This window comes from Thamnophis elegans, chromosome 4 (genome assembly GCF_009769535.1).
Source record: "Thamnophis elegans isolate rThaEle1 chromosome 4, rThaEle1.pri, whole genome shotgun sequence".
NCBI lineage: Eukaryota > Metazoa > Chordata > Lepidosauria > Squamata > Colubridae > Thamnophis > Thamnophis elegans.
This window is the reverse complement of record NC_045544.1, coordinates 63,565,264-63,709,442: the sequence shown is the minus strand read 5'-3', so window position 1 is coordinate 63,709,442 and position 144,179 is coordinate 63,565,264. Positions and strand designations below refer to the sequence as shown.

The following is a 144,179-nucleotide window of genomic DNA, read 5'->3' as shown; positions in this document are numbered from 1 at the left end:
TCAAGGGAGGGAGGGAGGGAGGGAGGGAGGGAGGGAGGGAGAGAAGCTTATTTAAGGATCTTTTAAAGACCAAACACTTTAGTTTTCTTAAAAAAAAAAAACAATTGATGATGAGCAAGCCAGTATGGTTCTATCAGGAGAAATGGATATGCACAATGAGAATTTAGATCTACTATCAAAAGCTTTTTTTTTAAAGAATTCTTACCTCTCAGCTGATTGGAAGAACTGGAACACTCTTAACTTGTTTATAAATCAGAGAGAGGAGCAGAAAACCATCTGGAGAATTGGACAGAATATTAACACTGTAAATACACAGATACATGCTAGATCATTCTGAGCAGAGCCCCCTGGCTATAAATCAAGAGGAATGGCGTGAAAACCAATTTGCTTTCTCCTCAGAAGCAGAAAATCCCAGAGCACTGAGTATGAGAAGCAGTGACTTGCAATCTACAACATATACCCAGTCCAAATACGTGCAGGAAATGTGTTTGCTCCTTAATTTTTCATGAAGAAGAGCTTATACATACTGTAGCGTGGAAGAGATTTTGTAATCTCTTTTATAATCTTTACAAAAAGAAACCTGGCAGCACAAATCTACTTGGTCCAAGGAAATTAAATATACTAGTTAATTATGCATTCTTTTCCTATTCATGAACCCTAAAGCCTATCTACAGGGATGGGCTTCAAAAATTTCAGCAACAGGTTCTCTGCCCGGTTCCTGGGTGGGTGTGGCTATGGTGGGTGTGGCCTAGTCAGTTTAAATAAATAAATAAATAAATAAATAAATAAATAAATAAATAAATAAATAAATCCACATCTGCCTATCCCAGGTCCTAGGAAAGGACTCAATGGGTAGACAAAAATGCCAAACCCAGTCTGAACTTCTGGCTGACTGTGAGACAAACTTAAATAGATAGATAGATAAAGAGAGAGAGATAAAAAGATAGAGAGAGATGATAGAGATGGAGAGGGAGTGTCCAAGTTCCAAGTAATATGTCCATAGTAAACAAAACTCCAAGGCAAGTAGATTCCTCAAATAATAATTTCATTGGAAATATAATATTGGCACAACATGGTGAAAACCAACTTTAAAAGTCCCCGCAGTTTTCACCTAAGTAAAAGTAAAAGTCTCCCCCCCCATTTTTTTCCCCAAACAGTCAATCACATGGTCCAATCAAGGTGCTGTCCAGTTGCCTGGTAACTACACTTCTCCTCTTCCTGGCCAGCTGTGGAATTGTCCTTGGTTCCCAGGAGAACGTATTTTGTTTTGGCTACAAAACCAAACAGCTATTTCTATCCTCCCTCCCTATGCCTCAGCTCCAGTGTGGCAACACTGAAGCTTCAAAATGGCTTTGACCAGGCTGTCTTCAGTAATGACAGGGAGAGGGAGAGAGATAAAGCAGGCCAGTGGGTTCAAAAAGGTGGAATGATTATACTGGAATTCTATACAATACGATGTCTTAAAAGTTATTTCCCGCTTAGAAGAACCTTACTTGTAAGAATATTAGAAGAATGATCTGCAAGCTCTAGTAACGGAAGTCAAAGAGCATAGTGCATTAACAGATTAACAGAGTTGGAAGCTACCTTGTAGGTTATCTAGTCCAGTGTTTTTCAACCACTGTGCCGCGGCACACTAGTGTGCCGTGACATACTGTAAGGTGTGCCGTGGGAAAATTACTTTATATATAGTCAATATAGGCACAGAGTTAATTTTTTTTAACATTTTCTAATGGTGGTGTGCCTCGTGATTTTTTTCATGAAAAAAGTGTGCCTTTGCACAAAAAGGTTGAAAAACACTGATCTAGTCCAACCTTGCCTTGCCCAAGCAGGAGCCCCTACATCTGCCTCTACCTAGGATCAAACTTACAACCTCCTGATTGTGAGGCAAGAGCTCCACCTCTAGGCCACAGCAGCAGTTATAAAATAAAAGGGGAGTTTAAGATTAAATATAGTGGTAGATAGCTTCGGCTTTTCAGGATGAACAGTAAAAGAATCAGTAGCCATACCTGAGGGAGCAGCAATCTGAAAGTCTTTTTATTATATGTAGGTAATGGTTTTCCCTGCAACAGTCTATGGTAGTGAAAATTGGACTTTAAGAAAGCAGAACAGCAAAAGCATTGATGTTTTTGAACTCTGTTATTGGAGAAAGCTATTGAGAATACTATGGACAGCCAAGAACACAAACATATGAGTCATTGAACAAACCAATCCAGAATTCATATTTGAGACACAAATGACCAGGATTAAATTATTACACAAAGATCTAGCTTTCTGGAGACATCAATTATGCTAGGAAATGTGGAAGGAAAGGCAATAAGGCAACAACCAGCAGCAAAGTGGATGGACTCAAGTGCAGAAGAAGAAGGTGCAAATTGGAAGACCCGAAGGACTGGGTTTGGGTCAGATCCTCTAAGATAGTGGTCTCCAACCTTAGCAACTTTAAGACTTGTGGACTTCAACTCCCAGAGTTCCTCAGCCAGCTATCTACATGGTCATTTAAAGTTAATAGGAACTTCATCATCGTCCTCTTTTAATGACCCCCATAATCTCTTGCGGAGTGAAGTCTGGACAACTGAATGGAGCTGAGTGTTTACTAGCTGGATGCCCTTCCTGTCTCTAATGCTGAGTTTTTTTTCAGCAGATATATTTCATTGTGCCAAGAGAGAGGGAAATATCTGCCTCTACCTAGGATCGAACTTACAGCCTCCCGATGGTGAAAAGAGAGCTCCAGCTCTAGGCTACTACACCCACTCAGAGTTAACACAAACTTGATGGTACATAATCAAACAATCAAAGTCTATCTGAGAAATTAATCCGGACACCCTAAGAAGTGATGGAAATTGTTAGCTGTTGCGGACAGGCCCAAATTCCATCGCAAGTTATCAGTGGAAAGAGTGGATAGATGTATAAAAATATGTAATCAAAACATATGGCTTACTGCACAACCAACATTTATATGCTACCTGACTTCAGATGACTGTAGCAAATGCACTAACACATAGTACCTTATTTTTCATGTAAACAAACAGCACAGCTTCATCTTTTCTTAGAGAGCAAAGTTGGAACTATAGGGAATTGCAGTGTAATTACAAAGCTTTCCAAATAAGACAATTTCCAGAGTGAAAATCATTCTCATAAGCTGATCTCTAGGCAAGATGTGGGAGACAGCTTTTTTGATTTATACACTGGAATGGAATACATCTATTCTCATTATTGGTGGTTGAACATTTCCTCTTCCTGAAAAGATGCATTGTCAAGAATAAAGTCAAAACAAAATCATCCTGCATTTATTGGTCTCATCATTCATCTAGCCCAGCAATATTGTGATAATTGCAACATTTCAGCCATTTATTTTCAATTAAAGAAAAGGGGCCTTTTTAGTCAAGTTTAGAAAACCACATGTGATTTGATTAGCACTAAGAAAAGTCAGAGTGGAGGAAATCGAAACGCCACTGACAAATTCATTTACTTGGCTGCTGTTGCTGATAGAAATGCTCCCATTGTGTTAGCAATTTTCCCTCCCCCCAATTTCCAAGGACATTTTCTTCGGAACCATTCATTAAGTACTTACTACCTCTTGTATTGCCCATAGGCATCATTTATACTAAAGATAAAGGTAAAGGTTCCCCTCACACATATGTATTAGTTGTCCCTGACTCTAGGGGGTGGTGCTCATCTCTGTTTCAAAGCTGAAGAGCCAGCGCTGTCCAAAGACATCTCCATGGTCATGTGGCTGGCATGAGTAAATGCCAAAGGTGCATGGAATGCTCCTACCTTCCCACCAAGATGCTCCCCATTTTTCTACTTGAATTTTTTACATGCTTTTGAATTGCTAGGTTGGCAGAAGCTAGGGCAAGTAACAGAAGTTCACTGTGTTAGGCAGTGCTAGGGATTTGAACCGCCAAACTGCCGACCTTTCTGATCGACAAGTTCAGCATCTTAGCCACTGAACCACCGTGTCCATCCATCTATACTATCATCCTGCAAACTTGATTCCTAAAGCAGCAACCTTTGATTTTTACTTAGAAGATTTCCTGTAAGTGATCAGCCTATCTTTCTACTGTAATTGCAAATCATTTTACTTGCCAAAGAACTGAATTATTTACCAGTCCACTTTATAGCTTGCTTCAGTGTGTAGGGTTACCTTGTAAAAGGGAGTAGCCCAATTTTTCTAATTAACCAGAATATCTGGGGTACCAAATGCACACATACAAACATTCTCAGGGAAACGTTTTGGGAATTAGTTCTTTGGAGAAAAAAATCAATTGGTGGTAGAGTCAGTACAAAACAGACCCTACTTGGTGTTAAGTGGCTTCCTGCTCAATCTTCTAAAATAGGCCTCCCATATGAAATACAGTCTCAGTCCGTATGGCTAGCATGCTTCAATTAATTCTTTGGGTTTCCTATCTTTTACCCCTAAAATGTTTTTTTCTTACATTCAGAATGGGATTCTCCCAGTTTAACAACTGGTTCAGTGATTGCGCGATTTGCTGCGCGCACATGTGCAATTTGAAGAAATCGTCACTTCCGGGTTTCTTCAAAGGAGTAACACAGCTGATTCAATTGGCAATCTACTCTGCCATGCGAATCAGCTGAAAAGATAAAGGTAGGAAAATAGCACGGGCAGACGGGTGGGCCCATCTGATCATTGGGGCAAACTGGTTCGCTCCCAGCTGAATGCCGGAGCTAGCGGTTTGCCCGAACTGGTTCGTACCAGTAGAGTCCCACCCCTGCTTGCATTCCTTCGTGGGTGTTTTGAGATCAAATATTTGTTTTCTCCTTTGAGTGCACTTTCTCCAACTTTATCTTTTATCTTTTTATTTTTTTTTCTTTTAGCTCGCTATAGTCTGCAGATTTGGATCACTCAGTGCAAATGATATTTGAGTAAATATCCAGTGGTGCTGGATTATAGAATAGATTTTCTATGCTTTTATTGTATTTGAATTGTGTATTAGAATTCTATACAAACTCTATAAAATACTGGTTACCTGTGCAAAATTTAAGGCAGAATGGAGTCAGTGAATTTGGTTCTGTTTTATGGTAACTGCAGCCCTCTGTCTCTTGGCTAGGCTACTGCTGTCATTTGCACAGCAGACCAATTTAGCTGTATTTTTTTTTCTATAGCTCTGAAAAACATTGTCCTAAGATCTGACTTGTATTCCAAGATTGGGTGGAGGTGAGGACAGAAGGAAAAAAACAAGCTGGAAAGTATGTGAAATCCTCAGGCACAAATGTTCTCCTCATCATAAACAGTGTATGAAATAATAGAGCATTTATAGCATTATTAACATCAGCAAAATGCCTCTCCCTGAAGAAGGAGTTGCTGAATTGGGCTGGTGTAATGCCATCGTCTCAACAGCTGGCTCAGCATTGATCTGAGGCCCAGCAGGAGGAAAATTCCACCAGTCTTTTTTTTAAATAGGTCCCTCTCATCGTCTGAAAGAATATAGGAGAGTTTGGACACAGGAAAAGAGAGAAGATGTTTCTAGAAACAGTTTCCCTAAAGAGAGAAAGCAGTTAAGCTTCTTTCATGAGGACACGTGCATGACCGTTGACTTCTTCGTGGGCTCTGGCTCATCTGAGCTACCAATTTCCATACTGCTTTCTATCAGCTCTTTCTGACCCTGATTTTTCCCTCGCGGATCCACTGATCATTATCTGGCATCCTTTTCTCTCTTTCCCAAGTGGTGGCAGGAAACAGATCTTTATTTTTCATTGCTAAAAGTTTGCTAAGATGTACATCCTACACTGCAAAGGATATGCATTTGATATTTTCCCTGAGTAGTAGCACTCTCAATATGGGGCCAAGCAGAAGTAGGTTTCTACCGGTTTGGCCCAGTTCAGCCGAACTAGTAGTGATATACCAGCCTGGGTCGCAGAACTGGTAGCCACCCAGCTGGCCACAATCCTGAACCAGTTCCCCGGTCGCTGCTGTTGTCGCTACCATTTTTTTTTAGTTCTGCACATGTGCAGAACAATTTCCATTGAATTGTGCATGTGCATGCAGCGAGCGCACATGTGCGAGCCACGCACAAGAGTGAATCAGCAGTAACGCTGGCTGAAACCCATCCCTGAGGCCAAGGTATCACTCTGAGTAACTATGGCTGGAGCTTCAGCAAGAGTTCCTTCTGTGAGGTTGATGGGCAGTTCTTTTTTTAAAAAGATAAATAAAAATAAAAGAGAGAAGTTATGCTGGGATGAGGAGGGAGGTTGTTTCTTTGGGGCCTGATTCCATATCTATTTCCTTACCAGTGACGTGCAGTCAGGTGAGGCAGAAGAAGCACACCCTCAACACTCTCATCATGAAAAGAAAAAAAATGTAAAAGGAAAAAGGCAAGAGCTGAGGTCAGGCTGAGCTACTTGCTGCCTCATTGTGGATGACTCTGCTTAACTGTTTATGAAAGCCTCTAAAAATGTGCCCTCTGCTATGAGGCAGGAGAACTCTGTGCCTCATCTAGTCTGACTTTAAGCATTTTATGATCACTCAAGCAGAGTTAAGCAAGGGTTAAAAGCCTAAAAATTCCTGACATAGGTGAGGCACGCAGTTCCCCTGCCTCATAGTAGAGGGCGCTCGTTTGGGCAGGGCTTCTTCAGAGGACCCGAGGCAAGAGCAGAGTTGAAATCCTCTCTGAAACAGCTGGCAAAGGTACGTATGGGTCGGAGGGAGGGGGAGGAATTCAAACTTCATCCTCCTGGTGCGGGGCTTTGGGCAAAGGCTGGAGGGAAGGACCCTGGCTCGCTTCTGCTCTCCCTCCCCAAGTGTAGTTTGACTGCAGGCAGAACCACGTTGCCTTTTCAAACCTGTAATCAGTGAATCTGGGCTGGATCCTTCCGGGGCTGGGGGAAAGTATATGTGCTCCACCAGTATGGCTCTTTGACTGGCTTCCTATCTCCTCCTGTGGTCTCCTTGCTGGTGCTCTCCCTCCAATACAAGTGTGTGTGTGTGTGTGTGTGTTTGAGAGAGAGTGAGTGAGAGAGGGAAGGGGGTAGGAGAGATAGTCCAATCCAACGTGTGTGTGTGTGTGTTTGAGAGAGGGGGAGGGAGGGAGAGAGGGAGGAAGGGGGGAGGGAGAAAAAAAGAAAAAGAAAGAAGGAAACTTATTTCACGAAGGAGAAAAACAAATGCTGTCGCTTTAAATCGGAACTGAGCATGCCTGGCTGTGGAATTCTGGGAGTTGAAGTCCACAACTCTAAAAAAATTTGAAACTCACCACTGTGTCAGTGCCTCACCAGCCATAAACCTCACCGCATGTCACTGTTCCTAGCACCATCTTCTCTGTCCCTAAGGCAGTGATTTGGGGAAATTATGAGCCCTGGTATGCATCCATAGGCCACTGCTACCTCTCCCACTATGGCAGGGGTGTCAGACTGGATTTCTTTGAGGGCCGGATCAACGTTGTAGTTCTCCTCCATGGGTCGGCGAGTGGTAGTGGATTTTTGCGGCCCTTTTTCAGTCTGTATGGCCTCCTGAAGGACTTTGCCAGCTAAAACAGGGCACGGGAGCCCACGCAGTCCTGTTTTGGCTGCCCGAGGCACCGCAGGCTGGTCCTTTGCTATTTCCAGGGTAGCCCCACAGGCCAGATTTAAGCACCCCATGGGCCACATTCGGCCCATAGGCCTTGAGTTTGATATCCCTGCACTATGGCAATGACAGGAAATGTAAATTCCATCATGGTTTATTCTTGTGAAGAGAAAGGAGAGCCACCAAGATAGAAAAGAGTATAGTATAGGTTCCTAGTATAGCTAGGAACTACGATCATCAAGCTTTATTTTTCTCAAATGATCCAAGATTGTTTCTATATGAAACAGTAAGATTCTACATTTAGGCAAGAAAAACAAAATGCACAGGTACAGTATATGTGGTACCTTGCTCAATAGTAGTAACTGTGAGAGGGATCTTGGAATCCTAGTGGACAACCATTTAAATATGAGCCAGCAGTGTGCAGCAGCTGCCAAAAAAAGCCAACACAGTTTTAGGCTACATAAATAGAGGGATAGAATCAAGATCACATGAAATGTTAATACCACTTTATAAGGTAAGGCCCTCACTTGGAATACTGCATCCAGTTTTGGTCACCAAGATGTAAAAAAGATGTTGAGACTCTAGAAAGAGTGCAGAGAAGAGCAACAAAGATGATTAGGGGACTGGAGGCTAAAACATATGAAGAATGGTTGCAGGAACTGGATATGTTTAGTTTGATAAAAAGAAGGACTAGGCGAGACATGATAGCAGTATTCCAATATCTCAGGGGTTGCCACAAAGAAGAGGGAGTCAAACTATTCTCCAAAGCACCTGAGGGCAGAACAAGAAGCAATGGGTGGAAACTGATCAAGGAGAGAAGCAACTTTAGAATTAAGAAGAAATTTTCTGATGGAACAATTAATCAGGGGAACAACTTGCCTCCAGAAGTTGTGAATGCTCTAATACTGGGAGTTGTTAAGAAGAAATTGGATAACCATTTGACAGAAGTGGTGTAGGGTTTCCTGCCTAAGCAGCGGGTTGGAGAAGAAGACCTCCCTTCCAACTCTGTTATTCTGTATTCTATTCTGTACATGTTTTGCTACCACAGACTTCCTCGACCTAGTGCCCTTGTCATGTTAGGATTACAATACATATTATTTTCAGCCAGAAATGACAGAAATTAATGCTCAACCAATTGGATTGTGGTATGCTGTTACACAAGCAAATTTCCCAAGTTATGACTTTAGCCTCAGTTTATCTTCTGAAAAGGGGTGGGGGGGTGGAATTCCAGAATGTTTCAGCTCTGCCTATCCAGTTTATTATCTTGGCTCCCTCCTAGATCATTTGGAAGGTACATTCACATTCAGTATCAGCTCCAGAGCCACATGTTCTCACACTGTGTTTAGCAGCTGAACCAGTTACTTTTAGTTAACTGTAGTTAACTGAAACTGCGTGGGGGGGGGGGGGGCGCCAATATTTTATTTTTCATTATGAAGCACTGATGAGTTTGTGGGTGATCTGCTTTCTATTGTTAAGAGATTTTGCCTCGCCCCTTCTCTCATTCCTTTGGTTTCAGCAGGCACAGCACATCCTTAAAAGGAGAAAGGTGCTTTTACAGTTCCCCAGGTCTTTACAGTGCTCAGGTTTTGTATTGTATTTGGTTAGACAAGTACATGCCATTCTATTGATTCGACTTGAACATATAGTTGGAATTGATGTAGATGTTTTCTTTATTATTATTATTTTCAGTCAATCTTTGCAACTGTCTTTCAAGTTGGAAGCAAATCTTTGCAAGCAAAAACGTTCAGGTGACATTGGCAAGATTCTGCTTTTCTCTCCCTCTTATGACATGAGGTCATCAATTGCAAAATGCCAGGACACATCCTGTCTTCTCCCACAAAGGGATGGTTTGATGGGTCAGAACAGGGGTGAAATCCTCCTGATTTGGCCCGGTTCAGCCAAACCGGTAGGGATGATTGTCCTTGGTTCTGCAAACTAGTAAAGCATTTTTTCCCTGCCTGAACTGGCAGGGGGATATGCTTTAAAAAGCTTTAAAAAAATAGCTGAAAGTGAAAAAAAAATGGCCACGCCCACCCAGTCACACCAAACCAGGCCCACCAAACTGGTGATGGGGAAATTAGATTTCACCACTGTGTGAGAGGATATGTTAGCTATTTCTTTCGCTATTTTGTTGGAGAGGATTTTGTTGCTCATCTCTTATCTTTCTGCTTCCTAAGAGGATGCAACTATCAAAATCTTGTTCACGTGCATGTCCATTAAATGCTTACCCCTCTTTCTTCACTCCATCAATGATATTGTTGAAGGGCTAGTTTTTCATCATCATCACTGGAAAGTTTTTAAATATAATGGAGGTATGATGACTTGGCAGGTTTGCAGCTGTTTTATGTTATCTGCTCAGATTATTTTTTTTCAAAAACCAGAGAAATGCACAATATAATTTGGATGTGGGGAAAAGAGACTAGCAGTTTATGTTCTTTCTTTCTTTCTTTCTTTCTTTCTTTCTTTCTTTCTTTCATGCAGTTGAGGGATGTTAGAGTGTAATCCTAGTCTTGGGTTGGCTATATATATATATATATATATATATATATATATATATATATATATATATATATATATATATATATATATATATATATTATATATATATATATATATATATATATAAGCCATGACTGAAATAATGTATCTGTCACTTTAAATGCTCAAGTGAGATGTGATTGGATGCTGTTGCTTTAATCAGCCATAAGAGGGAGTAGGAACTACTACTGTTTGTTCCTGGTTGTTCCTGTATGTTCTCTGTGCTTGTTATTGGAGTTGAATACTGTATATTGGATGGTGGCTACTCTGTATGTTAGTTACCTGTCTACCTGGTGAATCGTGAGTTGAGCATCTGTAAACCAAAGTGTTGTATCATAGACTGTGTATATAATTCAAGACTACTTATCGCTTGTTTTGGAGAATGCTTATCCTACTTTATTTTTGTTAACGCAAGTAAAGTTATCCTTGTTTTAACTTCAGCGGCTGTGATTGATAGTGTGACTATTCAGCGGCACATTCCTTGCTACCTTCTGCTACTCAACTCTAGTCTCCAAAAAGAGATATACTTAACAAGGGAGATGAAGTAATTTTTGTTGCTTTAGGATCTGCAGAAATCTGGAGCAAGACATTTGCAATACTATTGCCCACTCGGTGGAAATTAATCAATGGTTCTTTAGTGTATCATGTGAATTCTCAGAAATCTGAGATCTGAAGCTGTGAAGATAATTGCACAGCAAGCTTCAGAATGATTTGGAGGGAGTGGAAATATCGCCATGTGGAACTGCTTTATGTGTCTTTGTGGAATTGGGAATTCTAGCCAGCCAGAGCTAATCAGTTTATAACTGTTTGTTTATCTGAAAATCCTTAAATCTTGCCAGTTCCCACATGCATTCCTTGAGAGCATATATAAACAGATCAATTGTTATAGCATTAACCACTATTTGTCCTTGTGGCCATCTTCACTCACACACAAAAATAAAAAAGGATTTTGGAGGGTAACACTATTTTAGTTACAGACATAAACTGGTTTTTTTTTTACTTATTTCCATAGAAAGAAGCTTCTATTCTACCTTTGACAGTAGCATGCGTATGTTTTTTATTCTGCACATTATTCAACATTCAGGGAATGGATAATTGGATGATTTTTTTTTTCAATTACAGTGAACTGTTGCCTATAGATAGGGCCTTTTACATTTGCAACTTGCCATAACATCTCATAACAACAGCTTTAGAACAGAACAGAACAAAACGGAATAGAATAGAATTCTTTATTGGCCCCGTGTGTTATTGGACACACAAGGAATTTGTCTTTGGGGTGTATGCTCTCAGATAAGATACATTCGTCAAGAATGATAAGGTGCAACACTTAATGATAGTCATAGAGTACAAATAAGCAATCAGGAAACAATCAATATCAATATAAATTGTGAGGATACAAGCAACAAAGTTACAGTCATGCAGTCATAACTGGGAGGAGATGAATGATAGGAACTATGAGAAGACTAATAGTAATAGTAATGCAGCCTTAGTGAATGGTTTGACAGTGGTGAGGGAATTATTTGTTTAGCAGAGTGATGGCATTCGGGGGAAAACTGTTCTTGTGTCAAGTTGTCTTGGTGTGCAGTGCTCTATATGATTGTCGTTTTGAGGGTAGGAGTTGAAACAATTTTATTATACCAAGTCCTCATGAAGTTATCCCCAACCCCATGTGTCAGGCAGCCTTAGGTATTGGTTAGCTGCAACAGTTTATAGCAGGGTTTTGTTGTTTTAGGTGACCTGCTCTGTTTTCCTGGTGGTGATACAATTAGGTGACCTATGTAGATGAGGTCATCTTGATCCCTACTGGCCACTACAAATTAATTTGGATACAGCCATTCCTCTCTGGTCCTCTGAGAGCTCTTGGCTGCCCTTTGTTTTGCCTTCCTCCCAGTAAAAACAGACAAGCAGGGTTATGGTGCTTGTAAAGAGGCCACCTCTTAGACTCTTAGAAACCCACCACCCCAGCAAACCACCTGATTCTTTTAGAACCTGGATAATATTTCTTCTAAGGCAGTGTTTCTCAACCTTGGCGAATTTAAGTCCTGTGGACTTCAACTCTCAGAATTCCCCAGCCAGCTATGCTGGCTGGGGGATTCTGGGAGTTGAAGTCCACAGGACTTAAAAGTCGCCAAGGTTGAGAAACACTGCTCTAAGTGGACATGGTGGCTCAGTGGCTAAGTTGCTGAGCTTGTCGATCAGAAAGGTTGGCAGTTCGGAAGTTCAAATCCCTAGTGCTGCATAATGAAGTGAGTTCCTGTTACTTGTCCCAGCTTCTGCCAACCTAGCACTTCGAAAGCATGTAAAAATGCAAGTAGAAACAATAGATACCACTTTTGGTGGGAAGGTAACAGCATTCTGTGCATCTTCGGTGTTTAGTCATGCCAGCCACATGACCACGGTGGCGTCTTCAGACAATGCTGGCTCTTCGGCTTTGAAAGGGAGATGAGCATCATCCCCTAGAATCGAGAACAACTAGCACTTATGTGTGAGGAGAACCTTTACCTTTACCTTAATATTTCCTCAGCCCTGCAGGCTGCTAAATATGAATTGAAAATGCTGGTGGGGTACTTAGAACATTGGCAGAATGAAGCTGGGAAACTCAGGAAATGAGCCTCAGTGTGGCTTCCCATCAGTGGCCTGAAGGGGAGAATTCAGCACTTGCACAAATTAAGAATTGCACAAGAGTTCTAGGAGTGTTGGGTAAAATCTCTCCTTGCCCACAAACTGGCATGTTTCAGAGTGCTTGTGCAACAGTAAATGAGAGTTATAAAACAGGGCTGCGGGATGTTATAAAGAAGGGCTGTGGATGACTTAAGAAATTCCACACATATTTGTTGCCATCTAGTGGCCATTTGGATTTTTCAGCTCAGAGTTGGCAGTCTTAAAACAGGACGATTCCCTATTTAAAAGGCCAGGCAAATGTGTCAAGTCCTGTCCCACTTTCACATGTTCCGGATTGGTAGACACTTCCCAGCAGCTGGTGAAATCTGGAAGAGGAGAAAACCTCTTAAGAAAACACCCATCATATAAGCGACGAACAGCAACACCCACGAAATCAGCCCACTGCCATTTATCCGCAAGAAAATGAAAACAGGATGGGGATTGGCATTGAGGACACAAATTTTCCTTCTGTGAAGTTTTTGGGGACCATGAAATGGATGGATGAGTTGGAGAGAGGCCCTAATTAACAAGGCCTCGTTAACAGCCAGATCGAATGGTAGAGAGCTAGAAACCCACAAAGATCCCTTTTAGAAGGCCAAAAGTTCACAGTCCAATATTGGTAAAGGGTGTGCTTTATGTAATTTGGTTCCTTTAAATGTTTTAAAGGGACAGTGCCAAGGACTCGTCATTGACCTTTCAGCTTGCAGATTACATATCTTATGTTTGTTATTTGATCTTCTTGCTTAAACTACAAATTCCAGGCACTCTGATGCAAACTGCATCTTGTTAAATGTATTTATGCATGCAACTGAGGACCAAAAGTCATCTAAGGAGGGAAGGGGAATTTGTGGTCCTCTCTGGTCTTCCTTGTTTTCTTAAAGGCATTTCATTAGCCAAACTAGGTAATGTCATCAGTGCTAGCAGTAAAGGCAACCAAACTCAGCGTACTAAGGACACCCCACCTCCCTTATATGACTTTTGGTCCTGAGTCACATGCATAAATACATTTAACAGGATGCAAATTGCAACAGAATACCTGGAGTTTACACAAGAAGAAGGCCAAACTACAAACATAAGATATGTAATCTGCAAGTTGAAAGGTCAACGCTCCCCACATTTTAACCCTGAGCTGCAAATATTCTCCTTTATTGGCAAAAGTCATCTAGGAAAGGAATCGTAGAGACCTTTTCATTGTTCATGGATTCTAAATAAATCAAATTTAATAAACTATGTTGAATTATTTAATAACATAAAAGTCCTGCAATTAAAGCAGGTGAACCAGGGGTGACATGCTACCAGTTCTGACCAGTTTGCTAGAACTGCTAGAAATGCTAAGGTTCACCTGAACCAGTAGTAAAAAAAATGCTTTAGAAAATGGGAAAAAGTTCACCACGCCATCCCGATCACATGACACCCCACACCAAGCCAAACCCACAGAACTGGTAGCAATATATATATATATATATATATTTCACCACTGGGGTGAACCAATATAATAACTTGAGAATAGAAAACATAATGGTGATGCACATAGGTTGTCCTCAATTTACAGCCATACAATTTACCCAACATTTCCCTTGCTAAGCAGTTGTTAACTGAGTTTTGCCTCATTTTATGATCTCTTTTTGCCACTGTTGTTACGCAAATCACTGCAGTTGTTAAGTGAATTATCCAGTCATTAATCAAATCTGGCTTTCCCCCATTGACGTTGCTTATTGGAAGCTGGCTGGGAAGGTTACAAATGATGATCACATGACCCCCGAGACAATGCAACTGTCATAAGTACATGCCAGTTGCCAAGCACCTGAATTTTGATCATGTTAATCATGGGGATGCTGCAATGGTCATAAATCATCTAACTAGTCATAACTTCTTTTTTAAGTGCTGTTGTAACATTGAACAGTGACTAAATGAATGATTGTAAATTGAGGACTATCTGTAATATACTTTTTCCTCCCTGAAATCAATATTGAGTAAACAGGACCAATGTTCAGTACTGTGTTTAAAAAGAACTCTATCAAGAGTCACTTCTCCATTTGGGTGAGGAAAGAATTCATTTGAACCAAAACTTTCTTAAAAACAAGACTAGGTGTTGTTGTTTTTTAAATCAAAGAACAGACCTTCAAAAGCAGAAACATCAAAAGCTTCATCCCTAAACTTACCATGTCTAGGTTGCAAATATCTGAGCCACCAAAATGTTCCAAATAGCATCCAAAACTAAATCAGAGTCCAAGGCAAAGTATTGTTCAAAATTCCAATTTATTAAGAGAGCCATGTTGGCACATCTGGGAAAACCTAAATCTGAAAGCTTCCCAGTTTTTCACACCCAGTTGAAAGTTCAAGATCTTACCCCCACACCCACAAGTCCATTTCATAGTCCAATCTCCCACTGCCATGCTGGTAGTTCTACCCATTCAGTTCCGGTCAGTTGCAGAGGTGCAAAGACAAAGGATGACCTTGGCTTTCTAGGAAGAATTTTGTTATGGCTACATATCATCTAACTCTGTACAATCCCCCCTCCCATTTTCCCACAATAGAAAATGCATAGTAGAATAATAAAAAGTGTGGCAGGCCAAAGATCTAAAAGAAAAGATGGCTGCAAATTTGACACTTTCCCCCTTTGCTGCCATCCAGGATCATCTAGGCTTCGGTGTCCCAAATCTTGTGACCTTGGTTAGTTGGCCTATCAGTACTCTCAGTATTTTTCTTGGGCAAGACACGGAGCTATGAACAGATTCAGTTTTTAGGCAAGATGTGCTCTACATGGGGCTGCCCTTGAAGAGCATCCGGCGACTTCAGCTAGTGCAGAATGCAGCCGCGCGAGTGATTGCGGGTGCACCTCGATTCACCCGCATAACACCTATCCTCCGCGAGCTGCGCTGGCTGCCTGTCGATCTCCGGATGCGCTTCAAGGTGCTATTAATCACCCATAAAGCCCTACATGGCAGTGGATCTGGATACTTGAGAGACCGCCTTCTGCCAATTACATCCCTGCGACCAATAAGATCCCATAGACTAGGCCTCCTCCGTAATCCCATCGGCCAGCCAGTGTCGGCTGGCAACTACAAGGAGGAGGGCCTTCTCAGCAGTAGCCCCGACCCTTTGGAACGAGCTCCCCGTGGAGATTCGTACCCTCTCCACCGTACAAGCCTTCCGCATAGCCTTGAAGAACTGGCTCGCCCGTCAGGCCTGGGGATAAGGATAGTTACCCCTCCCGAATGATGAATGTATGTTGCCTATTATTTATTATATGTTTCTATCTTGATGTCTGTATTCCCCCTTCCCGGTTTTATGTGAGCCGCCCTGAGTCCCCTCAGGGAAAAGGGCGGCCTACAAATACTAATAAAACTCTAAAAAACTCTAAAGATGGTCTCCACCCTGTTTCAGACAGACATGAGAATGAATTCTGTCCAGTCAGCTCATTCTCTGTAATAGCTATTTAATTCGGTTGGAATGAGCACATACACATGTATGTGTGTAAAAGGGAAGCAGTATGTTCCCTCCTATATTTGGGCATACCAGGGGTTGTGACACAATACATACCTATTTTCCTGGCTTAGCTGATAAAGGAGGAGAGCCTGTGGCTTAATGGCTAATATAACTGCCTAATATGTAATACAGCCCAGGTTTGATTCCCAGTAAGGGTATGGCTAGCTGATGAGAGCTAAATAGCTTGAAATAGATCTATACTAGTCTCCCTTTATTTATTTATCAGCACAATTGCAACACAAATGTAACAAGGCAACATAAAAAATGGCTTTCTGCCTGGATGGCTCCCAGAGTGAGCGGATAGACAGAAAAGGGAAGCAGTATGCTCCCTCCCATATTTGGGCATACCAGGGGTTGTGACACAATACGTGTGTGTGTGTGTGTGTGTGTGTGTGTGTGTGTGTGTGTCCCCGTCTGTTCATCCTAATCTCCTTTTGGCTACTTTCCTCCCTGTTCCGACACTTCTAACAATCTCTGCAAAGGGACAAGAGAGGGCTGGATTTCCCAGGAGCTTTGTTATAATTTTTTTCTAACTCTTGTTCTCAGAAAAATGGTTACTGTTTCCTCTGTTTTAAAGTTTCTGCAGGAAAAAGAATCTCTGTTGTTGGGTCCTTTAATTATTTTAGGAGGAAGGTAAGATACATAGCAGAAGGTTAGGCACTGGAAGATCTCCAGGGTCCCTTCTGACTTATTCTGTTGTCAGATTTACTCATTTATTTTTATCTTTTAATGACCCCATAATCCCTTACATTGGAGTCAGGGGAACTGAATGGAGCAGAGCGTTTACTGGCTGGATACCCTTCCTGTCACCAATGCAGAGTTCCCAGCAGATAGTTACTGATTGTGTCCACAGAGAGAAATATCTGCCATTACCTAGGATTGAACTCACAGCCTCCTGATAGTAAGTCGAGAGCGCCACCTCTAGGCCACTGCACCACTCATTCTGTTGTCAGATGCTGAATTGAATTTGACAATCCAGGACCAAAATCTTCATAGCTGTGTTGGCACATCTGGGAAAACCCAAATCTTGACCCATGAGAGGTTTAGCAGGGCTGTGCTTCAATAAAAAAGGAAATAAAGAAAGGAGGGAGATCAAGTGAAGATTGGATCGGATTCAGGGGTGGGATTCAAATAATTTAATAACTGGTTCTCTGCCCTAATGACTAGCTGGATAGGCATGGCTCAGTGGTCATGAGACCATGTGGGCAAACTCAACGTCACTCAGGTCGATGGGTGCTTGGCCTTTGCTGTTACAATGTAATAAGGGTTAACCGGAGAGGCAGTTTCTGTAAGCAGGGCAATAAAGGTTAGGCTAGAAACAACACCAGAATGTTTCCTTCTTGCCTTCCTTACAGGATTAGCCCTGTAAAGTGGAAAAAATCAAAAGGAGATTTCTTTAACAACCAGTTCTCTGAACTGCCTAGAAAGTTAACAACTGGTTCTCCCAAATAGGTGCGAACTGGCTGAATCCCACCACTGATTGATTTGATTTCACCTAAGTTAAATTTAAAGAACATTTTTTTCCTTCAGTTCAAACATGCTCAAATCTTGGAGGCTGCCTGGACAAGTTCCCACAGTTTTCTTGGCAAGGTTTTTCAGAAGTGGTTTGCCATTGTCCCCAGTGGTGGGCTCCTGCTGGTTTAACAACCGGTTCAGTGATCATGTGTTTAGTGCACACGCACATGCCCGTGCCTAATGCGTGCTGTGTGTCCATGCACAGTTTCAGCAAAACCTACCTTCCACATTACTTCTGGGGAGTAACACAGCTGAGGCCCAACAATCAGCTCTGCCATGCAAATCAGCTGAGAGGAGATAGGTAAGTAAAGCACAGGGGTGGGCGGGCCAACCTGATCGTCGGAGCGAACCGGTTCTCTCCCAGCTTATTGTCAGAGCTACCGGTTTACCAGAACCGGTTTGAATCAACTGAATCTCACCCCTGATTGTCCCCTTCCTAGGGCTGAAATTTCTGACTAGACCAAGGTCATCAAGTGTCAGATCCAAAACCAAGAATGACATATGGTCAACCTTCCAAGCTGAGTTTCTTTTTGTTTAAGTCCTATAAACTAAATCTTGCCAGACTGAGGACTCTACTATCTGCATCTATAATATATACTTTGAACTATTCGGTAGGGGCTGTCTTCATCTTCTTTCTCTCACACGTAATTTCTGGACTGATTTGCTTTTTATTCTTCTGGAGTAAATCCACCTCCTGACTACATTCCATCACACCCAGTTGGCTTTGTGCTCAAGGTGTGCTAGAACTCACCATCTCCTGGTTTCTACCCTGATACCTTAACAATGACATCAAACTGGCCCTTGAAATTAAAGTTAAAAACGCTAATATAATCATTATCTAGATGCATGTGTATAGCAATAGCAATAGCACTTAGACTTATATACCACTTCACAGTGCTTTACAGCCCTCTCTAAATGGTTTACATAGTCAGCCTATTTCCCCCAACAATGTGGCTCCTCATTTATCAACCTCAGAACGATGGAAGGCTGAGTCAATCTTGAGCGGGTGAGACTTGAACTGCCAAACTGCAGGCAGCCGGCAGGCAGCAGAAGTAGCGGGCAATACTGCATTCCATTCACCGTGCCACCAAAGCTCTTAAGTGTATATTGTGTACATTCCTTCTGTCATGTTAATTGGGAGGGTCTCTGGGGAAAGGATTGCAGCCAAACTTTCAAGAGTAAAGATAGTTCTGAGACCTCAGCTTGGGCACCTCTCTTCTAAAGCACAACTGAGAGACTCAATTACACACTTTTTGCTTTCCAAGCATGTTGTAATGTCATTCCTGTAATGGCTGGAATTAATGGAGTTTGTGTAGCAGATGACAGGCAGAGCCTGAGAGATGGGCCAAAGTTACACATCATCAGTCTCAAGTCCTTTCACGCCACAAGAAATCTAAGTCCAGCCACCATGATTTGCATTGACTCTTATCTACCACCAATTTACTTTGAACATTAGTAGTTCAGATTCTTGTAGAAAACTTTAGCATACAATAAACCTATACATTCAACTGATGCCTGGACTCCATATTTCCTGTACTTGATAAGTTATAACCTAAGGTGACTGGAGATTGCCCAAACCAGGTAAGAGTAGGTGAGAAGATAGGAAGCTGTTATTCTGAATTACAGCACAGTCCTGCCATCCTTTGGTGAACTGTGGCACTTTCTTCGAACTGGTTGCATAACCAGTTTAAAATAAATAAATAAAATAAAACTTATTTTATAAGTAATATAAAATAAAACTTATTAGTAACAATTATTTTAAAAAAACCTCCACTGAGTAAAATATGCATTTTTGACTGTTGCTTTCTGTTTTCTATCCTGTGTTAGTATGAGGTTCAGAAGATGGATAAGATGGTTGGAGGATGGTTTGGGGGATTTTTTCCTCATCTCAGGCGGTGGGAATTCTTCTTCAGAAGATCCACTTAGAATTTTTTAATCTACTAAATCTATATGCCATCTGTGACTCGGGGTTGTCTGATAAAAGGAACATTGCAGAATCCTCACAGGCTTTCTAGTCAAAAGCCAGACTAGCGATTCCAAAACAACAACATCATCAACAGAAATATGGTGAGTTTGTCTCCCCTAGGTACAAAAAACCCCAAAACAATGCCTATTATTGATACTGTGTTGATGGTGTTTCAGTCAGCCTACCAACCTGTAGTTCAATCCATTTGTAAAACAACATGGCTCTATCAAAGGGTTCCTTCTGTGCTTCCCCTCACCCCCACCAATTTATGAGAGTCACTCACACAACTTTACTTTTCCTTATGCTAAAAGGAGGAAAGATAATTAACCTCTTTTAGGTTTACACAAAGCGCAGCACGTTTCAGTTGTAAAGAGTCCACACAGTTGGCATCTTTACAAGGGCTCTCTCTGTGCTGCTTTACAAGTGAATTTTTGTCTGAGGAGTGGTGGCTGTGATCAAACAGATTGCCTCAGGCGGCCAGTTTGGAGATGAGCCCTGGCCTTCATTTGAAACACACTTCAGGCTTCAGTTCCAACTGAAGGAGTGACAAGTAGCATAAAGGAGACTGTCTGGTTCCATTTAACTGGTCCTGGAGTGAAAATGATTGCTACACTGAAGTTCTTGGGCTGCAGACATGTATTTCCTTGAGAAAAAGACCAGGAGGATCTGAGCCAAAAGAAGCAAGAAAGAGTCTCTGTGTGGGATAATGTGGCACACAGAGAAAGTCTCCATTCACTGACAGAGACCCAGCCTCTTCAGAGAGTATGTGGCTGGCCTTTGAACTCTAACCCTCACCTCAATAGAAGCAAATAGGAATGGATATTTAATTGTGGGATGGCTCCTTGGATTACATGACCATTAACAGCAGAATATTTTCCTGGCCTTTGATACAAACTACTGCTATCGGTTAAGCTCCAGTGCACAACCTGTGCTTTGAGGCAAAGCAATCTTGGTTTAGAGGTGTTGAATCTAACTTGAGAGTTAATGTGCAACTCAATCCATTTATTTCTAACCGAAATCAACTCAAGGGTTATTTTCTTCCTGAGCATCACATCCTTTAGAAAAAGATTTTGCATTCAAAATATAAATCAGAAGGTGTGTGTGGGGGGGGTGTTGCTTATTTTTCTTTCGAAATAGGAAGAAGCTTGCTAAGATAGACAATTCTCATTGCATTCATTCGCATGCCCTTTTTGTTACAATTGTCAGGGTTCCAAGTAATACCCCCAATGAAAGAAGACTCGGAGGCTTGGAGTTCCTCGAAGTTCATTTTATTAGAGATGTCATATTGGCATATCTTGGAAAACCCGAATCTGAAAGCTTCCAGGTTTTCCCCACCCAAATGAAAGTCCAAGCCTCTGCCTAGCACCCACATATCTATCACATGGCCAAATCAGGCATTGTCCCAACTGGAGATGCTTCCAGTCATACCCCTCCAGGTGCAGGGCAAGATGCCCTTGACTCTCTGAGAAAGGAATGTTATTATGATTATATATCTCCCATACTCCATATAACCCCCGCTTCCATTTTCCCACAGCATTGAATGTGGCAGGCTGGAAGACCCAATGCAAAAAATGGCTTCCAGGCCTGACAACAATGTGAATATCCCCCATTGTTGAGGACATATCCTGACAGCCAAACCTCCAGCTCATGGCGGTCAGATGTTGAAGCAGACTAAATTTGGGGTGATATGCTCCAGCATGAAACAAGTATTTACTGTCCTTTGTTGGCAGAAGACCTTCCATGAAGACACTCTAGGTTGCCTGGAGGAGGAACCTTTGGAAGTTAGCAATTTGCCTTCTAATTGTCCACTGCAGGATTGTCCTTCCCATCCAGCTGGTAAGTCCAAGACAGTGGTGGGTTGCTATGGGTATGGCCCAGTACTGCCATACTGGTAGTGGCCAGAAGCAGCTGATAGTGTACCGGTACGGTGGCTCATTTGGCACACCCGCCCTTGCTCTATAGGCTGTTTTTATGCAAAAGGCACACTGCACATGCGCGCACAGCGTGTGATGCCTGCATGCGCCCTGACAAGCAGGGTGGTGGATTGCGCATGTGTGCACAGCGCACATCAGACGCATGCACGGTCCACATCAAGCTCGTGCATACACAGACCTTGATCAACGTACCGGTAGCAACGGTAAGAGCAACCCACCACTGGTCCCGTATCATGCTGGCTGTAGATGCCAGAAGGACGAGGCACTTCATCTGCATTACCTGTTCCTTCTATTTTTTTAATTTGAAAAATAGAAATAATGACTTCATGGAGCACCTAACTTGAGCCCTCCAAAAAAGTCAATATTCTCCTTAGCACAAAAAACAGAAACTCCCCAAACACGTAACCCTTTCCCCATCCTGCACAAGAGCTGACTTTTGTTGAGGCAGTTCTCCTCTTCAATAGCTTGGAAGTCAGATGAGGTCTTCCTAAAAGTTCTAACCCTGGGAATATCGAAATAGCAATATTGCATTATTTTCAGTGGCTGTGAAGGAACAAATGGCTGCCTCTTGGGATGCCAAGATTCTGGTGTTATGAGATACATGGGGCCCATTGCAAAGGGCTTCCTGGGAGTTTCCCAAGAAGCTGCTCCAAAAAACAACTTAAGACTGATTGCAGCAGAGGTTAGAACCATTTATTGGTGACCACTGTGACACCCCCCCTCCCCCATTAAATGATGTTAGGAGGGAGAGAGGCAGAAAAACAGGAAGAATTTAACAATTGCTGACTTGAAAGTATCCCATGTGTGTATTCCCATTTAGCATGTTAAATTTAGGTTCTGGGGGCAACCACATTATCACAGGCATTAGGGAGAGCCAGTTCTTAAACAATATCAATAGTGATACTAGCAAACACTTTCTGACCTTCCTTTCAGTTTGCATTCTGCAGTGTTCTGAATTTCTAGAAGAACAAATATTAAGGTACAATTTAAAGGTAAAGGTTCCCCTCTCACATATGTGCTAGTCATTCCTGACTCTAGGGGGCAGTGCTCATCTCCGTTTCAAGAGCCAAAGAGCCAGCACTATCCGAAGATGTCTCCGTGGTCACGTGGTTGGCATGACTAATGCCAAGGTGCACAGAACACTGTTACCTTCCCACCAAAGATGGTCCCTATTTTCTACTTGGATTTTTACATGTTTTTGAATTGCTAGGTTGACAGAAGCTGGGACAAGTAATGGGAGCTCACTCCACACTGGGATTCGAACCTCCAAACTGCCGACCTTTCTGATCTACAAGCTCAGTGTCTTAGCCACTGAACCACCATGTACCAGGGCACTTATTTATACTGAGCTTAAGAAGTATTTTTGAAGTAATAGTTCCATAACGGGGGGGGGGGGGTCTGTGTGTGTCTGTGTGAGTGTATACTTAGGTTGCCCACTGTGTGGCTATGCTTCTCAAGGGAAAGAACACTCTGAACTTACAGTTATCCTCCTGTCAACATGTGCATAAGCCTCTGGGCAAAGGGATGACAGGGAAACTGGCTACAGTCTAGTTCTTATCCTGGGAACTGGCTGGCTGCCAGCAAAGTCTTTCCAGTCCATCTTCTCCTGACTTCCTCGTCTGAAAATATCTTGAGATCTGTTGCCATAGCAATCTGGATGGTGAGAAATAAATGGTGAGGTAAGGGGTGTGTCCTACCCACAGTATTCAGTTTAGCATGGGTGGTCCAGGGGCAAAAAGAGGCCTTTTTGCTTTTAAACCAATTTACAGCTCGTCACAACGCGCCTGAACCTGAAGGTCTAACCTCAAGAATTCAAACCAAAATAAATTCCAACTTTCATACTTCTATTGGCTCTTCCCAGTGGTGGGATTCAAATTTTTTTACTACCGGTTCTGTGGGCGTGGCTTGGTGGGCATGACATGGGAAGGTTACTGTAAAATCCACATTTCCTCAGTTTGAGTTGGGACAGGAGGCAGAGAATATAGGGAGGTGGGGCCAGTCAGAGGTGGTATTTACCAGTTCTCCAAACCAGTGGCCTCCAACCTTGGCAACTTTAAGACCTGTGGACCTCAACTCCCAGAGTTCCTCAGCCAGCAAAGCTGGCTGAGGAACTTTGAGAGTTGAAGTCCAAAAGTCTTAAAGTTGCCAAGGTTGGAGGCCACTGCTCCAAACTACTCAACATTTCTGCTACCGGTTCTCCAGAACTGGTCAGAACCTGCTGAATACCATCTCTGGCTCTTCCTTGTTTGCCCTTTCCAAAGTTGTCCTAGCCAACTTTTTTCTTCTTCTCCGATTCTTCCCTGATTCTATGGCACTGCTATCCATAAAGCAACTTGAAAGTTCATTCTTAGCTGTTGCAGTTCTAAAGTAGTATTTTCTCTTATTCCAACATACGTTTTGCTGTGGAAATGAGCCAGCAACCATTACTGAAAAATAACTAAATAGATTTGTGCTATATGCCATTTACCGTGTCCTGGCATGAAATACCAACCCCAGACATCTGATTCAGCTTTATTTTATGCAGACACTGAATGTTCACCTTAAAGTAATATTCACTATCTGTAAGGCAGGGGTGTCAAACTCAATTTCATTGAGGGTCGCATCAAGTTTGTGTTTGACTTTGGGGGCAGGGTGGGTGTGGCCAGCTCAATGTCACTTGTGTTGAGGGCGCTGTGGTGACCCAAGCACTCTGCCAATGAAAACGGGCTCCTGAGCTCCATTTTCCACTGTAATGGCCTCCTGCAAGCCTCTGCAGGCAAAAATGGAGCTCGGGAGGGCCGCCCACAGCCCTTCCTAGCTCCGTTTTTGCTGGCAGAGGCATTGTGGGCTGGTCCTTTGCTGTTTCCAGGGTGACTCCACAGGCCAGATCTAAGCACCCCGTGGATCAGATTTGCATCCGGGCCTTGAGTTTGGCACCCCTGGTGCAAGGGAGACAGGGGAAGACCCACAGTGTGGACAACTGTCATGCAAAAGCTACCACTGAAGCAAAAATACATGGGGAGTACCCAGAAGGGGTCCTCCCTACTTTTTGGGAAAATAAAGGAGGGTTAAACGTGTTTTAAAGCTTGTAAAATGGGTGTCATTCCTTCAAGGTAATCGAAGCAAACAAGAAGCACAGCTCATGAGTAGGAACACTGCCTTTGTTGTAACAGTAATAGAACCTTCCAAGTCTGAAAGTAAATGTGTTTATTGTTTTGTCACCAGCAAAAAGTAAGGCAATGTATTCACAGGTATCATGGAATGCTGATGGAGGAGATGAACTGTAAGAGGGATCTGAGAGTCCTAGTGGACTACCACTTAAATATGAGCTGGCAGTGTGCTGCAGCTACCAAAGAGCTAATGCACTCTTAGACTGCATCAACAGAGGAATAGTATCAAGATCATGTGAAGTATTAGTACTGCCATATATTTTATGCTATATATTTAGTAAGACTACACTTGGAATATTGCAATTTTGGTCACCACAATAGAGACTCCAGAAAGAGTGCAGAGAAGAGCAACAAAGGTTATTAGGGGATTGGAGGCTATAACATGTGGAGAAGGTTTGAATATGTCTAGGGAAGGACTCTAGACCAAGAGAAGGACTAGGGGTGGCATGGAAGAACTGAGAACACAGTGAAAACAATCAGCAGAATGGGTTGCCTCCAGATGTGTGGGTACTCCATCATTGGGGTTTTAAAGAAGAGATTGGAGAGCCATTTGTCTGGAATAGTATAAAGTCTTCTGCTTGAGCAGGGTTGGACTAGAAGACTCCAAGCTCTTCCAACTCTGCCCTTTCAATTGAAGATTGCTTATTGCAGGGAAATATTAAATGATAAGTAGACTGGGGGAAATGCAAAGAATGAGAATATAAAAAAAGGTGCGTAGCTTATCTGGTACAGCCAGCTGTTGAACCTGAGGTTCCCAATTGGAAATGGTGGATCTCAGAATGTCTACTGAAGAGCACACTGGATTCTCAGTGGATCAGGCTGCTTTCAGGCTTGGGCAAATTCCAGTGGATTTTAGGTTTTAAACAGCTGTACATGGGTTCCCATCCTATATATGGGAAAAAATTGTGTTCAATAGGCTAGATTGAATAAAGGAGCTGAGTGACTCATAGACCAACAAACATTGAATAGCAGAACCAAATATGAAGCCACTCACAACTTCAGGGAGGTCTTCCTATGTAGAGTAATTTCAATTAGAACATGTTCCTGATACACATCCATTGCCACTGTCCTTTTGGGAAAAAATTGTGGCGTAGTCTTTCAAATGAATGAAATTGATTTGCATTTGGCTGACTCCAGGTCAATTGCTGAGAATGATGGTGGTCTCTCTCTTGCTGGAAGTCTTCAGATACAAGCCAAATGCTATCGATGGGAATGCTGAATTTCTGGCATGGACTGGTGACTGATGATTTACTTGGTCATCTCAGTTTTCTATCCTATGCCTTTAGACATCAGTCCTTGGAGACACATTTGGAAAGTGCACAAATGGAGCACTTTCAAAAAAAAACTCTCTTGGCAAAGTCTTATCTTTACAGTAATGGAGAGATTCAAATTTGTTACAGGATGAGAAGCCAAAGTGGTTTCCACTGTGACTAAGAACAGTTGCTGTGAGAAACTTTGGAAGGACTTTGAGAACATAGAATATAACATTGGAAGGGACCTCAGACGTCTTCTAGTCCAATCTAGACTGAAAAACCTATACCACAGAGCAGTGGTGGGATTCAAAAAATTTTACTCCTGGTTTTGTGGGCGTGGCTTTGCAGGCATGACTTGGCTTGTGGGCACAGTTTGGCTTTGTGGTCATGGCTTTGTGGGCGTGACAGGGGAATGTTACTGCAGGGGAATGGTTAATCCCCATTCCCTCCCCACCCCACTAACCTGCTTTCCAGCTCCATTCTCCTGTTCAGGGCAACAAAAGAAGATCAGGGAGGCTGGGAGGCCAGGGCCAGCCTATTTGCCAGTTCTCCGAACTACTCAAAATTTCCACTACTGGTTCTCCAGAACCTGTCAGAACTGGCTGAATACCACCTCTGCTATAGAGGTCAAATGATTATTCAGTCTACTTTGGAAAATCTCCAGTGATGGAGTACCCAAACTCTGAGAGGCAAGCTATTCCACTGTTCTCACTATCAGAAAACTTTTCCTTACTTCTAGGTTGGATCTCTCCTTAACAATGTTCATGCATTATTTTTTCTCCTGTCCTTTCGTGCTTTGGAGAGTCAATTCCAGTGATGCGATTCAAATAATTTAACAACCGGTTCTCTGCCCTAATGATTTCTTCACCAAACTGCTCAGAAAGTTCAAATCACAGCCCCAGGCCTGCCGGAACAGCCAAGTCTTGGTTGCTTTGGGGAAGGCCGGAAGGGTAGTAAGGGTCCGGATCTCGACGGAGAGATCGTTCCATAGGAGAACGATTTAGCCTTCAGACCCTTTCTCATCTTTATTGTTCTTCTCTGTACACTTTGCAGGATCTCAGCCCTCGTGGTGACCAGAAGTATATGCAATAGAGTATTCCAAGTTTGGCCCTACTGGTGCGTAACTCACTTTTCCCCCAAACTGTGCAGTTTTTGAGAGAGAGAAAATATTTTTTAAAGGAAGTTTAATTCCTGTCCTACTCACTCAGCCTTAGTCTTTCTCTTGTAGGAACTGGAATGGAAGGAAGAAAGAAAGCAGCTGGGAAAACAGTGTCATGGCACCATTCAGGAAGAAGTAGGCATGACCGTGCACTGGGCAATTAAAAAAAGCACAGCTGTGTTGCCTGCAAATTTGAAGGCAAGGGGTTATGCTAAGTATGGTGAAATTTTAATCTCCTTGGAATTCTCTGACCCTTGCTAAGGCCCTGTGACCTTTCACCCCTGTTTTTTTTTTCCCCAGGTCATTCACCAACATTCTCCATGCACTCTCTCATCTTGTCTTCTTTTGGAAAAAGAAGGCCAAAGACAAGTGTTGTTAACAATCAAAGTCACGTGACTGATTAAAGTTGTTGGAAGCCATTGGCTCTATTAAATTGGGACCAGTATTATCATTCTTTTCTCTTTTCCTGGGATGCCAAAAATAATAATTGCACATCTAAGATCTGCTTTAAAGAAGAAGCAGAAGTACCCTATCATGAAAATTTATGGCACTGCAGCTATTTGTTAGCAATATCACTAACTAAACATGTCATGAAGATCAATTAAGCACTCCTGTTTAGTCAGATACTTGTGTAAAAAGGCTGAGCAGAAAATAAAAGCCACTAGGTGGCACTATGGTTTTGCAGAAACTGAGATTATTCATTTATTTACAGCAGCTAGTTTAAATATTTTTGTTTTTTAAAATGTCATTATTGCCTACATTATTTTTTTTTAAAAAAATTCAAAATTCTTGGAAAATTAAAATATAGTTAGCCAATCATGCCTTCCCCTGTAATGTATCTAGCAACTTTCCCATCCTCCAGATGTATATAGAGCAGTGATGGCTACCCTTTTTTGCTCCTGTGCCAAAAGCGGGGGGGGGGGGCGCAGAGGGGTCGTATGCGAGCATGTCACACCCATAATGCTATGCGCATCACCCAGAGTATATGCAAATGTATCCTCCCCCCTTTTGGTGCATTTTTTTTTTCACATTCCCCAGGCTCCGGGGACTTTCTAGGAGCCTGGGGAAAATGAAAACAGCCCCCTCCCTCCCGAGGCCCTCTGGATGCTTCAGGAGCTTCTCTGAAGCCTCCAAAGGGCAAAAAAACCGAACCCAGAAGTTTGGGAATGGTGACTTTGTCCATAGGGCTGATTTTCAACCTCCGGAACCTTCAGGAGGCTTCCCTGAAGGCTCCAGAGGGCAAAAAAACAGCCCTACGGACAAATTGGAAGTGAGTTCCAGTTTACTCGTAGGGGCGTTTTTTGCCCTCCAGGACCTTCAGGGAAGCCTCCTGAAGGCTTCTGAAGGCAAAAAACATCCTTAGGGCACTTTTTGCCCTCCGGGACCTATTGGAAGGCTCCTGAAGGTTCTGGAGGGTGAAAAACGGCCCGAGGGCCAACCCAGAAGTCACAAGCAGTGGAAAGAGGAGCAACATCTGACTTTCTTTCCTTTTTTCTTTCTTTCCCTCCTTCTTTCTTTCTTTTAATTAATTAAATTTATAAGCTGTCCCTCTCACCAATAAGGAAACCCTACTTATGATGGCTTTCCCATTGACTTTCCTTATAGGAAACTGGCAGGGAGTGTTGGACATTGCAATCACGTGACAGTGGTTGACTGTAGAAGTGTAGTAACATAGCAATGCTGAAGCAGCCACAACTTTGCCACATTTCAATCCCGAAGGAATCATCAGCTCCAGATTTTGAATGCATTTTGCAAGTTATCCCATTTTAGGTACTGTATTTTTCGGAGTATAAGACGCACATTTTCCCCCCTTAAAAGAGCATGGAAATGTTGTGAGTCTTATACACCGAATACAGTATAGTCCAAAAATACGGTATGTTGATTCAAAATTGGTTACCTTATGATGCACTATTTTACACAATAGAAGGTTACAATAATCAGATGTGAGAATTTTAGTAGTATATAGATTTTTTAAAAATTAACCTGACTGTCTCGTGTTTCTTTCTTTTAGATGTCCCAAACCTGAGGACAAACATTGACAATATATGACAGCTCAATATAGGCAAAAGCCTGGCAAATTGATGTCATCTCTATTTGTGCTGGGATATTGTTCCTGTTGTTTCATGTGGTCAGTGGTAACTCAGTAGGCGGAGTAAGTGACAGCTACCAAATAAACACTTACAGGCTGGCAGTTCTCAGTATTCCACTATTAACGGCAATAGCAAGCAATAATTGATGATAGGGTTTCTAGGACCATACATATAAATATGGCCATAATCATATAGTTTTGATGTCAAATACATCTGCAAACAGACAAAACAGACTTGTCAAAACACTGAGATGTCATCAGAAAGGGGAAGGCAAACTTTGATCCTTGATTTGGAGAAATTTAAAATGGCAAGAAAGTTATTGAAGGCACTGGCTCCCATTCATCCTTAAAACTGTCCTGAACGCATAAACAGTTCAAGAGAGCTGGCAAAAGAGATAATTTTGCAACAGTATTTTGGGTTTGAGGAAGTGCTGAAGGATGAGAATGTGACAGAGTGGAACAATTCTTCCTGCGGTTATTCTCACTCATAATACAGTGCTTCCAAATGCTAAACTAACTCAGTCATTTTCCATCAAGTTTCTGCAATTAATACCAGGATGCTGAAGATCCTGGATAGCATGGTGGGATTCTGGGCAGTATGGCCCAGTATGGCCATACTGGTAGTAGCCAGGAGCAGTGGCCACTATACCAGTATGATAGCTCATTTGGCCCACTCACCCACCCATGGTCCATAGCTGTTTATAATGCGAATGGGGCAATTGTGCACACGCACGCAGCGTGCAGTGCCTGCACGACCTCCACCGAGCAGCTGGGTGTGCGCATGCATGCAAAGTCCACGTGCCTGACTAGGACGCCTGGCCCCATGCGCAGTGTACCGGTTGCAACAGGATCCAGAACCCACCACTGCTTCTTGCATTATTTTAGTTTTACTCTCGGCTTCTTCCCTGCCCATACAAACTTATTAATGCCCTTCTGCCATTCTAGCAGGTTCACATCTTTTTTAAGTATTGGTAGCATTGGAAAAGAAATAAAAATTAGGTAAAATGTTCATTTTCACTGCTGCTATTCTTCCCAGCAAGGATAACTGTAACTGTTCCCATTTTTTTCATCTCTGTCTGTATACTATGCCAAAGTGGTTCATAATTATACTTATATAGCTTCTTGTTTGAGCTCGAAATATGAACTCCTAAATATTTGACCTTTTTAACTATTTCACATCCTATCATTCCTTCTAGTTCTTCCTTTGTTTAGTATTCATATTTTTAGCTAATATCTTTGTTTTCCCTAAATTTATTTTGAATCCTGACACTTGACCATATTGATTAATCATATTCATTAAGACCTTACGGACTTCCTGGGAGGAGCCTACTGGTGAAGGCAGCAAAAAATCAGCTGCCTCGAATTCCTGGCTACGTACCTGTTTAGAGGATCTTCCATCTGACGTCTTATCAGGTTTTCTTATCCTTCAGGCAAGAGGGAAAGAAGAAACTGTTTTGCTGGCAAATGCTCTTCGATTTTTGCAGCTTTTGTGCTTGCAAGGAAAGGGGGGCTAGCCCAAGGCAGAACAGCTGTCCGTGCTGGGAACTTCAAACTGCCTTGTGCAGGACAAAGTAGGTCTCTCCCACTCTGCTCTAAGTTTTGTTTGATTTAATCTTATCACGAGCTGAATCCGTTTACTGCGAGGACAATAATTGCTTATCAACATTTTAGCTTCTTCTCTTTTTCTCCTCCGAAAAATTATTTACTCAGAGGCTTTTAAAATGGCGCCGAGCAGGCTGGTTTCTCCGGTAATAACGAACACTTTTTGCTAATTCTCACAAGACTTCAAAAGAATTCAAAACAAAAGAGATAGCTTATCATATGTTTTGGTTTCACAATAGAAGAATTTTACTCCTTCATTAACTTTGCTTATTTGGAAGTTAAATGGTGACGAATCTGTTGAACGGTCTTGTTACAATGTTTACTCACTGAAACTTTTGCCAAGCCTTAAACTTCAAAATAAAAGCCTCTTTACTTAAAGCTGCATATTTAGGCGATAGAGTTTTATTAACTGCAGGCAGACAAATTTTGAAATGGCCTCAAAACCAAATATTAACTTGAAGTCGTCACCCTCCACTTCCAGGGGCACATCCTCAGTGCCTGGCACAAAGCTGCAGCCTCCGCTTCCTACGCCCCCTGCTGGGGATGTGTTAACGAAAGAATTTTTTCTGAGTAATTTAAGCGAGGCTCTTAATGCACAGACAATTAAAATGGAAGATAAATTTAGAGATAATAGAGAGGAGGGAAAAGAGGAAATAAAAGAAATGAAAGAAGAAATTAAAAGTGAAATTAAAAGTGAAATAAAAGGACTTAAACAGGAGTTGTATGAGAAATTTGAGGCTAAGGTTGATAAAATTAGAGATGACATGCTGAGTCTTGTAACTGTATTAACAGAACATATTTCTGGAGTGGAAGATACTCTAGAGGTTCTTAATGATGCCAATGCTAACTTGACATTGAAAACAGAGGTGGTGGAACAAAAAGTGGAAAATGCTGAAAAAGAAATTATTATGATACAGTACCGACAAATGGAGTTCGCATTAAGAGTAAGGGGGCTGCGTGAGGAGAAACAGGAGAACCTGAAACAGATCCTATCGGAAGCTTTTGACCGCCTGATGGGAAGACCAGGGACCAACCAAGGCTGGCAAATTGACAAAGCTTACCGCGTTAACTCCTGGCTGGCAAAGCAGAAGCAGCTTCCTCGAGACATCGTTATATATTTTACTACAAGAGAGTCAGAAATATGGTACTGCAAGCGTCTTATAACACTAAGCTTCAAATTGGCGGTGAAGACCTGGCTGTTTTGAAAGAGATACCACCTCAAATGTTAAGAGCCAGAAGAGACTACGCTTTTTTGGTCGAAGAACTCAGAAATCGTCAGATACAGTATAGATGGGATGCACCATTCGGCATCATATTTACATTTGATAAGCAAAGGTACTGCCTCAACTCTGTATGGAAAGCCCGAGATTTTTATTATAATATATTGAAGGCCGGACACCCTGCACCATCTGGACCTAGAGAAAGACCACAAGAAGGACAGGATAGACAGCAAACTATACAACCACCAGACAAGATGGAGCATCTCTCTTCTCTAGAAGTGCAAGGTGCTATGGAACCAAGACCTAGCCGCATGACTACTAGACGTATGGAGAAACAAGCTAAGAAGCAACAGCATCAACAATCATCGGCCATCGATCAAGGAACTACAACAACAAATCTGGAAGCAGTGGGAGGAGCTAGACCTAAGGTTAAACAGGCCGTGCAGGAAGCTCTAAAAATGCTTCAACCAACCAAAGATGACAACTAAGATTTTAACATGGAATGTCAACGGACTGAACTCTCCACAGAAGAGGGAAGAAAATATTTCATTATCTTAAACAGTTTAAGAACGATGTAATTTGTTTGCAAGAAACTCATATCAAGTCAACTGATCAAAAATATTTGATCAACTCAAAACTTGGTCAACATTTTGCAGCTTCTGCTATGGAAAAGAAGAATGGTATAGTTGTATACTTAAGAAAAGATATGAAAGCTGAATTAATAGAAGCAGATCCCTTCGGAAGATATATTGCTTTAGACTTAATCTTAGAAGGGAAAAAGACATTACTTTTGGGAATTTATGCTCCCAATCAACAGCAAGATAGATTCTATAGAAATCTTCATGCTAAATTAGTACAGTGGGACTATAGTTCCTGTATACTATTGGGTGACTGGAATGGAGTGATAGACACTAAGAGAGATAAGAAGATTTCCCGCCTAAATACCAAGATGCGAGCAAAGTTACCCAAATCTTTCTTTGACATTATGGATGATTTCGAATTGAGAGATATCTGGCGAGAAAGAAATGCAGAGGAATATGACTTCACTTTCTTCTCGGACAGGCATCAATCCCTTTCAAGGATTGATTTTATTCTAACCACTAATGATTTGCTTTCTAGGGTCAAGAAAACAAAGATTGCAGCTAGAGTCCTTTCGGACCATAACCCAGTTTGGATGGAGTTGGGAAGGGTAGTGCAGGCAAGAAGGTTTTGGAAACTGAATGAAAATTTATTTAGATATGAAAACTATATTAATGATTGTAAAAAATTACTATCTGAATATTTTGTTTTGAATATGAATAAGGGTACATCTATGGAATTTGTATGGGATGCAAGCAAAGCGTATATGAGAGGAGTTTTGATGAATATAAATAAAACACATAGAAATAAGCAAGGGTTTAAAACGAACAGAACTGGAAGAGGAAATTAAGAGAAAAGAGCTGGAGTTAACAAGGAAACCAGACGATACAAAGGTTAAGGAAGCTATTAACATATTAAAATCTCAATTCGACATGTTGATCTCTGACCAGGTAGCTACTAATTTATTATATGCAAAACACAATACTTTTTGTAATGCAAACAAACCTGGCAGATGGTTAGCTTATCAGATTAGGAAAAAAAGGAAAACTCGAAATATATCTAAACTGATTTACAGAGGGAAGGAGGTGTTCCAACAGGAAGAGATTCAAAAGGCTTTCTGGGAATTTTTTACAGAACTGTATAAAGGGGATAAATTAATGGTTTAGACATAGACAAATATTTAGACAAGGAGAAAATACCTTCAGTTAGAGAAGAACACAGGCAAAAATTGAATCAACCAATAACCTCGGGGAAATCCTGCAGGTAATTAAGCAATTAAAGCCAGGGAAAGCACCAGGTACAGATGGCTTGACAGCGGTTTACTACAAAAACTTACAGTTAGAAATGGTAGAACCTCTTAGAGAATTATTTAATATGATTCAAACGGAAGGTAAAGTCCCTCCATCTTGGAAGACAGCGTTTATATCTTTGATACCCAAAGAAGATCAAGATACTACTCAACCCAAAAATTATAGACCCATTTCATTACTGAATGTAGATTATAAAATTTTTACTAAATATTAGCAAATAGGTTAATGTTGGTCATTCAACAATTGATACATACGGACCAAACAGGTTTTATACAAGGGAGACAGATGAAAAGTAATGTTAGATTAATTATTAATGCATTAGAATATTTGGGAAAGAACAACCAGATCCCTGCTGCGTTTATATTTTTGGATGCTGAGAAGGCCTTTGATCGAGTTAATTGGCAATTTCTGTTGAAGATACTGCAAAAAATGCAGATAGGAGATAATTTTTTACAGTCAATTAAAGCAATATACCAACAGCAAACAGCACAAATCATAGTCAATGGAAGTCTGACAGACTCTTTTCAAATTGGAAAAGGTACAAGACAGGGCTGTCCTTTGTCCCCATTATTGTTTATTATAACTTTGGAAGTATTGTTGAATAAAATACGGGGCTTGGATGGTTTAAAAGGGATCAAGATTAGGCAGCAAGAATATAGAGTCCGCGCTTTTGCGGATGATTTGGTCATAATATTGGAACAACCGCAGGAATCCAGTATGGTTTTAATGAATATGATTAATCAATATGGTCAAGTGTCGGGCTTTAAAATAAACTTAGGAAAAACGAAAATATTAGCTATAATATGAATATTAAACAAAAGGAAGAATTAGGAGTGATGCTAGGATGTGAGGTAGTTAAAAAAGTCAAATATCTTGGAGTTAACATTTTAACTTCAAATGGGAAATTATATAAGCATAATTATGAACCACTTTGGTATAGCATACAGACAGAGATGAAAAAATGGGAGAAATTGCACTTATCTTTGCTGGGTAGGATAGCGGCAGTGAAAATGAACATTTTACCAAAATTTTTATTTCTCTTCCAAATGTTACCTATACTTAAAAAAGATGCGAACCTTTTAGAATGGCAGAAGGGTATCAACAAATTTGTGTGGGCAGGAAAGAAGCCGAGGGTAAAGATGAAAATAATGCAAGATGTACGTGAGAGAGGAGGATTGAAACTACCTAATTTAAAACTATATTATGATGCAGTGGCATTATCTGTAATTAGTGATTGGATTCATTTAACTAATGATAGAATATTGAACATTGAGGGACACGATCTGGTATTTGGTTGGCATGCTTACCTGTTATTCAACAAAAAATTGGATAAGACCTTTAAAAGTCATATTTTAAGAAATGCTTTATTGCGGGTCTGGAAGAAATATCAATATAAATTAAATGACAAGATACCCATGTGGGCAATTCCTAGACACGCAATTGAAAATATGAATACAGCACAAAAACAGGACAGAATTACTTACAGACAGCTTCTTACCTCGGAAAGGGGGGTATTACAATTAAAATGTTTAGAGGTATTAAAAGAGGAGAAGGTAGTTCAAACATGGTTCCAGTATGGGCAATTACAGGCTAGGTGGAAAATAGATCAAAAAATTGGTTTTATTCAAGTTGAGGATAATCTGTTTAAACAAATAAGAGATCAAAGCTTAATGCATATAAAGAGGATATATAATGTATTAATACAGATGGATTCGGAAACAGAATTAGTTAAAGATTGTATGATAAAATGGGCTCAAATATTGAGGAACCAATAATGTTGGATACATGGGAAAGAATCTGGGTAAGAAATGTGAAATTTACACAAGCTCAAAATCTGAGAGAAAATTTTTACAAGATGTTCTATAGATGGCATTTAGATCCTAAAAAGTTGGCTTCTATGTATCCGAATGTACAGCCTAAATGTTGGAGGTGTGGTTCTCTCGATGCTACATATTATCATATATGGTGGACCTGCCAAAAGGTTAAGGCATTTTGGATAAAAATATGGTGGGTCTTGCAAATGTTTTTAAAAGAAGGATAAAGTTTAGTCCTCAGTTATTTTTACTAGGTATATGTACTGATTTTACAGTGGTAGAGACCAATTTGACTCTGCACCTGATAACTGCAGCAAGACTGTTGGTGGCGCAATATTGGAAGAAGGAAGACTTGCCTACAATCCAAGAATGGACATTGAAAGTAACAAACTTAGCTGAAATGGCTAAAATATCGGCATATCTCAAAGATCATTCAAATGAGAGATATAAACGAGACTGGAAAAAATGGATTGACTATATACAAAATAAATACGGGACTAAGAAATTCCAGTTAGCCTATGCTTAAGATCAGAAATGATTTAAACTGTTAAAAGTCAGTTCAGTAAGAAGAAGCTAAGGTCAATCTAGAATGTCATTAATTTCTTTATTTCTTTTTTCTCAATAGATTTTAGACTGTGTTAGTTAAAAATCCATACCGTGTACGGGTTCTGGGAAGTCGGGGGGGGGGAAGGAGGAGGGGGGGTGGGGGGGGTGGAGGGAGGGAGGGAGGGATACACACAACAAAAAAAAATTGTACTTCAATGTCTTAATGATTGACAAATGATGACATATTTGTGTTTGTTTTTTTTTTAAAGAAAAATAAAAAAGTTGAGAATAAAAAAAAAAAAAAAAAAAAAGAATAACTAACATTGCTGGACATTGCAATCACGTGACAGTGATTGCAATCACGTGACAGTGGTTGACTGTAGAAGTGTAGTAACATAGCAATGCTGAAGCAGCCACAACTTTGCCACATTTCAATCCCGAAGGAATCATCAGCTCCAGATTTTGAATGCATTTTGCAAGTTATCCCATTTTAGGTACTGTATTTTTCGGAGTATAAGACGCACATTTTCCCCCCTTAAAAGAGCATGGAAATGTTGTGAGTCTTATACACCGAATACAGTATAGTCCAAAAATACGGTATGTTGATTCAAAATTGGTTACCTTATGATGCACTATTTTACACAATAGAAGGTTTACAAATAATCAGATGTGAGAATTTTAGTAGTATATAGATTTTTTAAAAATTAACCTGACTTGTCTCGTGTTTCTTTCTTTTAGATGTCCCAAACCTGAGGACAAACATTGACAAATATATGACAGCTCAATATAGGCAAAAGCCTGGCAAATTGATGTCATCTCTATTTGTGCTGGGATATTGTTCCTGTTGTTTCATGTGGTCAGTGGTAACTCAGTAGGCGGAGTAAGTGACAGCTACCAAATAAACACTTACAGGCTGGCAGTTCTCAGTATTCCACTATTAACGGCAATAGCAAGCAATAATTGATGATAGGGTTTCTAGGACCATACATATAAATATGGCCATAATCATATAGTTTTGATGTCAAATACATCTGCAAACAGACAAAACAGACTTGTCAAAACACTGAGATGTCATCAGAAAGGGGAAGGCAAACTTTGATCCTTGATTTGGAGAAATTTAAAAATGGCAAGAAAGTTATTGAAGGCACTGGCTCCCATTCATCCTTAAAACTGTCCTGAACGCATAAACAGTTCAAGAGAGCTGGCAAAAAGAGATAATTTTGCAACAGTATTTTGGGTTTGAGGAAGTGCTGAAGGATGAGAATGTGACAGAGTGGAACAATTCTTCCTGCGGTTATTCTCACTCATAATACAGTGCTTCCAAATGCTAAACTAACTCAGTCATTTTCCATCAAGTTTCTGCAATTAATACCAGGATGCTGAAGATCCTGGATAGCATGGTGGATTCTGGGCAGTATGGCCCAGTATGGCCATACTGGTAGTAGCCAGGAGCAGTGGCCACTATACCAGTATGATAGCTCATTTGGCCCACTCACCCACCCATGGTCCATAGCTGTTTATAATGCGAATGGGGCAATTGTGCACACGCACGCAGCGTGCAGTGCCTGCACGACCTCCACCGAGCAGCTGGGTGTGCGCATGCATGCAAAGTCCACGTGCCTGACTAGGACGCCTGGCCCCATGCGCAGTGTACCGGTTGCAACAGGATCCAGAACCCACCACTGCTTCTTGCATTATTTTTAGTTTTACTCTCGGCTTCTTCCCTGCCCATACAAACTTATTAATGCCCTTCTGCCATTCTAGCAGGTTCACATCTTTTTTAAGTATTGGTAGCATTTGGAAAAGAAATAAAAATTTAGGTAAAATGTTCATTTTCACTGCTGCTATTCTTCCCAGCAAGGATAACTGTAACTGTTCCCATTTTTTTCATCTCTGTCTGTATACTATGCCAAAGTGGTTCATAATTATACTTATATAGCTTCTTGTTTGAGCTCGAAATATGAACTCCTAAATATTTGACCTTTTTAACTATTTCACATCCTATCATTCCTTCTAGTTCTTCCTTTTGTTTAGTATTCATATTTTTAGCTAATATCTTTGTTTTCCCTAAATTTATTTTGAATCCTGACACTTGACCATATTGATTAATCATATTCATTAAGACCTTACTAGATTCCTGCGGTTGGGTTAATATTATAACCAAATCATCCGCAAAAGCATGTACTCTATATTCTTGTTGCCTAATCTTGATTCCCTGTAAGCCCTCCAAACCCCGTATTTTATTCAGCAATATTTCCAAAGTTATGCTAAACAATAATGGGGACAAGGGACAACCCTGTCTTGTACCTTTTTCAATTTGAAAAGAATCTGTTAAACTTTCATTAACTATAATTTGAGCTGTTTGTTGTTGATATATTGCTTTGATTGATTGTAAAAAATGTTCTCCTATTTGCATTTTTTGCAATGTTTTCAACAGGAATTGCCAGTTAACTCGATCAAAGGCTTTCTCAGTGTCTAGAAATATGAGCGTGGCAGGAATTTGGTTATTCTTTCCCACCACTGCTTGATAGAGTGTCTTAAGATCTTGTGAATCACTCACCCACAACAGCTCCATGTTCAAAATGCAGATACAAAGAAAAATGCAGCTACTTAATATACACAATATTTGCATCTGAACTGCAATCAAGTCAAGTTGGTAAGAGTCAGGAGTGTAAAAATTTAATACATTATTGTTGTTATGTAAGGGGGCAGGCTTTAAAATATATCGCTTTTCAGAACTCCTGAACTGGAAGAAAATGGGTTTTACATTAGTGTGTGTGTATGCAGGCACAAACATATCAACAACTTTCCTTATCAGTTAATTTGCTCAAGTTGTGATTAAGCAAGTTCAAGTGGTAGTGTGACTCAGTTGTATATTATACAGAATTTAGATATTTCACAGAGGAAGGAAGTTTAGCTTTGCCAAACCTAGCAGATACCAGCATTCAGTGACCACCAGAAGATTCGTGCTAGCTGGCTTTCAATTTGATGACTCACAAGCTATGTGGGCTTAGCACAGGGGTCAGCAACCCGCGGCTCTGGAGCTGCATGTGGCTCTTTCATCCCTCTGCTGTGGCTTCCTGTCGCTCAAAATATGTGTCACAACTGCCAATATGTGATACCTGCCAGCACACGATTTATTGAGCTTTTTGACTCCCAGTAGGCCAACCACAGATAAATCCAAGAAAAGAAAAGTTTCAGAAGAAAACAGAATGTTTAATTCAACTACACATGCTAGTTCTGTGGCCACTCAGGAAATAGTCAGGCACGGGAAGGGTTTTGTGCCTCCTGCTGTTTTCTTTTCTGTGGGAAACAGGTACAAATGCCTATTTGAGTGTTTAAGGTTGCCAACCCCTGTCTTAGCATAATCAAAGGTTTCTTCATTTATTGTCCAAAGATGAGGAAGCCAATTCATTGCCACAAAAATTGTGAGAACTTCATCAGGTAGGAAACATCTCTCAGAATCCATCCCTGCATTGCTAGAATGCTTAAACAAATCCCATATTGTGTCTGACCCAGTGGTGGATTCAAATAATTTAACAACCAGTTCTCTGCCCTAAGGACCAGCTGGATAGACGGGGCTCAGTGGTCATGTGACCAGGTGGGGGAGGCTAACTCAACATCGCTGATGTTGATGGGTGCTTCGCCTTAGCTGTTACAATGTAATAAGGGTTAACCAGAGGCAGTTTCTGTAAGCAGGGCAATAAAGATTAGGCTAGAAACAACACCAGAATGTTTTCTTCCTGCCTTCCTTACAGGATTAGCCCTGTAAAGTGGAGAAAAACCAAAGGAGATTTCTTTCAACAACCGGTTCTCCCAACTGCATAGAAAGTTAACAACCAGTTCTCCTGAATAGGTGCCGGCTGAATCCCACCACTGGTCTGACTTCTTCCTACAACTTGCCCTCAAAATAGTGAGTTTTTCATTCAATGTTTTCCTTTATGTATTGCTATCAGTCAGACTTAAGAAGTGAATGTTCTATGCATAATTATGGATGGTTTTGTGCCAACCACATATACATACACACGTACCATATCATAAAACCAGAAAAAAATGCTTTCAGTCTCAACTGTAAACAAAAAAAACAGTGACATAATCCCATTTTCCATTGTTTGTAAGAAGGTTACCAGATGTGGCTTGCAAAAATCCAAAGCACCATTAGATGATAGCAAAAAATTTTCTCTGACCCTTTGCTGTCAACTAGTGGAGGTTGGGTTTTGTAAGCCCAGATCTGGTAGCCTTGCTCTGCAGTTAGTTCTAAGCTTAACAAATCCACAAGTAACCTTCATGAAAATCTTATCTCACATTGTCGTCACGTGACATAAGGTGACTTTTTTTCCCCTTCACTAAAATGAGGGTGGGCGTGACCAGCATGTGACACATCCGGCCCGTGGGCTGTGAGTTTGACACCCCTCTGCTAGAGACCAGGTCCACAAGACTGAGGTAACACAAACTGCCTGGTAAACCATAGGATGCATTTGATCAGCTTCCATTGGGACACTATAACCTGATCAGGCTCCATGGATGAGTAAGATAAGGAAGCTAACTTTTCAGCTATTTTATAAATGTATTTTTTTTAACATCCACTATTAAAATTATAGCCACAATATACTGAGTCAGATATTGGTCCGTCTAGCCTAGTAGTGCCAATAGCAAGTGCTGCAGAAAGTTTATGGCCCCGCCAGGAGTTCTTGGGGGTTTAATTTAGAACTTTGTGCATGCAAAGCATGTACTATATCACTAAGATATAAATTATCCTCCTGATGTCTGCTACGAGGAAAAATCTCTGTCTTAGTAATGTAATACACTTTTGCCCAAGTTGTAAAAAAAAAAAAAATCAGTCGTTATTTTCTAGTTTTTTTATAGCTTTGAAAAGCCATAGCAATTGGGCTAGTTTCATTCCCTTTTAATCATGAGTGAAAAGGACTAAGACTCAATAAAAGGCCCCTTATTACATTTGCAAAGGATTCTTGATTTAACTTCATTGAATGCTTGCTTGGGCTTTCGATCTCCTCCCCACCCACCTGGCAGTCATTTCCCAGCATAAAAGTTTGCATTGGTTTATTCTTTTAACTTCCACCTCCCTTAAGCAAAACATAGTCTCATTGTTTTGTCTCTGAAAACCATCACTGCATTGAACCACTTGACCTAAAAGGTGAGTTGTTGAGGATTTGGCTAGTTTTTATTGACTGACAGACCTTAGCATTGTTTGCATTTGTAGAACAGTTGAATTACTACTATTTATCCCTTCTTTGTTTCTTTAGTGCCTGGATGAGCAACTAAGGATTAAATACAAGCAGAAGGCTGGAATGAGTTCTTGATCTTAGTCCTTGGTTTACATTCCCGCTGACCATATTTATCCAAAGAATTACTCTCTTTGAGTTAATGCAATACTTTTGTGGCTCTTATCTCAAAACAAATTAACACAACTGATGAAGATTTCCCTCTAAGAGTACATTTTCCACATCCATGAGGTCATTTATCAAACCATACAGCAATGTTAAATTGATGAAGTGCCTCTCTCAATTAGTGTTCTCTTATTTCTCACATATCATTTATCCTATGTACCCTATGCAAAGAGTGCAGAGAAGAGCAACAAAGATTATTTGGGGACTGGATGCCAAAACATATAAAGAACGGTTGCAGGAACTGGGTATTTCTAGTTTAATAAAAAAGGAGGACTAGAGGTAACATGATAGCAGTGTTCCAATATCTCAGGGGCTGCCACAAAGAAGAGGGAGCCAAGCTAGACTCCAAAGCATCTGAGGGCAGGACAAGAAGCAATGAATGGAAACTAATTAAGGAGGGAAACAACCTAGAACTAAGGAGAATTTTCCTGACATTTAGAGCAATTAATCAGTGGAACAACTTGCTTCCAGAAGTTGTGAATGCTTTTTAAAGAGAGATTGGACAACTATTTGTCTGAAATGGCATAGGGCAATCATACCGAACCTTTTTGGCACTGAGTGCCCAAACTAGAATGTTCGTGCATGCGTGCGCCAGAGTGCCAGAAACCCAACAGCCAGCTGACTGGTGTGCATGTGTGCGCAATGGCCAGCTGGTCTTCATGGGCACTGGAGTGCCAAAAACTTGAAGACCAGCTGGCCAGGGTGCAAAGACCATCTGGGGTACCAGAAACCAGAAGAGCAGGTGGTGACAGAGCATGTGCCCACAGAGAGGGCTCTGTGTGCCACCTCTGGCATGCATGCCATAGGTTTGCCATCACAGGTATAGGATTTATTGCCTCTGCAGGAGGTTGGAGTAGAAGACCTCGAAGATCCCTTCCAACTCTGTTATTCAGTTATTCTGCTCTACAATAGTTAAAGATGGATTCAATCCAACTTGAACAAAGAGAGAAGCAACCTAGAACTAAACAGAAATTTCCTGACAGTAAGAACAATCAACCATTGGGACAACCTGCCTTCAGAAATTGTGGGTTTTCCATCACTGGAAGCTTTTAAGAAGAGACTGGACAGCCACTTGTCTGAAATGGTATCCTGCTTGACAGGGGTTTTGACTAGAAGACCTCCAAGGTCCCTTCCAATTCTGTTAGTCTGTTACCCTATTGAGATAAGTCTAGTTGATGGCAGTGAAGAAGCTACTGTAATTTTTTTATCTCTCTAGTAAGGACTGAATGAAACAAAAAAGACTTACCACTGTCTACTGACTGAACAATTATACGCAATGGACATAAATGCAATAAGCAACTTTGAATGAGAGTCATTTGGTATAATGATGCTGAGTTAGAAACCAGGAGACTGTGAGTTCTAGGCCTCTCTTAGCTATGAAAGATGGCTGGGTGACTTTGAGCCATTCGCTCCCTCTCAGCCCAACCCATATCACAAAGTTGTGTTTTGGGGAAAACAGGAGACAGAACTATTAGATTTACCTTGATGAAAACATTCCTAACATTCCTTGCATGCTTCAAGAAGTTTTTTCCTCCTTTGCCTGCAACTTCTGATCATGAATATTAAAAAGAAAGTGAAGACTGGAAGGCATTGATATACATCCAGATATTCATGCATAGAAAAAAATATTCTGAAAATAGAATTATTACTTGTGTTGAACTACTCAAGGATAAACATTTCAGCCCCTTTTGCACATGTTCATTTGTTCAGATTTAGATAGGGATCAAGAGCAGAAAAAAAGCTAGGAGAAATCATGCACCAAACATGGAATATGTTTGAATATGTACGGAATACAGAAAAACTAAAGTAGAAGGTACCTCAGAGGTCTTCTAGTCTAACCTCCTGCTGAAGCAGGCGACCCTAAAGTTGCAAGATGTTCAAAAGGATTGGAGCCTTCATTGTGATATTTAATCATCAACAAGCTGATTTTGAGTCTCCATCCCACTACAGAAGCTATTTCCACTTTATGTATCTTAGTTCCCCTGTGTAATTTACTGGGTGTAGACCAGTGGTGTGTTTCAAAATTTTTTAGAACCTCTTCTGTAGGTGTGGCCTGCTTTGTGGGAATAGCTTGCTGGCCATGTAACCGGGTGGGAGTGGCTTGCAGGCCATGTGACTGGGTGAGCATGGCCAACTTGTAAAATGTCGTGAAACTCACTTAACAACGCTCTTGCTTAGCAACCAAAATGTTGGCTCAGAAACTCTGGCATTTGAAGCATGCAAGTCTTAAAGCTGTCAAGTTACAAGACTCTTACACCCCTAACCCTTTAGAAAAAAACCCCCAGGGGTGTTCAAACTTGACAGCTTTAAGACTTGTGGACTTCAACTCCCAGAATTCCTCCTCCAGTCATGTTGGCTCAGGAACTCTGGCATTGAAGTGTGAAAGTCTTAAAGCTGTCAAGTTACAAGACCCTTGCACCCCTAACCCTTTAGAAAAAAACCCAAGGGTGTTCAAACTTGACAGCTTTAAGACTTGTGGACTTCAACTCCCAGAATTCCTCCTCTTGCTCTTCATCTTGATAATGTGCGGATGGGCAGGGGGAGGGAGCTGGAACCGGCTCTAAATGGCACTGTAGATTTGTGGAACCTCTTCTATAGAAGAGGTTAGAACTGGCAGGAACCCAGCCCTGGTATAAACTACTAACAATTTACTCATTTTAAACTGTACAAATCATATTCTGTCTTCAACTAGACAATGAATCCTCCTGTGTGATACGTCCTGACAACAGGCAATAGGACAACACTTTCTCCCAGGTGGATGGCTTTGCATTTTGGTGGGAGAAACACTGCAAGAAGCACTTGTATAGGTGAGCGCTTTCAGGTCTATTGCTTCAGGGAGCTCTGAGCCTGTCTTTAATTTCCTGCTAGATTTTCCCTTTTCTGCTAAGATCTGCTTCGAAGCATCTTGCAACACATATCTTCTCTGCTGTGGTGTTTCTGGACATAATGCCAAGACATTATTTTGCTTATCGGTCCTGGGAGATTTAAAACAGGAAATTTGCCAACTGTTTCTGCCAAATGTTAATTGAAAGGAAGAGCTTGGGACATCTGAAGTTTATATTGGTGTTAAAAGGCAATTGAAAGGAGGCTGGAGGAGGAGGAAAAGAGATGCAATGAAGGAAAGTGTTTAGATTTTTGTGGCTTATTTCCAAATTCTCTTTTCATTAGATAACTGACAGCATTGCTTCATCTTCATTACTGTTACTATTCTTTAATGTATCAGTGTGGGTAATATAAATCTGGGGTGTTTTTTCCTAGTTACTGTACTCTGAAATAACTCTCCTGCCTTTTTATATTGTTTTTCCATGGAGCTTTTTTAGGCTTTTACTATTTTAATGGTAAAGTCACTTTTGAGAAAAGCCAATATTTGTGGAGTGGTTGTTCATTTAAGAGTCAAAGATAGATAATTCTTTTTTTAAAAAAAATGAGTAACCAAGGGATTAATGTCTATTTCTTTAGCATAGCTGGGACAATTATCTTAGTGGCATTGGGAAAAGAGATTTACAAGCAAAAGTATATTCACTTCAAGGAGAGAAAACATGAAAACTCTATAAATATGGCCTTCTAGATTAATGTGTTTTTGATAATAGGCACAAAAATGTCAGGTGATAAAATTCTGGCATTAGACTTGATAGCGATGATACTGAAGTGGTAAATAAGGTAAAGGTAAATGTTCCCCTCGCACATATGTGCTAATTGTTCCCAACTGTAGGGGGCGGTGCTCATCTCGATTTCAAAGCCAAAGATCCAGCACTGTCTGGAGACGTCTCCGTGGTCATGTGGCCAGCATGCCAAAGGCACACGGAATGCTGTTACCTTCCCACCAAGGTAGTTCCTATTTCTTCTTCTTGCATTTTTACATGCTTTCGAACTGCTAGGTTGGCAGAAACTGGGACAAGTAACGGGAGCTCACTCTGTTACACGGCGCTAGGGATTTGAATTGCCCAACTGCCGACCTTTCTGATCGACAAGCTCAGCATCTTAGCCACTGAGCCACCGTGTCCCTATAAGTGGTAGATAGATGATCCTAAAAGGCAGGAGCTATCAGCAATAAAAGAGCAAGCAGTCAAGGATGCATCAGGTTTCAGAACAAATTAACAACCCTATTGCATCAATTGTAAGCATAAAAGAGCCGCTATACATGGGTGGATATGATTAGAATAAGTATCCCACACCTTCCATGCACAACAGAACCACTCTGCTCTTTGCTTAGGTTGCACAAATTTTTAGATAAGTTGAAGAAAGGTCCAATTGTTTTTAGGATCTACTCATTCAAGTTAATGCGATTCTTAATGAAATTTTTGCAAAAAATTCTTGTTTTAAGGATCTACTCATTCAAATTAATGCAAGTTAATGCAATTTCCCCTCTAAGGGGAAAGACTCCAGACTAGGAGAATACTATTTCTCCATATTAAGCCATCAGGTTACAAAATTAGCAGGCAGGTGGATTTTTTTCCCCATTGATCTCGAGCAGGGGTGTCAAACTCGGCCTGCGGGCTGGATGCGTCACGTGCTGACAGCGTCACGTGCTGGCCCTGCCCAGTTTAGCGAAGGGGAGGGGAAGTACCAATACATCATGTGACAATGTCGTGACGACATAAGTTTAACACCCCTGATCTAGAGCCTAAATAATAAAGACTTACTTTTACCCAGTGATTTCATCCACTTTTGAAAACAAAGAATGCCTACCATACTTAGACCTGGTAGCAAAGAGGGGAAGGAAGAGGGAATACTTTAGAAGTCAGGAATAGATAAAATATAGATCAAGATATACTGGTAATCCACTCTGAGTAATCCACAAGAATCAAAATCCAATTGTAAGGTTCCAGCAGTTTCCCTGAGCCACTGAAATGCCAAAGAGAGTGAGACTCAGACGAGGCTTGCAAAATATCAGCTTTTATTTATGGCCATAGCAAAAGCTAGGTGACAAAACTATATCCAAAACATACAAACAAATGCATGTAAGGAATAGCCACACCCTGCAAGAGTGGCTCAGAGTATTAGATACATTTTAGGCAGATAGAAACAAAGTTTATCCAATCAGAGACAAAGATTTGTTACCAACGTGATCTTTAAAGTCTTTTGTTCAAGCTCCTGTCTCTGTCTATCTTATCTGTGGAGTATTCCTATGGCCTTGTGTAGGGGGTGTGTCAGATCCCTAAAAGTGAGAGGAGCCATTACAGGGTGGCTGCCCGGCCTTTGCCAAGTTGTTTTTCGGCAGAATGCTTTAAGGATTTATCAGCCAGGAAAACTCCCTACTTTGGTTCCTTTATCTATGGGGCCTGATATTCCCATGTAACAATTATATTGTAACATAAGCAATTCATAATAAAAGCAAATAGCCAATACTTATCCATATTGATTCATATACTCCTTCATCGTTGTCTAAATTAAAGTAACAGAATTATAGATATGATTTATAGTAAGTTAGATATAAATATGGATATTTATGGATGCAGGAAGTAAAGGATTCTGCTTTCCTGATGCATCCCCGTGTAAAGCAAGGGGAGTCAAACTGAAAAAAAGCATCATTATCTCCCTAAACATTATTTAATAAACTAGTCTGTCTCTGTCTTAACAGTTGAATAGTCACTGTAAAGAAAACACAATGCTATCTTAAATGTGTTCATCCTATCTAAGAACTGTATTTGATTCTATTTAAGATATTTTTTTTAAAAAAAAGATGAGGCACTTTATGTATGATCCTACTTAAGAGCTTTAAAAGGGTGAGGCTGCACTGACCTCTGGCTTTGAAGCTTTGATTCTCTGCTGCCCTTTGGATATGCATGACTGCACTTCGAGAAGAAAAGCAATCGTGCTGTGTGAGTACATGGAAATTTATCCCATTATAGCAAGATTTTTATTATAGATTGTCTCTCTATGCTGCATTATTCCGTGGAGCATCGGTTTATTGAAAGAATAAATAAATATGCAAACAGATAAGTATGAAATGCTAGCAGAAGTCAGGTATGATTTGATTTGCCAAAACTGTGAAGGATCTCTTGAAGCAGTACACAGATGCTGCATTATGCAGTGATAAATTCAGCCAATTGATAATTTGGATGCTGTGATTTTTATAATATTGTCAGCATTTGATACTAATGCATATTACTTATAATATTTTTTTTTAAAAAAATCTGTCCCTGGGGCATGGCATTTCAGGCCATCCTGTTTATTTTGTTGCGTAGTGGCCTATCTGATGAGCTAACAAAAGTATAAAAAGAGGTTTGCCACCTGCGTATTATTATAAATCAAACTCAAGTGTGATGAGTATTTTTCAATGTATAAGACATACTTTTCCCTACCCTCAAAAAGTGGGCGGAAATGTCTGTGCATCTTATATAGTGAATGTTGCCAAAGCCCCGTCCACCAGCCCCACCCTTCTGCTTCGGCCTCCCATCAATTTGCCTCCTTGCAATAAACAACAAACAGCATGGTCAGCTTCAGCACAGCCTGATTTAGCACGAGCAGCTGATTGGCAGTTGGATCGTCCTCCTGGAATACCGTCTATCAGCTGTTCCAGGCTGCGGAGATCGCCACCACTCATCATCGCCATCACCACCCATTGCTGCTGCTGCACACCGGCACCACCTGAAACGGGCCAAAAATGGGGCATGTGAAAGCCAAAAGCAGGACATGCAGAGGCCAAAAACGGGACCCATATTGCCACAAGAAGGAGGGAATCAACTTATTTTCCAAAGCACCAGAAGACAAGACAAGAAACAATGGATGGAAATTAATCAAGGAGCGATGCAACTTGGAATTAAGGAGAAACATCCTAACAGTGAGAATAATTAACCAGTGGAACAGTTTGCCTTCAGAAGTTGTAGGTGCTTCATCACTGGAGTTGTTGTTTTATTTTTATTTTTTTTAAAAAGACTACACAGCCACTTGTCTGAAATGTTTAAGCAGGAGGTTGGACTAGAAGATCTCTAAGGTCCCTTCTAGCTCTATACTGATTCTAAGCATTGTTGTGGATGTTTCCATTCTCCAAGGGTTCTGGAAAGCCCTTAAGACCTGGTCCAGTTTCCAGACCTGAGGCTTATATATTAAAGTACTGTTAGAATTCTGTTTTGCTTTCTTTGACATGTTTGTAAGATCATTTTCTTCTAGGCTGTGTGTAGTTTTATGTTTAATTATTTTTATGGATTTTTCTTTTGTATGCCATCCAGAACCCATTAGAGTTGGGTGGCTATAAAAGAAATAGTGAATGAACCCCAGTGGCTAGTTTTAAATGTTACACTAAATCTATGATGAATATTTATCAACACATATTAAATGAGGCTCGCTTTAATCAGTTTATTTAAGCCATCATTGATGACTCTTCACATAATGATGGTCATAAATGATTGCTTAGAAACCACCACTTAGAAACCAAACCACCATTGTACTAAACAAAAATTGTAGAGCAGATCCTCATCATACAAGAAATGAAGCTACTGGAGGACTATGATAGCCTTGCTAGTAGTAGAAACAAAATTGTTTCCTTTCAAAGTTCCCTGAAATTCATATACTGTATAGCTTTTTTTTAAAAAAATCCACACTAAGAAAATTGAGAAAGGAAACCTGCTAGGCTGGTGTTAGGAACACAAGAAGCTACCTTATGTTAAATAGAACTATTGATCAACCTGTCCATCAAGTTTGATTTTATCTATTGCATCTGTCCCCCAAAAACTGATCTACTGTATCTCAATTCCCAGGATTTCCAGTCAGGATGAGTCTGGATCGTTTTACCTTTGAAACTTCCAGATATAAACACACCTGGGAATGTTGTTAGTTGTAATTCTTCATAGATGTATTAGTTACACTGGCATTTTTCATTTCCTGCAGAGCTCTGGAACATGTAACATTCCTACAACTGAACCAAAGGTAGTATTAAAGAAATTTGTTGCCCTAGGCTATGCAAGTTCCAAATTATCTTTCCCAAAGCTTGGTAAAAGTGAGTTTGGTGCAAAGTCCATTGCTGTTTTGGCAGGTTGAAGAACAAATGGGAGAAAATTCCATTAGTGATATATTCATTTTTTGTTGGTGGCAATGAAAAGTTGGAAGCTTCAAAGAGTTCCTGCAGCTGTGGAATGTTCAATGCTACGTTTTATCTGTTGACACAATGCTGGTCAAGGTGATGAACATTCCTCCAGGTGACTGACATTGATGAAGGTCCCTGGGGTCAATGCACAGGCACTCCAATTATGAGTTCCCACGAATAAATGGCCATGGGAGGGGGAAATGAACATATTTGTGACATTCCAAATGTTGCTATACCTCAGGTCCCTCACCCCTCATCATGTTTTGTATGATGGAGGGATAGGTAACGTAAGATCGCAAGATGCACACAGGTTTGTCCTCATCATATCAGGATAGAGAGACAGACAGACAGACAGACAGACAGACAGACAGACAGACAGACAGACAGACTGACTGACTTTGGTGAGCAAGCATCAGAACTTCATTTTTTAATGTGTGCCAGTGTGTTCACAGGAAAATGACAATAAAGGTTATTTTATCAGTATCAATGTGTAGTGTTTGCAAGATAGAAGATTTCTCCATAATATAAATGGCATTTTGATTCTTCACTTAGCATTATCCTTTTGGCAGCTAATTATGTTACATCTTGTTCTCATATAATCAAAGGAAGTACCAAATGATTAGAACACCTGCTTTATGGGTAGGGGTACTCAGATGGATAGAATTCACTGACCAGCAATAACTTTTGGCAATGATGTTAACCAGTAGTGGGTTTCAAAAAATTTGGAACCTCTTCTATAGGTGTGGCCTGCTTTCTGGGACTGGCTTGCTGGACATGTGACTAGGGTGGGAGTGGCTTGACAGTCATGTGACCAGATGGGAGTGGCTTGGCAGTCATATGACTGGGTGGGAGTGGCTTGGCAGTCATGTGATTGGGTGGGAGTGGCCAAGACAATGTCACTGAATTCTTTGCCCCAATGGATGATCTACAAAAAGATATAAAAAAGGAAATTTATTATTTTGTGTACTTACCACTTAAATAAGATTAAAATAAGTACACAAAACAATAAAAGAGCTACTTACAGAAGGACTGTCCTTGCCAGTCTTCAATATCACTGACTCCAATGATAGTAGGTCAGTCATCACTAACTGAGTTTAAACATGCTTGGGATAAGCATGTGTCAATCATCATGATCCCAGAACTCTTTTTTTCCCTTCATCACAGGAATCTTCTCTCACTTCACTGCTAAATTTTGGGTTGATTTCAGGATGCACCTCCACTTAGTTCACAATTATGGTACTCTCCCAAAACTTTGTGGTGTGGTTATCCAGTATATTAGTCCTATATGTATAGTAAATCAGTACTGTATATCACGCTGTGTGGGTGGGTGTGCGAATCTCTATGTGTGTGTGTGTGTGTATATATATATATATATATATATATATATATATATATATATGTGTGTGTGTGTGTGTGTGTGTGTGTGTGTGTGTGTGTGTGTGTGTGTGTGTGTATAATCATATAATCTGTATATATCTATGTCTTGTCTTGTCTGTCTGTCTTATCTATCTACTTACCTACCTACTTAGTTGGGGAGGAGAGGTTGACCCCTAGGCCCCTGAAATACGGGGTTCCTCAGGGTTCGGTCCTGTCCCCCCTGCTATTTAATATCTACATGAAGCCACTGGGTGAGATCATTCGACGGCACGGGATAAAACACCATCAATATGCGGATGATACACAGCTGTATCTGTCCGCCCCGTGCCAACTCAGTGAAGCGGTTGACATGATGTGCCAGTGCCTGGAGGCTGTTAGGGTCTGGATGGGGGTTAACAAGCTTGTACTCAATCCAGACAAAACCGAGTGGCTGTTGTGTTTCCCTCCCAAAAACTTGGTCAATATTCCATCACTCAGGCTGGGGGGTGAAAATCTACACCCCTCAGACAGGGCTCGCAACTTGGGGGTCCTCCTGGATCCACAGCTGACTTTAGAACACCATTTGTCGGCTGTGACCAGGGGGGGCATTTGCCCAGGTTCGCCTGGTGCACCAGTTGCATCCCTACCTGGACCGGGAGGCACTCGCAACAGTCACTCACGCCCTCGTGACCTCAAGACTGGACTACTGCAATGCGCTCTACATGGGGCAGCCCTTGAAGAGTATTTGGAGACTTCAACTTGCCCAGAACGCAGCCGCGCGAGCGATTGTGGGTGCACCTCGGTACACCCACGTTACACCTATCCTCCGCGAGCTGCACTGGTTACCGATCAGTCTCCGGATACGCTTCAAGGTGCTAGTCGTAACTTATAAAGCCCTTCATGGTATTGGATCTGGGTACTTGAGAGACCGCCTGCTGCCAATTACCTCCCACAGACCCATTAGATCTCACAGGGTCAGCCTCCTCCGGGTGCCATCTACCAGCCAATGCCACCTGGCTATTACCCGGGGGAGGGCCTTCTCTGTGGCAGCTCCGGCCCTCTGGAATGAACTCCCCGTAGGGATTCGGGCTCTCACCTCTCTCCAGGCCTTCTGAAAAGCCTTCAAAACCTGGCTTTGCCGGCAGGCCTGGGGGTGATGAGTTCCCTCCCCTCTCGACATTATGGTTGTGCGACTGTTGTCTACTTTTATTATTTGTATTTTGTCTTTTATGTTCCCCTTTTTCCCCTCCTTGAATTGTTCGCCGCCCTGAGTCCTCCCGGAGAAGGGCGGCATACAAATAATAAAATACAAATACAAATACAAACAGGCGGGGTGAGCGAGCAACAGGGCCGGGGCAGGCGTTTTGGAACTTCCAGGTTCACCGGTGGAACCTCTCCTAACTGGTTCTACCAAACCAGTTAGAACTGGCAGAAACCCACCTCTGATGTTAACAGAAGAAAAAGCTGCCACTGTCTTTCAAAGAACTGGAAACCCAGTTGCACTTGAACTCTGTATTCATAAGACTACAGGTTATGCAACACCTAAATCTCAGCAGTCATTTCATTTCATTCATTCATTCATTCAATTTCTATAGCTGTCCATCTCAGTCAGTGACCCTGGGCAGGTTACAATTCAAAATGTTGCTATCGCTACCAAATCCATTAAGATCTATTGTAACAATGCCATTGTCTTCTGCTTCTAGGACATTGTCTTCTGGTTCCCCACCCAAAACGAAAAGCAGCTTTCTTGTTCTGCATATATAAAACTGTTCAGTAAATTATAGTTTCCTTTTCTACATGTAATTGTTTGGAAAGAAAAGTTTAGCCAGCATGATGGTACTGAAGAGAGTACCCTTTAATTTCATACTCATATCAGTATTTAACATTTGATTTGACCCATATAATTATTTTTGTTTAACAGATTCTTATCTGACTCTTACTGTTCATTATTTGAATACCTTGCCTTATTCGTGAATACTGTGTCTCCAGATTTCACACTACAGAGGTTTATACATGGCTTTTGTTTTGAAATTTGGGACTGCAACTTAATTTTATTTCTACTTTCCTGGCTATTGATTTCCTATATTCTTCCCTTCCTTTTCAATGTGCAAGGACCTGTAGATTACAGCATTAATTTATTGCAAGGTTGTTTTTCCCTATCCAGGAGAAGCTACAGCATTCCCCATATCAACCCAAGGTTGATGGAGCTTAAGGAAAGCTTTGGTCAGTCCAAATTGCAGTCTTTCTATGTAACCAATGTATCATCCCCCAATTAAGAGCACAACAGTCCAAGGATGCAAGAAAAGCTGTGCTTGATCAGACCAAAGCATTCTGTAGCTCAGCACTCTATGCCCCGAAACAGAGGTTTCTGGGAAGCCCATAAAGAGATCATGAAGACAACAGCAATCATTGAAGTTGGAGGATTTTTCCAAACATTGTTTAAAATATAAAGAATAGGCAGTTACGAACAACAGTGAATTATTGAGAAGTAAAACAATTCAACAAAACAGTTCAGAGCTCCAATATTTTCACTCCCTAATTGTGCGGCCTACATTTTTCTCATTGGACTATTTATTTATTAGGTGGAGGGGGAATTCTTTAGAATTTGTGTGTTTTTTTAAAAAAAAATTGCCATGGACAGAAGTGTCAAACTTACGGCGTCACGTGACGTATCATGACTTTCCCCCCCTTTGCTAAACTGGGTATGGGCGTGGTCATTGTGTGACTCATCCAGCCCGCAGGCTGGGAGTTTGAAACCCCTGGCCTAGGCCATTGTTTTTCAACGTTGGCAACGTTTAAGATGCGTGGATTTCAACTCGCAGAATTCCTCAGCCAGCATAGAGTTGAAGTTCACACATCTTAAAAGTTGCCAAGGCTGAAACACAGTCATCTAGATTTTACCATTTTTTTCAAGCCTGCTGATATTGCCTTTGTGTGTGCATGTGTGTACACAAAGGGTGCCATTGTCCAAAGAATCACATCCTGGAATCAAGACATGATAAAACTTGAATGGAGACCACTAAAAAAAATCACATTGTTACAGGGTATATGAAGGTCAGATTGTTGCTTTGCAAATTAGTTACATAAGAACATTTTCTCTCTTTAACTAAAAGCTAACTTTTCTTCAGTTAAAGCTGCCTTTAATAAGCTTTCCAGAGCTGTGAACATACATACACACTTTTAACAATACCCTTTATATATTATTTATTTTCCCTCATTTTTTCCTGTCTGCACAGCTTAGAAAAGTAAGAGAAACATACACATATCCTAAATTCTGAGCATCTGGCTATTTGATATCACTAAAAAAAAATACCTCAAAAGCCTGTATTGCTTCAGAAATACCAGCCATTAGTAAACAGTGTTGCTTAGATTGAATTAAAAGCCTTGAAGAGACAAGAAACTGTTGTTTCTAACTGCAATAGTAAGCTGAAGATTTTTTTTTAAAAAGGTGGGGGCAAAGGATGTCATAATTCTGTCTGTCAAGTGATTTGGAACTTTGCTCTTCTCGGAAGTTAATTATTACACAAATGAGCTCCCCCCCCCCAAAAAAAAACCCCACCTCCCTTTCTTTAGCATCAAATCCCTTCTGTCCATGCCCATGTTTCCTTTAGATATCCGAAATAGACTAGCAACTGCCATGAATATAATTTCCCAGGCTTCTCTACTGCCCATCCCAGCCTTAAAGTTCCAGCATATCTGAAGAGTTCCTATTATCCTCTGTATATTATTTTGGAGAAAGTAGGGTGGGTGTGGAGTTTGGTCCCGTAAAATATACACAAAGTTTTCCCATGGCCTGTTCCTGGCCAGCTCCTTACAGCACACTCTGGGCATTCGCAGCTGATGCTGGAATGTGGCATTCCCTTGACAACTATTAACCCCCAATTGAGAAGGACCAACTGCTTTCCATTGTGCAGAGTTTTGAGTGAAGGATGCTTTGTGAGATGATGTAATGCCATGTATGCAAACCAAAAGAGAAGCTCAAACAGCATTTGGTAATTGTTCAGTGACTTCAAAAAAAAAAAGAAGGACCCCAAAGAGCTACCTCCAGGGGCAAGGCAATCCTACTGAAGCAGGAAAAGTTTGTGGCTCATACATGCCCAATGTTCTTAAAAAGTCTCTCCTCATTGCAGGTTCTGCGGGAAGAAGATTTAGAACATTGGAGAAACTGTAAATTATTAACAGTTCTGAGTTTTATGGCGTTTGGGTTTGTGCTACTCTACCTGCTAGCTTTTAGCATGGCAATAAATTATACTTTGTTGTGCCTCAGCATCCTGTTTCATCTGAATTATCTGTTTAATCATCTGTTAATCATTAAACTGCCCACAAATTCCAACAGGTGGTGCTATAGGCAACAGGTATTCCTAAGGCAGGCTAAGAACAAAAATAAGGATAGCTTTAACAGAGAGAAAAATGATACTTATTCCGGATAAGCAGAATGCCTGTGCCAAGTGGTCTAAACTCTGGCCAGGTTCAAAGAGGACTGTGCCCAGTGACTAGAGATGCCTCCAGCACACCCAAGGCAGCTGATGTTTTTCAAAGAGAGCTGAAGTTGCCAGCATTCCTCTTTAGCCCTCACAGCAATTGTGGCTCCTTCACTTTCATATCTGTCCCTGCAAAACATAAACACAGACACCCATAATGTCTGGCTTTCTTTGCTTACGCTGCAGTTCAAAAGAAACTTTGCAGTCATAAAAGAAAACTAAGTGCCAAGGGATGAATGCATCAGGAGAGCTGTGTAAAACAGAAGGCTAAAAACAAGCCAGGGGCTGGCTCTCACACCGAGATTAAGCCAGGATAAAAGAGAGGGTGGAACCAGGGCTAATACTAAATATTATTCATCTTAGAATCATAGGGCTGGAAGGGACTTTGGAGGTCTTCTAGTCCAACCTATTTCCCAAGGCAGGAGTCCTTATACGATCCTTGACCAATCTTTTCTTTAAAACTTTCAAGCCTTGGGTTTTTAAAATTCCAGCCTAGGAAAGGTTAGTATAAATATAAAGGAGATCTTCGTGCTTGTGCAAGAAAGACGTGGTCGGAGCTGTTGTCTTTCTATAAATCTTGGTGGGGGTGTGTGGAGTACTGGCTTTGTTGCTGTAAGTGGGTTGATTGGCTGTGTAGTTGCATCCTGATTGGTAGATGGAGTTGATGTTTGTAGATTGGTCGGCTTTTTCATATCATCCTGTGCGGCTGAGGTGTTGGCTGTGTGTCTGTTGTTCTTTTGTGTTGTAATGACCTGGGTGGTGGGTGGGGTTTGTTTGTTGACTAGGGCTGGTTTCCAGATGTCTGCTAGGTGGGAGGTATCGTCATCTTTATTCATGTTGTGGGGGTATTTCTCTATTTTGATGGCTTCCATAATTATTCTCTTGTTGAAGTGTTCTGTTTTGGAGATTAATTTGGTTCCTTCAAAATCAATTTCATGTCCTGTTGCTTTAATGTGATAGAAAAGGAAGTTTTTTTTCTTTTTTTCTGACTGCGTCCTTGTGTTCTGCTATGCGTGCATTTATTCTATTAGTTTGTCCAATGTATGCGGCAGGGCAGATTTTGCATGGTATTTCGTAGACTCCTTGGTTTTCTAACTGGATCTTGTCTTTGGGGTTTCTTAAGCTGTTGGCTATTTTTTGGGCAGTGCTGAAGGCTGTCTTGATATTGTGTTTGTGGAGAATTTCGCTGATTTTACCTGTGGTGCCTTTGATGTAAGGGAGGAGGGTGATGCCATTGTCCTGTTCTGTGTCTTGGTTCTTGGAGGGAGTCTCCCTTTGGATTAGGTTGGTAATTTTTTTTCTTTGGAATCCATTGGAGATTAATACATTTGTAAGAGTATGTAATTCAATTTTCAGGTGGTCTTTGTCAGCTAGGCATTTGGTTCTGGAGATGAGGGTCTTGGCTACAGAGTTGATCCGTGCAGGGTGGTGTTGGGATTGTGTGTTTAAGTAGTGGTTGATGTGTGTTTTTTTCCGGTAGATGGTGTATCCTAGGGAGCCATTGGGTTTTTTGTAGATTAGGACGTCCAGAAAGGGAAGTTGGTTGTTTGCTTCTATTTCCATAGTGAATTGCATTTTGGGGTGTAGGCTGTTGAGATGTGTGAGGAAGTTGTCCAGTTTTTCTTTTCGGTGTGGCACAATCACGAAAGTCTCATCAACATATTTAAGCCAGAGTTTGTGTTTGTGTTCAGATTTATCTAAGGTGTTAATTTCAAAATGTTCCATGTATGTTTGCGATGATGGGTGAGAGGGGTGATCCCATGGGTGCTCCTTCTATCTGTTTGTATCTTTGTCCTTTATGGATGAAGTATGTGTTGGTTAGGCAGTGGTTGGTCAGATCTAGGATGTGTTTAGGAGGCTTGTGTTTGTTCTGGATAGCTGTCAAGGCTTCTTTAATAGGCACTTGGGTGAAGAGGGATATGACATTGAAGCTCACAAATAGGTTGCTGGGTTGTAGGTTTTGTTTCTTTACTGTTTCTATGAAGTGGAGTGAGTTTTGTACGTGTGAGGTGAGGGATTCTGTGTAGGGCTGAAGTTGTTTGGCAAGAAATTTGGCAAGATTCTGTAGAGGTGAGCCTATGGAGCTGACTATGGGTCTGAGTGGTGTTCCTTCTTTGTGTATCTTGGGGAGGCCATAGAGCTTGGGGTATCTTGATGATTTCTCTCTGGGGATGATTCTTTGCTTGATTTCTTCACTGATGGGAGAGCCTTTTATTTTGGATTTTTCCAGGTAGGTGGTGGGATCTGTAAGCGGGGTCTTGGAGTAGGTTGGATAGTTTGGCTTGGTAGTCAGATGTGCTCCTCCCTGTAGAGGTAAGATATTTGTTTTTGTAGATTTTCACAGGTGTAGGTATGCTGGTCTTGTTGTATTCGGGTCTTTTTCCGTGTAAGATTGAGATTGTCTTGGCAACATTTCAGCGAGATCCCACTACACACACACACACACACACACACAGGATAGTAGCAAGAATATAATGAATATAAAGGATAGTACCAAGGCTTTGTAGGACATTTGCATCTCGAGATTCAGGTGAACAGTCAACAGGGGTGGCGTCTGGATTCTTTTACTGCTGGTTTCCTCAGGGATGTACTTCGGGTGCACATGCGCTTGATGTGCACATGGGCAGTAATGAAAAAATTGATTCTGCGCATGCACAGAAGCAAAAAACAAGATGGCGGCACCATAGGTGCCTCCGATAGAACCAGTTCAGGGGCATGTGCGGCCAAGTTACTACCTACTTGGCCGAAGCAGTCCAAACTGGTAGGAACCCACCTCTGGAACAGTGCTAAAATAAATGAAAGCTTTTTGCTCACATATCTGCAATTGAGCTATGGACAAGGAAAATAGGAGCATGCATATTTAAATGTTATAAAGTGTGCAAAACCTACCTCTGGAAAACTGCCTTGCTTCAGGAAGCAAGGCAGGCTAAAATGAATTGGTTTTTCAGACACTGGGAGCATCTTACCACCATGTGACTATCCACTGTATTTTGGTGTGGTAGAGATTTGAAAGGATTCAATCACCCTGTTATTTCTAAACGAAGTCTCAGCTTTTACCCCCTGCTACAGCGAATGTGCTCAGGAATGTCCACAAGGAGGTCAAATGCACTGAAATAGTGGGTGTGACTGGTTGATTGAAGCCCTGCCCCCTCGTAACATGTACTGCATGCATATAAAATGGGGCAAGGCTTCAATCACCCAGTTATTGGCTGCTATTGGTCCCTCTTCCTGCCTATCTGCTATTGTGACAAAGGGAGTGCTTTTCTGATCAAAGAAAATTAGCATTTAGAAGGCCTTTTTTATCAGGGTTCTGAAGCTACAATGAAATAGGAAGGTGCAAACCTTGGCTTCATTGAAATGTTTTTCATACATTGTCTTGGTATTTAGCCTACTTTAAGAAATCAGACTTAGAAAATATGTGTGGTATTACATAGAATGAAAGAAAGAACCAGCAGTAGAGGGGGAAGAGGGATGTGATGGCTCAGTGGCTAAAATGCTGAGCTTGTCAATCAGTAAGTCAGTTGTTCAGCAGTTCGAATCCCTAGTGCCGCGTAACGGAGTGAGCTCCCGTTACTTGTCCCAGGTTCTGCCAACCTAGCAGTTCAAAAGCACATTTTAAAAAATGCAAGTAGAAGAATAGGGACAACCTTTGGTGGGAAGGTAACAGCGTTCTATGCGTCTTTGGTGTTTAGTTGTGCTGGCCACATGACCACGGAGATGTCTTCGGATAGCGCTGGGTCTTTGGCTTAGAAACTTAGATGAGCACCACCTAGAGCTGGAAACGACTAGCACGCATGTGTGGGGGAACCTTTAACTAAGGGGGGGGGGAATCTTTAGCAGTTTAAAGGGATCTTTAAAAAGATGCAGGGAGATGATATAACTTTGATGCCTAACTGTGCTATGACTCAAATATCTGTTTGATATATTACAGAATTAAAAGGATTAACCTTACATACCTTTCAAAGTGGATGGCATTATTTATGCTGTAGTGAAGATAGTTTAAAACACGCAGCCACCAAAGCCTGTTTAAAAGCACAGCCAGATTTTATTGCATGGGGCTAGCCACACGTTCTTGAGGGGAGGTATGATACTATGATATTCTTTATCCAGTTTTGGAGATGAGAGGCTACAAGTTGATCCCCTGGAGACATCACATTAGGTTTTAAAGCCATGTTCCTAATTTACAAGGCATTTAGTGACACAGTCCATTTATATTTTAAAAAGGTGGGCCATCATTTTTCCCAACTTTGTAAGCCACAACATATATAAAAATATGTAGCTTAACAAGTGAGATAAACCTTTGAAACTCTTTAAAGAGAAAAGAGCCAAGAATGGCATGTCAACACTTTCAATCTGTCAACTGTAGGCTGGGAAAGGAAAGTAGGGTGTTTTGTGTTTTAATAGCAGTTGTAAACAGTAGGAGAACATTCAGATAGAATTAGGTCTTCTGAAAGCCTCCATTTCCATTTATTTCTCTGGATTTTGTGTTTTGATGACCATTAGAACTTTTACATAATATGTAAAATATTAAGAAGAGCCTTCTATGTTCAAATAATAGAAATAACATCAAAGGCAATGATCCAGGAAGCCACAGAGCACATCCACATGATCTTGGATGCTTAAAGATTAGTCTCAACTGATCAGAGATAGCCTATTATTTGCATACTCCCAAAGTGTTCTGGAACTTGGACCTTTTGCATTTCATTACACAGAAAAAAATATTAGTGAAAATCACGAAAACCCCCATGTCCTGAGTATATCATTGGCATTACTCCAAGAAACTTCTGCTACTCCTATTCAAAGAAAAAGACTCAAGTATACTAAAGTCCAAGAACTTAGCAGTGTAAACCAAGGAGAATCTTGAGAACACATCAAATAATCTCAGATAATTTGTCACAGAGGACATGGCCAGTCACAAAATCCCTTTTTGATTGTCCTGTTTATTTATTTCAGGGGAAATGAGAGATGCATTTTCTGCCATTGTTCAGTAATTACTCAAATTCATTTTGGCCCACAACAAATCACTCTGAGAGATTATGAAATACTGAATGTTAAGGAAATTTGATAACTCCTAAGAAGAACTTTTTGTAGATGAGTTTTATGCAGGGAGCAAAACATATCATTAAAATAAACCCTTCAGGCAATGATTGCTGGAAGACTCTCTGCGCATTGTGTGTTTTTTCCACTACCTTTCTTGGCTTAAGACTTCCTTTGCTTGTGCAGCCTCTTGTGGCCCCTGCTGCTTTTCAGGAATGCTGTTTGCCTCCGGGGCAACATCTTAAAAAGTCTGGGACCAAAGAAGAAGTGGCATCTCACTTTGGCTTGCAGAGAAATTAAGAGTTTACAAAGGGCAGTTTCAGTGAGGACAATTGCTTCCAATTGTTTTTGTTTCAGGGCTTCGGCCCTGCAGAGCTGCTTTGAGTCACTGTCTGCCTCTTCTCAGTCCCTTATTCATTCTCCAAGTTCTTTCATTATAAAGGAGGGAGGAAGGGAGGAGGCAAGATTGTAGTTTGCAGACTGTACCTGCCAGATCCTCCATTCTGGGTGGATCTGGGAGATACTGAGACGTAAATCAAAATAAGCACTTCAAGAATTGGGGGGGGGGAATCAAGGACTAAAAATGAGCATGCTTTCAGGAAAAAGCATCAGGAATGAACCACTGCTAATCTCCCTGTAATAAAATGCATGTATCATTTAACCTCTGGAATTTTAGCCATGTGGAACCCTGAGTGCTTAAGAAAGAATACAGTGGTTCACACACACACACACACACACACAGAGAGAGACAGAGAGAGAGAGAGAGAGAGCGAGAGAGAGAGAGAGGGAGAGAGAGAGAGCGAGAGACCAATGTTGGCATTAAAACCAGGTGAAACTGGAACTTAGTCTCATTTCCAAAATGTAAACATTGCTCAAGATTCCGAATTCCAAATAGTTCCCTGTTGCATTAGAAACCTATCATTACCTTCAGCAGCAAACCTGTGTGACTATGCCACTTAAATACAGCATATTTGCACACGTGTTTTCAATTAAAAAAACATGGGAGCCACAAAGAAGGTGCAAATGTTTAGGTCTGAAAACTCAAAGCTACAATCTTAGTAAAGGCAAATAGCGCTGAATGCAGTCAAAGTCTGGAAAAGAGATTTTCATGGAGGCTTGAATGAAACTAACTATAATGAAAGAAATAGGGATTGAGAAAAGAAGAGCTGCACAAGAGAAAATTTAAATAGAATAAACTATGAAGGGTGTACTTTATTAATCAAGAACAATCATCTTTAACGTGAAACTGTCCAGAAATGTCAGAATATAACCTACCATTATTCTGGAAATGAAATGAAGCCCAACACAGCTGATGGTTTGCCTTAAATAATTTTAAACATAATTTTATATTCTTATTCCAGAACTCACATAAAGCTGTAGTAAAAGCAATTTTATTTTAATCATTTCTATGGAGAGTGCAGTTTTAGATGACCATTGATGGACATTGTCTCTATTGAAAATTGTTGGGTAAATCACAATGAACTAAACAAATATTCTAAAAAGGAGGTAATGATAAGCCATTGTACTTTTTATTATGCTGATCAGTTTCATCTGGAGGTTCTTTAATGGTTTCAATATTATTTTTGATATTTTTCTAGCAGTTTTATCATGCTTGGGATGGTTCTATCATAAAATGGAGCTTATGAGAGAGAGGAAGGGATACATGAATTTGGCACAGATTGCTTCACTTCCTCATCCACACAACTGTTCATAAGCAAAGTATTGAATAGTTTCCTTAAGAACTTGGATAATTAGGTGATTATAAACAATTTTGTTTTGTACCAAATAATTTATATTTACATAAAGTTACTTTAATGCAGACAATCTAAACTAAACAGCATAAACTTTCTGACTCAAACACCACAAGCAAAAGAGTGCAATTTGGCATATATTTATTCATAACTAAAGATCAGGTGTGCTTCTAACATCTTCCAATTACCCAGCTAATTGCTTGAATTGTGGTGGTTAGGCTAAAGCTGTTGCTGTAAGTTATGGCATGATTTATGCCAGCAGACCCAAGAGGAATTCTCTATAAGCCTTTTTTTTTTTTTGGAATGGTTTTAAAAGAATCTTAGCATACTTCCATACCTTAGGAGTTCCTGTCACAGAAGGCTTGCATGCAAATACTTCTAACTGGTTTTTGCAGGGTTCTTAGAATCCATGTGGCTCACAGAATCAGAAAAAATTACTTTTTACACAATCTCCATTCTGAAAAAAAAAATTTCGTTGTGCCCACCTGATGGGTTGGAATACAAATAGAATCATCTCCAACCCACACAGAAATGGAATGATGAGAATTGTAGGACATCACATCTGGAAGACAGCAGGTTAAAAAGTTGTTTTATCTAAATATGGTTAATTTATTCCTTTTTGTATTGATGATCTTATTTATTTGTTTATTTGATTGATTTGCTGTCCATCTCATCTATCTTAACAGGTAATTTCTATTAATAGATGATAGCTTGGGAACATACAATCCATTTTTAATTCATTAATTACTTTCCAAATATTCTATCCCATTTTTCTTCTAGAAACAATCCAAAACTGCTGGCAATAAAAAAGAAATGACTCTGAGTGGTTTTTTAAAAAAAATACTAGTGAAGCAATCATGGCTAGCTTTTGTCCCAACTGACTGCTATTTCTGAGATATCAAGTAGATGAACAAAAATGCTATTTAGGTGTTATTCTCTGAAACTGTGAATATTACTGCTAGCTAGCCCAATGTTTTTCTATGCACTAGTTCTAGATGATGTCACAGATCACATAATTTATATCAAAAGTACACCTAGCCAACCCTGATGAATTTGGAAGCCCTTTCCTAATTTTGCTAAAAAGTCCCACCCTGATGGCACCTATATTTCCAGTGTGACAATATATGTCTATACAACCTTCCTCGTAAATCCAGGTAGCAGAATCTTAGCATCTTAGCAGGGCTATGTCTAAAACTGTGGAATTCCTTTGTTACAGGGTACACAAGCATATGCTTCGAAATGGTTTCTTCTGCTATGCTGCTATAGCTGTGGGTGATATTATAGGGTGCACATTTAGAGCCTTTCCCCAATTGCTGACATACTGTACAATCCACTCATCCTTGAGTCAACAAAAATCTATTTGAACAGAATTGCTGTCCCCAAACCAATTCCTATCTTCTCTGTATTCTCAGTCCTGGTCAGCCATATGACTATGACCTCCCCCCTGGGGTAACTTATGATAAAGCTTACACAGTTTTACACACCTTGAGACTGTCATTGGATGGGACTAGAAGAAGGAGGTAACTGCTAATTTAACAATGGAACAGCTAAAATATGATTAAACATAGATGGGATGAGATGGAATAAATGCTTTAGAAATGAGATAGTCATTCTTGTAATTCAAGCCATACTATTGTCAAAACCAACAGTAGCCAGAAAAAGTATGAATCAAGTGGTTCCTGATTATAAAAATATAAATATAGCTATAATGATAACATTAATGTATATTTTTGTGGCTTTTTGGTCATATCTTCAGGTTCGATCTTTTCAAGCTATGAAAGTTTTAGTTAACATGGTGCCTGGCATACCTTTGCAGGCTTATTTAATTGCATCATTTAAAAATATTTTCCAAGTAAGCTTCATTCTTTTAGTTTTACACTAGTACAGAATGCTGTAACACTAAGATTCAGAATTGCAGATTACTTAATATGTCTTCAGATATCCAGAGTCAAACTATAGGGAAAGTTAAAAATTACTTGATTTTTTAAAATGGTAAGTAATTGTTGATTCTGAATTTGAAGCTAGATACAATCCCCCCCCCCAATAGAATCATATTATTTTCAATTCATGGATCAAAACTAATCATCTGGGTATTTTTGGATTGGTTAATTAACAACAACATGATGGATCTCAGCTGAACATCTATTTACGTTGGGAAGCTGGATCACAAGCAATTTATTCAGGCCTATTACTGAATTCACCCAACATACTAAACTCTAAATCAGGTGACAAATTACCACTGAGATAGTCATACAATACTGGTAGTTCTCAACAATCATTTATTTATGACTGTTCAAAGAGATAGTAGGACTGAAAAAAGTGACTTATGACAAGCCCTCATATAACCAGTGAAATATCCCTATGGACAATGGATCAAAATTTGGGAACTTGGCAACTGTATAAGTCTAAATAAAGTATAATGTCTCTTGATGTAATGACCTGATTCACACAGCATACTACAATAGCTATGTTATCAAACCATGTATCATTTTAGCCTAATTTAGTGTGTTGGGGGACCCAGGTGAGTTGCAGTTAAATCTGGTTCTAATCCATTAGATTAGATCCATTAAGATGTTGAAGAATTGGCATACTGTAGTATATCTTATTAAATGGAAGCTGTTAATTTTGGGGATTCCTTTTTCAGTATAGGAAAAACTTTCATCCAAATGTGAATATAACTAAAAATGGGATTCACAATTAAATTCTCATTGAGTTCGCTTGTGTTTTCAGTGTAACCATATAAAAATAACTACCCCTGAAGCACCTGAAAATTATTTTCTAATTCTAGGTACCAACAAGCTGTGTAAGATTGAGAGAATAGAAAATTACACTTCAGAGAGGAAATGGTGTTCAGCATAATATATCAGAAGCTAATTAAGTGTAATTCCATTCCCTGTACTATACTCATAGAAAACAATAATAGAAGAATTGTTCTGCTCTGTTTTTCTTTGAATTATTTTATACTTATGGATGCCTTCTACATATTCTTCCACTGATATGCATTCATTAAATGTATGGAGGCTAAATACCCCAGATTTCTAACTTCTGAGTCACTTGTGGCTGAAACAGGTTAGAACATTTAAAAGTCATGAGGACTTCCATTGTTTTTACTGATTAAATATTAGCTCTAGCAGTTGATCAGGGATTATAGTTAAAAAGACTATTATATCCTCTGGGTGTAAACCCATGATGACAAACCTATGGCACACGGGGCAGAGGTGGCATGCAGAGCCTCTCTGCTAGCATGTGCACCATCGCCCCAGGGCAGATCTCTGTGGCATTTCTTTTGTGAGCTTCTGTTTTTCCCTGCAAACAACAAAACAGAAGCTCATGAAAGAGAAAGATCTTATCTATTGCCGGCTGCTGATGTTGGGATGCCCCACCTCCTGCCAGCCAATTGGTCTTCGGGTCTCTGCTGCACATGTCCGTGCATGTCCATGCACACGCACACAATGTCCACGCATGCACGAGTTCATATGCACACATACATTTCAGTTTCAGCATTTGCATGCACGCAATTCGGATACTAGGTGTCTAAAAGGTTCGCCATCACTAGTGAAGGCACTCAACCATTGCCTAAACGCAAAGCCCCCGGAGTTGTTGGAATTCAGGAAGAGTTGTTGAGACCACTGCCAACAAAACGACAGTGCTATGCCAAAATGAATGGAACTCCTATCAGTGGCCAAAACAATAGGTCAATATTTATCCCAATATCCTGATATTTATCCCAATACCAAAGAAAGATAGAAAACACTGTTCCAACCACTGAACCATAGCTTTGATACTACACATGAGTAAAATTCTCTTGAAAATAATCCAGCAATCTTTGAATCCAATCCAATATAATAGACAGCGGGATTTCGTAAAGGAAGAACACATGTGATCATATTGTCAATCTATGTTGGATGATGGAAAAAAGCAAAGGAATACCCAAAATATGTGGGTTGTTTTTTTTTTACACAAATGCTTTTGACTGCATTGACCACGACAAGCTCTGGAATGGCCTCAAAGAACTGGGAATATCACCACACTACATCCAGGTCATTCAAGCAACTACTATAAGAATGGAATATGGAGACACAAATTGGTTCAGAATTGGAAAAGGTGCTTTGCAAAGGTTGAATCCTACCACTTATATTTTCAAGTTGTACACCATGGGTGTGAAACTTGCATCATCATGGTGGTGTCATGTGACATGATGACTTTTTCTCCCTTTGTTAAATCGGGCATGGACCATACGTGATGCATCAGGCCTGTGGGCAGTGAGTTTGACACCCCTGATGTACACAGAAACAGTTAAGAGAAATGCACATTTGGAGGAATCTACCATTGGGATTAAGTTGGAATAGCATAAACCTCTGATATACGATTTTGCTTGCAGAAAGCAACAAAGATTTGGAGTGGCTAATCCTGAGGGTCAAAGATGAAAGTGACAAATTTGGTCTGCACCTTAATATCAAACAAAAACAAAAATACCACTCAAAGCCAAGAACATCAAAAAAAAGACTATCGTGGTTTGCCCATGTCATGTGAATGGACTCATTTGAAAAGTCAGACATGGTGGGAGTGATTGGTGGGGAAAGGAGAAGGGGCTGCCCTCGTATCCAATGGCTGGACACTATAAAGCAGAGATGGCGAACATTTTTCTGCCCGGATGCCAAAAGTGCGCATGTGCATGCAGTAGCGTGCACACGTACCCACACCCATAATGCAATGCCTTCCCCTGGTGCATTTGCACACAAACACCCACACTCCCACCATGCATGTGTGCATGCCTCACTGAAGCCTCCGGACTTCCGGTAGGCTTGTTGGGCCTGTTTTTTGCCATCCACAGGCTCCGGAGGCTTTCCCGCCCTCCAGAAGGCCAAAAATCAGCTGACAAGCAGACACATGTGCGCTGGAACTGACATAGGGCAACGCCTCACATGCCCTCAGATATGGCTTTACGTGCCACCTGTGGCACGTGTGCCACAGGTTCACCATCACGGTTATAAAGGATGATACTGGGATGACCATAATGAATCTGACGTGACCCGTCAAAAGCGCGTTCCACAAAAGCGCGGTCAACGAAATCGCGTATGTGATGTCATCACAACGCGACGAAAAAGATCGAAAAATTGAAATAAAAATTAAATTACAGCAAGCCGATTCACATAAAGGTAAGGGTTAGGTTAAGGGTTAGGGTTAGGGTTAGGTTAAGGGTTAGGGTTAGGGTTAGAGCGTTAGCGTTACGTTTAGCGTTAGGTTAAGGGTTAGCGTTAGGTTTTTCGTTACGTTAAGGGTTAGGTTTAGGGTTAGGTTTAGGGTTAGGTTAAGGGTTAGGTTTAGGGTTAGGTTTGGGGGGGTTAGGGGAAGGTTTTAGCTTTATTTTTACATTTTTTGATCTTTTTCGATCTTTTTCGTCGCGCTGTGATGACGTCACATACGCGCTTTCGTCGACCACGATTTTGTCGTCCGCGGTTTTGTGGTAGAACCGAATCTGAAGGAAGTGGGGCAAGACAGAGGGACATGGAGAATGTTGATCCATAGAGTGGCTGAAGGTTGGACATGACTGAATGGCTGATGACAACAAAGAGTCAAGATTTTTCTTCAATTAGCTTCCAGAGAAATAAATAAATAAAAGTCTTACAATAAATGTATTATTGCATATATTTTTTCCTACCACTACCAAGTAACTGTTATGTGAAGAAGGACTTACTAAGAGCTAGATTTGTACATTATGCAAAGCCATAATCCAGAGTTCCCCAACCTTTCCAGCTTTGCAGAATGGCGGGGGTGAGAGATGGGATGGTTCTGCATGAGTGGCTGGCAAACACATGTGCAATTCCATTGGTGTGAATGGCGGGTATGTGTGCCCGGCATTCAAGCAAATGGAATACACGTGTTTGTCCCCTGATCGCGCAATTGGGGATGCATGCACCACTCACATGCACTTTCACAGCCTAGTTGTGAACCACTCACAGCCCAACAGTTGGCTGGGGTCCTGGGGTTCAGGTCCCTTGCCATAGTCTACACTTGTCTGAACTTAAAATATTATATGACTAATATTTAGGGCATATCATATGCAAATGTCAACTGTGGTACACTGGGTAAATCATGGTTAAATAAGCCATGATTTAAATTAATGTACGAACCAAGTTTTTATCTATTTTTCCATTTAGTTTCAATATTCAATATTCCTGAATTCTACTGTTCTGGCAGAGTAAAAAAAAAAACATTTCCCTAGTCACTTTCTCTAGTCTAGGTGTCAAACTTGCATCATCGTGTGATGTACTGTGATTTTTTTCTCCTTTGCTAACCTGGGCATGGGCCTGGCCAGCATGTGACACATCCAGCCCGTGAGCCGTGAGTTTGACAGCCCTGCTCTAGAGCATCAATGTTTTTACATATTGCAGGAATGTTGCAGGTCCCATCCCCAAGGGAGATACATTTGGTGGGTCCCAGAAGTAGGGCCTTCTCCGTGGCAGCTCCCTCTCTCTGGAACATCATTCCCCCAGAGACTGGAATGGCCCCCACTCTAATACTCTTCCAGAAGGTGCTGAAAACCTGGTTCTGCCAGAGGGCCTGGAGAACCCAGAGGGGGATGGAACCCATTAAATGGCTAGTATGATCTGCTGTCACCAGGATGGGGTGTATGTGGGGGGGGAGGGTGATTTTATTTTATTGTATTAATGTATTTGATTCTGTTTAGCAGTTTTATTGTTTTAAATGTGGTTTTATACTCTTTGAGTCACCATGGCAAATAGGCGGCAATATAAATTCAATAAATGAATATAAATAAATATTTCTATCAATCCTCCCCCCATTACTCATTTTCCCATCTTACAACATCCCATCCATTTTCTCAACAGAAGGGTCAAGGGAAAGCTACTGTATAGAAACAGAGGGAAAACCCCACACTCTGATAATATTACCCAGTTGGGTAATGAAACACATGCAGGAAAACAACCAAGCTCAGAGAGCACCAAGGACTCCAAACCACACAATCTTTTTCAACTTCATATAGTTAATACCTTACTGTTGATCTTTATTGCAGTGTGTAACAAGCAAAGAATGTAGAGGACCAATTGTCAAGTGTGATTCCTATGTAACATGTGCCTACACTCAAGGAAAATTGGTGTCATTGTCTAAATTATATTTCAGCAGAATGATATTCATTCAGCAACAGAATTAAATTAATTCCAATTTGTTCTGATTAAGCTGACTTCTGAGAGGAAATATGGACATTTCCATAATGGCCTCTACTTAAAGAACACTTCTGGTAATGACACCTTCCAACATTTGTTGACATCACTGGCACACAGCTGAAGAAATTTGGAACTGAAGGAAAAAAATGGACTCCATTGTAAAGCCTAATGCACTGCAGTCCTAGATCCGTGATGGCGAACCTATGGCATGCATGCCCGAAGTGGCACGTAGAGCCATGTCTCCTGGCACCGTGTTGCCCGTTCTTCTTCTGGGTTTCTGGCGCATGCGACAATCAGCTGGCCCTTGTGTATGCGGCAGTGCTGGAAACCAAAAGAACTGGTCTTCTGTTTTCCAGTGTGAACATGCTCACCGGCCAGTTGATTGGCGTGTGCACATGCGTGGCAGTAACCGGAAGACTTGCTGGCTGGCGCACATGCATGTGCCGGAAACAGGAAGTTCATTTCCCAGTGCATGCAACTCCCCTGGGTTCTTCTTTCCTCTTCCTGGTCATGGCCCAGATGATTTCCAAGTGCTCCCTTTTTGCTATCACTGTCCTAGATATACAACATGGACCACTTTTCTTTCCCAAAGTTTGGTAAAAACCAAAGCATGTAATTTTTGATTTGGTAAAAGGAAAGCTTGTGATTTTTCACAATTCCGTTGCATATCAATGACACACTTTGATTGATGGAATCCATAGATGGGACAAGTGAAGCGAATACCCAAGCGCTATCAAATTTGAATAGGTGAGTAGAATGTACATATTAGAGCAGGTCAACTTGGCAGTTGGGTCACCAGCTCTATTGGTTGGCGACCCATTTATGTTGCCCATTTCATCTGATTCACGAAGCTGAGGATCTGTAAAGACTGGTATCTGTCCTATGTATCCCACCATTAGGTGGCTCTGGAGTGATGTATCACCATCTCTCAGAAAACTGGTGAGAAGAAACTCTGGTCTTGGAACTGTTGGTTTGGACTGGTTTGGGTTAATGTTGAGGGGTTATTGCTGTCTGTCATGGGATCACCCTTGTGTGAGAAAGGTGTAGCACCGGGTGGGTTTCTGCCAGCGTTACTGCCAGTTCGGTGCACGTGCAATTTGCTCTGCATGCGTGTGCAGTTGCCTGTAAATAGGTCTGTGCATGCGCAGCACATTAAAAATGTCAAAAACGACATGGTAGGGCAACCACGGAACACATTTGGGGCCGTGGCGAGCATGCCGCCCCTACCGGTTCAGCGATCCAGTCACACTTTCCACTGCCAGTTCGCCCGAAGCAGCCTAGCGCTGGAGAATTTTGTTTGGTTCCCCTCTGGTTACAGAGGTGGTGACAAGATGGCTATAGAATGGAATTATTTTATTTTGATGAGTTGCATGTGGCTGTAGTGCAGAATGCAAACTTTACAGGTAGTTCTCGACTTACAACAATTTGTTTAGTGACCAAAGTTACAACAGCAGTGAAAAAAAGGGACTTATGGCTGTTTTTCACACTCTTGACCATTGCAACATGGTCGTGGTCAAAATTCAGATCCTTGGCAACTGACTCATATTTATGACGGTTCTAGGGTCATGGGAGCCCTTTTTGCGACCTTCTGAAATGCAAAGTCAATGGAGAACCCAGATTCACTTAACAGACTTGTTACTAACTTAAAAACTGCAGTGATTTACTTAACAACGGTGGCAAGAAAGGTTGTAAAATGGGGAAAAACTCACTTAACAAATGTCTCATTTAGCAAAAGAAATTTTGGGCTCAGTTGTGGTCGTAAGTTGAGGACTACCTGTAGTTAGACCAAGGGGAATTGAATGCTAGGCAGAAATGCCATTGACACCTGACTGGTTAGCTGGTTGTAACTTTGAACAGTCACTAAATGAACTGTTGTAAGTTGAGAACTACCTGTATATTAGGCCAGGATTTTCAGTGAGTTTGATCGGCATGCTGACCATGTTTTGGTGGAGTCTGAGTCAATTGTTGGCAACATGGCATTACTTTGGCTTTTGTTATGTTATTTATGTCATTGTTATTTTAAAATTGTTTTTAGCACCAAGTTGGGTGGCTTTTAAATAACCAAACAAATCTCCACCCAGCAAGTAACAATTAGAATAGAATCGAATTCTTTATTGGCCAAGTGTGATTGGACACACAAGGAATTTGTCTTTGGTGCCTATGCTCTCACATTACTCTCATATATTACTCTCATGAAATCTGTAACCCAGTGATCCCCAAGCTAACCAAGCTTTCCCCACTACCCCATTTTTCATTGTCTTAAAAGAAAATACATTTTCCCTTTTTGCCCTCCTACCCCACTGGCAGGTGACCATTGACTCTCCTCCCCCCCCCACAATACAAATGAATCCATGTATGAGTTGACTCATGAATCAACCCACTCCAATCATGAGGTCTGAATCACCGGACTGAGGACTAAAAACCTACTGCAAGGTGCTAGTCCTCAGCAAACATCTCCAGCTCAACTCCACACCTCCTTCAGCGATTCTCCTCTAATCTCACTTCTGGCTCCTGCAGGAAGAAGGATATCTGAAAAGGGCATACCGCCCCCTGAAAAGTGGGAAGGGGCTGTTTCTGGGCTCCGGCTGCCCAGTTCCACGAGGCTGGTTCCTGGGTGAGCTTCCCAAGCGTCAGGAGCATCGACCTGAACTGTAACTATAGTGGCTGCGCGATCTCTTGGGTTGACGAACCCACTCACCCCCCCCCCCCATTCATCCCAAAGGGGGATGCCCGCCGCTGTTCAAGAGGGGCATCGAGGAAGTGGGGATGCTGGGCTTTCTTGGGGGGACTCCGTCTTTTGGGGACCCCCGCCTCTCCACGTGGGGTTCCTTTGAGAAAGCGACAAAGCCGCCCTCTCGGCTGTTTACAAGCAGTCGGCTTTGGAAGGCGCCACCGGGAGGGGGAGGAGGGGGGAATGGCAGGAGCAGCGCCGCGATTGGCGGCCAATTCGCCAGGCCGAGAGCTCCACCGCCCCCAGCTCACCCTTAATCCCAAAGGGCCAGCTGGAAGGGCGCCTGCCGAGGCTGAATTTCCGCCCTCCGCCAAGTCCCATCGGGTCCCCCGCTTTGTTGAGGGGTCGTCGCTACCTCGCCATTAAAGAGGATCCAGGTTGACTCCTCTTGAGTTCCTTTGGAGGGGGGGGAGAGGAGGAGGAGGAGATTAGTAGCTGCGCCCGAGAAACAGAAGCGACCGCGCTTGTCAAGAGTCAAATTAATTACACTCACTCCCCCCTCCTTCCCTCCCTTCGTCGGCTACTCGCCGCTCCGCACGCAGGACTTAGCCGTAAGTACTAGCTATTCCGTCCCCCTCGTCCCTCACACGCGTATTTTCTACGTGTGCAGACACATGCACGCGCGCGGCGTGTAATCCACGTTTCACACGATCGGTCGGGTAGAACGAAGGGCGCCGTTCCCCTTTCCTGCACGCTTTTGTGAAACTTCCCGGTTAAGCACCCAGCTTAAAGTCTTTCTTGCTGCTTGCCTCCTAGACTTGTTGTGTTGTTGTAAAACGTTCGCTCGGCGGTGCTTAGCGTTTTAAGAGTCGCGTGCCAAGCAACAGGTTTAAGCAGGCATCGGCTTCGGAGAAACTCTTGAGTGTTCATTTCTTGGGCTCTTGGGGATAAAGCTTTCCCGAAGAATGCTTTGTGTGAGTGTGTTTTTTTAAATGTGTAAGGTAGCCTAGCCCCGCTAATGATGGTTTAATGTTACTTCTAGGTTTTGATCTGTGGTAGTTTCTCAGAGTAAGCGTCGGAAATAAAAAAGTTACCATAGAAGAAACAATGACTATAATTATAAATTCCATGGCTGTAACCTTGAAGAGATAAACAGGTTTACAATAATGATGCAAACGCTCAGCTGAATCCCTGAAAAACTTCAGAATTTCTCCACGTTTAATCTTCCTGCCCTACTCCACCCCGCTGGGGTTTTCCCCTGAGTTTTTGTATGCTGTTCTTGAGTATCAATAGTATTAGACAACTGCATTACAGAGATGAGGTGTGCCTTTTAGATAGCAGTATTGAGATGCAGCACAGTATTTTAGTTTGAAACTTATTTTAAAAATTCCAAATATATTCTATATGTATAGAATATGCATCTCACAAATTTATCAGACAACTGAATTTAGGAATTGCTATGAAAATGTGTTGTTCAAGGGGGTTCATTTAAATTTAAAGATAAGTGTTTTCAGTGGAGAAGGTGAAATTTCTGTACTCCTTCAATTAAAATTATGTGCTTAGGGCTGCTTCATACACTGGTGTTTTGTTTTGTTTTACCTGCAAGGTGTAAACTAGGAACATTGTCATCCTGGAAATATCATGTGTGCATATTTCCTGAAGTTAGTCATTTTCCTCCAACTGCCCACATACCAAATAAGCAACATTACCTCCTTTAAGAATGAAAGGTAATAAGAGATTTAACCCAACTATTTAGTTTCTTGTGAACATGATTGTCACCTGTGTGTGAGTTGGGCGGCGTCTAAATTGGTTTAATAAAATAAATACCTACTTGGATAAATTATTAATCTTGCTTTCACGAGGCTCCTTTAAGGTATATAGAATCCCGCATTCACATATCACTTAATGATATAATCACCAATGGATGTGGTTAAATCTCATGGCGGATTGCTTTGAGATCTGCCCCCTTTTAAAAGATTTTCTGTACAGTATAGATTTTAAGGTTATCCTCTCTTGCAGGCTTGTATACATAGGAATGGGCAGTCAGATGTGGGTGAAGGCTTTCATGTGTTATTTTTCTGTGTATTGTGAGGACGTGTGAAGAAGAAAGCAGGAACAGACATTCAAGCTACATCATAGATGTCTTATCTTCAGTGGATGGGATCTGTGCATTTATTGGAAATTTATTGAGTTAGGTATCTTGCACAGTTGGGACTCACCTAAATAGCTTAACTAAACTAGGACTGATTCTTCTTGTAGACTTGCTTTGCAGCATGTAAAAGATAGCATAAGAGGGGCTGGATCTGGAGGCAAATCTTCATTGTGGTAGCCCCATGTCTAGGGAGTATGACATGCTGCCCGCCTCCCCTCTCCCAATTTAGAGCTCCCTCTTGTCATTCTGAAAGGCCACAAAGTTGAGCAATTGGAGTGTGCCCCTGTGCCATTGGCCATACTAGTTCCTAAAAGATATGAAGGGTGTTGTAATGATATTTTGTCATAAAAGTTGCATTGTATTCATTTTGTATAGAAGCTATTTGCATGTTGGGAAGAAGAGGCAGAAAACTGGACATTTTAGTAAGGTGGACCTATGGGAGAAGGATGGATTTGGGGAACGAAGCACAAAAGGGTGGCCTGTGCCACATGTTGCTAATATGTGGAATTGTAGCTTATGAAGAAAAGCCAGAAGTCACAGAATTTGGAACCACAGGTGGCCAAATATTTTTTTTTACCAGTAAATATTTAAAAAAGGTATAGATAATATTGTGACATATAAAACAAACTCTGTAAAACCAATTCCCTGATGGACAATTTTAATATTTGTTTTTCTACACAGAAGAGAATATAAAATGGGAATAGCTCCATCTTCAGTCCTAACTGAGATGATCCAGATTTCAACCACCACAACAACATGTACATCTCATAGTAAAAGTAGTGAGAATCAAAATATGTCAGAAATTATCTGTATTTCCTGTCTGTTTTCCAACAATTGCGAGTTACTTTTTTTCACGGTCTGATTTCCTGGTCTGTAACTATATAAAAATACCTTCTTCATCTTATCTGATTAAAGCACAGCCTTTGTCTCTTACAAAGGATTGAAAAAATTTTCCTGGGGAACTGATTCCAAAAGCAGATACAAAAACAGATACCGAATATTAAGTCTCATGTCTTGAATAATCTGTCCAAGGATCAGTCTCTGCTTTTGTAAGTTATTTTCAGCGATGTTCTGTTTATCTATCTATAAAATCACCTTGAGTGTTTTATTGTTTGGCACTAGTTCCCATATTCTTCCTCAATTTTGATTTATACGTTTTGGCATTTGGACAAATTATACCCGGTATACCAGGGTTCTTGGTTGGATTTAACTTTCACTATCAGTACAGTTGAGATGTATATGTGTAACTGGTAGAGAAGGTGAGTTTGGTAAATGGGAGCATGTTGGAATTAGTGATGTTTCCTGAGAAGAGGAAAGAATGGATGGTATGAGTTATTTTCTCACTGAGATCCAGAATTAGCATGATGAGGTCTACGTCAGAGTGAAGCTGTTTTCCTACTGCAAACTGAGCTTATGTATGCAAGGTGTAAGCCAGTATTTTTTTTCCCCATATATTTAACAGGTTAAAAAACTGTACAGGTAGTCCTCAACTTACAACAGTTTGCTTAGTGACTGTTTAAAGTTACAACAACATTGAAAAAAGTGACTTATCAAAATTTTTCACACTTATGACCATTGCAGCATCCCCATGGCCACATGATTTACATTCAGATGCTTGACAACTGATTAATATTTATGACGGTCACAGTGTCCTAGGATCCCCTTTTGCGACCTTCTCAAAAGTAAAGTCAGCTGAGAAGCCATATTCACTTAACAACCTTGTTACTAATTTAACAACTGCAGTGATTCACTTAACAATTGCGGTAAGAAAAGTCATAAAATGGGGCAAAACTCACTTAACAAATGCCTCACTTAGCAACATAAATTTGGGGCTCAATTTTTTGGGTCCTACCTGTATTATTTGCTCCATATACTTAATGGGTAATAAACTACAGCTAAGAAGCAGCAACTTCATTACCTTTAAAAAATGGCAACAAAATGATTCACAAGTGAAGAAAAGAAATGGATCGATGCCAAGAAAAAAAAAACCTACCGAGTTGCCAAGATATTTTGATGTAAACTTTATTGCGGCAATAGCAAGCAGGTTCTCCTATGGTAAGAAAATAATTGCACCAGAGCAAAAGATGCAGTTGCTGGCTCAGTAAAACTCTGGTGCTTTGGGCAATTCGAACTTACTTTCCTTCCTTCCTTGGCGCCTGATTGAGGTTCACCTCATTTATTTATTTATTGCAAAAGGGGTCCCCAAGGGTTCATGGTTGAGCTGGGTTTTAAATCCAGGATGTTCTTACAATGAAGAATGCTCCTACTTACTATGGAAGTATTAAACTGCTAGGACTGATTTGTTTGTTTCAATAGACTAGCTCTAGGACTCTACTAAAAAAAACTAGAAGTAAAAGGTATTTTTCTACCTCCGGGAATTAATGTTCAATTTGAATAATAGACAGTAAAGAGGGCACACAATATGGTGTGTGCATGGTCTTCATGGAATTCAAATTAAATCAAACTGTAACCCTAATGTTGGCCCAATTTGTGATTTCCTAGCCTTGTTCTGATATCTTGTGTTGAGGTATGGTTGTCTCAAAAAGTTATGTACAAACTTTTATGTACCGTAAACCAGATTCTGCATAAGGATTCAAGCTCCTACAGAAATGATAGATAGAGGATGGATAGATGGATTAGATGGATTAGATTGGGAGAGGTAGGTAGGTGGGTAGGTGGGTAGGTCGATCGATAGATAGATAGATAGATAGATAGATAGATAGATAGATAGATAGATAGATAGATGATAGATAGATAGATATAGACTTTATATTCATAGATTTCAGTGACTCAGATGTTTACACTCGATGGATACTGAGTAAAGGACTGGAAAATCTCAAGAATTGGAAAATTTCAAGGTTATCCCTAGTAATGATTAATTAAATTTTTCCTAACCAGAATCCTGTAGTGTATGGACTTTACTTCCCCGAATTCCTCAGCAGGCATGGTCATAATGTATATATTTTGAAGGTGCCAAATTTGAGGAAACTTTAATTTATCAGAGTTAACCTGAAGGGGACAGTGGAATCCTTGAGAGGAATTTGTGCTATCTATGTATATAAAATAGAATCCTTCCTGTAACACATTCATCTGACTATCAACTCATGGTCATCCTTCCCATTAGCTAAGAAAGAAACACTGTTATGAAAGGCATTTCCATCTTTTTTTTCCTCCATTGTCTGTTGTGCAGACATCTAAACAAAAATTTTCCACCTGATGTTCTTCCCAGCATTAGTCTGTAGCTCCCATGTGCTCTCCAGCATCACAAGCCATAGTACTAGCTCAGGGTGATCTGAGTTGTATAGCATGGCTAAAAGATTCCAGGTTGGGAAAAGCTGTCTTAAGTTCTTTTGAACTCTAAGTTGTTGGGTTTTTTTTGCTTTCCAACCTTCCCCACCCCACCCAAACAGGATTATTTTCTAACTTGAAAAGTTTAGTTATAAATCCCTGTCTGAAGGATTGACAGAGGATAATAAAATAAATCTTGTTAAATTATAAATGTACTGTAATAACATTAGGTTCTAACCATCCCAAAGGCATTCTCTCAATAGGTATGGTATCTGCTATGTTGCATAGGCCAATAATTTTTCAAGCCTTACCCTCTTTTAGTGCTTGTAATAAAAAAAAACCAACAGGATTGTGCACTGTTTTTGATGAAAGAAAGAATGCGAAATGTTTATTAATTGGCTGATTTTGGGGTGGAAGAATGTGCATGTTTCCAACGGAATACAGAGCTTTTATGTAACCAGGACGAACTTTTATTTACAACTGAATGTTCTTGGGAGGTACTGCATATGCTGGAATGCATAGATATTGGCTACAGCATCGGTTATTCAGTGCAGAAAATGGTGAGTTTTTGCTCTGCTTAGAGGAGATACAAAATGCAAGACATACAAGATAGAATTTATAAGAAGCTCCACATCCTTGCTAGGCAGGGAGCATTAAAAGCATCTTGCAAAATGTTAAGGAAATCTTAAGTGGGTTGGTGTATATAATAATTTTGTCAAAACGAGTACACTACGTAGCAATCTGCTCAAGCATTTTTCCCCACAGCTCTTCAAAAGCCAAAATCATACAGAGTAAAAGCTCTACTCTCACCTTGAACTAGGGGTATGCAAAATGATTAAGAACTGATATCTGTTTGAAGACTTCCATGCTTCCTCCCTTTCATTATAGTTGGGTTCTCCCCCTCCTCACCCCCATATATTCAGGATTTCTTCTTCTTCTTTCATGACACATCCTGCCATTCCACAGTAATAGTTAGGAAAAGCACTGCTACTGTATTATTATAGAACAGCAGAGAAGCTGCTAGGAATGAATGCTATGAATTTGAATGCAGTTCACCTTATTGCTTTTGCATGTTGTGCTAATATATAGGAGAAAAGATGGTGGTTTTACTTGCCTTGATCTTTTTTACTTTTACCTATATCTTTGTGTTCTTTTTAAAAAAAGAAAAGAAAACGAATCAAAACTTATAAAAATCCAATTCATTTCATTTCTTTTTTTAAAAAAAAAGTTCTTTAAAATGTGTTAGCACTGGCACTAGAACTTAGACTTACATAGTACGTACAGCCTTTATAGCCCTCTCTAAGCAGTTTACAGAGTCAGCATATTGCCCCCAACAATTTGGGTCTTATTTTACCAACCTTGGAAGGATGAGTCAACTTTGAGCCTTGTGGGATTTGAATTGCTAAATCTCAGCCAGCCGGCAGGCAGCAGAAATAGCCTGCAGAACTGCACTCTAACCACTGCACCACCATGGCTCTTAGGAACTATCTTACATATTATGACTAGTCAACATCTTTCACCATGGGTCAATAGCATTGCGTTCCCTTCCTCTGTTTTTACTCAATCTTTTCTGGAAATTTGCTGTTGTTGAACATGGGAAACGGGAGGAAAAAGTTCATAGTCTTCTGGGTCAATTTCCAGCATTCCAGGTATAATAAATACCCTGACTAGGTCAACTGTCTCATACACACATGTTGCAATGAGGCTGGAACATTTACTTCTCAGAGATATTTTCACTGGTGACCAACGTGGATGATTGTGGGGAGCTCAGAAAGGAACTTTCTCATTATTCTGTCTCCAGTGAGCTGACTGTGCATGGAACAACACAGGTTGTACTTGACTGATGACCATAACGGAGCCTACAATTCTGGTTGTATGTTGTGACAATTATAAGGCAGCTCACCATGTGACCATAATTGATTTTAAAAAATTTTTTTTGCAGCAGTTATTAAGTGAATGCCATTAAGCGAACCCATGGTTCGCTTAGGACATAGTTTTTTTAATGGAAACTTGAAAGAAATGCTGGTTTCTGCCAAAAATCCAATACATTGTGATCATGTGATCTCAGGACACTGCAAATGGCCATAAATGTGGGCCAACTGCTGAGTCCCAAAAATGCAATCGTGATCAGATATCAGAAATTTGAATACTGGTTATAAGGAGCTTTTTCTGGCTTGTCGTAACTTCAATCACTATTATATCAAGAACTTATATCAATTATAAGTCAAGAATTTCCTGTAGTGATTGCAGACATTCATTTACTGCAATTGCATTTTCTTCAAGAGATTCCTCAGAGTTACCACCTATGAAGGTTCTAACATTATTTCATCCCTGGTTGTATTGCATACTAGAACATACTAGATTCTAAATGTTGCACATGAATTCATGTACATCAGAGCTATACCTCTTTGCCCCACTGTTCAAATCAATTTTTTTATGGATGAAGGCAGGCCATAAGGATTTAATTTACTATATATCTTCCCATTCTATTTTGTTTGCATGTCGTGCTTCTCTTCAGTACATCATGAATGTTGAAATCTATTGAAACAAAGATGTGTTGTCATAACAAAGAGATTGCCCATTTTTGTCTTGATTGACTGCTCAATTTTTCAACAGCAATACTTACTTAACCTTTGCTGATAGAGCAAAGTCTATTTAACTGTATTTAGATTTGGAACCAAGGAATTTCCTAGTATGTGTGACTACCACAGGAATCGTGCTACCTTCTGTGTTCCAGTCTTGAAAAGGGAGTTCCTAAAGTCAATAAAACTATAACTAGTGAATTTGGATTTTTGTCTGACACTGTGGGTCTTTTGTACTGTTTGTTTGTTAATTTCAAGTATTCATGAGTAATGACACCCTCAGATCCATTGATTGACTTTTGGGCTTTTGGCCAAGCAATTTTCACTTAGCTGCTGCTTACAAGAAGGATGTTATTATTATTCAGAACAATGAAAGTGAGGGGAAGACTGAAATCAAGAGTAAATCACCAGCTTAATTTCCCTCCTTTCACAGTAAAAGTCAGAACTGTTGCTACTGGACTCTTTTGTACTGAACAGTGCTATAGATAAAATAAAATAAAAACTTGGCTTCTGGTATACACTAATGGGTCAATAAACCTAAGCCTTTGATGCTCTATTGTATTTCAGGAGCATAGCAGTAACCATGTTCATGGCTCTTGTTATCAAAGACTCAAATGAGGGATGTTTGGGTGTGGCTTGCTCCATGGCAAAGATACATGCACGTTTCTCAGGTTTAATCCTTTGTTGTTGTTGGCCTTCCAGGTAGGGCTGGGAAAAGGCCCTCTCTGAACTCCTGGAACAAGTGCAAGTATTCAACTAGATGGGCCAGTCATCTAATAAATCAGACTTGCCTTCATAATCGGATTTAACTGAAAGAAATTGAACCCAGAAATTGAACCCAGGAGCTTCACTGAAATAAAGCACTGAATTCTAATGAGAATCAATTGCTTTGAAAGATATCTGGTTTGTTGTGCATCAGAAGGAATTTTAATTGATAATTTATTAGAGGAGGTGATGCAATCAACCATTTGTTTCATAAGCAACAATATTTATGTAGATATGGAAATTAGGGAAAGCAGAACATATGTATGTATATGTGTGTGTGTATGTATGTATATGTGTGTGTTTATGTATGTATATGTATATATACACACACATACATACATGCGCGCACACACACACACACATATACATACATACATATGTTCTGCTTATATATATGCTGTCGCTTTGACTGGCATCTCCTGATTTTTTAAAAAAATTCAGAACATAGGCATAATCTGTAGAGTGAAGTTCAAAAGTAATATTAGAAAGTATTATTTCACAGAAAGAGTAGTGAAAGCTTGGAATCAACTTCCAGCAAAGGTAGTAGGTCAGTCATCACTAACTGAGTTTAAACATGCTTGGGATAAGCATGTGTCAATCATCATGATCCCAGAACTCTTTTTTTCCCTTCATCACAGGAATCTTCTCTCACTTCACTGCTAAATTTTGGGTTGATTTCAGGATGCACCTCCACTTAGTTCACAATTATGGTACTCTCCCAAAACTTTGTGGTGTGGTTATCCAGTATATTAGTCCTATATATGTATAGTAAATCAGTACTGTATATCACGCTGTGTGGGTGGGTGTGCGAATCTCTATGTGTGTGTATATGTATGTATGTATGTATGTATGTGTGTGTGTGTGTGTGTGTGTGTGTGTGTGTGTGTATATACATATATATATATATATATATATATATATATATATATATATATATATATATATATATAATCTGTATATATCTATGTCTTGTCTTGTCTGTCTGTCTGTCTTATCTATCTACTTACCTACCTACTTAGTTGGGGAGGAGAGGTTGACCCCTAGGCCCCTGAAATACGGGCTTCCTCAGGGTTCGGTCCTGTCCCCCCTGCTATTTAATACCTACATGAAGCCACTGGGTGAGATCATTCGACGGCACGGGATAAAACACCATCAATATGCGGATGATACACAGCTGTATCTGTCCGCCCCGTGCCAACTCAGTGAAGCGGTTGACATGATGTGCCAGTGCCTGGAGGCTGTTAGGGTCTGGATGGGGGTTAACAAGCTTGTACTCAATCCAGACAAAACCGAGTGGCTGTTGTGTTTCCCTCCCAAAAACTTGGTCAATATTCCATCACTCAGGCTGGGGGGTGAAAATCTACACCCCTCAGACAGGGCTCGCAACTTGGGGGTCCTCCTGGATCCACAGCTGACTTTAGAACACCATTTGTCGGCTGTGACCAGGGGGGCATTTGCCCAGGTTCGCCTGGTGCACCAGTTGCGTCCCTACCTGGACCGGGAGGCGCTCGCAACAGTCACTCACGCCCTCGTGACCTCAAGACTGGACTACTGCAATGCGCTCTACATGGGGCAGCCCTTGAAGAGTATTCGGAGACTTCAACTTGCCCAGAACGCAGCCGCGCGAGCGATTGTGGGTGCACCTCGGTACACCCACATTACACCTATCCTCCGCGAGCTGCACTGGTTACCGATCAGTCTCCGGATACGCTTCAAGGTGCTTGTCGTAACTTATAAAGCCCTTCAATGTATTGGATCTGGGTACTTGAGAGACCGCCTGCTGCCAATTACCTCCCACAGACCCATTAGATCTCACAGGGTTGGCCGCCTCCGGGTGCCATCTACCAGCCAATGCCACCTGACTATTACCCGGGGGAGGGCCTTCTCTGTGGCAGCTCCGGCCCTCTGGAATGAGCTCCCCGCAGGGATTTGGACCCTCACCTCTCTCCAGGCCTTCCGAAAAGCCGTCAAAACCTGGCTTTGCCGGCAGGCCTGGGGGTGATGAGTTCCCTCCCCTCTCGACATGTATGGTTGTGTGACTGTTGTTTACTTTTATTATTTGTATTTTGTTTTTTATGTTCCCCTTTTTCCCCCTTGAATTGTTTGCCACCCTGAGTCCTCCTGGAGAAGGGCGGCATACAAATAATAAAATTCTATTCTATTCTATTCTACCAACCTACCATATATATTTTATCAATCGATCTATCATCTGTACTGAATTTAGATAACAAAGACTTCATTTTTGTATATCCACTCACAAAAGAAGATAGTGATAAATTCAGGTTAACTCCCCAAGTTTATAGGTGTAGAATAATTGAGAACAGAGTGTCAAACTGGTGGCCCATGGGCCGGATGCACCATGCACAGGCCACATGTCACGATACGTCACTTGATGGCAATGTGACACTGCAAGTTTGACACCCGTGATCTAGAGTGTGTCAAAGATTTCATGCAGCTTCATGATATGAGAAGGAGGTAAAATGGGAATGGGGTGGAAAGGAATATCCTAGAAGAGGAATGGCTGGCACTTTGTGCATGATTATTTCGCACTGTGGTTTTATTGTTTGCCTTGTGGCCCTTCTGTTTCCAACCTATTGAGCATCTTTCCATGTTATCGGTATTTTCAGGGATAGTTGCCCACTAGATTAACATCTAAGTGTTCCTCTTCCCACTTCTTTACAGCTGACAAAAATCATGGTTTTCTTCCCTTTTTATTAATATAGAGAATGGACAAATACTCCTATATTATGCTGCTATCACTGGGCAGGGGAGAATGGAGGGGGGTGATTTTATATTATCTGATTCTTTCATTAGTTTTGTTGTTTTTTTAATGTGTTTTAAATTATGTAAGCCGCTTTGAGTCACCATGGCAAATAGGGTAGCAACATAAAATAAGTAAGTAAGTAAAGTCTGCTGTTGCTCCGTTAATAAATGGAGATGTTTCTGACTGGATGGTCATATGGTGAAATATTTCTATATCCTCTAAGACAGTGTTTCTCAACCTTGGCAACTTGAAGATGTCCGGACTTCAACTCCCAGAATTCCCCAGCCAGCATTCGCTGGCTGGGGAATTCTGGGAGTTGAAGTCCAGACATCTGCAAGTTGCCAAGGTTGAGGAACACTACTCGAAGATTAAATTTTTGCGGGGATGGCAGGGGCTGTCTGAGCGCATGTTGACTTCTAGTAACTGCCTGGACAAGACTTGCAATTTTGGCAGTTTTCTTGGCAAGATTTCAGAAGTGGTTTGCCATCGCCTCTTTCCTAGAGCCGTGAAGATATGACTGGTCCAAAGTCACCCAGTTGGCTTTGTGCCAAAGGCAGGACTAGCCCAGTGACCTAATAATGCAGCAAGCTGGCTCAGCAGTCAGAGTTATTGATTATTAATCTGTTCTTCCAGCTTGTCATCATATCACTACTGCATACTATATATACATCATACTATCATCACTACTGATTATTAATGCCTATTGTGCAACTATGGTTCTTGAAATGACTGATAGGATTGTTTGCCCATACAACTTCGTTCAACTTCTAGTGCTGAACTGTTAGAGGATGTCTGAAACAGAACATTTGAGAACTGTTAACTCATCCACCTGAAATGCATTTAAAAAAAAAACATCTCTTCAATCCAGCATCTTTCCTTTTAAATATCAGAACCAGAATGATGCTTTCAACGGCATCCAAAAGAAGAAAAACGTGGGAACTTTTAAATGCTGTTTTCCCTCTGAAATTACCTATTTTTCAATATTTTTAGAGCAAGAGATGCCAAGTTCTTTTGGTTGTTTGTTTGATTTGGAGTTTGGCATTTTGGGGTGAGTGGACAGAGAGTTATTTTGAGACTTCAGAGGAAATGCCTCTTGGTTTAACTTTGCATGCTAGTTATCATTCATGCATTCCAGAAACTATCTTGTTTGGAAACCTAATCCATCATTTAGGAACCATTGATATACTACAGGCAGGTTTGGACTGATGATCTTAGCTGCAAGTTTATCTGGAAACTAAATGATACTCATCAAGGTTATCTCTTTTTTCTGGCCTGAGCTGACCTCAGCTTTGCAGGGAAAGTACATCAGATGGTTAACAGAGGAGATGTGCTTAAGGGTCATTTGTTGGTCATCAGCACATTTTTAAAGAGAACTAGTACCTAACTTGAAACCTTGGAATCAACAGAGACAATTTCTTGAACTATGTCAGTCTTCCACAATACTAATCTTTCAAGTCTGTCACTTTAAATTAGATTTAGAAGCCAACTAAAGGTGTACTTCTGCTTAAGGTATTTTAACAGATGTTGGATGATATCAGCCATGCATGCTGTTGTTGGATCCTGAACTGGATGAGAGGATGCACTCTCAAGTTCCTGTACTGAGTTTTTTGGACCCCACTTTCAATTTGGGTGGATGGGAGTTCACTGGTTAAATTTGGGGTAACCACACTTTCTGAGTTCAACCAAGATTCATTCAAAACTAGGTAAAATATATAATATTCTAAACCATTCATGGTATGAGTATCAATCTTGCTCCAAAGGATAAGATTTGAAGATTGCCATGTACTTAAATCCAAAGAGATTTTATTTTTAATTTATATTTAAAGTGATTATCTGTCACAGTCATGTGAAATAAGAACTCCAAGACAGTTAACATATTCACTGCACATCTTAAAACGATAATTGCTTAATAAATTCATGAAAGGGATTTTTACCTATTGGCATAAATTCTGAATTGGCTCAGTTAATTCAATATCCTGCTGTTTTCCTCATCATATTATTAAATTCATCGAAACTAGAACTGAAGCATGGAACATAGAAATCAACTATAAAATATCAGTATGTAATTTATATTCTGCAGAATTAAAATATAAAATATGAATTATTTAATCTTGTCTGATAGAACACACTGGGGTTCCAGACAAATTTTAAAGGTCAAAGGAGAAAATAGACATTGTTATCTAGTGTCTTTATAAAGTGGAAAAATGGAAGAAAAAACCCATTAATTTCCATTTCGGATATGAAGTTGACACGTACTATAGAAAGTGGATCCAATATATTTCTGTTAGTGTGTTGCAAATCAAGAATTATTGACTAGATAGAATGGAGCAACAATGGAGCAACAATTATCAGTGCAGAAGTTCCAGGACACTTTTAACAATGAAAGAGTCTTAACTATTTCCAAACAGAAAATATGGATCTGTCCCCCAGTCCCTTTCATTGGTTACAATGCACTCTTTTGCTCATCTATCCAACAGCATCAGTGTTTCTCAACCTTGGCAATTTGAAGATAAATGGACTTCCAGCTACCATAAATCTCCAGCCAGCCATGCTGGCTGGAGAATTCTGGGAGTTGAAGTCCACGTGTCTTAAAAGGTTGAGAAACACTGATTAGGTGCTCTCATATTGAAGGATTAACTTATCCCTGCTTAAATACTGCCATCTGTAGAGGCACTGCCTACTTAGAAAGAGATACTAATAAATGGTGCCATATTACGTACATTTCTACTGCATGTCTCATTTCCCTCTGTTCCAATGAAATCAGATGCTACGGTAGATTACAAAGAAAAACTTACCCACATACTTCCAATAATACTTAAAAACCTACATGATTGCTCCCTCTTCTGAGTCACCTTTAATGGTATTTACTAATGACTTTGTAATTTCAGGTCCAACGGTCTAAGTAATTTTTTTCCCCATTATTCTTATTGCCCCTTACGCTGCTTTCTCTCTTTCTTCCCAATGACTCAGGACTTTGCTTTCTAAAAGCTGAGTATCACATAGGGAAGTGTGAGCGAAAAAATAAAATCAACCACCAGTAATTCTGGATTAAGATTCTTGGCACACAGGATAAAGTAGCTGATTCAAAAGAAGGGAATGCAAGCATGTGGATGGCACTTTTCTGGGCCTCCCTGGGATAAATTTCCCGGCTGGTTAGTGTCTCCACCTACTGTGTAACGTAACCAGCTGCTAATCAGTAAAAGAGCTGACTAATGAGAAGATTAGTTATAACTATGCCAGAGCTCAGGGATGTTTGGTGGTTAGAGCTGCTTCTCCGAAGAATCCTTGTTTAATGTATAGGCTTCTTGCTACAAAATCATCCAACCTTTTCATTCTAAGGATTTTTATTCCTCAGGTTGGGGAAAAAGAATCCGAGCAAAGTTGGCTTGATTCCCAAGGCTCTGATTGCGGTGTTGTTACTTGACGGAGCGGTATGAGAAGTTTACAACCAGTTCTGCAATGAGCAAACAGCTATTACCAAAGAAGATGCCTTTGGATTTTAGGAATGTCTGCGTCCTTCTGCCAGATCGAGACCAGCTCAGTTTGACTGTCGGGGTAAGTGTATCTAAGCTTGTTTCGGAAATCCTTATGAATAACACAGATAAGGTACCTGTGTTATTTAGAAAGTGTAAGGAATAAACTAGAGGTTCCGTGGATTTGCAATTTGAAAAAGAAGAAAAAAAGCTTGTAAACTGAAAAATAAGTCTCTTTTAAAAATAGAACCATATTAGCATAAGTTGGATCTTTTTTTCCCCTGAAACTTCTTTTCATATTTGTTTGATGTTTTTGTAGTGTTAGAACTCTAAAAAAGTTTTTCCTTTGAGACTGTTGATTTCATTGTGTTAATTTTTCAACATGGTGGACCTGGGGAATCATACTTTGCAAGTTTTATTATTCTGTATATCTTCCAACAAAATTATGTAGCATTATATTCTCAGAATTTTTCCTTGTAGGAAAATAAAAGTTGAAAAGTACTGCAGGTAGTAAGGTAGAGAATGAAGTAATTTGGAATCTATGACGTCTATTGGAGATATCAATAGAATTATGTATCTCTATAGTGTTGCAGGTTTGAATGCCCAGTTTTTTCATGTGTTTAAAGATCTGTATTTTAATAAAAAATGTTATCACTGAAGTTAAACTTCTCTCAGGATTTACATGTAGTTTTTTTTTAAGTGCAAGATACACCTGTTTTGGTAGATTCCCCTTAGCTGTCTGATTCAAAATGTGTATTTTCTATTTCTAGTCATGCATAGACCCGTCTATTTCTTTCTTTTTTAATCTGTTCTATCACTGAAGAGAAAAGTATCAAAGAAAGAAAAGAATGGGAAGCTTACTGAGCACTTTAAAATCATCTGGGAAGATAAACCATGGAGTTGTGTGTTCAGAGTAAATTGTCAAAGGACTATAATTCATTCTCCCACTTTGGTTTTGAATAACATGGCCCTTCAAAAAGTATTTTAAAAAACAACATAAATGTTGTTGAATTTCTTAATGTCTTTGCAGCTCATCTGTTTATGTGGTTTCATACATTTGTGTCTGCTTGCTTCTAAATACCATAATTTTTATTACCCTTTTTAATGCTGGATATTCAAAGTAGTTTTTTCTCTTTTGATGTTTATGTGTTATAATGCACATCCTGAGGAGAACTGATCTAGCACTTACTTACTTACTTACTTCTATCATATATAGAGCCCCTTATCATAAACCAAACTCTAGCTGGCTTATTTTTCTTGTCTCTCTTGTACCATCATTTTATTATCAATTTCCCATACTTTGTTATTCTACTATTTATCTCATCCTTCCTCAAATTGCTGCACTTAAAAAACTGAATTAAAGTTCATCAAAATGGACCCACTTTGAATAATGGCTGTGTAGTAGAAAAGAAGAGTGCAAAGCCATTATCTCTGGAAGGGTGGTCTAACTTTGTATATACATTTCTTATTCAGCAAATTGCCATGGATGACAATGAGTTCATAACCTTTGTGAATTTGTAATAATACTAATAACCCTTATTATTAATAATATTAACCTTTACTAGATTCAGCTTGTACTTTATAAACAGAGTTCTTCAACTTAGCTTTGTGACTGAATACCACAACAAATATTAAGCCTGTTTGAAGTCTAGATTCTGTATAGAGCTCATCGTGCTGTTTTCTGAGGAGTGGGGGCAGTCAGATCACCCATAGGAAATTATCTAGAGCAGAGGTGGGTTGCCAATTTCTTTACTACCAGTTTGGGCGCACACCCCTCACACGTGCAATGCTTCTGCACATGCGCAGAAGCGTCCTGGCGGCTGAGCGGAGCTTCCCACCGCCACTACTAGCGGTTTAGCCAATCCAGGCAGAACCGACAGCAACCCACCTCTAACCTAGAGTGGATTTCTGCTTCTAATATGATGTCCCTTACTGATGCTCTTCCATAGATGAATTTCAGGAATGTCTTATTTCAGGATTTCATGGTTGCTAAAGCAGCCTCTCCACAGTATCTTTTTGATTTTGAAAAAAGACATGGTTGCTTTATTGAGTTGCATACAAGTGTTGCATTCATATTCCTATACATTCATTCTGTTTAGATAGGAGGATTTTATTTCTTCATGGGGGATATAGGTCTATATCGTGACTTATCATATAGAATGTTAGAAAGTCAAATTATGGTTCCCTCCAGTTTAAAATAAGATTTTTTTAAAAAATTATGGCCACTTTGTCTTTTATAGCTTGCTTCATATTAAACTTTTCTGCTTTCAAATTATCTCTTTCAGTAGTTACAATATATTATAAGCAAAATGTTCTTATAAAATTGTTCCCTAAAAATAAAAAATCTATTTAATGGAATCATCCTTAAAATATTCAAATTTCCTATTATTTCCATAGTACAGGTAGTTCTCATCTTACAAAATTCATTTATTGATTATTCAAAGTTAAAACGGCAGTGAAAAAAGTGACTTATGACCGTTTTTCACAGTTATGACCTTTGCACGATCCCCATAGTCACATGATCAAAATTCAAATGCTTGACAATTGGTTGATACTTATGACCACTGCTGTGTCCCAAGGTCCTGTGATCCCCTTTTGCAACCTTTTGACAAGCAAAGTCAATGTGGAATCCAAATTCACTTAACAACCGGGTTACTAACTTATCAATTGCAATGATTCACTTAACAACTGGCAAGAAAGATAATAACATGGGGCAAAACTCACCTAACAAATGTTGCACTTAACAACAGGAATTTTGGGATCAATTGTGGTCATATGTCAAGGACAATGTCTTTCATAAGACTTCAGAATGGACCTTTATATAGAGATCAGAGTAGCTCACATTACCTTCAATTATTTGTAATCACCAGTATTACTAGTAGTAACTAGAAGTCATTTGAAACTTAAAACTGAAAATATAAGCAGACTTTAATCACCAGTCTTGTTCTGACTTTCACTTGGAGTAATTCCTTGTAGACCACCAGTTTAAATCAAGTCCAACTATATCCAGGAAGTCTGAAATTTAGTTCTTCCTAATTGACTGGATGATTATTCCAAATATAGTAGAACCTCTGGTCACGAATACTTCAGACCATGACCAAATTTGGTTCTGACCAAAAAATTCACTTTTTTTTTCACAGCCGATTTCCCCTTTCACACCATTTTTTTTTTTTGTAAGCACCCAAATTTCCAAAATTAGATTCGGGTCATGACTAAATCAGTTTGCAACCAAAGAGATTCTATTTTGGAATGTTAGGGCTTATTTTTAGTATATGTCTGAACCAATTAAAGTATCTGTACTTTTTAATGGAATCATGCAACAGTTGTGAGAAGCAGTCATGAGATCCTGGTAAAGATGCAGTTGCTTTGAAGAGTTACAGACCAGTGCTTTTTTTATCTTTGCTCAGGTCTCTCTCTGTGTGTATATGTGTGTTTTAGAACATAGAATAATAGAGTTGGAAGGGACCTTGGAGATCTTCTAATCCAACCCCCTGCTCAGGCAGGAGACCCTAAACCTGTGATGGCGAACCTATGGAACGCTTGTGCTGGCCAGCTGACTTTGGCCTTCTTTTGAGGCCATTTTTCACCCTTTGGAGGCTTCCTTGAAGCCTCCAGAGCGCAAAAACCTGGACTTACGGACAAACTGAAAGTGACTTCTGGTTTGTTTGTAAGGTCATTTTTTTGCCATCTGGAGCCTTCAGGGAAGCCTCCTGAAGGCCCCTCAAGGCTCCAGAAGGCTAAAACCGGTCTTATGAGCAAACCGGAAGTCCGTCCCCGAACCTCCGGTTTGCCCATAGGACCAATTTTTCGTGCTCGAGAGGCTTCGGGAAAGCTCCTGAAGCCTCTGGAGGGCCTCCAGGGGGAGCACGGGAGGCTGTTTTCACCCTCCCCAGGCTCCTATAAAGCCTCTGAAGCCTGGGGAGGGCAAAAAAGGCACACCAAAAATGGGGAGGAGCACTGGTGTGCATGCATATGCCCTAGGATCGGGCACATAGCATTATGGGTGTGGCATGCCCACACACGACCCCCCCTGCGCTCCCCCATCTTTTAGCACACAAGCCACAAAAGGTTCGCCATCACTGCCCTAAACCATTCCAGACAAATTATTGTGCAGTCTGTTCTTAAAAGCCTCCAGCGATGCGGCACCCACAACTTCTTCAGGCAAGGCATTCCACTGGTCAATTAATATCTTTTGCTATAATACATTTTTAACAATATATTACAATCTATGTTGCTATAGTAGATTTTGCTGACTTTCCTTTTTCATGATCTCATTCTTAATTTTTACTTTGTTTTTTATTGTTGCATTTTGTAAGTCACCCAGGTTTATAGCAGATTAGGGCAACCTAGAAATCTGATAAATAAATAGTCACCTCAGTTCACAAGAATTTGACATTCTTGTTGGAGATCTCCTAAAGTTGTTAGAAATGAAAATGGAATAACCGGTCTTCTTCTCCTCTGAGCAAATATTAATTAATGCTTGTGATATTCCGGGCAAGGAGGATAAATGACGAGGTTCAGGATGCCAGAGGACCTTATTCCTAAAATTCCTCTTCTTTTTCCTGATTTTGCAAAAGGTCCTATTTACTTTTACTTCCCTGCTGATGCATGAAATTCTACTGTTTTGTTTTAATGTAGTGATATTCAAGTTTCTATCTTTCCCTGAGGTTAGATTATATCAGGGTCGGGGTGGATCCAGTCCATGGGGTGCTTAAATCTGGCCTGCTGGGCCGGCCTGGAAATAGCAAAAGACCAGCTTGCGGTACCTCTGGCAGCCAAAATGTGAGGTTTCCCATGCCCCATTTTGGCCGGCAGAGTGCTGTAAGAGGCTATCCAGGCTGAAAAAGGGATGCATGTGGCCTCATGTGGCCTCCTGTGCCCCGTTTTGTTCCCCCTGCCAGCCCACAAAGGAAACTACTATACTGATTGGGTCCTTGAAGAAATCCAATTTGACACACCTAAATTATATGATGGTTTCAAAATGATTTTTCAGAAATTGTCCAAGATCCTTTTCTTCACATTTGTCTGAATCAAATTTGCTTTTTCTGGATGCTTTTCAGTATCACCTTGGCTAGAGCCATGAAAATGATAAACTACCCTGGAGAAACAGGGTGGAAGAACAGCACACAACTGTCATATCATATTTTTCGGAGTATAAGACGCACCGGAGTATAAGATGCACCAAGAATTGAAGAGGCAAATTTTTTTAAAAAGTTTCTGCACTCTGCCAAAAATGGCCCATTTTTGGTGAAAACAGCCCCGTTTTGGTCAAAGAGCATGAATAGTTTTTAGGGGCCTTGTAGAATGTTCCTGGGGGGGGGGCAAAAATGAGCAAAAAACTGCCTGTTTTCCACTCATTTTTGCTCTCCCCAGCCCCCAGGAGCCCTCTGGAAACCCCCTAAAGGCTACACACGACCATTTTGGTGGAGGGGGCAGGGTTTCGGGAGGCCAAAAAATGCTGTATTCGGTATATAAGATCCACACAGATTTTCACCCTCTTTTTTGAGTCATATTCTGAAAAATATGGTACTTAAATAGCTTTTAAGAGAAACAATATGCAGTATTGGGGTGGGCTATATCCATTTTTCAAGAGAAATGGAAGGGCTTTTAAATTGCATTGCATTTCTGGTAGATAATCTTGTTTGTGGATATAGTAGTCTCCGTATAAATTGTGAAGAAAAACAGTAGATATGCTGATGCATAGTACTGAATGTAGTATTTCCTTTTGATTTCTGGAATGTCTTGCTTTATTTACCTAAAAGGCTTTCCCCTGTATAATTTCTCCTTAAAATGGGAGTTTCATTTTAGAATTGTTGAGAATATGATAATGGAAGCAGACCAGTTTTTTCCCTTTTGGAACAATGGATTATCTCCCTTTGGGGTAAATACTGATATTTAGCCATTTCTGTAATTGTTCACAATTAGGAATGATCATTCCTTCCCCATTTTTCCTCCCAGCATCATTGAGTATAGGATGAGAATTAAGATATGGCTGGATTCTCTTTTCCATAGCTTTGAAAATATGGTGTGTTTAACAGGCATAGTTTTCCATTGTTTGGTTGTTTTGTTTTCCATCTATAGAAGCAAAGCTTCACTTCCATCTGTATGATTTTGTATTCTTGTGGTGGAGCAGATACAAAGATGAGATGGAGCTGAGGTCTAGTCAAAAGGAAAAGTGTGTTAATTCAGACATAAGAGTAACATACAATTAGAACAAGCTTCAATTTCAAACCCTGACTTGTTGGTTTCAAATCAAGGCCATGATTTGCCATACATTAAATATAAAACAGAAATTATTGGAAAGCAAGAATGGGTAACCTAGGTAAAAGAAGATCCAGATTGTTGGGGGCAATATGTTGAGTCTGTAAACTACTTAGAGTGTATTCTGAAGTTGTATACAAATATAAATGCTATTGTTAAACTGTCACCTGCAGATAATTTCTAGACCTAAAGCCCATGCCACCTTGGCCAATTAAGTAATTAAAACCCTTTTAAATACTTACCCCTGGATTTGTAGGGTATGGATCTACTGAGGCAAGAATCAGCAATGCTCAGGCCATGTTGAACCATTGTATAAAAATGAAAGAGATGCCTTAGAAAACAATGTTCAAAGTCTATTAATTTGAAATGGCAGAGTGAAAAAGCTTAGGATTTCAATCTTGGGCTGATGTATATATGTAGGGCACGATATCTGGTGTAGGCAGATCTGGAGTAGGATGTGGAGTAGTCAGATTTCCTGCAGTATTCCATAAGACTTCTTCATTGTTTGCAATAAAATAATTTCTCTATGTTTAACCTGGGAAGCAATGCAGGAAGATATGATAGTCTCTTAGTCATCTCACTGTATCTGGAAGTTCATCAAACATGGGCAGTCTTAATTTGATTGGGATATCTTTGATCAAGCACTCTTGATGCAGGGCATTTTTACTCCAACAGAGAATCAGATAATTCAGTGCCAAATGAACATAGTCTATGTGTCATTTCATACCTGAATCACTTATAACTCTTAGTGAAGAACATAAAAGTTCTGAAATGTTAAATCATTATAATATTAATTGATTACTTATACTCAGCTCGTAGATGATTAGACTCATAGAACAAATTAATCCAAACTAAGCAAATCACATTTTGGCTTAGTGTATTGTGTGAACCAAAGCAGTAGCTCATAGTGTTCTGATATATACAATGCCCACTGTTTGTCCTGTCCTTCAGGTGTACAACAGCAAAGCAGGATATCACACAATACTGTGCATCATTGTTTTACTAGGTAGTAATACCATGATTCATTGCTAAAATGTTTAGAAATTAATATTGTATTAAGCTAATTTAAATCATTTTATTAGAGTGAAACATAATTCATAATAATAATTACACTGGAATCCTACCACAAATGCTTCAATATAATCCGTAACTTTACTCTGTAGCCGTGTGTTCCAATCATATCCGTAATGCCATAATGCAAAGGAGTTCATAGTGGTGATGGATTTGAAATACCCTACTCTAAACTGCTTGAATACTATTTTTCTGTTGCAGGTAAAAGCCACAGGACAGGAACTCTTTGACCAAGTTTGTGATGTACTGAAAATTAAAGACCCTCACTTTTTTGGCATCAGCGTTGTAAAAAGTAAGATCAATTATTTGACAGATATCCATAGCCTGAACTAAGAGAGATTTAAGTGGGCATGAAAGACATCTCAATGCCCTTCCATCCCTGACCTGTGAATATATGATAAAGGAGGGGTCACTTTATTTGCACTTATTTCTCTTTCTTTCTTTCTCCCTCTCGTTTCCTACCTTCAGCTGTTCTTTCTGCCAACTTTTCTTTTCACCTCTAGGTAGAATTTAAAGTATTGTTTGTGTAACAAGGCTGGCTATTTGCAAAGTCATCACAAAGTCAGTTTCTTTCATAACTTACAAAGAATGTTGTTTCTACAAAAATCTGAAGGACTTTGAACTTTATTAAATTATGCCATGGGAAAGGCTTACAAATCATTCCAACATATTAAACAGCATTTTTGTAGCTAATCCTCGTCACCTTGATACCCTGGGAATATTTGCATGTGATATAATTCAAAAAGAGATTCTATAAGAGAAAACTGACCCTTGGTGTTTGGATGTCTGGTTCCGCCAGTATTTTGTAGACACCGGGTGGACTGTTGTGTGGAATTTGTTTTCTCTTCACAAATATTCATTCATTATATCAGTATTTCCTCTCTTAGATGTCAGAGTATTATTGTGATTTTTTTTTTAAAAAAAGGTATCCCTCAAAATATAATGGTGAAGTATTCCTGAGGTAAAAATGAGCACTCTCGGGTTTTGCATGTCAGCTGTAGACAGTTTGGTACGCTTCAAAGTTATGGCTTCAATCAACTCCAGTCAGCATCGCCAATGACCTCTGATTTCTTCTCTGTATAATTGATGTCCCTGGGAGGAGGGGAAAATCCATTGGGGTTTTTTATCCATTGAAATCAATGATCCAGTAGCAGGGGCTTTGTATGGAAACTCAAACATTTCCATACCTGGGATGAAAGCCTACCATGAATGGATCTGGTCCATTTGCTTTGTCCAAAAATATTTGAGACTAGACTTTCTAGAGCAATGTTTCTCAACCTTGGCCACTTGAAGATGTCCGGACTTCAACTCCCAGAAATCCCCAGCCAACGAATGCTGGCTGGGGAATTCTGGGAGTTGAAGTCCGGACATCTTCAAGTGGCCAAGGTTGAGAAACACTGTTCTAGAGTGATGACCTAATCTTTATGTGTTAATAATCTCTATTAAATTTATTTCTTTTGGCCCAAGATAATGATTATCAATTGTTTAACTTTTTTCTTTATCCCAATTCATTTAGCATCAGTAAGAACATAATAATCCTTTGACATATTTTATTCACTGTAGAAATTAATACGTTAAGCAGGAGGCTCAGGATTCGTCCCTCAAAATACATTATTTCCTCCCTGGTTCACATTTCAATATGAATTCTCTGGGTTCAAAGATAGAGATTTTTGCACAGGTGAATATAATGCAAAAGTACCTATATACGTGACAGTTTGAACCTTGCCCACTAGACACAATCCTAGACTAAAATGAGAGTTTTTCTGGATGAAACTTGTTATCCACCTGTCATTTAAAATGAGAATTACACACTTCAGAATTACATTTGTGGTCTCCCAAGAGGTCACATGCATTTTTTAAATCAGCTTTTCTCCCAAATCTGCGCTGTCCAGTCACACTGAATCAATGGGGTTTAGACATGACCTCCAAAGAGGCTTTCCTGCTTTCTTGCTCATTATTATTTTGAAAGGATTTACTTTTACCCTAGTCTGATTTCTGCCCTGGCCCTCCTTTTTTGGTCAGAAGAATGATGGGAGATTATAACCACCCATGTTCATCAGACTTGGTTGGAAAGAGAATGGATGGAGCTGTCATTTATGGTTGTGGCCACGCCATGAACAGGAATCAAACCTCCCCCCCCCCCTTGTGTCATTTTGTTGAAGATGGATGTTTTCAGCAGGATTACACTTGCAGTTATTTGCAGGCCTGTTTTCTCACTCCCCCCCCCCCATCTGCCAAACAGGCCAGCTTAATTAAATGAGCATTCAGGTGTCATTTTTTTCAGGAGAACATATCTCCCCTCCTCTCCGCCAAAGAGAAGGAAACCTAAGCACATGACAAGGATCTCTAAACTTTATCTTTAATCTTGGAAATAAGCACATGACAAGGATCTCTAAACTTTATCTTTAATCTTGGAAATACACATTCTTGCACACTGCTTTTCTTGTGAAAGGTGGGGGGGATAGTTGAGCAGTGGGGGTTTTGTAGCTGGAGGATTACCCTGCAAGTTGGCATTTTGACAACATTAACCTCATTAGAGTTGGAATGTAAGGTTGCATTCCTGCACGCGGCAACTACAGGGTGAGACTGGAGGCAGGTTGGGGATGGAGGAGTAAAAGGAGGGGGGTCACGTGGCAGAGAAGGGCAGGCAGGTCACTTGGTGTTTACAGAAATTTCAAAATGGCTTAGTGAGTCACAAAGTTTGACTTTTGGTGCAAAGAAATCCTGCTTGGCTCTTATGTTTGGTCTTCCCAATCCTTCCCCCACCCAAGCAATTAAACACCTGAATTCCTCTTTAGGTACAAAATAGTCTCAAAGGCCAATTCTTAACAAAACGGGAGCTAATCTCCCAGGTGGAACCCACAAGGCTAGTTCAGGGAGGGAGGGAGAGGAAGAGAAGGAAGGGGAGGTGGTATTCAGCAGGTTCTGACCAGTTCTGGAGAACCGGTAGCGGAAATTTGAGTAGTTTGGAGAAACCGGTAAATATCACCTCTGAGTGGCCCCATCCCCATCTATTCTCTGTCTCCCAAGTCCCAGCTGATAGGGAGGGAATGGGGATTTTACAGTTTCCTTCCCCTGCCATGCCCATCAAGCCATGCCACCAAGCCACGCCCACAGAACCGGTAGTAAAAAAAATTTGAATCCCACCACAGGAAAGAAGGAAGGAAGGAAGGAAGGAAGGAAGGGTTTACCATGTCATATTACCCACATAAAGTGAATGGAGTTTCCCCCTAGATCTGAACAACTTCAGCTGGGAAGCAGGCTGATAATTAATGAGATCCTTGCAAAAAGAGTTTAAGGGGAGTAGTTCTTCCTTTTTTCAGTTCTGAAAATGTTGTTTTCATGAACTAATTGTAGGCAAAATTCCTGGTTAATACCAAAGGGAGATTTGTCCCTAGGAAATATCAACTTTTCTTAGCAGTGAAATGGAGAGAGATTAAAGTAAGATTATTATAGCCACATCCTAACCCACGGCAACCCTCCAAATGATTGTGGTACTGATAAATCATCAGCTACCTGATGAAACTAGTTGTGTAATATTGAGCCTGTAACTGCTGTGGCTTCCTGTATCTTTGTATGTAGCTGGAAAATTATAATTTGGAATATACCATCTTAATACAATACAGAGTTTCACCTTATAGTGATATTTATGCTAGGAAAAAGCTGGTAGGAAGGCGGATGGCTATGTAAAATGAATTTTAATATATACAGTATATGCGTATGGTAAACTTACAATGTATGTCAAATAATATTATTAATCTGGTTGGCTTGCAAAAACTGTATTTCATAAAATTCTCTATATTTAAAATCATGAGCATTTAAATAATTTCAGGTGTTCCTGCTAACATTTATTCTCTCTCCTTTTTAGATAATGAATATGTATTTATTGATCTGGAGCAGAAACTTTGTAAATATTTTGTAAAGGAGTGGAAGAAAGAAGGAAGCAGAGTAAGTCCTTCAGTGTGTATTTGTAACATTCAACTCTTTTCTCTGTTGTATCGCTGCATTTGATTGAACTAAAACTAATTATAACTTGGGTCCAATGTCAGTTTTATAGTCCACATACATTTGTCTGCTCCAATGATTTTTCTTCTCTTGGAGCATTCTAAAATTCTAACAATGCGATCATATGCTTTAGTTGTTTGGGCAATGTTGTTGTTGGTTGAGAAGTTATGTCCGACCCATCACGACCCAATGGACAATGTTTCTCCAGGCCTTCCTGTCCTCTACCATCCTCTGGAGTCCATTTAAGCTCACGTCTACTGCTTCAGTGACTCCATCCAGCCACCTCATTCTCTGTTGTCATCTTCTTTTGCCCTCCATCGCTCCCAGCATTAGACCTTCCTTCTCATTAGGTGGTCAAAGTATTTGATCCTGGGCAATAGTATATATGTATTTATATTATGCCTTTGTTATTTTTTGCAAAACATATCCAACACACTTTCCTCCTCATTACAACAACAACAACCCTGTGTTGGACAGAGAGAGAAAAATTGTCCCAAAGTCACAAAGATGGTTTTCATGGTTAAGGCAAGACTTGAATTCATGGTCTCTTGCATTCTAAACACTAGACCAAAATGGCTCTCTATGCATGCATGTGTGTATGTCGCATTTTTTCCTTCTCCTTTTTTCCTACAAGAATAATTTCTTGAGGTAGGGTACCTTGTATCTGGATTTAGTTACAAGTAGACTTGTATGTGGAACTTCCCAAAGCCAATCCAACACTAATTGCTATGCAACACTGCCTATCTAGTCAGAATTAAGCCCTATGGTATATAAATGTACGTTGGTGATTGTTGAGGAAATATGTCATTCAATGGGAAACTGATCCAAAAATACTATGGCTTGTTTTTGTCCCAATATTTAATGCTCATGCTCATGTTTGCAATGTTTTTCTGTAAGCACAGCAAGGTTTTTCAGTTATTATTTATTTATGTTATTTAACTTTAGGCTTCACTGTTTGTGGTGCCACTGCCATAAACATCAGGATGAGTCATTATGGGACTTAAGTATAATGTATCTTTATCAGTTTATTTATCTACTTTGGCAGCCACGTTTTCATGTTGGCTGTTACATACCTGGTTAAATATGTGGGTTTGATTATGTAGGGTCTCTCAGAAATCAGTATTAAAAAGACAGAGACTAAAGTATAATAAATTTAATATTTTAAAATAAATGTTGTAAATAAAATACAAGTAAGCATCAACACACCTATACCTAATTGTCATTTGCTGGCAGATAGCCAGTACAATCTGACTCCAGTTAAAACAATTTTAATCTCTGTTGTTACAGAAAATCAAACTAGTGCAGAGTGAGATTCAGAGATAGTTTAAAGTAGTTTAATAAATATAACCTGCAGATTGCTCTTTAGGATCCTCTCTTTGGGATCATTCATGTCAGTAGACTATTGTGATTGAGCCCTTTGATGGTTGCATAGCTTCAAAATGGACTGAGAATAAAACTGTCAAACAATTAGAATCAGGAGATAGTTTTGAGAGATCAGGAAGACCTAGAAATGAGATAGATGGATTAGTGGATGGATGGATGGACGGACGGACAGATGGACAGATAGATAGATAGACTGATAGATTGATTGATTCTGGAAGTTGTCTGACTTTTGTTGTTTTTTATTTCAAAGGGAACAGAAAAGTTCATCCCTCCTTTGGTTGCATTCTTCAGAGTACAGTATTATGTCGAAAATGGACGCGTTATAAGGTACTGTTGATTATTACTTTTTAAAAAATCCTCTACATCAATGTCACCCTTTTGTTCTTCTATTTAATATAATGTCGTATTTACTTTCTGTAGACAGTTTGCTTAGGAGGCAATGGATTGTGAATGTGTTGGATTAGTAGCAGCCTACACTGTCAAACACAAAATAATAGTTTCGCACTAAGGTAGTCATACAAGTCATAAGATGACTTTGGCTAGAAAAAAATGTTGCCTCTCTTCAAACTGTCAGAGAGGTCTGAAGGTGCTCCCTTTCCACAATAGAAGTTAGATTAACTCTTTCATTAACTGTATTACCTATAATGGCCTGTTGTCATACTTGCAGAGCTTTTTTGCATAGCAAACATGAAAGTATGAATGGCAGGTGCATGGAAACACCTGTGCACACACCTTTAACAGAGCTGCATTCTCTACCAGGGTTGTGCAGTGATCTGGATTTGAAAAGGAAAAGGTGATATGTACTATGTGTGAGAAGGCACATCAGACACGTGGGCATCACTTTAAATGAAATCCAAAGAAACTTTTCCGGATTCACATAGTTACTGCTATCTGATTTCAGGAAAAATGAATCATATTTAAGGGGATGTAGGCAGGTATAACACATATACCTGTAGGCAGTCCAACTCACCTTCCCCCCCCCCTGCACAACACATTTTTGCATATATAAAAATGATAATAATTTATTAATCTTGTATGCTGCACAGCTCGGTATGCCTATGGGCTGTTCGTAATAATCAAAGAAATTACAATAAAGTCACTAAAACATAAAAATAAAAAAAATGGCAAGCAAAATGGTGTATGTGTATCTCATCCTGCCTTGCCAAAGGCTATGTGAAGAGTCATGGCTTTATGACTCTTCTAAACAACAGCAGAGTGGGATCCATCCAGATGGAGAGAGCATTGTTCCAGAGGGCAGATGCTATTACCGTGTTTCCCCGAAAATATGACATGTCCTGATAATAAGGCCATGCCACATTTTTCTGCTGGGCAAAAATATAAGCCCTCCCCCACAAAAAGTGCCCTGGACAACCTTCCACCTCCATCCAGGCATAGCGCCGCTCACCAACCTAGCAGTATCCCGAAGGTAATAAGCCGCGGCAACCGGAGGGAGAGGCAAAGGTGATCACGTTGTTTGGCGCCTTCAGGATACCGCTACATTGGTGAGCAGTGCTGTGCCCAGCTGAAGAAGGGGTTGCTGGGTGGCTTCTCTCTTGCGAGTTGGCTCCCAAAGAGCCAGGTACAGCCTCAGGGGCAAATAGCTATATTGCACTGTCACAGCAGCACAACACAACAGCCATGAAGCGATCACGCAAACTGAGTCTTCCAGCAGTGGCCACTCTGGGCATACACTCTATGGTTGTGGGCCAGCTGCCGGCAGAGCGTACAACCATAGAGCGTACGCCCAGAGCGGCCACTGCTAGAAGACTCAGTTTGGAAGCCACCGAAAAAGCCATGCTGGGATGGTGGTGGCAGCAGCCAAGGTGCCCTGGCTCGGTAGGGAGAGCGGGGCCAGGGCATCGTGAGGCTGGGAGGTGTGTGAGCACGAGCAGAACAACTGTTCGTGCAACCCCCCCTCTCCAGCCATGCAGAGCGCCATTCACTGGCATTTCGAAGGCGCATAAGCCATGGGAGCCGGGCAGCGATGAACAGGCACTCACCACTGACTTGGTGATACCCCTAGGTCAGTGATTGGCACTGTGCCAGCTGGAAAGGGGGTTTGCCGGGTGGCTGCTCATGAACATGGTCGCTTCATGGCTGTTGTGTTGCTCTGCTGTGACAGTGCACAGCCATTCACCCATGAGGCTGTGCCCAGCTCTTTGGAAGCCCGCTCAGAATAGAACAGCTGCTCGGCAATCCCAAAACAACCCTTCCCTCATAATAAGGCCCAAGCCATGTTTTGTGGGTGAAAAGAAAATAAGTATAATTATGGGATTCTGAAAAATGACATTGTTTAATCAAAGAAATTTGGAGCATATTAATCCAGCTAGGCAGATATTATGAGAGATACATGGTTTCTTAAGTAACCAGGTCCCTAGGTCATGAAGGGCTTTATAGATAACAACCAGAGCCTTGAATCACTTTCAGAGTCAAATCAGTAACCAAATCAGCTGATAAAGCAGAGGTATTATAGTGCCAAGGCATGCCCATCCATGCATTCATTCAGTACATTTCTATAGCTGCCTAATTCAGGCAATTACTCTGAGTGGCTTACAATTCAAAAAATACATCACGGTTAAAACATTCAAAATAAATATGCATAGCAGGTGAAAAACCTGGTAATAAAGCCAGGAAAGGGGCCCTTGACCCAGGTTTGGAAATATATCCAGGTTTTTAGGTCCTTAAGAAAGGCTAACAGGATTGGGACCATTCTAATCTCCAAAGGGAGGATGTTCCATAGAGAAGAGCCACCGTGGAAAAAACCCTGCCAGCCAAATACTCTTTGGCTGATGAGATCTGCAGCATGCCCAATTCTGCTAGATCAAGTTGCACTGGTAAAGATTCTTGGGAAAAGGTGATCTCTCAAGTAACCTGGTCTGGAGTCATATAGAGATTTAAAAGTGACAACCAGCATCTTGAATTGCACCTGGAAACATACTGGCAACCAATACAGTCCCTGCAGACGTGGTACTATGCATGTTGTATATTTTGGAACCATACCTGTACAACCATGTTCTGCACCAGCTGAATTTTCTGAATGCCCTTCAGGGGGTGGCCCATGTAGAGCATGTTACAGTAGTCTAAATGAGATGTTGAAAGGGCATGAGTTATAGTGAGCAGAGCCTCCTGGTCCAAGAATAGGCACAACTAGTGCACCACGCCAAGGTGAGCAAAGACCTTCCTAGTCATGGCTGCCACCTGTTCTTCAAGCAGGTATTACAAGTCTAGGAAGACCCCCAGACTGCACACTGGGTCTGTCTGGAGTAGTTCATCCAGAACTAAAGATGGACAAACCCTTGTCTCTGAAGATCCAAATATCCATAGTCACTCTATCTTGCCATTACTGTTCATGTCCACATTTTGCAGCAATTGAAGTTTCTGGGTAGTCTTCAAGGGTAGCCCCACGTACAGAACATTGAAGTAGTCAAGTCATGACATGATCAGAATATGAGTGGCCATTTGAAGTGCCCCTGATCTAGGAATTGGAACTACTGGTGCACCAAATACATTGCAGAAATACTACCGAGGAAGCGCAATAGGTGTTTAAAGCATCGAACACTTTCAGATGTTCTTTATCAGCTACCTCACTTTCATACTAATATCTAATAATATCTGACAATGCTACAAACAATTTATCTTCTACTCATCTTTAATTACATTTTTTGGTGGGGGAGGTTTAGTTTTATTAATGAAGAAAAAACAGTACAAGTAGAGGAAAAAGAAACTAGAACTTGGGATAGATTTGATTCTTATGGAATGAATTCAGCCTGCAAGTGACAGATAGCCTTTCAAAAATGGGCAAGTAAAGAACATATTTGTGTGATAGTCCCTTACAGCAAGCTGAATTTGTGCCCTTAGGTTAGGACAAGAAACTTTCAAAATGTCTAAATTGAAGCTTAGCATTTTCATTTGCATAATCATTTCAAGTTTGGATCTGAACAAGGCTATGTTGCTTCTTTTCCTTTGGGCTGAATGGAGGGCATCTCTCCCCCGCCTTTATAAGAATGTTTCTCACAGTTTCCCTTACTGCTTTCCAAAGCCCCTTGGTCAAAACTCTATAATTATGAGCGCTCCTTAAAGTATATATCCTTAGCCACAATCCTAGAAAGGTAGCTTCATGTTGAAATGGTTTCTTTGTTTCTCTTGTTCTAAGAAAACCTCCCTTTAGGATGCCATTCAGAGGTCATTTTTGTACACAATTGACTGGTTTGTCTTCTTTATGGCCCATTGTTATAATGTGGGGATGACACAGGTAAAATAACTTTCTTTATCATCTGTCTCAGTAACAAGGAAAGTTCAATTTAATTCAGTTCAATTCCCAAAGGCAAACTTTTTCGGCACCAAGTTCCCCAAATCAGAATGTGTGTGCATGTGTGTGTGCTGGTCTTTGGGTTTTGCACTGGCCAGCTGGTCTTCCTGTGCACCGGAGAGCTGGAAACCCGATAACCAGTTGGCCGGCGTATGCATGTGCACTGGCCAGTTGGTCTTTGGGTTTCCGGTACTCCTGCACGCGTGAAGACCAACTGGCTTCCAACACATCGGAAACCAGAGGAGCAGCTGGCAACGGCACGCATGCCCACAGAGAGGGCTCTGCATCCCACCTCTGGCACACACGCCATAGGTTTGCCATCATGGCCCTAGAGCAGTGTTTCTCAACCTTGGCAACTTGAAGATGTCTGGACTTCAACTCCCAGAATTCTCCAGCCAGCTGGGGAATTCTGGGAGTTGAAGTCCAGGCATCTTCAAGTTGCCAAGGTTGAGAAACACTGCCCTAGAGTCTTCTCTTTCTCTTTTTTTGGTTCCTTTGAGTCATTGATGACTCATGGCAAGTCCCTGGAGTTTTCTTGGCAACATTTTTGGAAGTAGTTTGCCATTGCCTTCTTCTTACAGCTGAAATTGACAAGGCCAAGGTCACTTAATTAGCACCATGCTAAAAATGGAACTAGAAGTCCTGTCCTAGTTTTTAGCCTGATTCTTTAACCACTAGAATCATTTGGTTGTGGTTATTTTGTGATGAATTAATTTGACTTCTGTTACCAGAAACCCAGCAGGGCTTCCCTTTTTTTAACAAAAGGATTGACTTCTGAATTTACATAGGCTGCTTCTGTTATCTCCATGTATGATCTGGACCTCCAATCACAAGAAGAAGGTTCATGGCCTCTGTAGACATGCCTCAGGGTGTTCTAAGCAGGTGCCATTTCTGTCTGTTTTAGGTGGGGAATGACTGAAGCAGACATAATTCTCTTCTGAAATCAGAAAAATACTTTGCTGTTCATTCCAGGAGAAACCAGATCCTCAGAATGGCATATGTTGTACAAAGCAAAAATCCCAAACATTTTCTAGACTGGAGTTTTCTCTGTTCATAGCATTCTTTTGTGTGTCAAGAAATAGGATTCAAGAACAAAACGGCACTCAGGTGCTTTATTGAGATTTGCTGAGTATTCCTAGCATGAACAATATATTAACTTTGCAGCACAGTTGCTCTATATGTGTTTTATGTCAAAATAACCTCAAAGTCTTCACTTAGAATCAGGGCAACAAAATATGGAATATATCCCTCTATAGGTTTCTTCTCTCTCAGAATAATCTCCCCTTGTGCCTAATTATTTAAAATTGTATAGGGTTTGTTCCTTAGCTAAACTTCTAAGTGGTCTGGCTTCACCGAATTCATAGTTAAAATTCCCTTCACTCATAGTTAGTATGGCCAGTGCTTCTATTGATTAAGTTGCTGAGAATAATAAAAACGGTATTCGGTATCTTAGGAGAAAATTGAGTAAAGAGGTTGCCTTAAATAATATCCAAGGAGTAATTTTCTGCCTCTCAGATGATTTTAGGAAGATTTTAGATTATTCCCTAAACAACATAACTAACAATAAATTGTTGGAATTGATTGTTCATCAGTATAAAAATCCTGTAATGATGGGAATTTGGTTACATATCCTCTTTTCCCTTCTACCGTTTTGCTTTTAACTAATGGTCTGTCCTCTTCTCCTACCTCATTCTTACCTTTCCTGTAGTGACAGGGTGGCCCGGCATTATTACTACTGCCATCTGAGGGAACAAGTGTTGAAGTCACGGTGCACCAACAAAGAAGAAATCTATTTCCTATTGGCTGCTTATGGTCTGCAGGTTGACCTTGGTGACTACAAGGATAACGTCCATGGAGAGAACTATTTTGAACCTCAGACATACTTCCCTCAATGGGTGAGTCTGGAAATGAAGCTAAACCACTAGGCTTTGAGGCATTGTGAGTTCAAAGAAGTTTAAGAATTTTTCTTCTTTTGCACTTTCTTTGCATTCCTGTTTCACCTTTGCCTGGACAGGATACAAGTAATCCAGTGGTGGGTTCCGGATCACGTTCCAACTAGTACAGTTGGAACGTGCCCGGCGTCACCCACATGGACGCGTGCAGTGCTCGCATGCGTTGAACCTGCCTGTGATGCCTCTGCAAGCCTCTGTGATGCTCCAGCTGCTTGTTGGAGCATTGCACAGGTGCCGTATGCGCCATGTGTGGAAGTGCCAGAGGCTTAAAGGACAGGTAAGGAATTCGGGCAAGTGGGTGGGCCCTCCGGGGCACCGTACCGGAATAGTACCCAGTGCTCCAGGCAGGCTCCGGGACACCCGTACCTGGACGTACCACCTGCAACCCACCACTGCAGTAATCTGAATTCAGTCTCCAATTCATGCTGGTCACATCCTTGTGGGATGAGCCACTCAAATGTTTTTTTTTTTCATGGCAGCTGTAGAGTTCTCCCAGAGTCTCTCTTCACAGATCTTCAGCAGATAGATAACTTTTATTGTCATATTTTTACTGTGGGAACACGGGCACACATTAAAAATGAAATTATTGCCTGTTCTCAAAAGTGTACAAATATATAGCATGAATGCACACATGCTATATACCCGTGATGGCAAATCTGTGGCACACGTGCCCAAAGTGGAACATGGAGCCATGTTGCCTAACATGTGAGGCATAGCCCATTCCTTTTCTGGGTTTTTGGCATGCATGCATGTGTGACGATCAGCTGGTCTTTGTGCGTGCAGCAGTGCCAGAAACTGGAAGAGCTGGTCTTCCATTTTCCAGTGTGAACATGCGTGCCGGCCAGCAGATCATCATGTGCACATGTGTGCCAGTAACCGGAAGACTAGCTGACTGGTGCGCATGTGCACACCAAAAACCAGAAGTTAATTTTCGGGGGTGTGCATGACCCCTGGGCAGTTCCTCTTCTGGGTATATGCACAGTGCAGCCATGAGCAAACCGGCAATAGTTATTGCCAGTTTGCTCATGGCTGCACTGCGCATTACGTGCGCATGCACACTACAATAAAAATTGTTCTGCGCATGCACAGAAACAAAAAACAAGATGGCAGTGCCTATTGCACCACCTGGAAAACCGGTTTGGGGGCATGGCAGGCCTGGGTTTGTTGCTGGTTCCAGCGACCCAGGCCGCCAAACTAATATCAGTTCGGCCAAACCGGGCCAAACCGGCAGGAGCCCACTACTGCTGTCCATCTTGAGTACATATCAGAAAGAGGGAGCTTGAGAGTTCACAAGGTTAATATTATATGGAACAAAACTGTGACTGGATCTGGACGTTCTGCTTCTGCTTTGGAATATGTTTGAAATGAAAAAAAGGGGGATGGCACTGAGAAAGAAGATTGTATAGAATCAAGTTTTTTCCTAACCAGCAACCTTCAATCTTCAGCCTTTCCTGAAAATTCCCCGTCCAATAAGGTCATTAAGAGTGCAGGGTGGAAAGGGGACACAGGGAATTCTCCTGAAGCAAACACTTCACTGGCCGCAGCCTGTTCTCCTGAAGACTGTGGAAACTAGGCTGAACCAGAAATACATTCCTGGGGGATCAGGAGGGAATTTTATATCGAGAAAGGATGGTTTTAATATTATGTATACACATATCTTCCTAAAACAGTATTTCAGTCTCAGCCAACCACGGTTTCCTCTCCTGTGGATATTCTCTATTGAGAATAAAATTAACCTAAGTGATGTGGGAAACGAATAGCATCGATCTGTCCTTAGAGCCAGTTTTGGTACTAGCAAGCACCTAGAGTCCAAACCTCATTGTTCTTATCTTATTATTTGCCTGCTATCAGACAGGTAGGTAATTTGCTACCAGAAAGGAGCCTGGCATCCAGTGGGACGTGTCTCTCCCAATTCCCCCAGGTATAGCAGTGAGATTATGCATATAATACTTCTCCGTTGATTCCGAGTTTCAGGATTGTTGCAGCATGCAGCAAAGAATTGTGATTTTGGTCGTAGCTGTTGGGGAAGAGGCCAAAAGCAGCAAGCAAACAAGCAATTTTGTTTGGAAATCTGGTTCCTAAACCCTTGGTGCTGAGCTGATGAGCTAAGAAAGATCAGGCCCCCAGGCAGCCAGATAATTAACACTGTGTGAAATTTGATGAGGCACACAAAGAACAGACATACCATAGCCGCCTAAGGGATCCTCCCTCTAATTAAGAGGATATTCAGGAGGAATTCTTGTCCAAGGTAGATCTTAAGGGCTTTTTAAAGGTCAGACGGTGATTAGGCAGAAGAATGCTAGCATAGTCGGTCTCAGTTGTAAAAGCCCCCTAAATCCATACTAGCTCCCTAACAAACATGATCATATGTAGGCCAGCTGCTAAGAATTGCATAGAGTCTGGGTGACCCACAGAGACACAACATTGGAGGAAATATCTCCAGTTGAAAGATAGGCACAGCCTCCATACATTGAGAAGTGTCCAGGTGACTTGTAAAACTGCCAGGTGAGGTCAATGAGCCTTGTACTCTCCTTATTGCCATCTATTGGTTTCAACCAGCTTTTTAATTTATGAGATTTCTGTCCCACCTTTACTCCAGGAGTTCAAGGAAGCATAGATAACATGAGCCGAGATGGTGCAGTGGTTAGGGTGCAGTACTGCAGGCCACTTCAGCTGACTGTTATCTGCAGTTCAGCGGTTCTAATCTCACCGGCTCAAGGTTGACTCAGCCTTCCATCCTTCCGAGGTGGGTGAAATGAGGACCTGGATTGTTGGGGGCGATATGCTGACTCTGTAAACCGCTTAGAGAGGGCTGAAAGCCCTATGAAGCGGTATATAAGTCTAACTGCTATTGCTATATTCTTCCTCTATTTAAGAATATCTCTGCATTTGGGTGCCCCTTTAATGGGGGGGGGGAGGGAATATGTGGAGATTACTTCCACTTTGATTGGTTGATCCACTTTTCTGCAAGCAAAATGACAAGGAGGCCCTGATCTGCCGATTAGGAGGAAGGCATTGCTTTGCTTCAATGAATTGCTTTGAAGGTGTGTTTGCTCAGACTTCTGATGAATTGAAGAACTCCTTTGAAGATCTGCAAAACCCTACTTCTTAAACCTTCTTAGATTACTCTCTTACAGAGTACTTAACTGTCATAGAGGCCAGCATGCAGGAGAAATTCTTCTGGGTTCACACACTTTGAAAAGCTAAGAAGCTGTTGATTCAAATCTAGGATGATAGTCCCACTATAATGCCTTAAGACACCTGGGGTATTCTGAGCTCTTTCTACACCCATGTTTGCTAACATTAGGTCAATTATCAGTTATAACCATTTTGATGAGATAGCAAAAACTTAAAAATAAACTAAGTTAGAGTTCCCCAACTCGGGCACCACCAAAATTCACTTAGTATGGCCATTTGTTAAGTATATACACATCTGGAAGGTTCCCATGTAGTGAAGTCTGAACATAATTGTCTATTAGCAAAAATGTGTTCTGAAGACAAGACTTTTTACCTATTCAATTATTATTGAGCTGCAATCACATAGAAAAACTAACATCTGCTGTACTTCTCTCCAGTCCAGATTAAAATTTACACTACTTAAATTTACATTATTTTGAAAATCACAAATATACCTACCATAAATGTTTTCATTATTATTTATTGAGCAGTTTTGCCATGTACTTAAAGAGAAACCAAGTTAGAAAGTTCATATTACAGATGGCAAGGGGCAAGTAATAATAGCTAACTCCTTTAGAGAAGAAAGATCCATGCATATTTGTATTTATTTTAACTTATTTTTTATACATTTGAATATGGCACTTCACCTTGTTTGGAGTTCAACATGCTGTATAGTTTAATTCTTTTTCACATTAAAAATAAGAAATTGGCTAAGTACACAATAAAAGCCTTAATGCTGCAAGAAAACTGTAGATTAACATATTTTGGGAAAGATATGTTTACAAAATTAAAGAGATTGTAATGAAGGCATTGGTCAGGCCTTCCATAGTCAGGAATAGCGCTGAAAAAGCTCTCTATTTGGCAAAGACGGGCAAATGTGAAAATGCATTCTCACAAACAGCTTGTACTAAATGCAGTTCAAAGTTTGGCCGTTAAGAACTTCTGAGACAATTTACTTTTAGCTTAATATCATTACGTGTTGAATTTTCGCTACCTTCTCCTGTCAATTTATTGAAGGGAAACTGATTATGGTTTTTCCCCCCTTTCGGATAGATAATTGCCAAACGGGGGAGTGATTACATCCTGAAGCATGCACCGGAGATGCACCGAGAACAGAAAGGTCTGTCAACCAGAGAAGCAATTCTGAAGTATGTCAAGGAGTCGTGTCTTCTGGAAGATGTCCCTGTCCATTTCTACAGATTGCATAAGGTGCAATAAGAGGCCTTTTTTCAAGCTTTAGAACAGGGGTGTCCAACTATGACAGCTTTAAGATTTATGGACTTCAACTTCCAGAATTCTCCAACCAGCTATGCTGTCTGAGGCATTCTGCGAGTTGAAGACTGCAAGTTTTAAAAGTTGGACACCCCTGCTTATAATATTCTGCCTGCCAGTAGATCTTTTTTGAGCTCCTATCCTAGATGTATTTTGAAAGAGCTGTAGCTATCACATTATATGATTCTATAGCAAGGCTTTGCACCTCACTAGAATAGTCAGTAAAAGAAATCTTGTTTTTTGTCAACGTTCTATCTTCCTCTATTGTCATATTTCCTTTTTCTTTTAAGATATTCATGGATTTTGCCTGACGTAAACTAAAAGTGTTAAAAACTGGCAAGATCTAACATGCCTCATGCCCAAGTATGCAACAAGTTGAAAATTGGTTGCTTTAATACTTGGATTCCTGCTTAACTTGAAATACTGGAGTTAGGGCGGGAGGGAGGGAGGGAGTGATTATGAGTGTGTATGTGCTCTTCCTCCCCATCTCCCATATGTTGATGGTTAGACAAACACTATTTATTTCTCTTTCACTATTGCTTTCTGTGATGGCGGTGTTGAAGAAGAAGAAGAAAAAGAAGAAAGATGGAAAATTGTTTATTAAGTAGGCATAGATTTCAACCAAAGTTTTCAAAACAACATTTGTTAAACTGCCCATACAAGAAGCTCTTTCATAATCAGCGTAATTGGATAAAAGAGAAATCTGGAATTACTACTCAGAGTTGCTCCAGCCAAAACCTAATCCTTAAACTGTTAATTCCCTAATTCATAGCTCCTGTTTATCATGGGTGGATGCTGCCTAGCAATGAAACCAAGGTGGAGAACAAAAGGCTTCCATGCATCCTGCTGAGGCTTTTCTCAGAGATCTTGTGATGGTCTTGGCTAATCCTTTGGAGCTTGACTTGTTAGCTTATTAGCTACAACCTGTGTTTGCTAAAAAAATAAAAAATAAATAAAGCTTTTCTCACTCCATCTTCCATTTCATCAGTCCTGAAATGACTGGAAAAGTTTGATACAAGTTACCCTTTGGACAGAAAAATAGTGATATGTGTGTGTGTGTTTTATGCTGTTTCCTTCTCAAACTGCTGAGTGCTAGAAAGAAGTATTTCGTAGGACATCTGAGAGAAAGGGTTTTTCTTGATAATTTGTTTTCCTTAACAGAGAAAGGACCCAGCATCCAGAACAGAATAAAGTGTTCAGCAACATTAGTATTGTTTTAACTAGTTGATTCCCTCCCCAAAAATCTTAAAAATCAATGAAATGTCCAGTTCCATTCTCAAATGCTATTGCAAAAAGTCTTGCTTATCTCCTTAAAGTGATCAAGTAAACCATTCTTTAGTTTAGACCCAACAACAGAAAATAACAGTGCTGGACTTAGCTTGCATTCACATAGGTTGCAATCACAGAATATATACCACAAGGTATTAAGTCACAAATTAACCTGTTTGCGTGAGAAGGCAAGCCATGAAACAGCTAATGTTAATTCCAGCTTAGCATTAGTATCAAGTGTGGAAAAGCAGCTGCTGGGTCTTTTCCTGATTTGGTTGAAAGTATCGTATGAACACAACCACAGGGTGTAACCTCTACAGCAGGGGTGCCAAACTCGCATTGTCACAGCGGTGTCATGTGACATATTGCAACTTTCCTCCCCCCCCCTTTGCTAAAGCGGGTGTCAGTGTGGCCAGTGCATGACGCATCTGGCCCGCGGGGTGTGAGTTTTATACCCCTGCTCTACAAGGCAGATTTCAACAGGAAACAGGATGAAGAGTGATAATGTAGAGACACATTGAGATAATTGTTGCCATAGGAATTTCAGCTTGGAAACAACTTTAAGAATTTAAAGCAGAAGCTTGAGCAGAACTTGTAGCCTCCCTCCAACAGATGCAGTCACTCCCAATTTAGTTCAACATGCTCCCACATGTCCACATCTTCTGGAGGAAAGCAGCTAAAGTCTCCTGACTCTTCAAGGTCAGCTCTTTACATAGAATATTTCAGTCATTCCTTCAAGAGGTTACTAAAGCATGGATGAATGTAACAAAATCTTATTTTCCAAAGGAGGGTATTGCTTACGGGAGAGAAATGTTGCTGATGGGAGATAACCTTGACCATAGTTCTAGCCTGCGTAGTGTAAGGTTGAGAATCACTATAGGCTGTGGCTGTCTTTTGGTGGGTAGTAGCATCTTCACTAATTCTCAGGGAAGTGAAGATGCAGAACTCCTTATCATGCTGAATCTCTCTTCTCAGGATAAGAAGGAGGATCGTCCCACAATCATCCTTGGTTTGACACTGAAAGGGATACACATCTATCAGGTAGGAACATCCATAGCATTGGAATGGAGATATCCCTTCAGGTATAGAAGGTCTCACTTTATTAAGCTTGACTTTAATGTTTCCATCGGTCACATGTTCAGTGTTCAAGGACATACAAATGAGTATTGTCCATGCAATGCAAAGTAGCCAGGCCAGAATTAGGAAGTCCATCCAATGCCTGTAGACACAAGTCTTTCCGTAATAGAAGAGTCATGTATGTTGGAGCAGGCTTATATTCAGAAACAAGTCACATTAATTTCAGTTCAGTTCTTGGACATGAGTTTCAGCCATAATATAGTATTATAACCAGAGCCAGTTTGGACCAGTGGTTAAGACAACAGGCTAGAAAGCAAGAGACTGTCAGTTCAAGTCCCGCCTTAGCCAGGAAAACCAGCTGGGTGACTTTGGGCGAGTCATTCTCTCTTAGCCCAACTCAACTCACAGGGTTTTTGTTGTGGGGAAAGTAGGAGGAGGAAGGTATGTTGGATATGTTCTCTGCCTTGAATAAAAATAATAAAGGTGGGATATAAATGAATAAAATTAGTGTTGATTCTTCAGTCTATTCACAAGTACTCGTGTTACTTTCTTTTTCATCAGTGGGATTGTAGGGGAAAATGATAGGTTTTAAAATTTTTGTTTTAAGATTTGGATATTAAAAATATTTGGGATTTCATCAATGTTTGATTAATGTTATTAATTATTATTAGCCAATAAAAGATAAGCCAGAAATTTTCTATAGATGCTTTGTTCATCTGTTTCACTAAAAAGTAGACTATATGACTGTGATGGTGAATCTATGGCATGTGTACAAAGCCTCTGGACCATGGACAGGGCAAAAAATTGAGCAACCGGGCCCACTGGAATTTGGAAAACAGGCTGTTTCCATGGGGGGGTTGGGGAGTTGGGGAGGCCATTTTTTTGCCCTCCCCAGGCTCCAAGAAAGCCATGTGCACATGCATGGGGCAGTGGGGGGGAATCACACATGCATGCACAGGGCGCATGGCACGGGGGGCTTAAATTATGCGGGTGGGCACGCTTTTGGCACGCAATGCAAAAAAAGTTCACCATTACTGCTATATGACATTAGCTGTGTATTTTAATTATATTTTTATTCTGACATTAGCTCACAGTATTATTCTAAATTATTTTGATTACATAGTTGAAGTGTATTTTCAAATTATATGTTTGAATTTAATTGTATAGTTATATGTAAACCTTAAATACACCAAAGTAAAAATAAGCTTTTTGTTTTAACCCCATATAAGATTTGTTATTGACTGGATTATTTTTTAATATCTTTATCCTTAGTAAACCACAGAAACAATTGCACAGTCTGTTACATCCAGCCACATTCTGCTAATATGACTTAAGGTTAAGAATACCCATTAATGTATCACCATTAAAAGATTTACATTTCCTTGATTAGTTCAAAAAGGAACGTGAGATGAGCTTTTCATATTAATAGACACTCTGCAAATGTGATAATTACTGTATGTTGAATACTTTCAAAACATATGTTAAACACTGAATTATTACATATGTATCTTGAAAGAAAAGGTCAAAGGAATTTCAAGATACTTTTCAAGTATCTTTGAAAAGAAAATTAAGGAGCTTTTGGATAGTTATAAATTAAATCCGTAAAAACAAGGAAAGTCCCTGGTCCAGATAGATTTTTAATAGACATTTTAATGGAAATTTTGGCTTCAGTATTGTTGATAGTATATAATGAAGTTAATGTCACCAGAATGTTTCTTTCTTCGTTTTACTGAGGCTTACATTCTGAATTTCATATTAAGATCAGGAAAAGAACTGATACTCAGTTTTAACTGTTCTTGTTAAAATGTTGACAATAACTTTAGCATGGAGATTTCAAAAATATAGTTCTTTCTGTAGTTCATACTGCATGATCCAGCTTTACAAAAGTAAAGCAAATCTACCATAATATTAAACTATTAATAGATGATTTTAGAAATTCAATGTAAACAATGTCATTGTGGCACTTTTTTTAGATGCAGAAAAAGCCTTTAATATTGCATGGATCAAATTTTAGAATCATGTTTTTTGGGGGGGAAATGGATTTTCATGCGTTTAATATTGTTACAGGAAATAAACCATGTTCGTCAACTACTTTATGATTTTCCCTGGTCACATATTGGAAAAGTTGCATTTTTGGTAAGTGTTAAATATGACTTCTTAAACCTACTTTTAGTTTAAATCATGTTATTTGTTAAAAGCTTGGATAAGAACATATACATATAAATCAAATACAAAATGTCCTTGTATGAACATACATGAATCTGTATGTGTGTGTATTCTAGAACAGAAATGGATAAAAGATAAAATCCTGTAGTCCTCTATTCGTGTGCCCAGGAATTAATCCAAGTGAATTAAGTGAGCTTCTATATAGAATTGCAATGATAATGTATTCAAATAAAATAAATTGCAGTAGCAATGCCAAAAGAGGGCAGTGAATACATAGGAGGAGAAAAGAAAACTGCACACCTATGTAAGTTGAAGTGAAAATGGTCCCAATTTTTGGTTAGCGCTAAAAGACTTTTTACATAACCTAGAGCATGAGTCCCCAACCTTTTGGACCTCAGGGACCACTAAATTCATAATTTTAAATCCCGTGGACCACTAATATGATCTTCCTAATGATTGGGTGGGCAGGCATGGCTAGGTGGTCATGTGACTGGGTGGGCGTGGCCACATCAAGGGGTGCCTTACTGGCTTTTACTCACCCCACCCCACCCCTCCCAGCCACTCCTCACCTGCTCACCTGGGCTCCTTAGGGCCACAAGAGGAAGCAGTTGTTGGAGCTAAGCAGCCATCATGAAAAAGAGTTGCCAAAACAGCTGGCTCAGTTCAAATTGGATATGACAGAGAAGGAGGCTCAGCAGAAGCACCTCACTGAGGACAACGAGCATAGGCTTTCCAAGCAGAAGGAAGACCTGTGGGAGTGCAGGGCCTGGAGGCTCAATGGGCTGAGATTGTCAGCCAGTTCCAGACCATGATGCAGTCCCACTGGAACAAGGAAGTTCCACCAGCGTCACTTCCCTCTGGCCTTTGCCCAAAGTCCTGCACCAGGAGGCCAAAGCAGACCCCAAGTCAGAATTTCTACCCCCTCCAACCTGTACAAAAAGACCCCGAAGGAGGACACTCTCTGCAGCAACACAAGCATTCATTGCACATATCCACTCCAGGGGCTGTAGTTTGAGGACCCCTGATTTAGTGCAATATAAAAAAATGCAAATAATTTTTCTGCGGCCCACCAAAATTTTCTTGTGGACCACCAGTTGGTGACCACTGACCTAGAGTACATATCCTTCACTGGTCAACCTGATGGCTAACTTATTACTTCTTTCATCTCATATATTAAATAACCTAGGAAATTAGTAGTGGTGGATCCATTGAGCCTTCCCTATTCTCCAAATGTGCTCGGAATGAACTTGCGGTTCCCTTATAGAGAGTTTCCAAGAAATGAATCTGTCCAGGCCTGAAGTGCTTTGGGAAAGAAGTAGTAACAAAATTGTGCTTCAAGTCCCCTGTACTATGTTTCTGTGAAGAGGATGAAAATTCTGAGTGCTAGAAATGTGATATGCCTGCTGCTCTGGCTCTGGCAAAAACTATGGTGGTCCATGTCCACAGCAAAGTCAAAAAGAATCAGTCATGATTTTCTTAGAATAGAATCTCCTTTAAGCTTATCACAAGAGGATGGTCACCTTCTGATTAGCCCTCTAGCTTCTCCATTGGCATATGAACCTGCCAGATTCTTCCAGGATCACTAGGTGCAAGAAACCCAATTGTCTGCCTCTGAACTGACAGGTAATTGCTTGTATGGAATCTCGGAGAGAAACTGTATAAAGCAGGGAATCAGCAACCTTAAACACTCAAAGAGCCATTTGGGCCCGTTTCCCACAGAAAAGAAAACATCGGGAGCTGCAAAACCCTTCCCGTGCCTGACTATTTCCTGAGCCGCCACAGAACTAGCATATGTAGTTGAATTAAACATTCTGTTTTCTTCTGAAACTTTTCTTTTCTTGGATTTATCCATGGTTGGCCTACCAGGGGTCAAAAAACTCAATAAATCACGTGCCGGCAGGTATCACACACTGGCTGTTGTGATGCATATTTTGAGCAATGGAGCTGCAGCAGAGAGATGAAAGAGCCACATGCGGCTCCAGAGCCATGCATTGCTTACCCCGGTATAAAGGAATCAATGCTTGTATGTAGTGGAGGTACATTCTTTACCCCAGAAAAGGCTTGAATTTAGCAAAAATAAAAAATAAAAATCCCAGACAATAGTGCAAAGATACAGCCTCAACCCATCAAAGTTTCTTTACCTGCTTGTGTGCCAATATGCTCCTTTTATAGTTGAGGGTAGTTTGGATCTTAAAAGATCTTGACATCTGAAGAAGCCAAGTTTTAAAGATGTTGGGACCAGGATGATAAGCTTACTGATAGGAAGCAGTCACAATTCAACAAGAAAAGTTGTACTTGAACATCCCTAGATAACTTTATTCAATACTAGAACCTCTTACAATAATACTGAATACCTCTTACAATATTAGACAACACAGTATCATCAGTAGAGACCTTCAAGTTTCTCGGTTCTATTATATCTCAAAACTTAAAATGGACTCCTAACATCAAAAATGTCATCAAAATAGCACATCAAAGAATGTTCTTTCTGCGCCAACTCAGGAAACTCAAACTGCTCAAAGAGCTGCTGATTCAGTTCTACAGAGGAATTATTGAGTCTATCATCTGCACCTCTATAACTGTCTGGTTTGGCTGTGCAAGCCAACAAGACAGATACAGACTTCAGAGGATAATTAGAAGTGCAGAAAAAACAATTGCTACCAACCTGCCTTCCGTTGAGGACCTGAATACTGCACGAGTCAAAAAGAGGGCTGTGAAAATATCTACAGACCCCTCACATCTTGGACATAAATTGTTTTAACTTCTACCCTCAAAATGACTGTCAGCGTTCCAAATATCATGCAGAATTAAATCAGAGTCCAAGGCAGAGCTATCCAATTTAATAAGACAGACATGTTGGCAACGACTGTGGAAAATCCCAAATCTGAAAACTTCCTGGGATTCCAGTTGAAAGTTCATGATCTTATCCCCACACCTATAAATCCATCACATGGTCCAATCTTCTTTGGCCATGCTGGCATCTCCACCCAGCTGGTTCCTCCAGGTGCAGAGGTGCGGACAGTGACAACAACACATTCCACAATTCTACTCCTTTCTATTCCCCCTCCCAATTATTACACGAATGAAACAGCATAGGAAAATAATAGAAAGTGTGGCAGGCCAAAAATCCTAAAAGGGATATAATTGCAGGCCTGACAATGACACTATAGGGCACTGCACACCAGAACAAGTAGACAAAAGGACAGTTTTTTCCCGACTGTCATCACTCTGCTATACAACTAATTCCCACAACACTGTCAAATGATCTACTAAGACTGTTTTACTGTTATTCTTCTCTTCCTTTCTAGTACCTATCTCTTCCCACTTATGACTATAACCATGTTGATTATATCTTTACAATTTATATTGTTTTGTTTGTTTCCTAGTATGATTTGATTGTGCATTAATAACCTATGACTATCACTAAATGTTGTATCTTACGATTCTTGGTGAATGTATTTTATATTTCTTTATGTGCACTGAGAGCATATGCACCAAAGACGAATTCCTTGTGTGTCAAATCACACTTGGCCAATAAAGAATTCTATTGTAGTCTAATTTTATTATTCATCATAGTAAAGGCCTTTTTTTAATGCACAGCTTCTATGACTCTTTGTAGTGTCCTTCAAAGTCTTACTTTTTTCCTTCCCTCTTCTCTCTTCTCTTTTTCTTTTTTTCTTCTTTAATTTAGGGGAAAAAATTTGTGATCCAGCCAGATGGCTTGCCTTCTGCCCGTAAGTTGGTTTACTACACAGGCTGCCCCTTCCGATCTCGGCATTTGCTACACCTGCTTAGCAACAGTCACCGGTTGTTTCTTAATATCCAGCCTATACTCAAGCAGATCCAGATAATGGAAGATGCAGAAGGTATGTGAAAATGATACTGCCAATAAAAATGTTTTAAAAAATGAAATTAAGTTGGTTAGTGGGTGGGTTGGTGGGGTGGGTTGAATATGTAAATATTTATTTGGTAAGCCAAATACACTATTTGATCCAGTTGAGTCAAGCAGGAGCAATATTGAATAATTTAATAATAACCTTTATTGTCATTGTACATATATACAATGAAATTGATTTAGCTTCTACTGATGTAATCCATAACAAAATACAAAACAACATGAATAATATAGAAAATGGTCCTTATAGAAGTAATTAGAAAGAAACCAGTCATATTTCCATGTATGCATGGAGTGATTGTAGTTGTATTTAGAAGTCTGACAGTCCATGGATAAAAGCTGTTTTTAAACGTGTTTGTCCAGCTGGCTATACTACTGTGTCTTCCGCCCAATGGTAAAAGTGAAAAAAGACACTGACCAGGATGTCAATCGTCCCTAAGTATCTTCCTTACTCTGCTGAAACAATGAGATTTGGCTATGTCATCAAGTGGTGTTAGGGGGCAACCAATGGTTTCTTGTGCCAAATTAATCACTGATTAATTGATTGATCACTGATTAATCACGGATTGATTCAGTGACAATCAGCTGCAAAACAAACATAAAATTCGCATCAAAAAAGATCACATCCTACATTCAGAATAAATATTGCATGTTGGTAGGGATGCATTCATACTGTTTCCAATTTATTTTTCCTCTATAAGAATATCCATTTGTATTAATTTCAATACATGGAATAATTCCTATGCAAAAGAAGTATAGTTGAATGAAGAGCAAGGAAAACTGCTATGTGGAACAATAGCAATAACACTTAGACTTAGATACTGCTTTACAGTGCTTTACATCCCTCTCCAAGAGGTTTACAGAGTCAGCATATTGCCCCCAATAAAGTGGTCCTCATTTTACCCACCTCGGAAGGATGGAAGGCTGAGTCAACCTTGAGCCTGGTGAGATTTGAACTGCCAAATCACAGGCAGCCAGCAGGCAGCAGAAGTAGCCTGCAGTACTGCATTCTAGCCACTGCAACAAATGCTATATATTATATGGGATATTGCCTTTTTAAAAATAACCTAGTTCTTGGTTGCTAGGTTTTATTTCTCCTTTTCCTATATCATTTTTGGTATTTTTGGTATTTATCTAACTCGTTACGTAAAATTTGGTTTATTTATTTCTTTTTCACACTTTTCTTTATCTCCCAGAGAAAAAGAGGTATCGAGAATCCTACATCAGTGATACTTTGGAGATAGATTTTGATCCATCAGATAAGCATTCGCATGACAGTGGGAGCAGCAGAGGAAGTGAGAGTAACAACCGCCTATCTCGACAGTCTACTGACAGCCATGGGAGTTCACACACCTCTGGCATTGAGGCTGACTCGAGACAACACATCTCCATGGAGATGTCTGTGGACGAACCCTTTGGGATGGATCCAATCCATCAGAAGGAGCAGTCCTGCAGTTCCAACATCAGTTATAGTAGCTCTGGAATTCATAGCAGCAGCAAAGAGAAAGCCGAAAATGATTTGCACGATGATGGTAAGTTGTGAAAGGACAGAATCACTAGTAGCCATTTTGTCTCCAAGACTAGATGGAAACAGCAGAAAAATGGTAGGCAGGTGGGTTTATAAAAAGGCAGCGTTCTTGCTAACTGTGCTTATATTGTGTCCAGAAGTGGAATTGGCTGTGGATGAGGCAGACACTTTACCTGCAGATGAATCTCATTTTGAAGAAATGATCCATGAGGAATCTATTGATTGTCAGGCAAAAGATGATATTTGGTGCCAAGGTAAGATGGCATTTGCATGATTCTTCTTCATGTGTCAGTGTTGTCTCCTGTTAGTAAAATGTTGATATTCTTTAATTCTAACTAAAACAAGCTGGATTACCTGTTATTCAGATGAGATCAATTTTATGTAAGACACTTCATTTCACTGAACTGGAAGAGTTTGTATGTAAAGGGAGAAGGAAGACATGTATGGGTAGATTTATTTGTACACAGTTGATTAAGAAAGCTGCAAGGCCAACATTTTGTGTGGTCTGGATTTCATAAGGAATAGTTGTAAATTCATCAGTTTCTCTAAACAGTGAGGTTCCTAAATTGCTAAATGAAGCATTCACACATTCAGCACTTTTTATGAATCTTAGAAACTTAAAGTCAATTTGAATATATAATATGTTTGCTTTCTCTATAACTTGCTTTACAAATTGTTGTTAAATACTTAGATGCATTTACCTGGGAGTATTAGTGTACCATAGTGTATTAGATAGCTATAAGACTGGATGTGTGAACTGTTGGGCAGCATACCATTATGACTGGCCAGTAGGTATAAATTATATTGGGAGGAAAATTGGTGAAAAATTGTTATTTTATCATCCCTTACCTTCAGGAAGTAATCTAAAACAAGGGGATTCATATTACTGGAAAGCTTGTCTTTTGGACTGAAGTTTTTTTTTAAATAAATACAAATTCTAATCTGTATGTAGGCATACCTATGAAATCAATGCATCCAGATCCAACTAAAACCAAGCACCGTTGGCCCATTTATACAGTAGACGTACTCAAGCTTTGAATTAGGTTTACACTTAATGGGACTACAATCTCTACTCCTATGGTGTTCCTCTGCAAGAAATAAGTCTTGCTATTCTGACTGACTGACTTGAACTATTTTAGGATCTCATTTTAGCAACCCAGAGTTTATCATACATTGAATTGAGTCTTTTCTTTTGATTACAATTGTATTGATTTGTATGTTGAGAGCTGGCTCCAACTCTGTCTCTGGAAGCTGCAGAACCTGTCTTCATTTTTGACTGTCACCGACTCTGCTGGTTTCTTCTCTGTCCCTCACAGATACTAATAAGAACCCTCTATCTGTGGTACATGTCACCGTAATAAAGGTCAAAGGCCAGAGTGCGGACTCACTTAATCAGGTAAGATCATGATCCATTAAAGAGTGAAATTAAATCCCATTTCATTTCTCTTCTGCTCTACCCTGGCACTTTAATTCCTCTGTGAGTCCACCAGAATGCCACCATCACAAAATTGTGCCACGATGGTTGATGGCAGAGTGCTGAGAAATGAAATCTTTTTTTACCTTTTTTTGTTTTTGTTTTTCAGTGCACATCTAAATGAAAACAGCATGTTTCACATCAACTACTTCGGGGGGAAATCTTACCTCCAATATTTTTGCCCAAATTCATACATTGCCCATTTTATGCATCATCATTTCATCCTGTTGTTCCTGGCTGGCCCCCAGAAATCATACTTTTAAAATTCCCTAGCTACAGAAGAGTTACTCATAAGATGTAGAAGTTTAAAATGCTACCATCTGACAAAAGAAATCCACTCGTTTTATTTGGGAGGAAATCTGGATTTGTGACACATCTATTTCTACACCTAAAAACCTAGTGTAACCTATTCTAGAAACTGGATACGATCCCAAACAAAGAATTCATAGAAAGTCTTAGTTTTTGGATTTAGTTTCCGAAGTAGAGTCCTGTGAAATGCTTAAGCAAGAATAACCTGGCCTAGAGATAGAAATATACTTATATTTTTTCACTTTAATGTTAATGTCGCTACTGTATGTTCCAAGTGTGGCTGAAAGAAACTGAACATATTTGTGGGATTTGCTATTTATTCTCAGTTTATTGGGGGAGCTCAAAGTGCTCAGTGAAGAATGTTTCCCAAGTTTCACTTCCTAACATACATGAGCAACAAAGATATGAAAGTGAAGTCAAGTTCATCTTAGCAAAGGCAAAAATGATTAATTTCCCTGGAATCAATAATCCTAGGTAGCTTAGTTCACTCTCTTTAAATTGTGAAATTCTTCAAACAGTTGATACATATCAAGTGCTGACGGTGTAACACTGAATTTGTTCAGCTGCATAGACACAGCCTAACCTGGGAAGATCTTATGTATCCCTTTTTACTATAGAATGAGAGCTAAACAAGGAGTTAAGATTGCGGTCTTGTAGCACATTTCTGTAAATATAATAAAACGTTGCATATCTCTTCTGTTGAATTATAACAGTGCTCAGATTTGGTGGCACATGTCCAGATATTTATAAAGTATAACTTAGTTACCATTAAGGGCTTGGAGTCCTTTTGATTGAAGGCTTCTCAGTATTAATATCTTCAGTCATTGCGTTGCAGGTATATGGGAAGGAAGGACACCCTATTTAGTCCTACAACAATTCAGTAAAGATAAGCTACACTGACAAAAAATAACATCCTATGAAGTTCATAGATTACAAAGGATTTGAACTGGGGTTTTCTCGGATATAGCTCATTGTTCAAGATATCTACTAACTTCATATGCTAGCTCTGGGTGGTCAGAACAGAATACAAAATGATATTTCATCTGAACCATTTCTTTTTTATTTTTGTTGTTGTCATCATTATATTTATTACATTTTGAAAACCTTGTATACACATTAAATAAAGTCTATTTAAAGTCTAATGCAGGAGTATCAAGCTCAAGGCCCTGGGGCCGGATTCAGCCCACGGGGTGCTTAGATCTGGTCTGTGTGGCCACCCTGGAAACAGCAAAGGACCGGCCCGTGGTGCCTCTGCCAGAGAAAACTGCTGCGGGTGGTCCTCCTGAGCTCTGTTTTCGCTGGTAGAGGATTGTAGGAAGCCATCACAGGCAAAAACGGAACTTGAGAGCCCATTTTCGCTGGCAGAGCGCTCAGGCTGTCAGAGGCGCCCCCAACATGAGTGACGTAGAGTTGGCCATGCCCACCCCAGCCCTCTGAGGTCAAATACATCCCTGATGTAGCCCTCAATGAAATCAAGTTTGACACTCCTGGTCTAGTGGATACAATCCAAAAGGAATGAAGAGAAAAGCAAACATTAGAATAATCTTCCTTAATCGTATTGGTCTCTCCTGTGCACAGAAGTTCTATTTGCTACAGTTTCATAAATAACCTGCAGAAATGAAAATTCATATATATTGGAATTCTGTCTCCCATATCTTTTTTATGCAGTTGATATTTATTTGACCCTTTCTGTAAACAGTCCACCTTACCAGACTTTACTATTTGAGTCTCCAGCAGAACATCAAAATGTCAGTACTTGATGTTCAAGTTAGATCACGTAATACACACAAAATTATATTAACAATATATTAATAAATATATTAAATCAGTGATAAAACAAAGTGCTCATAGCAAGTTGCATACATGTGATTTGCTAAATGTGTTTCTCAATTTTTTTAATTCAGTTTATTTAACACTTAGTTTAGTGTATATATCAGCGGGAATAATACATATGGAACTTAGAATGTAGCTGTTGAGCACTGAGCAATTTCATAATTGTTTATAGTTAGTTCATAGCTTTTTCAATGAGACAGGTTTCACAAAAGAAATGCTGGTAGTATTGGATGAGAGGGATAATCGGGGCAATTTACATAAACAAACGTATTTACAATGTCCTGTTTGCTAAATGCGGAATGTTTAAAAAGATGTGCTCTTATTTAATTGGCAGATTTCCCTACCGAAAGCAGCAAAGTCCCCAGAGCAGTATAGCCAAAGTCTAGATGACGTCCGTCTCCGCAAATGTCTACACCCACCACTGAGTACCATGCTGTCTTCGGATACCTCTCACAGTTATACATTTGGTTGTGCCTTAGAGGATAAGCTAGCCAGCTATGGATGTGTGTATTCAACAGCCGATTGTAAAACTAAGTCAGCCCTCTATGGAAAAAGGTCCATGAACTGCTTGTCGTTAGATCTCTTGGGAGATGATCAGTTCCCAGAAGAATTTGTGGTATAGTCACATGGCGGAAGCCTCCTGGACCATCTTTTCAGAACCTCTGCAAAACAGTTGAATTACTACTGTTGGAAAACAGTACGTGCATAAATATCTTTTAATATTTTATATCCAATTGGAACATTTTGTCACTAAGAATACAGCTGGCAAAGGACCTCAAATAATGAATGTCCAATCTAAAAGTCTTTCCCCTGAGTATGGTGCATCAGACACTTTTTCTTCACCTGGTTGTACTATGTATAATTTAGGGGAACATTTCTATTTTTGTGAAGGCAGTCTACTGCCAGCAATGATCAACCAAAGCTTGTGACTTCCATCGTCCTAGGCTACATCAAGATAGAATATCCATTGTTTTTATAAACTGTTCTTTTTTGTTGTTATTGTTAAATTCATGACTCTCCTTCCAACTTTTTTTAATTATAAACAACCTTTTTGCCTATTTTCAATGTGAATAAATCAATATATGTGGGGAAAACTGTTTTCAGGCTTTGCTTCTCCTTGTTTTATTTACTTCTATGTAGGGAGCATGTCCAAGTTTGCTAACGTGCAGTAATATACATAGGGGCCTGATCTGTGTAATAGATGTAAGAAACACAAACAATTATACAAACGAATGTTGCCCCCTTTGTAGAAATGATCATGAGGTCACTGACTAAAAAGTTCTAAGCTGTTGATATAAAGGGTACTCAGAGCTATATTAAAAGTATCCCCTGTTTTGAAGGATAATACAATTCAGTATTGACATCTCATTGATTTGGGACTTTGTTGTTGTTGTAGTTGTGAAGTCATGTCCGACCCATCATGACCCCATGGACAACATTCCTCTGGGCCTTCCTCTCCTCTACCATCCTCTGGAGTCCATTTAAGTTCACGCCTACTGCTTCAGTGACTCCAGCCAGCCACCTCATTTTCTGTTGTCCCTTTCTTCTTTTGCCCTCAATCTTTCCCAGCATTAGGCTCTTCTCCAGTGAGTCCCTCCTTCTCAATAGGTGGCCAAAGTACTTGAGTTTCATCTTCAGGATCTGGCCTTCTAAAGAGCAGTCAGGGTTGATCTCCTGTAGAACCGACTGGTTTGATCACCTTGCAGTCCAAGGGACTCACAGGAGTGAGTCTTCTCCAGCACCATCGTTCAAAGACCTCAATTCTTTGGCGCTCAGCCTTTCTTATGGTCCTTTCTTCACAGCCATACGTTGCAACTAGGAAAACCATAGCCTTGACTATACACACTTTTGTTGGCAGGTGATGTCTCTGCTTTTTAGTATGCTGTCTAGATTTGCCATAGCTTTCCTTCCCAGGAGCAAGCGTCTTTTAATTTCTTGTCTGCAGTCCCCATTTGTGGTGATCTTGGAGCCCAGGAAAATAAAATCTGTCACTACCTCCCATTTCTTCCCCATCTATTTGCCAGGAATTGAGAGGGCCTGATGTCATGATTTGGGACCAGGTGTACTTTTTATATGATGATTATTCTACATGGAAGGAAAGGCACTATGTTTCGTGAATCTCTTAACTACTCATTCTTACGAAACGTTGGCTTGCTAATGCTTGATTTATTTCACAAAGATGACATTGCCATAACTTTTGTGAGTTATTACACATGAACATGTGTTTCTTCTAAGAGACAGTTCAGTGCTCATTAACTGTACCATCTATTTACGATGAGCTGATAGCATCATGCCAGCAGGTCTGTTCTGAATCTCTCTTTTTTTTTTTCAAAACTAAATTGGGAAGTAGGGCTGGTGGCTGTTCTTTCCTCTCTCAGTGGCCTCTTATATTAATGCTGTGTCATAAAACATTGTCATTCCAAGGATGGGGTTGGAAGGGCAAAGGGGCCATTTATATCTTGGCAGTAAACCTATTCTGAAAAAAGAAAAATATGCTCTTGTCCTCATTTTTCCTATATTCCCATATGTTTCCAATCTCCTCCCTAATTGGTGGAATTTCACTCCCCAAAGCAATAAGTTGACTTTCTCTTAGTTCACCATTTTAAAAAGCAGAGCATTGAAGGGAACATTTCAGCCTGTAGATTTGAGCAAATTATCATAGATTTCATCACTATTGCCCCAATTTTTATTCTCCTTTAGTACTTTTGAGGGAACATGTATTTGATGGTGAATCTCTATGGACCACATTAGATAGAGAAGTCTCCCCCTGCATACACACACACACACACACACACACACACACACACACGTTTAGAAGACTACCACATTGGTCAAAAGGCTACCATATTACCACACTTTATACAAACACGCATCATTAGCCATGGTCTAAACCAGACTTCCCACATGATTTAAAAAAAAAACAAAAAAAAACAAGTGATGCCTTTTAAAATTATATGAATGCCATTCCAGAAAATTTGAGTTTTTATTCTGAATAATGGAGAAATGGATGACTAAGAGCCATAGAATCATAAGGCTGGAAGAAGTATACATGGTATCCCATTGCATGTGCTAGATTGTGTTAGAATTTTCCTTTTACTTCTTTCTTTCAATGGAAATGATCTTCTCTCAAAGGAATGTGTGTTTTGAAAGACAATCTGAGATGGTCAGTTTGGCAATGTGGACCCTATATTACAGCTAGTCTTCAACTTACAACCTTTCATTTAGTGACTTCAAAGTTATTAATGGCACTGAAAAAAGTGACTTATAACCATTTTTCACTCTTATGAGCATTGCTGCATCCTCATGGTCAGGTGATCAAAATTTGGTTGCTTGGTATTATTTATGATGGTTGCAATGTCCCAGGGCCACGTGATCAATTTTTGCAACCTTCTGACAAGGAAAGTTAATGGGGAAGCTAGATTCACGTTAGAATCATGTTGTCACGTTCTAGCGCTCACGTTGCACACAAACAGAGATTCAGTTTGTTTGGTGAAAAACTTTTATCTCTATCTAAGAAACTATGTGATAACCAGCACTAAATGACAATCATATAAAGGTAATCAAATCCAAGTCAGATCTAACCAAGTTAACACCATCACCCATATATATATATACCATTACCCCACCCAACTCCACCCACAACTTCACCCAGATGACACCCACCCACCATCACCAATCACCATGACCCACAGCCTCAGCCACACCCCCAGCCACACCCCCTCTCAGTGTCATCATAGCCTCTTTCCTAGTTAGCCGCATCCGAGCAAAAGAGTTAAATCAGAGTAGGCAGTTGCACCCAAGTAGACGAGCCACATGCAGCTACAGGATCAATTGACATCAGAGAGGCAACATCAACGTGGCAGCATTAGTGATGTGTAAGCACGGCCAAGTGGGCATAGTGATGGACAGGTTTCCCCTGGATGGCAACCTGAGGGCTGACATGCCACCCCCCTACCAGTGGAGAGGATTCTGGAAGACAAAAAGCGCTATTAACAGTGTCCCCTATAGGTTTATCAGGGTATCGATGATGGAACCGGGCGATCAGGCGTGGTGCGCGCACCTCAGATGACCTCACCCACGATGCATCTGTAAACGGGTATCCCTTCCAAACTACTAAATACTGTAAAGTGCCATGACAATGATGGGAATCTACTATATGTTCGATTTTATAATGGCGTTCACCATCAACCTACACCAGAGACGATGGTGTTGGAAGATTACGCAGCCCAGTGGTGGTCACCGGTTTGAGTAAACTGCCGTGAAACACCGAGTGAGATTTCCCCAACATGGGAGGCATCTTTAATTCTCCTGTGACCAGATTAATTACTCTGATGATTGGGAATGGATCTATGAACTTGGGACCCAGCTTACGGCAGGGCACTTTAATGTATATATATATATACATATATACCTGGTAGATAAAAAAACCTTATCCCCGACCTGAAACATTGGTTGTAGACTGCGTTTCTTGTCGGCATATCTCTTGCACGTGTCTGCTGCAACCCGCAATGCTTTTCAGACATTTTCCCACACCGGATACATGTAGTCTGTCCATTTCTTTATAGTTCTGAGATCAACAGTGGCTTGAGGACATTCAGGTATAGCCATGAAATCAATACAGTAGGGGGTATACCCAGTACTACTATGTACTGCATTATTATGTGCAACTTCAGAAAATGGCAGTAGTCACGCCCAGTCAGTTTGCTGGTAATGCACAGAACAACGGAGATACCATTCCACTGCAGCACTAGTTCTCTCTGCTGTGCCATTGGTAGCTGGATGGAATGCAGAACTCAAACCCTGAGAGGACCCCACCCTCTTCAGGAAACTGCACCAAAATTGAGCAGTAAACTGTACCCCACGATCTGAAGTTATACATTTCGGTACACCATGCACACAGTAAATATGTACTAGGAATTGTTTGGCCAATTTTTTAGCTGACGGAAGCCCTGGACAGGCAATGAAATGAGCCTGTTTTGAGAACAAATCAACTACTGTCCAGATAACGGTATTCCCCCTACTTTCCAGCAGCTCCACATTGCTATGTCTTCCCAGGGCTGAGTGGGCTTTGCTACTTGTTGTAACAAGCCATGTGGCTTTCCTGGCTGGCTTTTCATAGTTGCACAAATGTTACAACCCTGAACATATTCCTCAATATCCCGCTTCATCTTTGGCCACCAGAACTGCTGATTCATCAAATGCGATGTTTTCAGGAATCCATAATGTCCTGCTACCCGTGCATCATGACAATGCTGTAAAACTGCTATCAGTTGTTCTGTTGGAAGATATATTTTTGGCCCTTTCCAGGCTAAACCATCTCTTTTGGTAAGAGTCTGCTGATTCACCTGGAACCAAGGGCTTAGTGGAAGTGCCTCTCTAATAGACTGTGTGATATCAACTGGAGGCACCTAACCTCAACTTTGGACTGACTAGATGGAAGCGAGTGATAGGCTGGGAAAGGGGCTGTGATGTATTCCTGCTATCTGACCGGCCATCCCCTCTGTTCTCTTGATAACTTCCAGGGAGTTCTGCGTGGAGTTGTGGGTGGAGCTGGGTGGGGTTAACACCATCACATACATACATACATACATACATACATACATACATACACACACACACACACACACACACACATATTTATATTTATATTATTTATATTTATATTTATATTTATATTTATATTTATATTTATATTTATATTTATATTTATATTTATATTTATATTTATATTTATATTTATATTTATATTTATATTTATATTTATATTTATATTTATATTTATATTTATATTTATATTTATATTTATATTTATATTATTTATATTATTTATATTATTATATTATTTATATTTATATTTATATTTATATTTATATTTATATTTATATTTATATTTATATTTATATTTATATTTATATTTATATTTATATTTATATTTATATTTATATTTATATTTATATTTATATTTATATTTATATTTATATTTATATTTATATTTATATTTATATTTATATTTATTTATATTTATATTTATATTATTTATATTTAAAGTCACAACCCCTGGTATGCCCAAATATGGGAGGAAGGTCACACTTCCACTCTCTGTCTTCGGCTCGTCACAAGAGACCATCCAGACAGAAACCCAATATTTTTTACTGTTGCCTTTTTGCTACATTTGTTATATTTATGCTGATAAATAAATAAAGGGAGACTAGTATAGATCTATTTCAAGCTATTTAGCTCTCATCAGCTAGCCATACCCTATGTTGGGAATCGAACCTGTGCTCTATTGCCTCTCAGGCAGATGTGTTAACCATTGAGCTACAAGGCTCGACTCCTTATCAGCCAGCCAGGGTGAGAGGTATATATTTAAAGTCACAACCCCTGGTATGCCCAAATACGGGAGGAAGGTCACACTTCCACTCTCTGTCTTCGGCTCGTCACAAGAGACCATCCAGACAGAAACCCAATATTTTTTACTGTTGCCTTTTTGCTACATTTGTTATATTTATGCTGATAAATAAATAAAGGGAGACTAGTATAGATCTATTTCAAGCTATTTAGCTCTCATCAGCTAGCCATACCCTATGTTGGGAATCGAACCTGTGCTCTATTGCCTCTCAGGCAGATGTGTTAACCATTGAGCTACAAGGCTCGACTCCTTATCAGCCAGCCAGGGTGATATATATATATATATACCGTTACCCACCCAGCTCCACCCACACCTCCACCCAGATGACACCCACCTACCATCACCAATCACCATGACCCACACCCTCAGCCACGCCCCCACTCAGTGTCATCATAGCCTCTTTCCTGGTTAGCTACATCCGAGCAAAAGAGTTACATCAATGTGGCAGCGTTAGTGGCATATAAGCATGGCCGAGCAGGCATGGTGATGGACAGGTTCCCCCTGGATGGCAGCCTGAGCGCTGACACATGTTACTAACTTAAAAACTGAAATAATTCACTTAACAACTGTGACAAGAAAGATTGTAAAATGGGGCAAAACTAACTGCCTTGTGTAGCAACAGAAATTTTGGGCTCAATTGTGATCATAAGGCAAGGACTACCTGCATTCAATCAGAGGAAGAAATCATTCATTCATTCATTCATTCATTCATTCATTCAAAGGCTGCTGTTAACATTGTTTTATTTTCATGATTCCACATTTAAAAGAATACTAGGCAACCTGTTCCCTGTTTGGCCATTGTTTTAGAGACCTTTTCTTAACTAAACAGAAAAACAGAATGGGTAAAAAAGCATTGGCAGTAGGAGCAACCTCTGACTTTCTGCCGGTTTTCCCCTTGAATTTCCTTGTGAGTCTCCCCCATTTCCCTTTCCTTCCTTTCCAGTGGCCAGGTAAGTAGCTGCTGCTGGGTGGGGGAGTGAGTGGTTGCCAGAAACTGTCACAATTTTGAAAATGGTCACATGACAGCAGCACCAGCAGCAGTTAGTAACACTGAAGCAGCCATAACTTGTCCAAATTTCATCCCCTCAGGAATCACGGGTTTCAGATTATGGACACATTCTGTACATTAGCCCATTTGAAGCACCTTGTTTCAAAAATTGTTGCTCTTTGATGCACCATTTTGCCCAGTTAAAAGGCACGACAACAAGAATTTAGTACACAGATGAACAGCATCAAACTCTCAGCCTTTTCTGCTACAAATTCTCTTGCACAGAGAAAGATTCTGTGGTGCCCAGTTAAAGCAGTATCTTAGCTGCACCAATTGCTCAAATTATTTTTTGCAACAATTCTTTTATTGTATCTGTGTGATTATAAATGATGCCAACTTTCACATTTGTGCATGAAAAAAATCCAACCCCCAATCTCTTTCTTTACATACTGCCACGTTACAAAAAGGCTGTTATATATCTGTAGTATAAGTAGTGCTATTGTTTTTTGCAATAAGTGAGAATGGAAAATGTGCAAACTGTCCAGATTTTGTCTTGATTTCCCACAAGTGATATGAGGAGATGAACAGGACAAAGGAAGAATATCCAAACCACAGGTAATATGAGGATGAGTTCTTGTGGAGAACCATGAGATTCAGTAGTAAGTTTAATAGTATTTCCAGGTGCCATTGTTTAATATTTAATTCTTTTTTTATCAAACTCATAACATTGTTTTATTTCTGGCTAGACTGTGCCCCCAGAATCTTTAAAGCTTTGGAAAGGAAATGAGAATTGGGTTCAACTGATGCAAAGTCTTAAATGAAAACTCTCATCACGCAACTTTCTTTTGATCCAAGAGTTACAACCTGTATTTCTAATTTCAATCCTGAGATTCTACTTCATGTACAGCTTAACTGATATATGGGATTTATGTTTTAAAATGCCTTATAGTCTATAGAAGATAGAAAATCCAGCTGTCTAAACTGAATAATATTTATGACATCTCCATCTTTTATGTCCAATGTTTTCCTTTTTATGAAAGGAAATATTTTCTATTTTAAAAAACCCACACCAATCATCTAGTTACACAATAAAAGGTAGCCAAAACTACACAAATGTGTGCTACTGCGAAACAACAATGAAAAAACAAGGTCACTTCACCCCAACGGAATATTTGCCTGCTAATCTCTTTGATCATCATTCTTGCGATGTAACTGTTATTGCTGGATCAGCTAATGTCCCTATGAAACCTAGCATTTAATCATAGAAACCCCAAATCCAACCAGTCTGGGGGAAGTCCACATTCTTTCCACAAGGCAAACATCTGCCTAATGCTGACTTGTGGTCAAACATACCTGTGCTTTGCTCACCTTATCAGAAATAGAATGGCTCCAAATTTGAAATGCAATGCTAGAGAAAAAAAGGTGATATAAGATCTGGACACACAGTTTTGTGGGAGAAAGCAGATACTGTCTGGGAAACGAGAAGAAACAAGGTACATGCTTAAAAATAATGAAAATAGGGAGATGTCAGAATTATAAAATGAAACAAAGCAGACATCTGTGAGTATCTGCTGAATGTATTAGTTTGCTGAGCAATATATTTCAGGGATAATTCAAATAAAAGTATTCAGATATGAATTTCTGCAAATGCAAAGATATGTTTTTGTTCAACCTACAAAATACACAAATCTGGGATCTTCTAAGCACATCTGCAGTTCTGATCCACTAGTTAAGTTCTCTTTTCGACGTGGTGGTTTCGTGTGCTGCCTGCATCCCGCGGATGGGGCTTCACTTGTTTGCCTGGTTCTGGAATGCCGTGGACCAGTAGTGCTCCACCGACCAGGGGTTGGGCACCCCTGCTCTAAAACACACAAAACCTTTTTTCTGATGAAGTGGGTGGTAATAGCTGTTAGAACTAATTCATTTATCCGAAAACACACCACAAACTTTTGATAATAGCTGCCCAGATTCCCCTCCTCAGAGCTTTTCTTCTCCATGCTATTCTTTGGCATCTTCATTTCCTGAAACTTTTGAGCAACCAACAGATTATACAGATGCATGATCTTTCTTTATAGATTGGCTGTGCAAAGAATTATCTTTTAATCCCCAAGCAAGTATAGTCCACGTTTCAAATCTTTCTTTAATAATAACCAGCCTTCCTTTCAATTATCCTGCAAGGTATTTTTCCCTTCAGCTTTGTTTTCCCTAATATCACAGAGTGAAATTACTTTGTTCCCTTATAGTAGTCTTTTACTGCATTTTTCTATTTTCCCCAAAGAACTCAATTATTGCCTAACTCAGTGATGGACAACTATGGCAACTTTACAACCTGTGGACTTCCAACTCCCAGAATTCTGGAAGTTGTAGTCCCCAGGTCATAAAGTTGGCATAATTTCCCACACCTCTTCTAACTACACTGGTAAATTTCTGTTTCTGTAGCTATAATTTTATTACGAGTTACAAAAGGTGGATTAATGGTACAGTATTGTATGACTGTCTGACATGGATCCATACAATTGATTGATCTTGCTAGAAATATCTATGAAGCCATTAACTTGGGCTCTTTAGCTTTTCCATGTTCTGAGTATAGCTTGAAGTTCTCTTCCAAATGAAGAGAACTTGAAGCTTTCACCCTTTCAGCTAGAGCAGTGTTTCTCAATCAGCAACTTTTCTCAAGCTCAACTTCAAGTTGTGTGGACTTCAACATTCCTCACCCAACATAAGTCCACACATCTTAAAATCGCTGAGATGGAGAAACACTAGTTTAGACTCATGGCATAAGTAAGAACAAGTGTTTTATTTATTTAGCCTATGGCATGAAATACATGGATAGCAGCAATAAAATGTGTGCAAAGAACACATAGTGATACACACAATATGAAATGTATGATCAATTTTGTAAGATGTAGGAAAAAAATTCAAAAAGTTATGTATTGTTACAAGTTATATTTTAACAAGAACAAGAACTATATAGCATCAATCAATCAACTCTATGTCTGATACCCCTTCTCCTACTTCATGGGTAGGTCTTGCTGGCTGCCAGACAACAAGATAGCAATTTGGATGTCCAACAATACAAGAGTTGAGGCAGAACAATCTTTGGGAAGGAAAATGTCCTTTCACCAGTATCTTAAGGTGGCCACCATCAATCTAGTCAACAGACTTGGCCTGAGCCAAGACCAGGAATTCCAGGACTTGAGCAACAACTCCAAGAGGAGATATAGGACACAAGCTAAAATGGAAGCCAGAATAGCAATAGCAATAGCAGTTAGACTTATATACCGCTTCATAGGGCTTTCAGCCCTCTCTAAGCGGTTTACAGAGTCAGCATATTGCCCCCACAGTCTGGGTCCTCATTTCACCCACCTCGGAAGGATGGAAGGCTGAGTCAACCTTGAGCTGGTGAGATCTGAACCGCTGAACTGCAGATAACAGTCAGCTGAAGTGGCCTGCAGTACTGCACCCTAACTACTGCGCCACCTCTAAGCAAAGCTCAGCAAGGTAAACATGACAGAGCTGAAACTTGAAATGTGATCTCAACACTTTCTTTCCAGAACTAAGGCCAATAGGCCAAGCATGGTGAGCCTCATTAATAAGTCCAGCTGACTCTCATGGGAGTCTATTGTGATGGCTTGTTTTTAGACAAGCAGTCTGACCCAGAGGCCACTGCTGTTGGATCTTCGAAATATGCCACTCTTAGGGTGCGTAGCTGAACTTCAGAATCTGAGACACTTTCGGGAGGTGCAGGCACGGACTCCTGTGGGCTTGCTGGATCTGCCTCAGTCAAAGTGAAATCATTGGCTCCAACATTACTGGATTAACCCACTCTATTTTTCTTAGATGCCCCTGGCTCCATTTTCTCCCTACCTTCCTCTTCTGTTAAAATGTCCAGCAGGGCCATAATAGTGAACAACATAAACTGGGAGATGTATTATGTCTTTGGTTCTTTACATACAATCTAAGCCTATAGGCTTGGTGGTCTCACATTTAAGTATTAACCAGACCCCACGCTATTTAGCTTATTAAGATCAGGTCACCTAGGTGTATGCTTAATTGAATATGAATGTGCACGAGCCTGACACATCCATATATCAACGAAACTGTATTTGTTCTTACTGCCCAAATAATTTGCATTGTCATAAATAATTTTAGCAAGTAGCATATTATAATAAGCCAGTTTGGTGTAGTGGTTAAACTGTCAAGCTAGAAACTGAGAGACTGTGATTTCCAATTCCACCTTAAGCATAAAGCCAGCTTGATGACCTTGAGCCAATCACTTGCTCTCACTCCTGAGAAGGAGACAATGGCAAACTTCCTAAATCCTTTGCCAAGAAAACTATAGGGCCTAGTCCAAGCAGTTGACAGGAATCAAAAGCTGAGTTGAAAGAGATTATACTCTAGCATTCTAACACACACACACACACACACACGGAGGGTGGGAGGGAGGGAGGGAGGGAGGGAGAGAGAGAGAGAGAGAGAGAGAGAGAGAGAGAGAAATGTTAAATAATGTTTGTATGTTTGTGTGTCCTACTGTATATAGTAGCATATTTTAGCATCCAAATCTTTGAATTGAATATCCTCACACTTCTGTAGTGAGTATAATTCATTGCAGTACTGTTCAGGGACTAGTTGGAATGTTTTTGTTGACATATATTATGTCGTTATATGTCGTTAGAGTGAGTCGTTATAGCTTTGATTACTAAACCTGTAGTTTCTATCTATTTAGGAATCTGGTTTCAAGAAAGAATATTCTTTGAGTGATTTGCACAAAAAAGGAGATAGTGGTGAAGCACTTCCTCCTATACCCTTTGATTCAGAAAACAATTACAGCTTTCAAACATTGACTCTGTACCTGAGATGGCTTATTGGCTTACAAAAAGTGTGCCTTTTTTAATTTCCAAATTAATTTGCCTAAATGTGCTTGTATTATCCTTTTGTAACACAAGAGGGCATGACTAGAATATTACAGCACATTCATCAGTTTGCAACAATATTAAATCTGGCACAGTGTGTATGTTGTGTGTCTACTTATCTGCGTTTAGTTCAGTCCGTTTGCTAGTTTAAACTAGCAAAAATAAATTCTCCAAGAGTCTCTGACTCTTTCTTTTTCCTTTTCTCTCTCCTCTCCTCTTCTTTCCCTTTCCTTTCCTTTTCATGGCTATCATTCCAGACATTGGATTGATAAGTTATATAGAATAAGATAGGGTCTGACTCAAGAGACCATGGCACAAGCAATTCAGATACCTGTACCAAAACCAAAAGGTAACTATGAAAGTGGATCAGTGACACATGAGTTCAGTCCATTTATAATAAAACATACTGTCATGCCTGCAATTATATCCCTTTTAGAATTTTGACCTGTAGCACTTTCTCTTATTTCATTATGCTGTTTCATTAGTATAGTTGATGGGAGGGGGGAATAGAAAGGAGTAGGATTGTGGAATGTGTTGTTGTCATTCTTTTCTAGAAGACCAAGGTCATCTTTTGTCTCCGTACCTTTGCACCTGACCGGAAGCAGCTGGGTGGAGATACCAACGTGGAAGAAGACGCTTGGACCATGTGATGGATTTGTGGGTGTGGGGACAAGATCATGAACTTTTAACTGGGTGGAATCTCAGGAAGCTCTTTGGAATTGGGATTACACAGATGTGCTAAGATGTCTGATTTATTAAATTGGAACTTTAAGGATCGTTTTGCCTTGGACTCTGATTTAATTCTAGATGACACTTGGAACGCTGACATATACATTGTGTGCACATGGACATGACTAATTTCATGTAGTCCAACTTTTTTTAGTAATATTTCAAATAAGGCACCAAGAATAGCCAAGCTGTCATTTCTGCAGATGCAACTGCAGAAGTAAAGAAAAGAAAATCAAGACCTTGACATATATTGATGTTGAGCATTCTTCTAACCTGTATCCAAAGATTTCTGATTGTAATAACCTTAACTAGCAACTTACAGACTTTCCCATAATGCCGTATTCAAAACAGCTCTGCAATGCTTTAGGTTCACATCCAAAAACGCTGCTTTGAAGTGAATGAGACACAGACTTAGCTCAAAGCAACCACATCTTCATCCAGGACTGCATAACTGTTCTGTGCAGCTTCCATGTGATCCAGGGAATCAGTGAGGTTATTTTAAAGTGCTGCGGAGCGTTGCTAACTTGGTGCTCCCATTCACTTCAAAGCATTTCACAGACCTAATTCGGTGCAAAATATCTTGCTACAAGGGTGGAATATTGACAAGAAGACAGGAGTGAATTATGTCAGCAGTATCCAACCCTTCCATTTTGGCGGCCTGACCGGGTTGGGGTGAGGTGGCAGGAGAGGGGATAGTTCTGTGTGAGCAGTAGCAGGTCTGTATTCAGCTCCATTTGCTTGTGTGGCAGACAAACACACACACCAATCACAGAAATGGAACTTGTGCATGAGTGCAAGTGCCCACCACTCATGCAAGTGGAGCTACATCCATGCTCGCCCACCACTCATGCAGCCTTGGGACCCTTGAATTAGGTATCATCAGTTTATTTCTTTCAGTTTCTTGAACAGATCTGTAATTTACATTTCTAACAATCACATTCACATTTTAAATTTTCATATCCTTTTTTTTTTGCTTAATACATAATATATGTATGTACATATAATATATATGTACTTTGTCAGAGTTTGTTGCAGCAATCACATCCAGAGAGCACACGCAGATAACTGATTCAGCAGGATTCATTAATCTCTTTATAAACATAATAACACATCAGCAAATGTACAATACCAATAGTGGATTCTCCAACGTGGTAGTAGTTACCGGCAAAACACAGGCAGAGGAAAGATTGGTTTCCAGTTTCAATTCAGATAGCAGACTAGATTAGTTCACTTGCACAGACTCAGAGCTACATAGGTAAGCCACGCCCAGGCTCTGAGCCATCTGACATGGCTCTCAGTCACCAAATAGTTCCCATTGGCTGATCCATTTGCCATGCTTATACATTGCCTGACCTTGTTTCCATGTCATACTCCAGTCAGTCCCCAATGACTGACCTGTTGCTATGTCCTATTCCAGTTCATGAATATTCTGACATTCTTCTAGACACAAGCTTGTCTGATATTCAGAGTCACTCTGCAAGTGGGATGGGTGGCCTCTAAATCTAATGTATAAAAATATTTTTTTTGTCTGTGCAATTTCCTCACCGTAAATACTTCCTAGTGTACAATTACTGAGCTGAGCATTCCAGTAGTGAAAAATCCTTTGTAAAGAATAAACTTGCTTCAGTACACTGAAAAATGAAGGTGAGATAATATGTCATCCCTTTGGGTACCTCTTTTCCTTATTCTAGTTTTGCACAAGAAACAAAATGTTTATAGGTAGGATTCAGATGTTCTGTCCATGCTAGGATGTGTGGGGGAGGCCACCATGCATGTGGAGAAGTGGTGCATACTGCCTTCATGTACACTGTATATTGGGCAGAAAGGTATAGAATTTGATGTGGCTGAAGTGAAATGTGAGCATGTAAATCAGTCTCTTTGCCACTGAAATAACGGTAAAAGTTCTTTCCCAGGTTTTCTGATTAGTTGAATGTAGAGAAAAATGATTCATGTCAAGAACAGCCAGGCTTGTCAAATGGCCTTTGATGTCTCTACAGACAAGAATGAGAGCTTAATGACAGCCACACAGAGACAGACACAAGCCAGCAAACCACCAACTTTGGAAAGGTCCCAAGATCACAGAGCAGACTAAGCTGTAGCAAACACTCATGAGTGCTCTTTGATAGCTTACTTTGGACTTGTCTGTTTTGTGGCTCCAACACACCCCAATGTTGACATGCAAAGCTTGTGCAGCTTTCGTTTCCCTCTATCCAGGCTTTCAACTGCTGCCAAATATTAAGTCAGCTCCAACTTGACACAGCAGTCATTTAACCCCAGGCCAAAACAAAGACCCCCATGAAGCAGGTCAAGTCCTTTCCCCCAATATTGTTAATGTTGGTATTTTATTTATGTACCATTCTTCTTCGCTCATTGCTTCTCATCATAAATTATTCGGGAGTTGCATTGAAATGGGACACATAATTCACTTCTGGATACCTGGCTGATCGTTAATATCACGTAATGACACCAATAAGTTAGGGGGCATCCCAGAAAGTCAGATGTAAGCCCTTAACTCTCTTTTGCATGGGATTGAGACCATACTCTTAGGAATGGAATGAAGTCACCCAAAACAGCAAGGGGAAAAAAGTAGGAGCAGCTGGATGATTTCACACAAATATGTGATGGTTATCTAACATACAACAGGCATCATCTCCCAAGGCATACCTTTTTCCAAAATATGCAACTTGAACCTTATCAGTATGCTTTCTGACAGAATTACTTCAGTTACCAACCTGTAAAAATGTGTGCTTACAAGCAGATGAGTTGCCGTAATCCTAAGGAACTGAATTGGAAGAAAGGCATATTTTGTTTTTCATCTGAAATATGCCCATCCTAGAACAGTGGGAACCAGTAGTGGGATTCACTTATCTTCCCTACTGGTTTGCAAATGTGAATGTGTGCCAGTGGTGGGTTCCGGATCCCGTTCTAACTGGTACAGTTGGAGCAGGCCCCACGTCGTCCATATAGACGCGCACAGCATACACGCACATGTTCACAGCACCCTCATCCGTCATACCTGCCAGCGATACCTCCGCAAGCCTCTGCGATGCTCCAGCTGCTCAGTGGAGCGTTTCGCAGGTGCTGTATGCATCATGTGTGTGTACGGAAGCACCATAGGCTTTAAAGGACAGGTAAGAAGCTCAGAGGCGTGGGGACTCTCCGGAGCACCGTACTGGAACGGTACCTGGTGCTCCGGTCAGGCTCCAGTACACCTGTACTGGGGCGTGTCAGCACCTCTCCATTTAATAATTAGGAAAGAAAGACCATGAGACTCCATACGTGGAAAATCAAATGTACTTTTACTAATTAAAAATGGTTAAAGAGCGGTTGCATAGCGAAGTCTGATTAATTAGGCGCGAAAGCAGTTGATATATAGAATAGCCCATTCCACACCCCCTGGCATCATAGGCCTAGTTCAATCATAAGTCCTTCAAGTGTCAGGTGTGAGATAACTTCAAAAGGCATCACAAAGATGGAATGTCGGTGCCGTTAGTCCAGGCGGGAAACACCCACGCATGCGTAGTCTGACCATCCAGAGAACTCCAGAACATTCCTCCAGCACATCGAGTAACCCCCCCCCCAAATACCATGCCCTCCCTCCCCGTTTCATGGCAGCTGAAGCAACAGCAAAGCAGAAGCTGACATCCGTCCGTCCCCCGGAAAAAGGCGTTCAGGCCTAAAAAAAACAACAACACACAAACAAACAGACGAACAACAAAACACAAAAAGAAACAGGGAGGGGAAAAGAGAAAAATTAAGGCTTGTCAGGATATGCATCATAAAACTTCCGAAGCAGCCGGGGGGCACGAACATGGGACTTGTCAACCCATTCCGCATGAGAGGGAGGAAAATGCTTCCAAGCCACCCAGTATTGGATGTGATTACGCCGCTTGCGGGAATCAAGTATTTGACGAACTTCAAAATGCCGTTCACCATCGATCAGCAAAGGAGCAGGCGGAGGGACATCAGGTGGACGTAAATGTGAAACACGAACAGGTTTAATGAGGTTAATGTGGAATACCGGGTGAACCCGGTGAAGGTGCTTGGGCAACTGCAAGCGAACAGAGACAGGATTGATGACCTTCACGATGGGGAACAGACTTCTGCGTGGTGTGAAGGAACTTTGTGGACAAATAAACCAAGTCACCCTCCCGGTATTCATATGGCTGTGTACGCCTTTTATCCGCCTGTTTTTTATGGGCACGATGTGCAGCATCCAGAGTTGCCAGGGTCAAAGGCCAAATACGGCTGAGACGTTCGCTCCAGTCAGCGACGGACGGAACTTGCGGCTGGTCACGAGGCAATTCAGGAATAGGAACAAAATCTTGACCATACACCACCCGGAAAGGCGTGAAACCAGTGCTGGAATGGACAGAATTGTTGTAGGCCACCTCAGCATGTGGCAATAAGTCCACCCAATCATCTTGTTGATAATTGATGAAACAACGTAAATATTGTTCAAGAACAGAATTAGTCCTCTCACAAGCGCCATTAGTCTGAGGATGGTAGGCGGAGCTAAGGCCCTGGGCGGAGCCAATACGTTTGAGAAATTCCTTCCAGAACACTGAGGTGAACTGGACACCCCTATCGGAGATGATGCGATCAGGCACCCCATGCAAACGGTAAATGTGGGAAATGAAGAGTTTAGCCAGTGCCTTAGCAGAAGGAATTTTGTGGCAGGGGACGAAATGAACTTGTTTCGAAAACAAATCCGTAATGACCCAAATGACGGTGTGCCCCTGGCTCTCGGGGAGCTCAACAATAAAGTCCATAGAGATCTCCTTCCAAGGGGCAACAGGTCGGGCGACAGACTGGAGCAATCCCTGCGGTTTCCCAGGAGGCCGTTTCGCGGCCGCACAAACGGGGCAACTGGCAACATAAAGTTCAATGTCCTTTTTCAAAGATGGCCACCAAAATTGTCTCTTCACTAAATGCAAAGTTTTTACAAAACCAAAATGACCCGCCAATTTGGAGTCGTGAGCACGTTGGAAGACAACGGGACGAAGGGAGGTGGGGACATACAATTTGGCGCCGATCCATGGCAATTTGTCCCTCATTGTGCACTCATCTTGATGCTTCTGGAACCAGTCATCCTGGGGAAGGGCGAGTTTGAGGTCAGAAAGAAAATCTTGAGGCACGTCCACTTTTGCTCGTGCCTGCTGGCGAGTAACCACCGGAGCCGCCAGGCTGGAAGTGGGAACCACCGGTTGCACGATGCTCAGTTTAGAGCAGTTGTATTGAGGGAGTCTGGACAAGGCGTCCGCCATGAAATTCTTCCCACCAGGGATGTACTTGAGTGTGAAATTGAACTGGTTGAAATGTTGGGCCCACTGCATTTGTTTGGGGGAGAGACGGCGCGGCGTTCTCAAAGCCTCCAGATTCTTGTGGTCAGTCCACACCTCAAAAGGTGCTTAGCACCTTCCAGAAAATGGCGCCACGTGGTCAGGGCCCACCACACCGCAAACGCCTCCTTCTCCCAAACTGCCCAACGTCTCTCAGTGTCTGTGAGCTTGCGGGAGGTGTACGCGCACGGTTGCAGGTTACCTTGGTCATTGGATTGCAACAAGACGGCCCCAACAGCGACGTCACTGGCATCAGCTTGGACGACGAAAGGCTTGTCCATGTCGGGATGCTTCAGCACTGGCTCCGTAGCAAAAAGGCGTTTCAGTTTCTCGAAAGCCGCTTGGCAGTCCATGGTCCAGTCAAGAGGCTTGCTAGGCTTAGGTTTAGGACCACCTCTGGATTTCAGCAAATTAGTTATAGGAAGCGCAATTTTGGCAAAAGAAGGAATTAATTGACAGTAGAAATTAGCAAAACCCAAAAATTTTTGCAATTGTCTACGAGTTCTAGGCGTGTCCCACTCAGTGACCGCCCTCACCTTTTCAGGGTCCATTTCAATGCCGGCTGGAGAGATGCGATATCCAAGGTAGTCAATCTTAGTTTGGTGAAACTCACACTTGGATAATTTGGCATAAAGATCAGCAGCTCTGAGTTTTTTTAAAAACAGTGCGCACAAGTGCGACATGTTCATCATAGGAGCGAGTATAGATAAGGATATCGTCCAAATATACGATAACTCCTTTGTAGAGGTGGTCATGCAAGATCTCATTGATTAATTGCATGAAAACTGCAGGGGCCCCCTGCAGGCCAAAAGGCATGACCCGGAACTGGAAGCAACTAAGAAGACAGTTGAAAGCAGTCTTCCATTCATCTCCCTCCTTTATGCAGACCCTATAATAAGCTTCCCTGAGGTCCAATTTAGTGAAAATGCGGCCCTTCCCCAACTGGGCCAACATGTCCACATCCTGTCGGCTGTGACCAGGGGGGCATTTGCCCAGGTTCGCCTGGTGCGCCAGTTGCGACCCTACCTGAACCAGGAGGCTCTCACAACAGTCACTCGAGCCCTTGTGACCTCTAGGCTGGAATATTGTAATGTGCTCTACATGGGGCTGCCCTTGAAGAGCATCCGGCGACTTCAGCTAGTCCAGAATGCGGCCGCGCGAGTGATTGTGGGCGCACCGCGGTTCGCCCACATAACACCCATCCTCCGCGAGCTGCGCTGGCTACCTGTTGATCTCCGGGTGCGCTTCAAGGTGCTTCTTACCATCCATAAAGCCCTTCATGGTAGTGGATCTGTGTACTTGAGAGACCGCCTCCTGCCAATTACCTCCCTTCGACCTATTAGATCGCACAGATTGGGCCTCCTCCGAGTTCCATCCGCCAGTCAGTGCCGACTGGCGACTACGCGGAGGAGAGCCTTCTCAGTAGCAGCTCCGACCCTTTGGAACGATCTCCCCGTGGAGATTCGTACCCTCACCACCGTCCAGACCTTCCGCACAGCCCTTAAGATCTGGCTATCCCGTCAGGCCTGG

At 40.6% G+C, this 144,179-nt stretch overlaps 1 protein-coding gene and 1 long non-coding RNA gene across 3 annotated transcripts; one reads left to right on the top strand and one right to left on the bottom strand.

The window, feature by feature from the left end:
• Positions 1-46,970: 46,970 nt before the first annotated feature.
• On the bottom strand, positions 46,971-54,530 carry LOC116508076. Its single transcript, XR_004255272.1, has 3 exons — positions 54,450-54,530; positions 49,516-49,612; positions 46,971-48,345 (listed from the first exon to the last, which is right to left on the bottom strand). It is a non-coding gene; the product is annotated as an uncharacterized LOC116508076 (long non-coding RNA).
• Positions 54,531-72,546: 18,016 nt separating this feature from the next.
• Positions 72,547-125,367, top strand: FRMD1 (FERM domain containing 1). Of its 2 annotated transcripts, XM_032215075.1 has the most exons (15): positions 72,547-72,874; positions 75,097-75,173; positions 87,170-87,369; positions 94,821-94,911; positions 98,488-98,567; positions 100,258-100,334; positions 106,025-106,211; positions 110,499-110,654; positions 112,962-113,027; positions 115,131-115,199; positions 118,921-119,095; positions 120,321-120,656; positions 120,790-120,906; positions 121,969-122,048; positions 124,603-125,367. In XM_032215075.1, the coding sequence occupies exons 3-15, from the start codon at positions 87,274-87,276 to the stop codon at positions 124,888-124,890; spliced, it is 1,818 nt and encodes a 605-aa protein (XP_032070966.1). In that variant the 5' UTR covers positions 72,547-72,874; positions 75,097-75,173; positions 87,170-87,273; the 3' UTR covers positions 124,891-125,367. The 2 variants fall into 2 exon arrangements, with proteins under 2 accessions (XP_032070966.1, XP_032070965.1); XM_032215074.1 differs by lacking the exon at positions 75,097-75,173.
• Positions 125,368-144,179: the final 18,812 nt, after the last annotated feature.

Coding starts and splice junctions, on each gene's coding strand:
- FRMD1 (XM_032215074.1), top strand. CDS start 87,274: ATGAGCAAACAGCTATTACCAAAGAAGATGCCTTTGGATTTTAGGAAT. Junction 113,028..115,130: donor AAGGGATACACATCTATCAG/GTAGGAACATCC, acceptor ATATTGTTACAG/GAAATAAACCATGTTCGTCA. Junction 119,096..120,320: donor GATAATGGAAGATGCAGAAG/GTATGTGAAAAT, acceptor TTTATCTCCCAG/AGAAAAAGAGGTATCGAGAA.